Raw genomic sequence first — 132,705 nt, 5'->3', positions numbered from 1 at the left:
CTGGAACTTGCAGTTCCCTAAGTCAATATATTTTAATTTTATTCCCCTGTACATTTTATTCCCTATAAATCTGTTTGAGTGGGGTTTCTCTTGCTTGAGAGGAGGAGCAGGTTTTGTCTTTGTCTCCCAAGCACCTCAAACAATCCCTGGCACACTTGAGAAGAATCTTCCTTGTATGCCAATTTAAAGGGCTTAGACTCTCCTGGGCCGATGAGGAGTAACAGAAGCAGCAGAGATACAAGAGGCATTTTGTGTATCAGAGCTTTAGGGCGGGCAGAGCTTGGTGTTTTTGCTACATTCAAAAGCAAGCAGTAGGGAACTCAATACCATTACCTCATAGCTCCCTAGCTGAACTCACACAGCCTCTGACCACAAGAGGACAGAGCCCTAACAGAGTTATATGCTCCCCCCATAGGCATGTGAGGGTTAGGGCTTCTGTTCGGTAGTTCCCCGCCAAACGCCTCCCCCTCACCGTACCTGGACTGCTCCCAGAAGGAGACTTCTAGGTATCACAAGGCAGGTGGGCACACATTCAGAGCAGGCATAAAGCACACTTCATTCCGCATGGTAGCATCAGGCATTTGTTAAAGGAATACACTAGCTGTGGGTGATTAAAATCTAATTGAAATAGGCATCGTATGAATGGCTTCCGGAACCCAGGCAAAAGAACACTGTTAAATGTCTGCAAATTATTTTATGGTAAAGCGCCCATACTCCCTTCTCTTCCATAAAGTCCTATGGCAGAACTGGTCTTCCTCTACTTCCTGTTCTTCTATGACAGTAGCCTCTCAAGTACCACATGTATTATGGTATGACTGTAAAGTTTTGTTTTGTTAAAGATTTTATTTATTTATTTGACAGAGAGAGACACAGCGAGAGAGGGAACACAAGCAGGGGGAGTGGGAGAGGGAGAAGCGGGCTTCCCGCTGAACAGGGAGCCCGATACGGGGCTCGATCCCCGGACCCTGGGACCATGACCTGAGCCGAAGGCAGACGCTTAACCACCGAGCCACCCAGGTGCCCCATGACTGTAAAGTTTGTATTCCCTTGTAGATGTGAACCTTGAGAGCAGGGACAGTCTTATTAATGTTTATGTTCCCTGCTCTCCCACACCCCTCACAGTGCCCGTTTGGTGAACCGAATTGTTGAAACTCAATCGCTTAATAAGCCTGATGCAAAAAAGTGAATGAAGATACACATACTCTCTGACTAGTTATGTATATTAGGACTCTTCTGAGACCACTGACAAACCCACCTAAGCAAAAAAACAAAACCCAAACCCAAACCCAATCATCCCGGATGCCTGGGTGGCTCAGTTGGTTAAGCGGCTGCCTTCCGCTCAGATCATGATCTCAGGGTCCTGGGATCAAGTCCCCAGCTGGGCTCCTTGCTCAGCGGGGAGCCTGCTTCTCCCTCTGCCTGCCGCTCCCCCTACTTGTGCTCTCTGACAAATAAATAAATGAAATCTTAAAAAAAAACAAAACACCCAATCATCCGTTCACCTTCAGGCACAGCTAGATCCAGAGTTTCAAGCAGTGTCACCCAGACTCTTTCTCTACATCCTTGGGCTCTCTGCTTTTCTTTGCTCTTTGGGCTTCATTCTCAGGTAAGCTCTGCACTTGAGGTGACAAGCATGGTCACCAGCCTCTGGAGGCTAAATTCTGCCAGTTTAGCAAGCCCAGTAGATTAAGAGTTCCTCTTCTCAAAATCTCCACAAAGATCAAGTCTCATTGGCTCAGCTTGGGTCATGTGCCCATTACTGAGTTGTAGCCAGGAGCCTGGGCTCTCCTGATTGGCCAGATCTGGGTCATGTGCTCATTCTTGTAGCCAGTTGTAGCCAGGAGCCTGGGCTCTCCTGATTGGCCAGATCTGGGTCATGTGCTCGTTCTTGGACCCAGGGAGTGAGGCCTGCCGAACCCAAATCGCGTGGATTGAGACTAGGGGAAAAATGATTCCTCAAAGGAGGTTGAGGGTAATATTATTCCAAGAAAGGAGAATAGATTGTGGGCTGAAAGTCACAATGTCCACTCTATACAAGCATTTGACAATTCGTGTGTGTGCGCGCGGGTGTGATTATATGAATTACAACAGTAACAACGCTAGCTACTACCATCAGTTGTTTACTATGTACCAGCCCTGTTCTAGTCACTTTACATCTATTAGCTCATTTAATCCTTACACCAACCCAGTTATTATCTTCAACAGGCAAGAATTCAGGTCTAAAAGAATTAATTACCATGCTACATTGTCTCACATTAAGAAAACATTGGTCAGAAGCATACTGGAGTATTTGGGTTTTTTCCTTCGCCTCCCACCATTCTACCGGTGGGGCCAATTCACTCAGCAGACGCTGAGGGCTGTCATGTCCAAGTCTTCCACCATATACTCAGGAGACAGAGAAAAGTAACAGGAGATCCCTGCCCGGAAGGATCCCAGTCTGGTGGGGGAGACAGACACATAAACACAGGATTACCGTTCAATATGGAAAGTGTTACAGCAACATTCTCTACAAAGAATTCTCCCTTTTGTTTCCTTCCACATAAAGGGGTTTTAAAAATCTTATTATACGTCAGTAGTGTTATGAAGAGAGGATCAAAGACTTTAAATTAAAATAAAAATTATTTCTACCATGGACCTCATTGAGCGTTATTAGATCCAGAAAAGTGTGATCAGATGGGGGTGGCCCTGTTCAAATTACACATTGCAATTATGGAAATGTGCACACTGCTCGCCAGCTAGCAGCTTCCACAGTGCCGGGCCTACCCTTTCACATTTCCCCACCACATCTAGTCTGTGTTCTAGTTAAGTTGTCCTGGGCCCCCTGGACCTAACCCAACAAAAGCATTTAAAATAATTAAAATTAATCCAGTATATTTTAAAGCGTGCGAAAGGCAATTTGGAGTGCTACTTTCGTATGCATGAAATGATGTGAATTACCGTCTGTAAGTTGTTACCATTTTCAGTACTCTTGCAATTCTTTTATTTTAACGAAGTATATAATCTCAGTTTGGTGTTAGCTTGTCTTTAACACCTCCTTAGTATGTGCTGATCCCCTGTTAACCGGGAGAGCGCAAGCGGACCCAGGCCTCAGTGTCAGAACTTTGAATGGGTAACTAACCTATTGGTTAGACCTAGTTGGGATTGAGTGACACTATTTGGCTTTCGTTGTGTTTACTTTTAGAGTTACCTTCTATTTATGTCACAGTGTGACATAAGTAAAGCTTTCCTTCAAAGAAACATTCAACCTTTGAGTTGATCAATTTAAAGTAAAATATTAAGTAAATGCTGGTAGAGGTGGACATAGCTCCATTTGAGAGAGTATACTCAGCTCAACTTCTGGAAACACTGCCCTCACCTATTGGATCCCCTATTTTTGACTTTTCGGATAGCTTTTCACAATTTTTTTTTTTAACCCCCAGGCAGGTTTCCTTTCTCATTCTGTGCCCCTCAGACATATTGTGCAGAAGCTGTCTTATATGGGACGCCTGGGTGGCTCAGTGTTTAAGTGTCTGCCTTCGGCTCAGGTCATGATCCCAGGGTCCTGGGATCGAGCCCCACATCAGGCTCCCTGCTCCGCGGGAAGCCTGCTTCTCCCTCTCCCACTCCCCTTGCTTGTGTTCCCTCTCTCGCTGTCTCTCTCACTCTCTGTCAAATAAATAAATAAATAAATAAACAAACAAACAAACTTAAAAAAAAAAACAAGAAGAAGCTGTCTTATGGTTCTCTCCAGAGTGACCTGCAGTTGTTTATAGGTCAGTCTTTCTGGCTAGACTGTGCTTCTCTTGTTCATTTCTCGGAGCCCAGCTCCCAGCCCCAGATCTGGCTCAGAGAAGGCCCCAGGACTGGGCTGCTTGCTCCGTGCTCTCACTCATGAAGATGGAGCTTTCAGGACTGTCTTGTACAGCATCTAGGCTCAGCTACCTCGTGCCAAGGCATTTCTGCCCCTTAAAGTCTCTCTGTCACGGTTCTGTTAGAGGCAGAGAGGAGGCATGTGAAGGAATTTCAGCAAGGGTCCACCGGATCCCGAACTGATGTGAAGGGCAAGGGAACGACACAACCCAGGGTGTGTTCTTGGCTGATGTTAGTGACCCACTGTTGGAGGCGAGGGGCGGACTCTGATTCTGAAGGGGACACATCACCCCTGTAGGCTGAAAGAAAGCTGTTTGCAAGGGGCTGCTTGCTCTCTCTTCTCCCTGTCGCCAGAGCCACTTGCAGCCTACCCCTGGGCAGCTGTCTTTTCAGGCCACATAGAAGGGACACTTTAGTTGATGTTGGAACATCCAGCTTTCAATGATGAGTGCTAAGCACAGAGGTGGGAGCTCTCATCCTGTTCACTGAGCTTATGTATGTATGTAGGTAGGAAAGGGGTAGGAAAGGACGGGGGGGGGGGGTGGAGGTAGCACCTGAACGTCCAACCCTGGTCTTGTATGAGTCCCTAGTCCTGATTCTGAATATTCAGGAAATCAGGGGTTCCCTTCCCACCCCATCCCCACCCCAAACTTGTACCCCTTAGCTGAAAACTTACCCAGTATTTTCTTAAGGTAGTTAAATACAGGCAGAACTGAGTAGAAGTGCTCTCCACCACATGACCAGAAGAATGAAGACTTTTTTTTTTTTTTTTTTTAAGATTTTATTTATTTGCGAGAGAGACAATGAGAGACAGAGAGCATGAGAGGGAGGAGGGTCAGAGGGAGAAGCAGACTCCCTGCCGAGCAGGGAGCCCGACGCGGGACTCGATCCCGGGACTCCAGGATCATGACCTGAGCCGAAGGCAGTCGCTTAACCAACTGAGCCACCCAGGCGCCCAGAATGAAGACTTTTCAAAAGCAGGAGGTTCTCGGAAGTATTTGCTTTGATAAATAAGCCCTTTCTGCCCACACTCAGAGCACGATCATGGGTGTATTTCTGAGAATCTCTGTGGCTCATCCTCCATGGGGCATCTGGTTTTGATTGATAATGAGCCCAACGAGAAGAGTACACCTGGAAGGAGTCTCCTAATTGGCTTTGCCCTACTTACCAGTGGCAGGAGTGATGAATCACTTGGTTTCTCAAACTTTACTTACTCAAGTTCCCACAAGGCGCCTGGGACCTGGGGCCTGGCCTGAAGCAGCCCACTGAAGCCCATGTTTCTTTGAAGTCTGCAGTTTTATCTTAAAAATGCAGGCAAATTTTATATTCTACTGCATAACATATCCTTGTTTGTTTCAATGTGAAAATGTATAAAATAACTGACCGATTAAAGTGCTTAAATCTTTAATCGCAACTTTTTTCTCCTGTCACCAATTTTTGGGTAAAAATGAAATTCCAGAAGCAACTTCAGGTATATTTGAATACAGTGTTGTGATGTGCTTTTGGGGAGTCAGCCCCAGTTGTGAAAGTACGTCACTGGGTGATCCCAGCCCTTTCCAAATGCCTTCCAGAACACACGCAGAGCTTCTGTACACCTTCCTCCATGCAGAGGGTGCTAATGAGAAGTGGAGAAGCTGGTGGCCAAAAGACTGTCCCACTGGAGAGTGTCCCTAGGGCTTGGCATGGCTAGCGACAAGGTTAGGATTAAGTAGGAAGACATGTTTCCTCACTCAGGTATAAAACTTCTCTATGAGAATGTTTAAATTTTGGATTTTCATTTTGATGATTTTTTTTAAAGGATGGAGAGGCATATTCTGGGATAATCTGAATGTTGGCCTCAACAACTGAGTTCTGTTAGCAAAAAAATTGGGGTTCCAGGCTAGTACTTCCAGTTCCATGGGCTAATGAGAAAAGAACCAAGTTTGACTTAATAGGGGCACCTGGGTGGCTCAGTTGGTTAAGCATCTGCCTTCGGCTCAGGTCGTGATCCCAGGGTCCTGGGATTGAGCCCCACATCAGGCTCCCTGCTCAGTGGGGAGTCTGTTTCTCCCTCTCCCTCTGCCCCTCCCCCTCCATTTGTGCTCTGTCTCTCATTTTCTCTCTCAAATAAATAAATAAAATCTTAAAAAAAAATAGATGAATGGATAAAATGTAGCATATAAATACAATGGAATATTATTCAGCCATAAAAAGAAGGAAATCTTGCCATTTGTGACAGCATAAATGGACCCTGAGGGCATTATGCTAAGTGAGATAAGTCAGACAGGAAGATAAATATCATATGATCTCACTTACATGTGGAATCTAAAAAAACAACAGAACTCATGGATACAGAAAACAGGTAATTGCCAGAGGTAGGGACTAAAGGGTGGGCAAGATGGGAGAAGGGGGTCAAAAGGTACAAAGTTCCAATTACAAAATAAATAGGTCATGGGGATGTAGTATACAGCATGGTGACTATAATTAATAATACCGCATTGTATATTTGAAAGTTGCTAAAGGAGTAGGCCTTTAGATGAGAACATCACAAGTAAAAAAAAATTTTTGTGACTATGTGTGGTAATGGATGTTAAGTAGGTTGTGGTGATCATTTCACAACATAGGAATATTGTGAAATATCAAATATCAAATCATTATGTTAAACACTTGAAACTGTTGTATGTCAATTATATCTCAATTTAAAAAATGTGGTCTGGAAATGAATAAACACAGTGAAGTTGCAGCCACTATGGAAAAGAGTATGTCAGTTCCTTAAAAAATTAAACATAGAATTACATTTGATCCAGCAGTTTCACTTCTTGGGTACATACCCAAAAGGACTGAAAGCAGAGACTTAAACAGATATTTGTACAATCATGTACATGGCAACATTATTCATAATAGCTGAAAGATGGAAGCAATCCAAGTGTCCAGTGATGGATGAGTAAACAAAATGTGGTAGAAACATGTAATGGAGTATTATTCAGCCTTAAAAAGGAGGGAAATTCTGCCATGTGCTGCAATATAGATGAACTTTGAAGACATTATGTTAAGTGAAGTACATCAGCCACAAAAGGATACATACTGATTGATTCCTCTTAGATGAGGTACCTGGAAGAGTCAAACTCAGAGGCAGAAAGTAGAATGGTTGTTAGCAGGGGGTGGGGAGAAGTGGAAATGGGAGTTGTTTAATGAGGACAGAGTTTCAGTTGGGGAAGATAAAAAAGTTCTGGAGATGGATGGTGGTGATGATTGCACAACATAGTGAATGTACTTAATACCACTGAACTGTACACTTAAAATAGCAGAAACAATAAATATTATGTTATGTGTATCTCACCACAATCAAAAGAATACATAGTGACCAGAGTTTAGCAAATCCGTGTTCACAACAGCAAGGACATGGCCTGGTTCTCAGATCTCCTCCAAGAACACACAGTAGCCACTGCATACTTCCTAAGGCAGGTGCTCTTTCAGGCATTTGATCCTTCTAAGAGGGACTTCCTTAAGGTTCTCCAAGTGAACATTGTTGCGGTCCTAAGATAAAACACAGGGAGAAAAATCAACAAAAATATAGTTCTTTCAAACTAAAGTTGGCCTGGTTACTCTGCTGAAGATAGTAACTAACACATACAATCCAAGTCACATTCCTCAGATGTATGCATTATGGAGCACAAATTCAAATTAATGCAGTGAAATTCTGCATAATGATTAAATTCTAGGATCTATAGCAGAATTTTCCAAAGTATGTTCTATGGGATATTCTTAGATGTTACCTGAGAAAGAGAATTCTGTTATCAGGTACATTTTGGAAATTCTGGCTTAAACCAGGGTAAACAGCTTCTTTACTGCAAGATTCTCAAAGGCTTTAACGTGCTAGCGTGTGACACGGATCTCCAGGGAGGGAGGCCTGGAGGATCCTCATAGAAGTGTCTGCCAAATGGGTTTGACCACATGATGCTTTTTCATGATCATATGAGGGACTGATGTTCTATAAACACACTTTGGAAAACTTCCATTTAGAGAGAAGTAATAAAATAGAAGAGGAATATAGACTAGACCACGATCGACAGACTGTAGCCATCGGGGCTAATCCGCCCAGCTGGGTATTTTTTCACAGAGCTAAGAATGGTTTGTACATGTTCAAATGATTACGTTTCAAATAGTTATGTAAGTCCTTGCATAACATTCTAGTTTTGACTCTTGGCTCCCAAAGCCTGAAATATTTACTATCTGACTCTTTAAGAAAAAGTTTGCTAACTCCTTTCCTGGGCAACGAAAATATCTGAAGACTTGTTAATTCTTTTCACTCTTCATAGAAACAACAGCAAGTATGATGTGCTATTGGAAGTGCCTACTACGTGTTAGGCATACATTGTTTCCATTAATCTTCACAACTGCGTGAGAAAGGCATTATTGTCCCCATTTTACAGATGAAGATGCTATGTATCAGAGAGGTCAAGGGTGTATCAGAGCCAGAACTCAAACCCGGATCTGTTTAACCCCAGAGGCCACAACTGTTCCTTCGATGGGGTTTTACAAAGTGGGGTCCACACATCTCAGGAGGTGGTTAAGACAAGTCATTGGAGTGTAGCTGTATTCAGAACTCTTGTTTTCCATCTGTGTCTCCTGTGTCTTTCTTTCACACAGAACACTTCCCTTCTGACATTTCTGGCCACCAAACATATGGGTTTTTTCCCCACACCAAGCAAGTCTCTGCAACACCAGCTGGGTATCCTACAACTTAACTTGGTTTTAACACTATCTACCTGGAGACAGTATCAGATACCGTAGGTTCAGGGTTCAGTCCCACATGACTGCCCCCCACCCCTTCAGATGCTAACTGCAAGTATTAAGTCCCCAGGTTACCTACAGCTTCTGTCTGATTTGGCTACAAATCAGAGGTTTCCATGACCCCCTCCTCAGGTTCAATCAAGTTGCTAGAGAGGCTCACAGAACTCAGGGAAGCACTTACTTACATTTACCAGTTTACTAAAGGGTATGATGAAGTATACAGATGAACAGCAGAAGAAGCGATACAGGTGGAGGGTGGAGTCTGGGAGGGTCCTGAGGGCAGGAGCTCCTGTCCTCGTGGAGTTGGGGTGCATCCTCCTCTGGGTGTGGGTGTGTTCGCCAACTTAGAGGCTCTCTGAACCCCATACTATTGGGATTTTTATGGAGGCTTCCTCACACAGGCACAATTGGTCATTAGCTCCATTTCTAGTCCTTCTCCCTTAAGAGAACGGGGATGGGCTGAAAATGCCCAGCTTCTAATCAGGGCTTGGCCTTTCTGGAGACCAGCCCCCCTCCAGGAGCCACCTGGGAGCCCACCCAGAAGCACCTTATTGGAACAAGAGCTATTCCTGTCACCTAAGAAATTACAAGGGTTTCAGGAGCCTTGTGTCAGGAACTGGGGTCAAAGACCAAATTAGAACAAAATATGCTCCTGGCGCTCTTATCACTCAGGAAATTCTGGACGTGGGTTTCATGAGCTCTGTGCTGGGAATTGGGGGCATAGACTGATATAAATCTCTTATTATCTCACAGTAGCGAAAAATTACCTCTTTTAATTATATATTTTTAGCTTATCCTTCACTTTTAATTATATACATATATTTTATTATTATATAAAAAGTAGTATAATAAATTAGCTAAAATTAGCTTAATCAGCAGCTAATAGGCAGTTTTTAAGGAGCCCGACATATAGTTTGCCTTTCTCCACACCTCAAGTTAGAACTGAGAGAGACAGAAGGACCTGGAAATTGAAAAACACAATGTCAGCTTTCTTCTTCTTTTTTTAAATATTTATTTATTTATTTGACAGAGAGAGACACAGCGAGAGAGGGAACACAAGCAGGTGGAGTGGGAGAGGGAGAAGCAGGCTTCTCGCTGAGCAGGGAGCCCGATGAGGGGCTCGATCCCAGGACCCTGGGATCATGACCTGAGCTGAAGGCAGACGCTTAACGACTGAGCCACCCAGGTGCCCCATGTCAGCTTTCTTCTTGAGAGAGCCATGGGGGAATCTGGCTTAGGTGAGCTGTACAGCAATCATGGGTTTCCTCAGCCTGCATCCCAGAATTAGACCCGCTCCCTGAAAAGCACAGGACTTCTTCTGTGGGGGCTCCTTTTACCACTAAGCCTCCCACTGACTGGAGCCAGGGGGAAGGGGTGCTCCCTGAGGACATCTGACCCCAAACAGGAGAGAAGGAGCTGTGTGCTGTGCTTTATGGGCTCTTGCTCCCCTAGTTATCAATCATTGGGAGAATACCCTCTTCTCACCTAGGGAGAGAGAAGGCTGGAGTGTTATTCTAGTGAGGTTCCCACCAAGCATGGAATGTAAGAATTTACTACCTAAAAATAGAGTACATGAGGGGCGCCTGGGTGGCTCAGATGGTTAAGCATCTGCCTTCGGCTCAGGTCATGATCCCAGGGTCCTGGGATCGAGCCCCGCATCGGGCTCCCTGCTCGGCGGGAAGCCTGCTTCTCCCTTTGCCTCTGCCTCTCTCTCTCTCTCTGACTCTCATGAATAAATAAATAGAACATTAAAAAAAATAGAGTACTTGATATATTCATTTAGTAATACATATACTTATATACCACATATAGGCTAACTTTTTTTATTGATTATACTCAATGAAAACTGTTTGATGATAACTATTGTAAACTATACTGTACGAGTGTGGCCAAGTTCCATGCAGTTGAAAGGAAGCCAGAGAACATAGTTAATTGTAGGATCTGGGCCCCCTGAGTCTAAAGAGGAGGTGAACCTAGGCTTTATTAACTTGCATTGGAATGCTCTGAACACAGCTATTAATTTACCGATCACTAAAGGAGAGCTTGTTCATGAGGTAGAAAACAAATTACATTCTTTCAGGCTATTTTCTGAAGTTTCCTACATGGGGCAATTTCGCTATGTGGAAGCCCATTCAGATTGCTTCAGTAAGACCAATAGCCAGTAGGTACCCTTGACCTTCATGAGCAGCTCCCCATTCAAGGAAGTATTTTGTACTGGCGATGCTGTGAATGTTAGCTTTGGAGACTGGGTTGCAGTGAGGGGCAGGGTCGCGGCTGGAGTCAAGGTGAGGAATCAGCTAAGGTGGTGGCTCAGACAGAATTCAAGGGAGAGTTGAATTGTAGACTTTGACATTTTCCAGAGTTGGTGATGAAACACTGCTCCTGCTAGATGATCTGTGAATGGTTTCACCATCAACTCTGTTTGAGGAACCCACTATAAAAAACCCCCCTCTCAGATGTTCACACTGCATGTTATTATGTGAAGCTTTGAGATGTCCGGTGTGTCCACAGAACACTTATTTCAGAGTATCTATGAACATTTGTTCTGGAAAAGCTGAATGGGGGCGGATTATAAATTTGGAAGCTGTGATCATTTAAGGTCACAGGCTTTGGAGTTAGATATTCAAGTTCATTCTCTTATTAGCTGTGACTAGAGATAAACTTAATCTCTCAGACTATTAATTTCCATCCATAAAACAGGCGTAATAATTCCTACCTAGAAGAACTGTAGTGAAGGTTCAAGGGATAGTATCTACAAGGTTCCCAGTCAACAGGTTGTATTCAATGGAAGTTAGACCTTTTCCCTTAATTATAGAGTTACGTGTTTGGAAGGGGATGAGTTTTTTGAATAAGATTTTGAATCCAGGAACTAATTGGATCAGGATGAGATGTGTACTTTGATTAGCATTTGGCAGGTGACATAGTTCGGGATAAAATGAGTCAGCTTTAAGACCAGACACTATGTGCTTGCTCTGTGACACTTTGGTGTGGTGCTTTCACCCTTCTGAAATGTACGTAGTGCCTTCATATATAAAATGCAGATACCTACCTTATAGATCATTTTGAGGATGAAATAGAAGTGTATATAGCCTGGAATACAGTAAATGCTCAGAAAAATAACGGTGACATTGTTAATAATAGTATATGAAGCGCCATATTAAAAAAAAAAGACTTTATTTATTTGAGAGAGTGAGAGGGATAGAGAGCACAAGCTGGGGGCAGCGGCAGGCAGGGGGAGAAGCAGACTCCCCACTGAGCCGGGAACCCAAAGTGGGGCTCAATCCCATCACTTGGGGACCTAAGCCGAAGGCAGACACTTAACCGACTAAGCCACCCAGGCATCCCATATTAAGTGCCATTTTGAACACTTAGACATGCCAGGCAGTGTGCTGAGTCTGGCCATTTCGCAAAAGTGGAGTATGGAGACCACCTCCTCACAACATAGTTTTAAAGGATGCAGGTTTTTGCCGATTCTGACTTTCAGGGGTTGCAGCCCAGGAGCGTGGACTTCGACAAGCTCCCTGCTAAGTTGTATGGTCACTAAAACTTGAGAACCATTAATTGGGAGGCACAGGTTACAAGACGGTGAGGAACCACAGCTGGACCAGATGGATACTAACTAGCGAAGTGATGGACACTAAACACCCTGGATTTGGAGAAGATTGGCTGCACGACCTGAGTCTTGGACACACAGATTTACCGTGACCCCTTAGAGGGTCATGGTAAGGAGAGTGGGAGGGAACGTGTGTGAAGGTGTGTGGGACAGTTGGATTGCATTTGGCCTGGCATTTCTGAAGCAGTATAAAGGGAATGGCAAATGTGCCAGTTCCAACTGAGACCTGAAGGCAATGGGTAAGCAGCTCCTGAGAGTAAGTCAGGTTTGGTTCCTGACCATGGTCCAGTCCCCATCCCATCCCATCCCATGAGGGGAGGGTCAGGTGCCCCTGCATGCCTGCTCCAGGAATCCCATGCCATTCCCAGTTGTATTCTTATGAATGACCACAGTTAGTTTGGAAAGATCTGGGAGAAAATGCTCCCAAGGGGGGGCGGTGGCTGAAGCACATCATGATTTTTCCTTTTTAGGGGAACAGAGATTAATACAGGAATGACCATTATTCTTAAGCAAGGTCGGTCAGGTGGTCATTGCATTCTTTGAAAGGGAGGATGACTACGGAATGTAAATTTCCCCTTTTGATGTTCTTCTGTCCGGGACTCTGCTGGTTCCATTCTTCTCTCCCTAGGCAGGTGGGCAGTGGTGACATTTTGTTTAATGATTCACCTGAGGCCAAGGAGGCTCCACACTGGGTGTTGGTTTGGCCTCGCCTCTGCCCTTGGGAAGGTAGTAACACATCAGGCAATGCCCTCTACCTCCCAGGAGCGGATGGCGCGAGCAGTCCCTGCGGCCCAAGCGTGGCCGCCGCCCTTGGCCCCCACCACACACTCTTGGCCCAGCAGTAGGCAACACCGGTGAGGGGTTCAAGACACCTTAAATGGGTGAAGCTTTCCATCTTTAGGCACAGAGCTGAGAATATGTGGGAGATACCCAGTGCATACAGGGACGCTTTCCCTTAGTTTCTGGACACCGTCATTCAAAGAATCAAGATGCACTAGGACCCAGACAGAGGAGTCACCCTTACTGTCCAAACAGCTCACCCAGGCTTCTGTTCCTTGAGCCCCAAACTCGAGTCCAAGATGCCAGGGCACAAAGCTATGAGCCTCTTCTTTAGCCAAATGAAATCCATAGACACTGCATCTTCACAATGAAGCTTGAAACCAGTCAAGCATTTTTATTAAAAAAAAAAGAAAGAAGAGAAAGTCGAACGGTATATAGTCTATACATGCTAGAGATAATTGTTCGCCAGCCCACCCCCCTCACATTTATAGCCTCACGTATTTTTGTGTGTTAACAGGAAACAAAAACCACCACCAGCATTTGTCAGTCTGCCAAGAGGGCATGAGGAGGGCCGTGATACTCCGGGATCTCCAGCGTCACTCTATGAGCGGACATGAGGTGGCGGGGCTGTCAGAGCTCCACTGTTCCTTGGAGGGATGCACGAAATGGCCCTAGCGACTTGGTGGTGCTCGGAAGCGGGAAATGTGGGGACAGCTAAGGTGACCATGGTTTATCATCTCCCCTGCACGAGTGAAAGGGGTACTATTAACAGTTACATGGGCACAAAGGCATAGACAGGCACACACGGGGGGGGAGGTATGGACACCTTGGCTATGTCAGAATTGCTTATTGCTGTAACAAGCCTGGTGGGGGGGCACCTCCTTTGGGACGTTTATAGAAGGCCTGAAAGTGACGGCTACTGGGTGTGGCACTGGGTGTGGCCTCTTCAAGGACAACAGAAGTTGAGTCACTTGTCCTGACTGGCGCTGAGAGCCTACTTTGGAGTGGAGGATGGAGACAGGAAGGAAAGAGCGAATGCTGACGCATGACAAGGGTAGCACCAGAAACCAGACATTACCCCACGGAGCTGGATGTTCGAGTCTGTGGGAAGGGTCCCCAGTAGGGGGTCCAGGAGCAGGTGAAGACCGAGGAGCCTCTGGGTTTTAGCTCTGCAACTCCGGGACTGTCACAGGCTGTGGTCTGTCTAAATGTCAGAACCTCAGCCAAGTTAGAAGCAATTCCTTCAGGCTGACGGAGGGCATCCGACACCCTCAGGCCTCAATGTGAGCCAGTTTCCCACTCCTCCAGGCCACAAGGTTTGACATTAGGTAATCTTTGGTCTATCGTATGGTATGGCTGGTTTGCAGCAAAAGCTCTGATGGGCCCGGACAACCAAGGGGGAGGGACAAGACTGCCACGCACGGCTCAGGCTGTTATGTGCCCACCGCCACAGTCCAGAGAGAAGGGCAAGACCTCCCAGGGAGCAGCCTGACCCAACCCTTAGAGACTTGGGCACAACGAAAGGATGGCAGCCAAGCCACAAATGTTCCTGTTCTTGGTGACGTCGAGTTACCAGCTATTGGAGGACAGGTGCAACTTCTTCTTTATCCCACTCAGTGCTTTGTACTTGACGCAGGTTGTGTCAATATAGACTGTCCATGCCTCAGCCTCAGGACCTTCCAAAACGTGGGGAGATTCGGCACCTGTCCTTTCCTGTGGCAAGTTTGTTTTCCTACACTCCACCTGGTAACGAGATCCCCAGTGGACTCAGAAATGTTTTAAGGCCAAGAACTTAGCCGAAGAAATTGGTGACGTGGGGAGGCCGTGTGGTGGAGGCTTAAAGTGACTATTGGAAACCCGCTAAGGGCTCTAGCAATTCCTCAGTGAGGTAGGGCATTAAAAGTGGTTCAAGTTGGAGCCCAGCTCCCCCGCCTCAGCCTGGGACAATGACATAAACCCATCAAATGGCAGAGATTTTGAGTGAAACATTTTGCGAAGGCCTCTTTTGCCAAGTGGTGATCCTAAAACTCAGATTTTCCAAAGATTTAGCCGCAGTATAAGCTATGGTTTTTACATGCCCGCCTTTAGGGCTGGCATTTGGCCTGTGACCTCCTGCCCTGGGTGATCACAGGGTGAAGGGAGTAGAAACTTAAATTATGAGGGAGGGTCCCCTGCTTCCCTGGAAATGCCATGCACATTTTGCTGCCGTTAGCAGAGGAACAGTCACGGGCACCGGGGAGAAGGCACCCCTGGATTCAAGTCTCAGTGTGGTCATGATTTGGATGAAACTGGGCATGTGACTTCACCCTGTGAACCTCAACTTTCTCCCCACAGCTCAGCGCTGATCCTATGCACCTCATAGGGTTGTCGTGAGGGTTAAGTTAGAGGAGGGAGCTGAAGCACCAGGGACCTGCCTGGAGCTTGGCATGGGAGTTGTACCTGTGGTCTGGGCCATTTTCTGTGGGCGTAACTTCAGGGGAGTTTTGCGTAGTCTCCATCGGTTGCTCACCGGATGGCGGCCACAGGGCTAGATGCCGTAAAGCTAAGTCGTCTGGCTAGGACAGCCAGGGAGAGCCACCGGCCACCAGACTCCCCACTTCCGGTTGCCCATGCAAGTGCCCACCACTGTGGCACACGGAGCCCGAGAGACGAGTCCTCAGGCCATGGATGTGTCCTGAGCAAAGAACGGTGAACAGAGAGGAATTGGCTTCAGTACCTTCAGTTCACATCAGAATAACAATAATAATAATAATAAAATAAAAAGGCAAGTTCTTTCATTTGCAGGAACACTTCTGCCCACAGAAAGGTGGAACCAGTCTATTCCCACCCAGCTGACCTTCAGGAGGAGGGAACGAGGCCAAAGATAAACGCTTTGTGTGGAAGCAGCAAACAAAAACCATAGCTCAGAGGCAGGCAGGGAGCCACATGGATCCTGGGCTACCCAGCGCCTAGCACGTGGTAGGCGCTCACAAAATACTTGAAAAGGTCACAGAAAGCAGAGAGTGAATCAGGAAAAAAAAAAAAAAAAGAAAGGCTGAGTTCTGTCTTTTGAAGTGTAGTCAAATCCTGCATAACACAGCTTCATAAAAGCTGTTTAAGCCAAAGTGGGTCAAAAACTCTGGAAAACATGCTATGGGCTTCCTTCCAAGTGAGGGGACCTCTAAGACGTGGGTGGCCCTCTCCCAGCCTCCCTTCTTCCCCTGACTGCCATCCTCCCCCACGGTTCTGGGCACAGGGCCAAGGGGCAAGTGGGTATTGCCAGAAGCACCTCAGGGCCCTGTGCCCAAGATCCTCGGGGATGGGGTTCATAGACCGACTGAAGGGAGGAATAAAGATGCTACTGTGAATCAGAGAACGCTCCTTCTCCTGTAGAAGCATCCAGAGTCCATGTGGCCGTGGGGAGAGAGGAGAGCAGAAGACGGCTGTTTGCACCGAAATCTTTGGCACTGCAGGCGGACAGTGGGCGTCCCCGGGAAAGCTGGCCCTGTGGTCCCCAGAGCATCACAGCAGATGGACACTCAATTGGAGATCTCTGAGCTGGATCCTCTTCTGCAGGGCAAGGTGGGATGAAGAGGGGTTGTGCCCTCTCACCCGCCAGGCAGCCTGGCCCACGGGCAAGAACTCTGGGCTGGGAGCCAGAAATCCTGGGTCCTGATTCTAATTCTGCAATGTCACTGTGCCTCTGTGCGCCTCGGTGAATCGTTGCTGTCCGGATGGAAGTGAGAGGACAGACAAGGAGAGGGCACGCACAAAAAGGAAATAGAGGAAAGTACTCTATGAACGCCAGAGAGGAGCAGAAGCGGCAGCAGTCCGCCTGTGGCCATCCAGCTGCTGGTCCTTGCGCCATCAGGGCCCCTCGAGGCTGGCACGGGAGACCACCTCAGCTCCACAGGCTTTATCCCCCAGAGGGGGCACCTGCACAGCAGCGGGAAACGAGGCCCTGTGGCAACCGCCAGAGCTCTGGGCAAACTGCCCCCCCACCCCCGCGGCCATGGAGGAGGAGCTGTGGAGGGTGCGGGGCACCCCTCAGTGTAGGCTGCAGTGGGTCGGAGGGCTGGTGGCTACGGGAGCAGCCACTAATGCCCCTTCGCCCACACAACAAGCAAGCCACTTGGCCACCTGCTCCTGGAGGTCAGCGTCTTCCTTTCCCTGCCTGGTTAGCCTCCCACTGCGGGGAGGGCACAGGTATGGAAGTCAGGCCAGCTCAAGTCCTCTTTCCCCTTCTTCCTAGCTAGTGTGCCCTTGGGCACAGAGTCCGAGGTTCTCTGTCCATCAAACAGGTGCAATATCCCAAGAGAGGACTGATGTGAGGGTTAAAACAAGAGTGTCAAGTGCCAAGGACAGAGTCTGGCACCTGTTAGCTACTCAGCAAAAGGGTGCTCACAAGGGGCGTGGATTGTGAACGGCTCGTTTCAAACAAACTTGGAGATTCTTGCTCGACAGAGACAAAAGTGAAATGGCCCAAGGTGGGGTGGAGATTCCTATTTAAAAAGCCCTGCGCGGGGAAAGTGAAGCATGCTGGGGCTGGAAGCACCCCTTTAGGATCTGTCAGGGTCCCAAGACAGAAGATGGGAGGCAGAATGGCTCAGTGGACCTTCAGGCCCACTCCTGGGGCAGCTGCATCTGGTTGAACCTGAGAGGCTCATGGGCCCAGAGCCTCGAGGAGGACATCTCTCTGGGACTGGCAATGGAGCCAACTGCCAGGGCATGGAGTTCTTTCTGGTACCAAACATTTTGGAAACGGAGTAAATAAAGTCCCTGGACTTTTGGAAACACGGAGTAGTTGGAGCCAGCCGTCACAGACTGGGTGGGGTACCAGCAACGAGACTGCTTCTGCAGTTTCCAGACAATGGTTCTGGTCTTGGAGGCCTTGGAGAGTCAGGGTCCTGCTGCTAGGTGGCCTACAATGCCACCAGCCGGAAGGCAGGGATGCTGGCGTGGATAGAAAGCAGGGGGTGGGGCCTCTGAGCCTCTAGGGCATGCTGTGGTGGGAGGGACTCCTCTCCACCCAAGGGAGGGAAGAAACCACAGTACTCCAGAGTCTTCCTTCCTTTGAAGCTGCATGAAGGATGATAAATTAAGAGGCATATTAAATATGTGGGTAAAGCCAGCAGGGATGCGCAGGACCGCCAGGCAGGGAAGGAGGCGGCTATGGCTTCTTTTTGAGATAGTTGGAAGGAATCCACCCTTCCCAGGAAGGGGCCCCGCTCAGGACCTGGCAGAACCACCAGCCACTGCTGTTCTTTTCCCGGACCTCAAACACCGTCCCTTCCTGGAAGCTGCTGGTATCTCCGTCTCCTTCAAAGTTGGCCACGGCCACATATAAAGAATCCTTCGGGCCATCAGCGTTGGGAATGGGGCTTGCAGCTACTTTCTCCCTGTTTTCTCCAATCTTGCCCACCATCCGTGGTCCCAGACCACCTTTGCCTCGCATGTCATCTTGGCCGCCTGAGGAGTTGGAAAGAAAAGGTTTGGCTTTAGGAGGGACCAGCAGTGCCCGGCCTGGGGCAGGAGCTGCCTTGCCTTCATTGGCTTCCCGCTGTGGACCTCTGACCTCTGGGAGGGGCCTGGAGGATGAGGAGGTTTTCTTGGGGGGTGGTGGTCTCCGGGGCAGGACCACAGGTCTCTGCGGGGGAGCCTCTTGGAGAGGGGCGGGCACACTCTTAGGCACAGGATCTGTGGTCTTGGCTGGCCTTGGAGGGGCTCTGCAGGACATCTCCTTTGGGCTGAGCCCATCCTGTTTGCCCGTCCTGTCCTGGGTGTGGCCAGGCCCATCACCTAGGAGGAAACTCCGGCTGAAGGCCACATCGTGGCCCCCGGCAGCCTGGTGGCTGCTCTCTCCATCCAGTAAGGGCTTCTCTTGGGACTTGGCAGGCCTCAGCTTGCTCCTGAGGTTGCAGATGTCCACTTGATCTTCACCCTGAGGTGGCTCTGTCCTGGGGGAAGGAGCTGGTTTGGGCCTAACCTGAGGTTTGGACTTCAAGAAGAGATTTTGGGGAATAACTTCTGTCTTCTCCTCTGATGGGTCGGCTTTGGGTTTGGAGATGGGTCGGAGGTTGGGCTTCTTCACCTCCTTGGCCAATACCTTGTGGCCACACTCCAGCCCCATCTCATTTTTCAGCTGGAACAACTTGCTTTTGTCGGGTTTGGGCTCTGGTCTCCTGCTGTCCCGGGCTGGGGGGGTGTGTTTAGCTGGAATCATTGGCAAAATCATGCCTGGAGGTTTGGGTGAGGAGCCCCTGAGCTGTTCCATCCTCTGCCGCTCCCTCTCCTGCAGCTCCCCTTCCGACTTGATGATGGATTCTTTACGGGGAGGGAGGCTGGGCTTCTCCTCCAGGTCGGGGCTTGAGATCTCTTCGTAGCCGGCACATGAGGACATGTCGGAAGAGGCCTTCCTCAGGGCCTCCTTGCCACCCTTCCAGTCTTTGGACCACGGCAACCCGGAGTCCACGGCACCGTGTGGTGCATCGGGCAGGGGCCGGGAGGGGCCGATGGCCTCGCTGCCCGTGTTGTTCTCCACGGCTGCTGCATCCCCTGGATGGAGCTGGGTCACCTCGTTGGGCAACGGAGCCAGAAAGTTGGGTCTTGAGGCATTGCTGGTCTTCTTATACTTGTCAATGAAGGTTGCTGGGGCCCATCCTTCCTTATCTTCAATCTGAATGTACCACCAGCCGCTCAAGTTCTTCTCGATCACCTGGAGGGGGGAGGACAGAGGAGAGCACTTACTAGGTAAAGTCTCAGGGCCAGTTAACCAGAAGACTCTGGGAAAACCCACATGTAACTGGATTCTAGAAACAGGGATTTTTCACTCAGCAGATTCCCAGACAACGGCTGGGATGGACCAGCTATGGAGACTTTACGGTGTATCAGAAACATCTTACACGGGGGTAGGTTCTTGTCTAATTTTGGATATCCCCGAAAGCAGTTCTGGAGACATGGACCTGGGTACAGGTAATTAATTTGAGAGGGGATTTCAAGAAGCGCAAGTAAGGAAATGGGAAAGAGAGAGCCAATTATGAAGTTATTGTTCTGGGCCATTGGGACTTCATCAGCCAGGGACCCTTTGAGACCACGCAGACTCATCCCAACTGGGGGTTGGGCCATTTACCTCCCAATTCCTAGTCCCCAGCCCCCCTGGGGCATTAATCCCCCTGGCCTTTCTGGGCAGGTGCCTTCAGGCAGGTGGAGAAGATGGGAGGCTGTCTGATACAGGGACCCGTGTGCAGCTGCAGGTCAACTCGGGTGGGTCGGGATGCAGGGCAGGCCACCAGCAGGGTCTGCTACGTTTCTAAAGAAGTACAAGGCCAAATCCACACAGCCAAAGCTAGCCTTGATCGTGGCTCTTTCCGTTGAGCACCAGATGATGCAGTTGGCTGGTGTTCAGAGGCCACGCAGTACCAAAAATGCATGCCCTTAAACATGCGGATAACATTCAGCTCGGGTTTAGATAGAGGGAACCCCTGCTGATGAGGGCAAAAGAAACTTTCATCTTATCTCCTTCTCCCTCTGGGATATACACCCACAGAATGGAACAGTGGGTGGAGTCAGCCACGGAATTTAAGGTCTCACGTTTCCCGTCTCCTCTTTGTTCAGTACTGTACAGCTGAGTTGCCCGAAAGGTGTGTCTGTCGCATGTTATGGGCTGAACTGTGTCCCCTTCAAATTCGTATGTTGAAGCCCTAACTCCCGTATCTTAGAATGTGACTGTATGTGGAGAAAGAACCTTTTCAGAGGTAATTAAATCAAAATGAGGTCATCTGGGTGGGCCCCGAGCTAACATGACTGGTGTGCTCCTAAGAAGAGATTAGGACCCAGAGAACATTCAGAATGAGGGACGACCACGTGTGACCACAGCAAGAAGACAGCTGCCTCTAAGCCAAGGCCAGAGGCCTCTGAGAAAACAAACCTGCCGCCACTTTGACCTTGGACTTCCAGCCTCCAAAGCCATGAGGAAATAAATCCGTTGTTTAAACTGGCCAGCCTACGCCATTTCATGACAGCAGCCGGAGCAAATACACCGCAATTCCCTGGCGGGCCCCATGCCTACGAGGTCTGATGAATGCTTGCAACGGCCTTATGAGATGGGGATTATCATCCCATTTTACAGATGCAGAACTGAGCCTCAGGACAACTGAGGAACTGGCAGAGGGTCATGTGGAAGGTTAACGGTGGAGGTGGGGGTCAAAGGCGGGTCGGTGGGTTCCAGAGTCCGAGCCTTTACCACTCCTCGACCATGCCCGGGCAAGGGGACCTGCCGGGGGAGGAGCCGTGCTTGAGGTGGGGAAGTGCAGGGGGCGAAGGGGGCCTCGGGTGAGGTCCTGCCACTGCCTCCCTCCGCCCCGCCCAGCCCAGCCTGAGATGAGTGGCAGCCACAGACCCGGCGCAGGAAGCAGAGGCTGAGCTCTGGGGCCTGCAACCTGGGTTCTAGTCCTGGCTCCACCTTTTGTTGCCTGCATGGCCCTGCGCAAGCTGCGTGCCTGAGATCCCACAGCCCGAGATGGGGGAGGCTGGTGAGAACAGTAACACCCACTTGCAGGATTTTCACGATGACCACATAAGCTAACGCAGACAACAGCCCTCGATACATGCTGAAAGGTAAATGTTCCCCATTCTTTTTTTTTTTTTTTAAAGATTTTATTTATTTATTTGCGAGAGAGAGAATGAGAGACAGAGAGCACGAGAGGGAGGAGGGTCAGAGGGAGAAGCAGACTCCCCGCTGAGCAGGGAGCCCAATGCGGGACTTGATCCTGGGACTCCAGGATCATGACCTGAGCTGAAGGCAGTCGCTTAACCGACTGAGCCACCCAGGCGCCCAAATGTTCCCCATTATTAAACTACAGTGCAGATCACTGACAAGGCAGGATGCATGTGACAGGTGTATACTTAACGTGTCCTGCTGGTTTCCCAGAAAGGGTACTGATAAACGCAAGCCCTTTACGTGATGTCTCACCACACTTGGTAGCTCTGGTAACAAAGTGATTCTGGGCCTATAAGTTACTATCGGCACAGCCACAAGTTCAACTCTGGGTATGTGAGAAAATGAAAATAGGACAATAATCACAGGGAAATATATGAATGGGGATTTGCTAAGCTTACACTCTATGCAAATACTATGGCAGAAGCTCCAAACATTTGTGTTCTTGATCACGATTTATGGGAGTTTTCATTTACTAGAGAGAAGCCAAGAACTATTATGAATAAAAGCAAATGCCAAATCACAAGAATGGAGGGGAAGGAAAAGAGCCTGGGCTTTAAAACCACGGAGACCTGGGTTCAAATTCCAGCTCCACAGCTTACTAGCTATAGAACCCTGGGCAATGGGCTTTGTCTCAGGTACATCTGTAAAATGGGCTAAAGATATCAACCTCTTGGGACTTCTGTGAAGACTAGTTCTCAAGTAGGTACGGCACTTGGCACAGAGGGTATCTATACAAGCCTCGTCATCATTATCATCAACACATGTCTTGACCATACACAGACCAGGTAGGGAACTAAGGTACTCCCAGCAGCTGCACTGTTAGACCACGGTGGCCCCATTAAAGAACTCTGAAGGTTATGATGACATTGAAATGAACCAGGAATCAAAAGTGGAAAAAAGGAAAATATTAGCAAGTACAGAATTGCTCATGAGAAAAGAATACTTGGTAAAGCCAAAATCTTTATTTTTATTTTTTTTAAAGATTTTATTTTTTATTTATCTGACAGAGACAGAGATAGTGTGAGAGAGAGCACAAGCAGGGGGAGAGGCAGGCAAGCAGAGGGAGAGGGAGAGGGAGAAGCAAGCTCTCTGCTGAGCAAGAAAGCCCGATGCGGGGCTCGATCCCAGGACCCTGGGATCATGGCCTGAGCCGAAAGCAGCCACTTAACCAACTGAGCCACCCAGGTGCCCTGGTAAAGCCAAAAACTTTAGTGGCAACTACGTCCCACTTGGGTCCCTCAAGCTACCACTGGCAGAGCTATAGGCTGACATCATGGAACAATCAGCAGAGAAGTTTTCAAGGTTCAGTTAAAAGAATGTTGGCTATGTGAGCTTTTTTATTGGATTAGCTTTAGCAAAGACAGATAAGATAAAGCCAGAAATAAAAAAGGGGATTAATTCTAGTTGAAGTGGGGGTGGGGCTAGGAGGGAGGCTCCCAACACCCCCAGAAAGCCCCAGGGACCCATGAACTGCTGCATGCAGACTCAGCCCTCGGCTTCAGTGCATTGTCGACGACATCCTGAGCTGCCCTTGGCTGATTTCAGAACATTCTGAGCCAGGGAGTGGTGGTGCCTATCGGCAAATGTTCAGATTGCCAGCATGCTTGGAACAACGGTGTGTGTTTGTACAAAATGCTTAAAGGACAAGGTAGTTTTATCGAGTTTTTCACTGCTCTGAGGGAAAAAAAAACAAACCAAACCTTTATACTATCCAAGGTAGACTTCTGGTTTCAACATGAGAGATAGAGTGAATAGCAGCTTCCCCTTTATCTAACAAATCCAGGGAAATAAATGAATACAGAGCCCAGCTCAGAAGGAGGAGGTGGGGTGGGGGAAGTTAGTGGACCAGGACTTGTGAGCACTCACAGATGGACAGAAGCAGCAGAGGGAGGCTGTGTGGCCCAGGACCGCTGCAGGGGTACCTGCTACAGAAGGTGGAGGAGGGCTGAGGCCCCCCCGGACTTCAAGGTGGTGGAACCTGGGTATAGCAAGGTGCAGGAGCAAGTGACAGGGAATGAACTGACAAACCATGGCAGAGGCAGCCAGGCTGGGTGACCTCTCATGCCCCTTATCCCATTCTTATAGGGCAGGCAGAAGAAAGACGGCGATTGCTCACAAGTGCATGCAGTGAATGTGGGAGCTTGGATCAGAGACACCCAACACTGTTCAGTGGCTGGCTCAGGAGCCCCCCACCTGGCGCTGAAACCCCTGGCAGGTGCCCAGCACCTTGTGTACACGCCCCAGCTGGGCTGTTCTGACTGCTGCCTCGTCTTGCGCAGCCCAAGGCCGGTACTAACGCCACGAGAAGAACCTAAATAAACACCCACGCCGCAGCAAAGGATGTACAACTGAGAAAAGAGGTAATGGGCTATAATAATAGGACCTTAAATTCAACATACTTAGTACCCTCAGAGAGGTACGGAGGGGCATCACATTCATAAAAGAACAGGCTATGCTGAAACAAGAGCAAGCGACCTGGAAGAGGAATCGGTAAGAGCTCTCGGACATGGAAATTACAATTGCTGAGGTAAAATCAGTGACGAACCCAACTGTTAAAGAGCCGACGAAGGAGCTAGAAGGTGAAGCAGAATGCTCCAGGAATGCAGCACAAAGGCACGGAGATGGAGAATGTGAAAGAAAAGTTAAGAGACGTGGAGAGTAGGGCCAGAAGTTCGCACAGCTGTGTAATCATAACTGCCCCGGGAGGAAAGAATAAAGAGAGTGAAGGGACGCAATATTTAAAAAAGTAAAAATGGGGAATTCTCTGGGAAGATCTCCTGAGGCCTAGATCAAAAAGGCCCACCACGTGCTGAGCAGGATAAAAAGAGACACACTTTAGTGAAATTCCAGCATGTTAAAGATAATGAGGAACTCCTGAGAAAATCGGAGAAAGGACAGATACCGAACAAGACAAGAAGCATTAGGGAGGTAGTAGCACTAGATGTGAGAAGAGAACAGAGCACTCTGTTCAAAGTGCCAAGGGAAGAGGACTTTCAATTTGAAAGACAAAACCCAAAACATCACTGAAGAAGGAGGGGAAAACCACACTCACTTCTTATGATGTCAAGAAAGCATGTACAGGGGGCGCCTGGGTGGCTCAGTCGGTTAAGTGTCTGCCTTCGGCTCAGGTCATGATCCCGGGGTCCTGGGATTGAGCCCCACATGGGGCTCCTTGCTCCGCGGGGATCCTGCTTCTCTCTCTCCCTCTGCCCTTCCCCTCTATTTGTGCTTTCTTCCTCTCTCTCTCTCAAATAAATAAAATCTTAAAAAGAAAGAAAGAAAGAAAGAAAGAAAGAAAGCAAGCAAGCATGTACAGAAGTGAGGGATTGCCTTCAACTAAAGACTGAGATATATGGCCCCAGAGAAGCCATACGGGGCAGGGCAGGGAAACCAATGTGAATCAGGGGAGGCTTCGCAGAAGAAGCAGAGATTTGAAGAATAAGTTGGATTTTGAGATGCCAAGTTCAATTCAAAAAATGACCTTGAGTGCCTTCTATGAGAAGGCAGGTGGAGTGCTAGGAGCTGGGTTAAAGCAAGGTCATTCCTGGTAGAGAGAGCTGGGGAAGGGCCAGCTTGACCAGCGGGGATCGCAGAAAAGCAACGGGAACAGACTTTGTTTGGAGAAAGGTCTTAGAGGTGAAAAGATATTAGGGAGAAGTCACATGTTTCACGTGAGAATTGGATGTATAAGTTTTACGGCAGCAAAATGGGGGACCTGGGCATAGAATGATCTTGTAGCACAAGCAAGATGCCTTGTGAGTTCTCTCTGTAGATTTGAAGTTGGGAGGGTCAGGATGGAAAAAAGAAAGGGCAGGAGAAACACCCTTTTAGAGCTTTGTGGGTATTTCTGCTTTCCCCTCAGTCTATCTACATAGATTGGGATTTACATTTTATAAAAATTAGTTTGAGAGACTTTAGCTCAAGCTCTTTAAACGTCCCTGGAGACAGCCCTCCTTCAATGGGTTGAAAGACACTTGGCTTGGGGACAAGCTTCTGGAGAGACCTGGGCAGAATCAATGGTGACGAGGCCCAGGATACACCTTTAGGAAGCTACCTTCTGCTGAGCTGACTGGGCAGCTGGCCCAGGGCACGATGGGAAAGAGGGTGCGATGGGCAAGAGAGAAAGGCAGGAGGTGTCAGGGCTGGAGGGAAAACAGTGGGCGCTTTGCAGATCTCTTAGAGAGTGATTAAAGACCCAGGGCATACCACACTTATGCACTGATAACAGTCATCCATTTACTCCTTATTTCCTTCAATCATCCCAACATTCATTCCTACAGCAACGGTTTACTAGGCACCTACTGTGGACCAGCCCCAATGCTAGGGCTATGGGCAAGAACGAAGAAGACACTCGCTGGCCTTCTGAGTGTTAAGCGGGAGGCTAGTGGGCAGACAAATTTTCATCAGTTCAACAATATTTCTTCCAAGCACTGTGCTGGCTGTAAGGATACAGGAGTAGAAAAACAGATACGGTCTCCACCCTCCTGGAGTTCCCAAATGTCCAGCAGATCAATAACAATAGGATGTTAACACTCCTGGTTCAAATCTGGAGACAGACACGGGTTCAAATCCTGGTTCTGCCACGTTTTAGCTGTGTGATTTTGGACAGCACCTTTCTTCCTGAGCCAAAGCTTCCTCATCTGAAAAATGGGGATTGTTAATGGTCCTGCCTCGCAAGAGTAAAAGATTAAGAGAGAGGCTGTATGTGAAGTGCTCAGTTCAGTGCCTGGCACCTAATTGCTCCACCATTACTTACAGGCTCTCCAGGAAACACGGGAAACAGCCTCTAACTCCATGAGGAAAGAAAAGAAATGGAAGGGGAGAAAGGATTTACATTGGCCTTTGGGCAGGAACGGAGCAGACCAGCAAAGGAGTGGGAAGAAAAGGAGAGAGAGAAGCAAGAAGGGAAGTAGGTGGTGATAAAAACAGAATACGAGGCAGTCACAAAAGATCCCACAGTATATGATTCCACTTACATGAAATGTCCACAACAGGCAAAGCTATATAGAGAGAAAGCAGATTAGTGGTTGCCTAGGGCTGGGGGGAAGGGGGCTGGGAGGGACTGAGGGGAAACAGGGAGTGACCGTAAATGTGTACAGGGTTTCTTTTTTAGGTGATGAAAATGTTCTAACACTGAATGTGGTGATGGCTGCACAACTCTAAATATACCAGAAACCACTGGATTGTATAATTTAAATCAGTGAATTGTATGGTGTGAATTACACCTCAGTAAAGCTGTCACAAAGAATGGAAGGAAAGAAGGAAGCAAAGAAGGAAGGAAGGAAAGGAAGGGAGAGGAAGAAGGAAGGAAAGAAAAGAAAGAAAGAAAGGGAAAGAAAGAAAGGAAAGAAAAAAAGGAAGGAAGGAGGAAGGAAGAAGTAGGAGGTGAGAGAAGAGAAATGAGACAAGCAGGAGGTGGTGCCATAGCTCAAGGATCACAAGTAGGCAAAGGGACACCAGGTCCACTCACCTCGACCTTCAGACCTGCCTGGAAGCTGATGCCATCAGGGATGGTTGTCTGGAATTCAGCAATGGTGTAATACTCTTCCTCCACTTGGGGTGGAATGGGAGGCTTGGGCAGGTTGAGACCACGAGGCTGGCACAATTAAACACAGTGCTAAGTCCAGGGTAAATCTGTTACCATTGGCTGAAGGGGGGAGGTGCTAAGGGACTGGGGCACACAATCACCCTTGAGGGGTGCTGCTGGACCCATTTGGATTCTAAGGGACAAAACACAGAGGACCACTCAGATCATCATCTCCTAGATGGGTCACTGGCCCACCACCTTCTGAGTGAGGAGAAACATGGGACATTTACTGACAATCATGAAAATCTGAGGCAGGACAATAGTCTCTGAACTCAAGAGGCAGCAAGGGTTGTGGAAAGAACACAGATTTGCAGGTCAGACCCATCTGGGTTGGAAATACTGCTTATGTGTGCTGTGCGCCTTTGGGCAAAGCACTTCCCTTCTGGAGCCTCCGTTTTATCTCCTGTAGAATGGGGATCTACCTGGTGGGTCACTATAAGCATTCAATAAGTTAATGTCATGAAGCACCCAGTACATTGCATGGCACCCAACTGATGCTTAATAAATGGTAGAAGGCTCATTTTTCAAAGTATTGGTTAGAAAGGTATCTGAAGAATGAAAAATGGAGTATGATAGTAAGTTACCAGAATGGCACCACACACAATGTTTGTGCATCATCCGAGCTTAGGTTTCAAGTTACCTTCTTTGATCCAAGACAAAGCAAAGTGAGCTCAGGAAGCAGAGAGCACGTCTGAGACCTAACTGTCCCAAAGCCATAGGTAACTTGCTTCCCCCCCGGGAACCTAGCCTTTCCCCTGGGGCTGGGACCAGCGCTCGTACAGCTTGCTTCATGAGGCAGCTGTGTGGAGAGGCAAGAGAGCGTCTCTGGAAAGGGCACGGTGGTTGTGAGGGGCCCGTTGCAGGTCAGGGGCTGGCTTCCCGGCAGCAGCGGTCCACTTACTATGGTCATATCCCGGCGAGGAGGTGGTCTCTGCCTCATCTTGGGCGATCCTGTAAAGAGATGAGATCTTATTGCACACAGGTGAAGAATTCTACAGATGCAGTTCCTGAGGGGGACACCAGGAAAGATCCGTTCTGTCCTGCAGAGGATCTGGCAATACGCTCCGGGCTGGTATTAGTGAGCCGCTGAGACCCTTCTCGTGGGAAGGAACAGCCTGACCAGGAAGGGGCTGCTCAGACTTGGCTCAGGACCCTCAGGACTGTCCATGTGCTGGAGCCACATGAAGCCTTCCACGGAGGCCGAAAAGCGTAGGCTTCAGTATTAACACGGGGGCTGGCTTGCCACCAGCCATCTGACTCTGACCCACAGGCCCCATCTGTAGAAGGGGGATAATGCTGGCCTCCCAGGGCCAGCGCGGAGATGAAAGTCAACAGTACGTACCAGGCGCTTGGCACCTGCAGGGCGTGCAATATTAAACAATATATAAGCAGAACCAAACAGACTCAGACTGAGGACATCGGGGCTTTTTGCTCCGGAATCGGGCTGCCCTTGCTCAGGGTCTCAGGGTCAAGAGGATGACTGCAGTGGTCCAGGCTCCTGGCTCAAGGCAGAGCATGTGTCACCCCATGAGCTGGCTCAGCATGAGTCCACACAGATGGCTAGTTTCGCAGCTGGGACGTGGAGAGGACTGCTAATCTCTTAAATACCCATCTCCTCTGTCTTCTGTTAGAATTCAATAGCAGGGCGCCTGGGTGGCTCCGTTGGTTGGGCGACTGCCTTCGGCTCGGGTCATGATCCTGGAGCCCCTGGATCAAGTCCCGCATCGGGCTCCCTGCTCAGCAGGGAGTCTGCTTCTCCCCCTGACCCTCCCCCACCTCATGCTCTCTCTCTATCTCATTCTCTCTCTCAAATAAATAAAATCTTTAAAAAATAAGAAAAAACAGGGCGCCTGGGTGGCTCAGTTGGTTAAGCAACTGCCTTCAGCTCAGGTCATGATCCTGGAGTCCCTGGATCGAGTCCCGCATCGGGCTCCCTGCTCAGCAGGGAGTCTGCTTCTCCCTCTGACCCTCCTCCCTCTCATGCTCTCTGTCTCTCATTCTCTCTCTCTCAAATAAGTAAAATCTTAAAAAAAAAAAAAAAAAATTCAATAGCAACAGAGTTTTAGCCAGACACTTAGCTGCTACATAAAGGCTGCATTTCTCAGACTCCCTTGCAGCTAGGTATTGCCCTGTGACTCAGTTCTGGCCAGTGGGATGTGACAGAGGGCAAAGAGTGTACCTCTACTTCCCCCTGCCTTTTTCATTGGCTGGACGAGGGGGGCGCCATCTTGGACTAGAAAGAGGAGGGCAACACAAGATAGACACCATGTAACAAGACTCTTGATTCATGGAGCTTCCATAGCAGCCCTGGACATGGAGCTGGACCACTTTGTGAGAAAGAAACAAACATCTAAATTATTTGAGCCCCTGTTATTGGGTGTGTGTGTGTGGAAGGGGGAGGGGGAGTATCTTTGCTCGAGCATCTGAACCTATATCCTCACGAAGACGTGGGGTTTCAGATTCTCATTTGCTCTAGTGTTAATGGGAATCCTCCTGGGCTCTTGTCTGTGATAGAACCACAGAAAGCAGGGGCTGGCCAGAACTGCCCCCACCATGGCATGTCAGTGTTTTCTTCTGAGAAACCAGCTGAGCAGAGGATTGAGAAATTCTTGAGTTTCAAGAATTCACTGACTTGTAGCAGTTTTCTGAGCCACTGTAAATAGCTGAAGCCTAGCCGAAGCCTAGCCAGGGGGAAGGCAGGGGACTTTCCCAGCATTCGGCCTTCCCCCCACCGTCCCCCCAAGCGCAACCAACCAGGACAGGGCCACATGCCTGAGGCTGGGGTCCTGTGCAGGTCGCAGACAATAATAAGGAGGCCTACTCTTAGGTGTGTTGGGAACATTAAACAGAAACATATACATGGGAGGCTATGGAAAGGAAGATGGGTAAAGAACTGTGGTTAGAGTAAACTCAACACAAGGTCAACTTCTTCTGGCTCAGAAGTGAGGCCGTGCAGAGGGCACAGGCACTGGAGTCAGGAGGGCCTGGGTTCAAGTCCCAGTCCCACCGTTTACTAGCTGGGTGGCCCTGGACAAACCACCTAATGTCTCTGGGTCCTAATCTGTAAAACAAAAGTAATTTAGTCCCTCAAAAGTCATTACAAGGAGCCAGGGAGACTAATTATAAGATTCCCGACACACCGTAGGGTTTGAGAAACAGTAGCTCTCTCGATCACCATGAGATGGTGGGAAAACCATGGTCTAGATTAAGCTACCTAGGATTTCCTGTCTACAGGATATGAGGAGCTCCGAGTATGGAGCCTGGCACGTAGTAGGCAAGCAGCCCCCCAAGCACGAGCTTGGTGGGGTTGCGGGGGCGGGGGGTGATCACTCACTCTGCTTGATGTCGCCATCGGGCACCGGGCGGCCTTCAAACCGGCCGTCCCTCTGGTTGTTGAGCAGCTCCCTGTCCCGGCCCACTGAGCTCTGCTGCCGGGAAACTCCGTCCAGGTCGAGGACGCCGCTGTGGGCTGAGGAGCCAGGGCCCAGCTTTGGGGGTAAGGGCTCCCCACTGTTCTTCTTCAGGTAGGAGGCTGGGGCCCAGCCCTCTCTGCCCTGGTACCTGGGAGGAGGAAGGATGCTGGACAGGCTGCTCGACCAGGCCCCTGGGAAGAAGCTGTGCTTCATGTCCCAGATGGCAGAAGCGATGGGCCAGAGGCTGGCACACCCCTTGCTGCCCTCAGCTCGGCATTCAAGGCCTTTCCAACCCGGCCTCTGCTGGCCTCCCAGCCTCATCCCTCACAGCAACCTCCATGTCCTTCCCACCCCGTAAGGCTTGTAGTCTCCCAAATGCACCACCATCTTTCACTTCCCCAGCCTCTGCTCTTGGAAACCCTGTGTCAGGAAAGCCCCTTCCCACTCTCCTCCCTGCTCTTCTTTCCCAGCTCTGCTTAATTAATGTCATTTCCTTTCTCAAGCCTTTCCTGAACCTCACGGACAACGAAGCCCTCCCTCCACAGTGCCCCACTGCCTCCCGCGCACACACCACCACCCCAGCACCTATGACACACGGCAACACTGTCTCCCCAGTGAGAACACATAGGCCTGGGGCAGAGATGGCACTTGATCGATCTCTGTGTGGCGACAGCCTCGGGGCCAGTGAACGGAATGAAGAAATAAAAGGACAAGTGGACAATCTGCCCACGGGCCTGGCAAAGGCGAGCAGCCATAAAGCACCTGCTACGCTTGCTGTCCTGTTACCGTCAGTGCAGCAATGACAATGATGACAATGATAACTGGCACTTAGTGGGCACCTCCTGTGTGCCAGTCTGTTCCAACCACTTCATAGCTGGGGACGTATTTCACCCATCCAACCCTGAGAGGCGGCAGAAATGGATTCAGACCTAGTCTCTGCTCCTAACCTCTGCGTGTCGCTGCCTCTTCCCAGCAGCCCCCGCTTCTGGCACAAAGCCTGGCACGGGCAGGGCGGGCTCCGGTCACATGGGTTAACAAGTAGATTAAGCGTGTTCCCTTCAGAGGGGAACGAAGCCAGTCAGGGTCTGGTTGCAGGGCTTGCTAAGAATCAGCTGGCGGTCCCTGAACTGCACAGAGACCGAGACCCTGACAGATAGCTCACTGAATTCCAAAGGAACTCAATGAGTGAGATGATCACTTAAGTCTGCACAACGGAGCTCAGTTTAACAGCATAACCGGAGGGGTCCATCTGGACCAGAGGAGCACCGGAGCCCACTCGCACCAGCTTGTGACAGTCAACTGTGTCCATCTCTTCCAAACCCCACAGTTACTGACATTGCATGGATGGCCCGAAATCACCTGATGGGAGTATTTACATCTATAGAAATTGGCAAACACCACAACTCAAGGGCAGCATTCCCTTGGAGAACTGGATGTTAACTATTTACAAGCATGCCACTGGTCTGACCCACAAAACAGGTGCCCATGCCTTTGGGGACAGTTAAATAGACCTAAATGACTAGAGATGACATATGGCAAGGCCAAATCTCTTGTCAGGAATCACTTTAAGAACTAAATGGCATTGTGTTTCGATGACAAAAAGTTCCTTTATAACTGGAAGCCAATTTCTAGGAGAGAGGAATCTGCAGAATTTGATGTCTTTCAATCTTAAAATACCCTCTGAGAGGGAGTAAATCTTGTCCTCACTGGAAAACGTCATGCTACAACCGATCCAGGCCCTCAGTACGAAACAGTTGACTGTCTGAGGTCACAAAGCCATAAGTACAGCAACACATGCAGAAGTGAGTGGCTCTGGGTGAGAAAGGTACTAGTTTAAATCCGGGCTCTGTCTCTTTCCAGCTTCAGTTGAACCTTCAGATGATGGCACGCCTCACTGACGTCCTACCGCAACCTCATGAGGGACCCAGTGAAACCACTCCTGAATTCTACAGCCATGAAATTTTGGGATAATTGTTATGTAGCTTACACCATCTATACTTATGTTAGGTGTCACTGTCCCCACTCCTGCTTCAAACCTCAGTTCCTCAGCACCCCCTCTCAGGAAGCCTTCCTGACCCCCGGGCTGAGGAGCCCCTTTGGTGCTCCAGATCCCCACACATGACCACCCTGCCCCGTAACTGAGCCTGATTTCTGTGCCTCTGCTGTGAACGACTATGTCTTTCTCATTGTCGACTCCCCAACTCCCAGAATAGGGCTTGGCCCGGAACACATTCTTGGTGTGTGTGTGTTGAGTGAATGAACGAAGTGCCACACGCTTCGCCCCCTATGAGTGGCCCTAATGCCCTGCCTCACATCGCTGCACAGACACCAGGTCCCAGGGACCTCAGGCTTCTTTCCTTGCTCTAATTTCTTGTGGCTACAGCCGCCTACTGGGGTGACCAAGGAGGACTTTCATTACCAAAACTGGGAAAGTGCCAGGCAGGCCAGAATGAGTTGGTCACCCTATATAATCGTGGGGTGCTGATTCATCACGTCGTGAAAGAGCTGTGACAGAGAGCTTGGAAGCCGGTCTCCTGCTTTTACTACTGGATTCTGAGATGAGGACACAGGATCAGCTCGAGGATGAGTTACAGTCCCTGTGGTGTTATGCATCGTACTGGTCTCAGAGCAGGGCTGGGGTGGGAAATCGCCCACACAGGGCAGCACAGCTTCTCCTTACGAGAAACACGTGGAGGTAGAAACCAGTCTTGCTCAATGGGGTTACTGCTATCTGTGTGTTTGGAGGTTTTGCTTATTATGGATTTTTAGAGAAGGATCTGGATAGGGAGGGAGGCCAAAGGGCACCGAGGAGAAGCATCCTTTTATGGCTCAGGTGAAAACCTTATCCCATCCATCTGTAATCACATATAGACCTCTGGGCACCCAGAGACCGTGTGACCTGAAACCCATCCAGCTGCAGCAGGTACCTGATCTTCCACCAGCCTTCCAGGTTTTTCTGGATGACCTCCACCACGGCCCCTCTCTCTAGATTCATTTCATCCTGGTCACGAGCTGTGTATGGGTAGATGACTGTGTACTTCTCCTCTGTGGGAACAAAGGGATGCTGGGTTAAGTCAAGGACTGTGAGAGTCCTGAGATGCTGATGGCCAAGGCTGTGATCCACGAGATGCCTTGCCCATCAGAGGGAAGGATTTCCTCCAGAAATTTCTGGGGACCATCTAGGCCCTCATTTGGGTTTGGATGACCCTGTGCAAGCAGGAACAGGATGCAGGGCAAAGGTCAGGTCCCAATCCTTCTGAAATTCCTCAGTGTCACGCATTCATCCTCACCTTCCTCAAAGCTGTGCTTCAAGATCACCTTCCTGGACCTTGCTTTATGCAGTATTCAGACCCATGGCATCCTCATCCCCCTTATGTAGGTTTATTTTCTCCCCCATACCAGCAATTGCCTTCTAACACAGCATATAATTTACTTATTTATTGCATTTTGTGTCTGTGCTCCTTGCTAGAATATAAACACCATGAAGGTAGGGATTTGTGTCTGTCTCATTCATTCCTCTGTCTCTAGCACTGGGCATGGCACCGGGAACACTGTGTAACTGTTTAATTAGTCAATATTTAGTAAATGAAGGGCCTGGTGAGAGTCACCTTGCTCATGCCAGAGGGGGTTAACTCTTCTGTGGCTCCTCCACAGTTCCTGCTGGTAGAGGGGTCAGGGATGAGCTGGATTTTTGGCAGCAGATAGTTTCAGGCTGAAATCACTATCAAGGAGGTGATAGCAAGTAACTTTCTTTCTTTTTAAAAATTTTTAAAAGATTTTATTTATTTATTTGAGAGAGAGTGAGAAAGAGAGAGAGAGAATGAGCAGGAGGAGGGAGAAGCAGACTCCCCGCGGAGCAGGGAGCCTGACATGGGGCTCCATCCCAGCACTCCAGGATCACGACCTGAGCCAAAGGCAGACACTTAGCTGACTGAGCCACCCAGGCGCCCCATCTTTCTTTTTTTTTTTAATTTTTAAAGCAATTTTTGTTACCTAGCTGGTAACTGATCTTGGTTTTTCATTAATTATTTTCAAGCCCCTGGATCCAACCATGCCTGAAGCTTCAATTTTATTTTGAATGTTTTGGGGTTTTTTTATTGAGATATAACTGACATTTAACACTGTCTCAGTTCTAAGTGTGCCACATCATGATTTTATATATAAACACACACACGTATATACATACACACACATATGGTAAAATCACTGCCTGCTTCAATTTTCATTAATGTAACTGGGTCACTCTCCGTGGTTCCCCACTTTCTCCTCCAAGCCACAGGACCGCTGCTCAGTCTCTGCTGGGAGACTGCTCATTGTCACACTCCAGCAGGGTCCTCGCGAGAACAAGAGAAGAGCTCCCCTGCTCCACCCTGTCAGCAGTGACTGCTGAGACAGAACGGATGCGTGTCCCAGCGGACCCAGGCAAGGAGAGGAAAGGGCTTTCCTGTTTTGGTTACGTTCCAGCCCCCAGGGAGTGACTGAGCCAGCTGTGGGCTGTGGTGTTGACGGCAGGTCTCTCTTTGGGAAAACACCACAGGCTGCCTGTGGCCTGTCCAACTGGTGTCAAGGGAGGCGGCAGACACGCGGGGAATTTATTTATTGATTGATCTAGCCCACTGATCTGCTCTGTGGGGGCTGAGCTGACTCGAGTTACACAGATCCCATGTACAGCAGAGTTAGCTGTTTCCCTCACTCATGGTGGCTGCAGGGTGGGATGTGGGAGCTGTGAGGGCGCAGGGGGGTCATTCAAGCCCACAGATGCATGGCAGTTCTATTTGGTTGGGGGGGAAGGGGTGCTGCCTGGGTCCTAGACTAAATACAGGCAGTCCTGTGGGCCCTGGACTCCCGTGGGGCCCAATCCTTCAGCTGAATTACACAGGGACAGTCTCCCTGGGCTCCATGAAACACTCAGCAATTCCTAACAAAGCTCAAGGTGGGAGACCACGCAGACTGCTGACCCTGCCTGCTTCGCAGCCGTCTGCTCTTCCTCTGCTAGCGCCACCAGCCTCTGTCCACGCAGTCTGAGTAAGGTTGACCTCACCACTGCTCGGGGGATGGGGAGCACGCATGACCCTGCCCTGGCCAAAGTGCTGTATTCCCCTGGCCACTGTGATGGGTTCAGGGACAGCATGTGACCCAGGCAGGTCAGTCAGCCCCAGTCCTAGGCCTTGTGTTGAAGAAGCACTTCCTTGGGTGGGTATCCCTGAATCCCTGAAAGGTACCCGGAATTGCTGTCATGAGAAAACAGTGTCAGCAAGGCCGACAGCAGAGCAGAGGTGGGGAGAGGGAGTCCCAGGTCCCGGCACGTTTTTAAGCCCCCGGATCCAGCCATGCTTGTAGCTAGTCCTTTCCCAGACTTTTCAGGGATGAGCTAGTACACTTTCCTTTTTGCTTAGGACAGTTTGACATGGCTTTCTTTCCCTCATAATGTGTCTGATGACAGAAACAGGTCACTGGCTCAGCATTAGAGAGGCCCCAGGCATTATTTTTTAACCTGGGAAACTTTAGAGCCCCAGGCTGAGAAAGACTGCCCAGACCTACATGCCAACACACACAGGGTACAGACTAGGTCAGTTCCTCACATGCAACAGGCACGGGCAGTCCCCGAGCAGGAAGGCGCATGCAGATGCAGGGACCCAGCTCCAAACACCGACCAGGGAAGAAACCCCCAAGGTAGGCACCTTGACGCCAGCTGATGGCATACAAGTCCCCCAGAGTCCGGCGGCGGCCCACGGGCCGGGGCAAAGACCAGTACCTCCACGAGACTGGACAGGCAGCATGTGGAGGTGAAGGGCAGAAGGCAGAGGTGAGGAGAAGGCACTTCCAGTGTCTGGAGGCAAAGGGGACACCAAGCACGTGTTCCCATTTAGGAGTAATTATTTCTGAGCCTATGCCAAGCCCCAGGTGTCTTAAAAGGACCAAGTTCTTGAGTACTAACCTTGGACTTGGGTGCAGAGGCCACCATGGACATAATTCTATTCCTAGCATGACTTACAAAGAGGCACTAAGGGAAGCCCTGTGTCAGGGCGAAGAAAAATGTACAGACTCAGGAAAATGTGGTATCTCTCCTATCTTCTAGCTGTGTGACCCCAGGCAGGTGTCTCTACCTCTCTGAGCCTGTCTCCTTATCTGTAAAATGGGGTTAATCATCAATCCCATTACAGAGGAATGCCCGTAATGGTCATCATTAACTGTCGAAGGGAGCTACAGTTTCAATGCAGTATATCACAACCCCTGAATCTGAGTTGATTCTTTTAGTTGGCCCAGCCCCTAGTGCCTGGAGGGCCCCACAAAACTGAGCAACCCAACAGACGTTTTACTCTGAGGGGTGCTGGCCCTAATAACGCTAAATGCAAAGCCACATACACATTTGTTTGTTAACTTTTGAGCACAGAAATATCCCCTTTCTTCTCACCCTCTTTCCTGATAAACACAGAAATGGTTTTGTGCTTTCCCCCAAACAGTCAGCTAAAAGCCCCAGATGTTCAACCCGGGATAACGCACAGCTGTATATTAACTGTTCCTGGTTATTTATTGTTTCAGCTTCTTTGGCAAATGCTTTGCATATGGAATCTCATTTAATTAAGAAAAAAAAATCCCATGATATAGACATCATCATTTCCACTGTTAGAGGAGGGGGCTAAGTAGGGAGAGGTTAAGCTGCTGGCCCGACTCAGCCCGTAAGGGTGCAGCTGATTCACATTCAGGTCTGTCTGGCTCTCAAAACCTTCTGTTTATTAGCTAAGATGAACTTGTCCTCTGGTTTCAGGAATGCTCCTAGTGGGGAAATCGGGAGTCAGTTGGGTGGTAGTATTTCTGGCTTTGCAGGAACTACCCTTTGGGACACCTGGCGGGTACGTTCTCCTAGAAACGGAAGTGTGTGTGTGTAAGTGGAGAGGGTCCCCCCGTAATCCTGATGCCCGGGTCACTGAGAAAGCACAGAAAGCTTATAGAAAGCTTCAGCTGTCTTGCAAATGAGCTGGTAGGAGCCCCAGCATCCTGGCCACCAGTATAGTTCAAGGAAAAAATAGTGAGGTGCAGACGGTGATCAGCCTGGGGCCCTCCTCGGGTCCCATGGAGGTGTTAGGGCCCCAGCTCTGGCCAGGCTCACCTGGGTTGGCTTCCAAAAGCCCCTAAGAAAGGGCAGGCTTGTTGTCAGCCCCAACCCCATGGCCTGGCTTCATGTCCTGAGCCAGTGAGCCAATGAGACTTGGGGGCAGAGGCTGAAGAGCAGGGACGGGCTGGGTAAGGAGGTCCCTACATGGGTGATGGGACCAGCACAGGTCTCTCCGGCAAGCGCAAGGCTCCAGCTCCTTCCTACCTTCTTCGGGCTGTAGGGAAAACTCATCCTGCATACCGTCCTGCCCTTCCAGGCAGGTTGCGGGGACCCAGCCTTGCTCTTCGGCAGTGCTGACGAACCACCAACCTGGGAAAATGAGAGTGCAGACTGAGGTTAGTTGGGTTAGGGGTGAAGTCTGGGGGTCGGAATATAGTAACACGTTCAGCCACTACATAAGTCAACGCTCAGGGTAGGGCGAGGAAGTCGCCATTTTATTGTGGAACACAGCTCCCCGTGTTAACTGCTCAGGGCAGCCTAACAAGAAACCCACTCCTGAGTCTGGGACAGGGGACAGAAAGGTCATCCTGAATGACGACAGTAAAGAACGTAGCTATCTGCACTAAGGTATGCAAGGCACTAGCCATTTTACTTGCACTATTTTGTCTGATTTTCACATTATCATCCCCATGGCACAGATGAGGAAACCTAGGCTCTAAGAAGTGAGTAGACTTGTCCAAGTTCACACGGCTTAGGCAAGAGCTGCTAGGTGCAGCCAGGGCTGTCTGATGCTGAAGCCACTGTTCTAATGACTTGGCCGAGACACTGATTGTGCATTTGCTCATGTCAGGGTCAATCCGGCTGCAGTGTAACTGCCTGAGAGGCCTCTCACCCAGACCCACAGGCCCTCCTTCTTTAGAGAAAGAGCTCGTACCCTGTGGTGGACAGAATCATGACTCGCCAAAGATGTCCGTGTCCTAATCCTCGGAACCTGTGAATATGGTAAATTACGTGGCACAGAGGAATTCAGGTTGCAGGCTGGGACTAAGGTCGCAAAGCAGCCAAACTAAAATAGGGGGCAATCTGGGATGATCTGGGTGGGCCCCATGTAATTATAGGGAGGGCAGAATAAGTCGGGGGAGACGCGTCTGCGGAGGAGACAAGAAAGGGGCAGCACAGCTCTGAAGATGGAGGCAGGGACCATGAGCCAAGGAATGGGGTGGCCTCTAGACACTGGAAAAGGCAAAGAAGCGATCCTCTCCAGAAGCTGCAGATGGGAACTCAGCCTTGCCAACTCCTTGATTTTAGCCTAGTGGGCCCCATTTTGGACTTCTGACCTACAGAACTGTAGGATAATTATGTTGTTTGAAGCCACTAAGTTTGTGGTAATTGGGCACAACGGCAATGGTAAATTAACACATGGCCCAACTGGCCCTGCAGAATATAAATGGAAAAACAGGATCTGGGGGCACCTGGGTGGCTCAATTGGTTGAGCATCCGACTCTTGGTTTTGGCTCAGGTTATGATCTCAGGGTCCTGGGATGGAGCCCCACGCTGGGCTCCACACTCAGTGGGGAGTCTGCTTGGGATTCTCTCTCTCTTTCTCCCTCTGCCCCTCCCCCGGCTCACACGCGTGCTCTCTCTCTCTCAAATAAATAAGTAAATCTTAAAAAAAAAAAAAAAAAGGAAAAAAAAAAACAGGATTTGTTCCCCAAGGTCACACAGCTCCAAGCCCTGGACACCCCGAAAAAGAAGAGAAGGAAGGGGCAGACTACTGAGCAGCCTTCCTGGTCTTACAGGGAGGCCTTTGCTTTTGACCTCCCTGAAGTGGAAGTCAGCTGCTTTAATCAACTGGACACTCCTTTTAAAATATAAATTTTGGGAGGGCGCCTGGGTGGCTCAGTGGGTTAAGCATCTGATTCTTGGTTTTGGCTTAGGTCATGATCTCAGGGTGGTGGGATCGAGCCCTGCATTGGGCTCCACGCTTGGCAGGGAGTCTGCTTGGACTTTCTCTCTCCCTCTCCCTCTGCTCCCCCCAACTCTCTCAATAAATCAACAAATCTTAAAAAAAATAAAAAACAAAATACAAGTTTTTGTGGCTGGGAACTGTGTGCATGTGTGTGAGTGAGTGAACGGGGTGGACAAATCCAGAAACTAGAAGGTATGTCATATGTCTTCCTAAGAACTCCTATTTGTAGGCGTTTGTGTGGGGGTTAAGCAAACTGTCACAACAGAACAACAATGACAGCAATGTGCGCCAGACTGGGTCAGCGCTTCACATCTGCTTCTGACAGGCTGGATCCTCACACTAGTCCTGCAGTGGCATGTGACTGCCCCATTCTCCAGATGAGGAAGCCGAGGCTCAGAGGGAGGTCACAAGGAAAGCGCCAGAGCCAGGATTCAAACCTAGGTGGTCCTAGCCTCAAAGTCTCAGCTCTCAACCATCTGCCCTAATCCCTCCTTGTTGCTAGGGGGAGAGTAAATTGTCATGGCCAGTTTGGAGGCAGGTCATTTGGCAGGATCTTTTTTTTTTTTTTTTTTAAAGATTTTATTTATTTATTTGAGAGAGAGAGAATGAGAGACAGAGAGCAGGAGAGGGAGGAGGGTCAGAGGGAGGAGAAGCAGACTCCCCGCCAAGCAGGGATCCCGACGCGGGACTCGATCCCGGGACTCCAGGATCATGACCTGAGCCGAAGGCAGACGCTTAACCATCTGAGCCACCCAGGCGCCCTTGGCAGGATCTTAAAATTCAAAATCTGTGTACGTATGTTTCTGTACTATGTCTCGTATCTAACCTAAAGAAACACTCACCAGTGTGCACGCATACACTGTTCATGCGAGAGAAAAACACGGTTTATTCAGATCAAATAGTATGTAGATATTGAAGGAATAAGAAGAGCTAAATGTTGACTAGAAAGCAGGTTGCAGATCAAAATGATCAAAATGTAACAGAATGATACCACTGGGGTTAAAAAAACTACAAAATTATATCAACACACACAAAATATAGTGTGTGCATATGGTTCTACATCTACACATGGGCACACATGTGCAGACATGTAGACATACAGACCACATACAAACACACATGTGTATACATGCATATGCATGAAGACACACACATACATATATGTGTATGTGTTTATACAATTATCAAGAAGGATTCATAGTAAACTGATAGAAGGTCTATCTGGGGTTTGGAAAGCGGACTAAGGTTGAATGAAGCCAGTGGAAAGGACAGATTTTAACTTTATCATTAATGTTTTAAGAAGAATGTGTCCACGTATTACTTGGGTCAGTAAAATATAATTAAAAATAAATGTTGCCAGTTTGTTGGCCACTGGAAGATGTGACCTTCTGTGGGCCCCATTTCCTCCACTGCCTCTGGACATACCAGGCTTCTCCTCAGCAACCCCATCCTAGCTCCTACTCTTCTCCCAGCAACGTGTTCTTCCCGACTTCAGGCACACAGGCTGCTGGGGGGGGCGGGTAGGGGCTGCCTTCCTTAGTCCCTGCGGGGCATCCTAGCCACATCCATAATCTGCATATACTCATTCCCAATAATTAGATCATCTGTATATACTCATTCCCAGGAATTAGAGAGTCACCTGGCCTCGGAGCCAGCTGGAACTGTTTGGACTTCCAGCTCTGTAACTTGTCAGTGAGATCCTGGGTGAGTAAGCACAGTACTTGGAGTCTTGTTTCTTCAGCTGTGATGCGGGATGGCAGTTGCTGTATTAATTAAAGAATTTGGTTGGCTAATGCTGATCTCATGACTAATGGTAACATGATCCAGATGCTGCTGCAAACATAGTCTTTCCTCTCTATTTGTTGGCCCATAACTAGCTACTGGGGTGTCACAGACATTGGCCTGCTAATGATATTATTAGGCAATGTCACATTTTAGGCACAACGAAGCCAGTGGGTTTATGCCACTTCTTCCTGGAGAGAATCTGCTCATCGCTACTCCTTGCTCTTTGCCTTCAGTGGTGCCAGTGGTTGCTCTGTGGCTAAGGAAGGCAAGAGGAAAGGAAACCCACATTCCTGAGGACCTACTGTGTGCTGGGCCTAGGTGTAGGCACACGCTAGGTAGCATCTCATTTGATCCTTGTAACAGTTCTTTGAAGTAGAAGCTTTCTCTATTTTCTATTTTTTTAAAGATTTTATTTATTTATTTCACAGAGAGAGAGACAGAGAGAACAGGAAAACAAGCAGGGGGAGTGGGTGAGGGAGAAGCAGGCTTCCCGCCGAGCAGGGAGCCCGATGTGGGGCTCGATCCCAGGACTCTGGGATCATGACCTGAGCCGAAGGCAGATGCTTAATGACTGAGCCACCCAGGCGCGCCCTCTATTTTTTTTCTTTTCTTTTATTTATTTATTCCTAAGAGACAGAGAGAGAGAGAGAGAGAGAGGGGCAGAGGGAGAAGCAGGCTCCCCGCTGAGCAGGGAGCCCGATGCGGGACTTGATCCCAGGACTCTGGGATCATGACCTGAGCCAAAGGCAGATGCTTAACCATCTGAGCCACCCAAGTGCCCTATTTTTTTTCTTTTAAAGATTTATTTATTTATTTTTGAGGGAGGGGGGTGGAGGGGTGGAGGTAGAGGGAGAAGCAGACTCTGGGCTGGTCGTGAAGCCTGACACAGGGCTTGATCCTACGACCCCCCGAGATCGTTATCTGAGCCAAAACCAAGAGTCGGACACTCAACCGACTGCGCCACCCAGGTGCCCTGAAGCTTTTTCTATTTTGCATATGAGAGAATGGATGGCCAGAGAGAAGCAGCAAGCTGGACTGCTGTGAAATGCAGAGTTCAGATGGAAACTCAGGCTAAGTGTCTGATCATACCACCTTCTGTCCCAGACCTGGCCAGTGTACATGACCAGGGCTCCTTGTGATGACAGGTGATGTGTCCATCCCATCAGAGCCCACAGCTGATGGAGCCTTCACGAAGACTCCTGTGGTAACCAAAGGCAAATTTCCAGTGGGATGCTGGACTCATGTCTCCAAGTGCTTTGCAACCAGAAGACACATTCATGAAAAGCGACCCTCAGAATAAATCAATAACAACTGATCCAACAGGATGCTGGTGAGTTGTGACCAAGTGGGATATTTGAGCCCTGTGATCAAACAGGGGTAGCTTTCTAAGAGGGTGTCAGCTAGATCTGTGGAAACTGCCCAGCTCAGGTCAGCCACTGCAGTTTCTGTGTTTCCAAATATCTCCTGTCCCAGGGGCTTGGTGACAGTGTAGGGCAGGGAGGGAGGTGGCTTGGTTCCTCTACCTGACTCGTTCTTCTCGATGATGTCCACCACCTGCCCCACGCTGAGGCTGATCTCCGAGCTCTCCTGCTTCTGGTAGTCTGCCACCACCACATACTGCTCCAGGACCATGGGGTCCACTGAGGTCAGGTCACCCCCTGTGGATATAAGACCTTATCAGATGTCACCTCTAGCCACCACCCCATACATGAAGGAGCAGGAGCCCGGGGAGTAGGGTGGGTCAGGAGAACACTTCAAAGACAGAAAGAAGCTATTATAGGATTTATCGCAAAGGTCACCTCATCTATTCATTATTTTCTTAATTTGCTCATGCAACCACCAAAATCTACCAAGTGCCTATTCAATGCAGACACTCTGTGAGCCACTGGGGATTCAGAGTTCGTCAAGATTATGGTACCTGCCCTGAAGAAGCTGACGGCCTAGTGGGAAAGTGCATTCACTCGTATCGATCTTCCCTTCCATCCATTCATCCCTCTGCCGTTACTCATCCACCCATCATCCATCCATCCATCCAAAAATCACTCATCTATGAATTCATGAAGTCACCAGTGATATTCCAGACACTCTATTAGGTGCTGGGGGGGACTAAAGTGAATGAAACAGATATGACTCCCAATCTCAAGTAACTTCATGTAGCTGGGGAGACAGACACATGAACAGATCTATATAATCCTAAGTATACAGGATAATGTAAGTATTGGTTTTTGATAGCTGCACTGCTGGAGACAACCTAGGATGCTGGACCAAGAATGATCGGGAAAGGGGATGTCACATTCAATGGGGTGGTCAGCAAGACCTCCCTAAGAAGGGGACATGAATAGGAGACATGAGAGAATGGGGAAAGAATGATGCAGGCAGACTCTCAGATAGGAAGGGGCCTGGGAGGAGGCCAGGGGGCTGAGCCCAGTGAGCGAGGAGAACAGTCCTTTATGAGGACACACAGCTAAGCATGGGTCAGAACAGGCAGGTAAGAAGTTTGGATTTTTTTTTTTAACCCTCAAGGAGAAAGCCACTAAAGGCCTTTAAGAGAGAATGACAAGTGCAGATTTACATCTTTAGAAAGATAATTCTGGCTGCCACATGGAGCGTGGATTAGAGGCTGGCAAGAAAGAAAGCAGGTGACCAGATGGAAGGTCATGGGTTTGTCAGGCAGGAGACGATGGTGGCTTTGGACCAGGGCAGTGGCAGCGGGAAGAGAAGGGCGTGGACAGGTGCTCCAGGAGAGGCTGTTTCCACAGGATGCAATGTGGACGGTGCCTTCTGGAGTTGTGAGGTCCTGGTTGAGTACTAAGACACACCTGATTAATAAAGGAAGACATCCTACAATATGGGTGATGTAAAGGGACATCTGAGTTCAGAGACTCCGAAGAGAAGGGAACAGCCCTTTGAGAGTAGCAGACTGAATGGGATGGGAGGGCAGCCTGACATTTGTGGCCACAGGGCCCTGGTTTTGTGAAAGTCCTGGTTCACAGTATTCCCTCTTATTGTTTCCATAAGCAACTGAAATATCCAGGAAATCCCACATTTCTGTGTCCAAACACACCCAGTAACGGAGTGGTGTGCAAGGGCCAGCTCACCCTTGGCAATTTTGCGCACCCCTTCCCAGCTCTATCGGGTGACGCCCTGCTGGTAGCTTGAAACTGGCCACAGCGGGAGTATTTACACCATGGATACTGGCAAATGCTACAAAGCAGGGCTCTTGATCAGAAAGCTGGTTGTGAAGTTATTCACCAGCATGCCAGGGCACCCCAGCCTCTGGCATCCAGAAGCAGAACAAAAGCCCTTTGTTAGAACCATGTGCTCTGAATCTCTGATGTGGAAAACCAGAATAGGCCATTGTAGCAGGATGAAGTGTCACCGAGTCTTGGCTCTTCCCAGCTGAGGATAACGGAGGGAAACAGGAGCCAGCGAGGGGCCCAGGGCCACCCTGGGCGCAGAAAGCATGGGAACAGAGAAAGAGAGCAGAGAAGAGAGACGGAGATGTAGACCGAAGGTTCGGGAGCAGGTCAGGAGGGAAGGAGCCTCGCATGAACGCCCATCACAGGCTACACATCATACATAAACTATGTCAACGCAACCACCCTGGAAGGCGGGTACAGCCACCCCCCTTTAATAGACAAGAAAAGAGAGGCTCCAAGACATCAAGTGACCTGCCTCGGGTCCCACAGCTGGATGGTGACAAAGCGGGACTTGAACCAGGTCCACCTGGCTCAGAGGCTCTCCGGTGTGGTGGGGGCACGGTGCGGGTAGGTGAGGAAAGAAAAGATGCTAGGGGAGGAAGGGTGGTCTGAGGCCCGTTTGCTTTCCTTCCCCATGGGTCCCCACGAGCACCCCCCGGGGCCAGTCAGGCTGGGTCTGATTTCCTTGCGTCTCTCTGGGCTATCTTCTCTCCTTTTCCAGCACCTCCCCCAAGGTCAGGCTGCAGGGCTAACTTCCTCCTGGCCTCCAGCACGACAGTGCACCCCAGCCAGCCCAGCCACTCGAGCCGTTCGGGAGTAGCCTTTGAGCAGGCTGGTTACTGCCCCCCTGCTGCCCCCATGAGATCAGAAGCTCCTGACAGCATAAGTGTCGACGGTGTCCTGAACCGCCAGGCACTGTGCCCACAGAGGTCCCATCACGTGAGGGAGCGGAGGCAGATGCTGGCTTGCTGGAGGCTCCTGGCCCCTGCGAGCTGGGGACAATGTCCCCAGGGGATGCAATAGGTAGAGACCAGCGTCTATAGCTTTCATCCCAGGATACAGCCTGCCTTAGGGATCCCAACGCCAGGAATGCAGCTACCCGTCTAATCTGGCACTCAGGTGGGCTGTCTCCAGGCAACTGTGCTTCCCTGTCTCTCAACCCGACAGAAAGAACTGGAGAGACAGGAGAAAAGCAGCCACTACACAGTCAGGTGAATTCGCAGAGATGTGCCCAGGTCTTCCCCGCACGAGGTCAGGGGGCTGGGTCAGCTGCGCTCCTGCCTGGGGGGGGTTCTCTGCTGCCACCTGGAGGCAGGTCTGGATTCTTGCTCACCCAGCCACAGGTCTGATGCGAGTGGACCTTCTTTATAGCATCCCGTCACCTGACTCCTCTCCCCTCCTCACGGAGCCGCATGCTCTGCACCAGGGTCTGAGTGAGGATTCTTTGGGATGGTGGTGGTGGGGGAACGGCATGTGTAACTGGTCTCCATCCTGCCCCTCTGGGGTGTCCTCCATACTGCAGAGTGCTCGCTCCAAAAATGCTACTCTGACCACGCTGCTCACTGCTCAGCACCTGGTATGGCTCCCCACTGCCCTCAGGTTCTCTACAACCTGGGCTCTGCTGGCCTTTACGGTCTTGTCTTTTGGCCACCTTACCCCTGGCGTACCTATAAAACTGGAAAGCGTGAAGGTGCCTTTGCATATAGGCTGTTCACTCTGCTCGGGATGCCTTCTCCTCTCCCCTGCATTCACGTGGGGACCACCTAATCTTAGCCTCCTAACTGGTCTCCTGCCCCAGCCCTGACTGCCACAATCTGGTCTTGACACAGCAGCTACAGTGATCCTTTCCAAAGCTGTGTAAGATCGTGCTCCTCAAAGGTCACGACCCTGCAATGGCTCCACCTCACTCAGGAAAAGCCCAGTGGCCTACGGGGCCCCGCCCAAGCCCTCTGGTCATTTCTTCTGCACACTCCCCAAGGTGGCACGGTTCAGGTTTCCGCTCCCGCGGCATCTCACCAACGAGATCTTCTCTGACCACCTTGCTCTGCCTCACCTAGCTTTTTTTTTTTAAGATTCACATACGTTTAATGTATATAAAGGCAAGAAAAGGAGAGTCCCGAATTCAAGAGCAATATTCTGTATAATTTATATGGTGGGGTTGAGTGCCTCACCTAGTTTTATTTCACCACAGTGTTTAAAAAAATCACAGATTCTGTGTATTTACTTGTTTCCTTGCTGTCTTTCCACTCTAGAACATAAGCCCCATGAGTGCAGGGACCCAGTCTCCTGTTTACTGTTGGATTCCCTATCCAAAGGCTCACGGGCCCATGGTCTGTTTTGGTGCAAGGGGAATTAGGAAAGATTTTTTTTTTTTAAAGTAGGCTCCACGCCCAGTGTGGAGCCCAATGTGGGGCTTGAACTCAGGACCCTGAAATTAAGAGTTGGATGCCTAACTGACTGAGCCACCCAGGCACTCCAGGAAAGCTTTTGTATTTTTAAAGGGTTGTAAAGGAGAATGAGAGGAAGAGGAAAAATTATTATTATTATTATTATTACTGACAGGGACTGTATGTGGCCTGCAAACACTGAAATATTTACTATCCGGCCCACTAGAGAAAAAGTTTGCCAACCCCTGGCCTAGAATGTGGATGGCACCTACTAGGCTCAATAAATATCTGAAGGAAAAAAAATGAATATTCTAAAACTCACCTTTAAAGGACTTCTTGCCCCAGAAATAAATTTAAATGCCTTCCTTTAGAGCACTTATAATATTTTATTTTGTTTACCATCTATTTTTTCTACCAGACTGTAAGAATACTTCTCACATCTTGTTTACCTTTGCATTCCCTAGAGGCTTAGAGCACTGTCAGGCATACAGTAGGTACTTAATAAACATTTAATCAATAACTGTGTCTGTCTTGTCCTCCCAGCACTTAGCACAGACACTCAATGGATATTTGTGGAGTGAATCGACAAAGGGAAAATTCTAGAAACTCTTCTGCTTTGCATGGCTCCAGGCCTCCTCCTAAGAGCACACAATGCTGACAGTTAAAGCAGGCACCTGTCCATCTCAGGGGCAACCAAGACGACTCCCTCTTGCCTCTAAGCAGGGACAGAGCTTTGATGGAGTCAGGGTCAAGTCTGGTTACTTGGTCCAGAAAGCTCATTGTTGCCACTCAGTCTGAACAACTGATGGTGGTACATTTGTACCACATCCAGTTTTCAGGATTCTGATCAATGGACTGATCTACTCATTTCTGCACCAACTCTCCCAACCAGGCTGCCAAGGGGGTTTGGGAGAATGAAGGGCAGTGACAGAATCAGAAAATCACGGGACTCACTGCAAACGAGACACCAATGCAGGCAATGCGGAGGTCAGGGAGCAAGGTTTAGGACTCTGGGCTGGTGCGAGCAGATCTGCTATTGAGCCCAGGGCTCGGGGCCGCACTTCCTCCAAGACTCGCTAGGGGCCACGTCTGTGTCCGACCTCTCCTTGTTCTTCTAGGACAGCAGCTTTTTACACGGAAGTTCCTGCCGTTAAGTGGTTTGGAAGAGAGTGCTTGGGGCTGCTTTCCCAGCACCAGTTCTTCTGCCTTCATTTTACCCAGAGCACTCAGTTCATGAAAACGTCATTCGTTTGACCAGGATTCTCAAACTAGGCTTCAGGCCAGTTGGGCGCTAGGTGGAGACACCTACTGGTGGACAGTGATATTGCGCCCAAGCTCTATAATGCGTAGTAATAGCAATACCTGGAAGTTGACGCAGGTAGCCAAGTACTAGGAGCTGCAAGCTTGACATCTAAGTATTCCTATGTAAGGAACGTCATTCTTGTGGTCCAGCAGGAATAAGAGAACAAACAGGTCAGCAGAGAAATCTGACAGTGGAAGGGTGATTTTAATACTGAGGAAGTGCTATAAAATATTCTCAAGAGGTACAGTGCCCAAGGTACCACAGAATTTTCTAACGGGCATGTTTTTATTCATGATGACATGTCTTGAATTTTAAAGATAACTGCATGGACTGCATTTTGTCCCTCCAAAATTCATATGCTGAAGCCTTAACGCTCATAGGATGGCATTTGGAGGTGGGCCTCTGGGAGGTAATTAGGTTCAGATGAGGTCATGAGGGTGGGGCCCCCACGATGGGGACAGTGCCCTTACTAGAAGAGACACCAGAGAGCTTGTTCTTGCTCTTTCTCTGCCATAGGAGGACACCGTGAGAAGGCAGCAGTCTAGAAGCCAGGAAGAGGGCTCTTGGCAGAACCTGATGGTGTTGGCACCTTGATCTCAGACTTCCAGGCTCCGTACTTGTGAGGAAATAAGTTTCTGTTGTTTAAGCCACTCATTCAACAGTATCTTCGTTATGGCAGCCCAAGCCAGACTAATACAGTGAGTAATGATAAAGTAGGATTTTCTTTCCAGAAATTCACTATACTGCCAGTCTTGCTGAAAGAGCCAGTAAATTAGAGGATACTGAAATAAGTAAAGGGTAGAAAAATCAAGAAGAAAGATGCTCTTTAAATAATCAGATGACCTCTTAAATTTGGCGGGAGGACTTTTTCCTGCTGGATGAGCAAAAGTTGAGCCCATATTAGCCCAAGTCTGCAGGAGCCAGCCAGCTGGCAAATTTTGGAGACAAATGAACTTTCTCCAATTCAGAGTTCTGGCACAGAAATCTCAGGGTTTGGGCTGTCAACCTTAAATCCCTTTCACAGTCAATCAAGAAGGCCAGTTCTAACACAAAGGAAGTGTTCAAAGGTCAGATAAGAAAATAAGGCTAATTCCAGCATGGGTCTTTAGCCTGAATGAAGAAAGATGCTATTTTCCATCCAGCTGAACTATAAATAAATCCATCCCCCATCACTGCAGGTGAATGATGTAACAGTCGTCACCACAAATTAGAACCTCTTCACTTCTCTAGACCAGTCCCCTCATCAAGCCTGTTCTGACCGGACACTTTGGTTTTTGCAAACCAGAGCTGTCTCTTTCCTCTTCTCCTTTAGCTGTTCCCTCCAGGAATGTCTCTGCACACTCAAAGCCAGAAACTCTGTGACCTGCCCAAGAGTGGCTATGCCTCTTCTCCTCTCTGTTCTTTTCTAAGAAACATATCATTATGCTCAGAGCTCAAGGACCATTTGCAGCTTTAACAGGATGCCATAGCCCCGGCCAGTACCTATTAAACCCGAAAGTGGAGCTGTAAACAGACTGGTTGGGAAAAGGAGGGCGTTCGTTCCAGACGCCAGACCTTGAGGGAAAGAGACCCAGCTCCTCCCCACTCTTCCTTGCTAGAATGGCCGGGGCCCTATAAAGCTGACCATAGGCCTTGTACCCAGGGAGCCGTAAAGGGACCAGAGCCATTGAATTTGGACAGGGACGCCCATGTGCTTTGAATTAATGGTAGCAGTATAAAGACAGCAGTAAACATGCAGCACTTAAAATATGCCAGGCATTGTTCTAAGTGCTTTGTACATATTACTATAAATCCTATAATAATCCGCCAAGATAGATTACTATTATTATCCCCATTTTACAGATGAGAGAACTGAGGGCCATGAGAGGAGGCATCCTTTTTCACATCCAGGATCTCTGCTTGGCCCCTCTTTCCCTACATCATTATCAATGCTCTCAATCCTCCCGGAGTCCTAGATGCATACAAGAACTTAGACTTCTGGAAGCTCTGAAGACCATGCTGGCTGTAGGTGTGGGGGTTGTGGGCAGGGGACTTTGCAGATATGGGGTGGGGGCGGATAATCCTGGGTTGCTGGAAGGAAAGGTCAGACTGTTGTGAATCTAAAGTTGTCAACCCCAGGCCTGCAAAGACTGAGTCATTCCTTTGTGCATACCCGAATCCCCACCTTCTCTTTCTCCATCATTGCTCTAGAGAGAAGAGCTGTGCCTTCCAGGGTGGAGAAGGGAGGCTGGGAAGGGAGGGCACTGATGCTCGGGAGAAGGGAGTGAGCGCCAGAGGTGCTGGAAAGGGTGGCCATTACTGCCCAGAACAGTGGCCGACTAAGGGAAGCATGGAGGCTGGGCCCCCACCTGTGCACCTCTCCTCAACCCCAGCCGCCCTTCGCTCTGTGGAAAGCTCCCGCTCACTCTTCAAGACCCAGTGTCTCTTCTTTTTTGACCCCTTCCAACACCTGGGAAGAATGCTCTCAGCTGTGAGGCACCACATTCCTCTGTCTACAGCAGAGAAGAGGTACCTAACCCCCTACATCTGGTCAGGGGGTGTCGGGCTCCCCTACTCCTCTGAGGCATTCTCAGGGAAAGATAGCAGGTCTTATCCAGTCTGTACCTTTTTGGTATAGGATGCAACAACCTCTAATTCTTTTTCTGGGAAACAGGCTGGAATATCAACCAATCAACCAAGCATCCATCCATCCATCCATCCATCCATCCATCCACCCAGTCACATGCTGTATTCCTCAGGCAGTGCCCAGGGCCTGGTGATCAGAGGTGCTCAGCAGGGGTATGTTGAACATTGAAAGAATGAAAATGCAAAATATTCTTACCAGATTTCTTTTTCCCAACATGCTCCCTGCACAGGAAAGAAGGGGGTGGGAGAGAGTAACGAGTCAGTAGGGTTACACGGTGACATGAGTTATTCCATTAGGAAACTGAGATTCTCCATCCCACAACATCTCCAGTGAATGAACACAATCAGAGGCAGCCCCGGGGACCCAGATTCTTTCAAAAAGAAAGAATTCCTCTTATTCTTCTCCCTTTGCCCTGTAAGTGCTCTAGCATCCCGGGGACCAGCATGTCTACTCTATTTGCAGAGCAGGGGGCCCTAGGGAGGGGTTGATGTGGGGGCATGCAGTATGAAAACAACCTTAGGCCCCCATGTTGCACAGGGCCTGATGCCCACCTCGGCAGGCACAGCAGAGGCCCTGCCCCACTTCTTAGGGCTGCCCTGAGCTGTACTCATGGAGCAGAAAGCTCTCGGCGGTAAGTGTAAGTGGAACGCACGAAAACGGGGTAGAAGTCTAGATATCAGTAAATAAAACACGTCTCTCTCGCTGTGACATAGAGAACACTACTGTGGGCTAGGATTCATACAGAATAAAGAGTACCGACTCCCTTGTATTTGTCAGCCACATCGGAATTTATACACACAACTGCATTACCAATACAATATTACAAATCAGGGATTACAAAATACTTATAAATAAAGCATCCCATTAGTAAAAAGGTTTCCTATATTATAAAGGGAAAAGGGAGGTGACCGGATGGTTGGGTTGAGACAGATGGTGTGGCAGTAGTAACATCAGCTAATAATTACTAAGTGTTATTACCCTGTGCCAGTACCCTGGCTGGGTACTTTTAGTTCACTCATTTAATACTTATAATAACCCTTGGAAAGAAGTACTCTTTTAATGCCCATTTTCTAGATGAGGAAAATGAGGCCCAGAGAGGCTAGGTAACTTGCCTAAGGCCACACAGCTAGCAAGGTGCAAGCTGAACCCAGATCTACCTGATTTTTAAAAATTGAGCTATAATTCATGCACTATAAAATTCATTCTTCTCAAGTGCAGCGTTCACTGGTTTTTAGCATATTCACAAGGTTGTGTAATTATCACCACTGTCTAATTCCAGAAAATATTCATCATTCCAAAGAGAAACCCTGTACCTAGAAACAGTCACTTGCTGTTCGCACTCCCCCCAACTGCTGGCAAATACTAATTTGCTATTGATGCTAACGATTTGTCTATTCTGGACGTTTTAATATGAATGGGATCATACAGTACGAGGCTCTTTGTGACTGGCTTCTTTCGGGTGGCATGTTTTCAAGGGCCAAGAACCTTGTACCATGGATGAGTATTTTATTCCTTTTTATGGCTGAATAAAACCCCGCTGTGTGGGTAAACCACACTTGGCTGATGTGTTCATCAGCTGAAGGCACTGGGTTGTTTCCACATTTTTGGCTCTTACGAATCCTGCTTCTGTGAATGTGGACACGGGTTTTTGTGTGGACGTATATTTTTATTTCTCTTGGTTCTATGCTGGAACGGAATGCCAGGTCACATGGTAACTCTCGGTTTCACTTTTTGAGGAACTGCCAGGCTGTCTTCCATAGCAGCTGCACCATCTTATGAGCCCGCCTGCAGCGCACACCAATGCAGTTTCCTCACATCTTCGACAACACTCACTGCTCTCTGCTTTTTGGTTCTAGCCATTCCAGCGGTTGTGGTTTGGATTCGCATTTCCTGATGGCTAACGATGCTGAGCAGCTTCTTCTCTTCTCTGCTTATTGGCCACTTGTGTATCTTCTTCGGAGAAATGTCAAGTTCAGCCTGATTGTCAAGGCCGGCTTTTTCACCAGCATGTAATGACCCTGTCCCTGTCATCGCGGGCATCATGGGAGAGGGAGAGGGGGCTAAGCCAATCCCCTGAGCCTGGGGCTGCACTGCTGTGCACCTGGGAGGAGCAGCAGAGCCTGGCCCCAGTGCTGGGCTGCGCTGGTTGGTTGTGCTGTCCCCTGGCCACGCATTACCTCAGTGGGGCTAAACTTCATTGCCCCTGTGCGGGGGACGGTGAGAGCAACAGCCGAATAATCTAGCTCACGTTTACCGGCACTTACTGGGTACAGGGTGCTGGTCAGAGTGCTGTATCTGGACCCACCTGATGAACGTTCATAATAATCCTCGAGGGTTACTCCATTTCACAGGTGGAGACACGGAGGCCCAGAGAGATGAAGAATGGGAAGAATGCCAACCTCACCCAACATCAGAACCCAGGGAGCCCGGCTGGGGCCCACTCTCCTGACCAAACCCTGGCCTGGCCTGTAGGTGAAGTCTCCTTAGCGGCCAGCTCCAAGACACACCCACAGAGGTCCCTCAAGGCTGCCTCTGTGTAAAGCACCATCTGCCTGAGTTGCCATCAAGGCCTGTGACCTGAGCCACGGTCTGGGCTCCTTGAAGTCCTGGGCTCCTGCCTGCCATATATTCCTGCTGGTTGTCTTGCTGTCCTGGCCAGAGCCGGCAGTTAGGGGCAGCGGGGGGCTCTTGGGATCAAGCAGCAGCATGTGTGGGCTCACCAGGCACATCATCTTCTCTGTGTGACATGCTTGGGACGGTCCCAAGTTTTCCTATGCATGGCAGCAAAAAAACCTTCCTTTAACAGCACCATTTGGAATCCATCTTCTGTCTCCCTAACGACTGCTGGGAACGACCCCCCAGTTTCCATCTTTAGCCCTAACTCAGGTATGAGCTTCAGGATCCTGATCAAGGGACCAGCTGTTTCATTGCTATTTCATTACTCCCTGAACCAACAACCAAGGCCCACCTGAGACTGACTGCCTGCTGTGGCCCCAGAGCCATCCCCTGGGCCTTCAGCAACCTCCCCACCTTCCTTGCACGTCAAAGCCTGGCTTAAAGACAGGAAGGCCTCACCAGGTAGGTACCTGCCATGCACCAGGCTCTCCTTTGCAGGCAGGATGGTGTTTAATCCTCACAACCAAGATGGGATCGAGGTTAGCCAAGACCACTTTACTGATGAGGAAACAGAAGCTCAGAGAAGTCAAGACACTTGTTCAAAGTCATATAGCAGGGAAGGGACACAGAGATTGGAACCTTTTCCTTCTTTACAGGAAGTCTCTTGGAACTAGATACATATACTCCAGCAGGATGCTGTTGGCTTATCACAGCTGGTACTTTGTACTTTCTTTGGTATAGTCTAGGCTACGTTTTGTATTTTTAGCGGCTGTTCTACTTGTGTGTACGTGTGCGTGCGTGCGCCTGCACCTGTTCTGTCTCTCTGGCCCAAGAGCCTGGCTGGCACTTCTCAGCCCTTCCCGACAGGTGCTGGCTCTGGCCCCTCTGACCCCAGACCGCCCCGCACCTGTGGGCTGGTCCCCACCCCACCCCCAGCCCTGCGACTGCTCCATTACAGAGAACTCTTCTCTCCGCAGACACGCATGGTGGTTTCCCCCACAATTAAACTTTTTTAATAAGCGCTATGTGTAGGTCAGTGTTTCGGGCGGGCAGGGCCATCGGTGCCATCAACTCCTGATGTGTAAAGCCAGCAGGCTGGGGGGAGAGTCTCTCCAGCGCGCCTGGGCTGCCGGGACCACTGGCTACGCAGAGACAGGCACCTGGCAGTGTTTTCTGTCTGCTGCAGGGGCTGGGGTGAACATTTTGGGACAGTGTTAGACCCTGGATGACCAGGATCAAATTCTGGCCCCGGCCCTGTCACTCACGAGCGCTGAGACCTCGAGCAGGTCTTGTCATTCATTCATCCATATCCCTCACGGTCACGAGCACTTTCACCCTTGTGGGCAAGGCCCCACCCCAAGGGCATCTAGGCTCCCGCTTCCACCACTCTCCACGCGTGCCTCGTACGTGCAGGCGTGTAGGAGATTCCAGGAGCGACCCTAGGCCAGCTTCCTTCCCCTGTGCGGGCCACATGGAGCAAGGCCCCATAAGGGCTCAATCACGGTGGTCAAGCTGAATTATTTACTTTGCTCTACTCCAATTCCTCTTGGGCCCGGCCTGGGAGCAGGGCTGGCCGTGAGGGCACACTCTAGGGAAGTCCACACACCAACTTACTCTTTGGGGGGATTCAGGTCCTCGGGTCTTGTCTCAAAGAACTGCAGCACCTCATCACACTGAGAGATATAGGGGGGCAGCTGGATCAGGGCCTGGAGAAGAGACACAAATGAGTCCAAAGGAAGGAGAGGGGTGTCAGGAACGCCATGAGTCAGGGCTTCTCAAACTTGGGTATGATAAGAATCACCTGGGGGGCTTGTGAAATCAGACGGCTGGGTCCCAGATTTTCTGATTCAGTAGGTCTGGGGTGGGGCCTGAGAATGTGCATATCTGACAAGTTCCCTGGTGTTGCTGCTGGTTTGGGGACCACACACACACACACACAGGCGTGCACATACATGTTATGGGCATATCTGAGCAAAGAATATGTATACATTTATCTAAAACACTAAACTGGGGACTTCATGCCATGTCATTATTCTTCTATGGCTTCATGTCTACTGGATCTTGAGGGTGTCTATTGCACAAATGTATCGTACTTTATTGACCCAGCTGCCTACTGGTGAACGCTAAGCTGGTTTCCAACATGCCTGCATGCGTGTCTTAACTCACAGAGCTGCAGTGTTACAGTGAGGGCACTGCTTTATGATCTGGGTAGAGGTCAGAAGTGCCCAGGTTACTGAGGGCTAGAAACATCTGGCATCTGTCACTGCCCCAGTCCATATTAATGTGCCATCCTAGCTCATCAGTTAAAGGAGCCTCAGGTGTCTGCCAGCAGGTTGGATAAGGAGTGGGTGGAGGGCACTACGGGGACTAGGCATTCGTTATGCCCGTTCATCTCCCAACAGGTACCCATTCAATGATGCAACAGACATGATTTCTGGGCCCAGCACTGCACTGGTGTCTGTGTCCAATATGAGAGAAGGATGGGTACATCCCGATCCTGAAAGAATATGAAACTAAGACGAAGCTCCATCATGAATAAACAGCTTAGTTCAACAGATCTTTATTTAAGCCCCTTCTGGCCCGGGGCCTGAGGATGCAGATCTCAGTGCAGGAGAGCTGCGTCATGCACACATTCTCGTACAAACTTCTGTGCAGGGAGCGCACCTGCGCACATGCCCAGACGTCAAGAGCATGGGCAATTCTGCCCGACATTTCAGCCCACCAGTTCCTGCTCTGGAGGGAGGCAAGACTCTGCTCCTCTCCACAGAAGGCCTCAGTTCCGGCGTGCCTCTCATGAGCCTCCTGCAAGTGTTGAGTGAGTTGGGAGTGGAAAAAAACATGTCCTATATTTGCTAGATAACAAACGTCTATAAGCTCACCTCCCATTCATCCCCTGCAAAGTGGTGCTCCAACGCTGCTCCTGGCATACGATGGAGTAATGGAGAGACGGATGGGGGTCTCCAGTGGTCCCTTCCTCAAGGTTTCAGGGGTATTTTGACTTATTTTTCTGATTTTTAAGAAGTTTTAGGGGCGCCTGGGTGGCTCAGTTGGTTAAGTGTCTGCCTTTGGCTCAGGTCGTGATCCAGGTTCCTGGGATCGAGCCCTGCGTGGGTCTCCCTGCTCTGCTGGGAGCCTCTTCTCCCCCTCCCTCTGCCCCTCCCCCCTGCTCATGCTCTCTCTGTCAAAATAAATAAAATCTAATAAATAAATAAATAAATAAATAAATAAATAAATAAATAAATAAATAAAAAGTTTTAATTGTGGTAAAATAACACAAAAAATTTGCCATCTTAATCATTTTTTTAAGTAGGCTCCATGCCCCATGTGGGGCTCGAACTCATGACCACGAGACCAAGAGTCACCTGCTCTACAGACTGAGCCATCCAGGCACCCTATCATCTTTAGCATTTTTAAGCATACAGTTCAGTGGCATTAAGTACATTCGCCTTGTTAGGGAACCATCCCCAGAATGCTTTCTATTTTGCAAAACTGAAGCCCTGTACCTATTAAATAATTCCTCCTTCCCTCAGCTCCTGGCAACTGTTCTACCTTCTGTCTGTATGAATTTGATTACTCCAAGTACCTCATATAAGTGGAATCATACAGTATTTGTCCTTTTATGCCAGGCTGCTTGTATTTAGCTAACGGCCTCAAGGTTCATCTATGCTGTAGCAGGTGCTGGAATTTCTTTCCTTTTCAAGGCTGAATAATATTCCACCCTATGGCTATGCCACATTCTTTTTTTTTTAAAGATTTTTATTTATTTGTCAGAGAGAGAGAGAGCACAAGCAGGGGGAGCAGCAGAGGAGGGAGAGGGAGAAGCAGGCTCCTCACTGAGCAAGGAGCCTGATGTGGGACTCGATCCCAGGACTCTGGGATCACACCTGAGCCGAAGGCAGACGCTTAACGACTGAGCCACCCAGGCGTCCCTGGCTATGCCACATCCTGTTTATTCATTCACCCACTGATGGTCACCTGGGTAGCTGACCCTATACGGCCTTTGAGTCCGGCTCTGACTTTAAGCCAGAGCCCCAGGTTCGAGCTGTCTCATACCTAAAGCTGAAGAAGACGTGAGGTCGGTGGACTTGTTTTAGCAGGGTGATTTCCCTAGTCACTGTCCAAGCTCTTCACCCCAGAAGGGCCTGCTATTTGTGGCTCATTGATTTTACTGAAGTAGCTCCTGCTCTGCAGCAAATCCCCAGGGACTGATCTTTTCCAGGCCAGAGGCAGAGAGGCCAAGAGGGAGAGAGCAGGCGCTTCCCTCCCCTGCCTCTAGCTTCTGACCTTCTTCTCTTTCTGGTTTGGAGGATTCATTCTGCTTGGGACGAGCTGCCGTCTTGGGGGCCCCTGCTGGTCTCTCTTTCCTCTGAAATCCTGCAGTTCGTACAGTTAGAACCACATAATGAAGGAGCTGATTATATGCTGGACCGTGGTGTGTCCTGGCTGCTTTGTGTGCAGAAATCTTGCGGTTGCCCCCAGACTGCAAGAACACCATTCCCTTATGTTGGCTCAGCACTCGACGGCTCCCAGAAGGCGTTCGTCTGTGTCATTCCATGCAATCCTGGGAGGGCTGGTCCATTTCGGAGATGGGGAAATGGAAGATCTGGTGAAGTAGGTAGGACCGGAGAGCCCAGGGCTGGCCGACTCCAGCTCCTCCACCCCGAACCCACAGAAGGCAGGGGTATGCGGCTGTTCCTCCTGCACCTTCCCAGAGGTCTAGATAGTGTTGGGGAGCCCCTGATGCCTGGTTGAAAGTATTCCCTGGACCAATGCCATGAGGGAGAGCAGGGTGGGCCCTGAGGTGGCCATGGCTCCACCTACGGGGGGCCTCCCGGGGTGCTCCCTGCTGAAATGATCAGAGGCTCCAAAAGGACCAGTGAGGGAAGGGACAACGAGGCCCACGGAAACCTCCTGACAATGCCAAGTTCCCTTTTGGTTTTGAGCAATTCCTAGGAAGTAAAAGCCAAATCCCTAAACCATAAAATACAGCCAAGTTACTAATAAAAGGCGGCACTGAATGCTTTGATGTTTACCCCTTTCATTTTGGAAGGACAGGCTAACATAAAAACATGACCTGGGGCAGAGAAATAATTCTGCTTCTGAAATACTCCAGAATTGTCTTGTGTTCGGTCAGTAAAAACAAAGAACCACAGTTCCAGGAAAACCCAGTTCTGTCCCGGAGAGAATCCTGGCCCTTTGGATAGATGTGGCTGGTCGATGCAGGGATGAGAGGAGACGTGAGCAGAACGAGTCCTGTTTGCTGAGAGTCATGATAAAAGGTCAGATAGCCCCAGCTCCTGATTCTCGCTCTGGCCATGTCCCAGCACCTCTCTGAGCTTCAGTTTGCTCATCTGTAAAATGGAAATCACAAACACCCACCTTGGAAGGTTGTGCTACAGAATAAGTGAGGAAGTGGCTTTAAGATTTCCATCATACACTAGCTGCTTGACAACATTAACCCTTTGTCTCTCGGTACTGTATTAATCAAGTACAGTAGTGTAGTGGTTCCGGGAGGTGATTCTAGAGCCAGCAAGATGGCTCTGCTAAATAACAATGCCTCGCCTAGTGAGGGAGTTGGGTTTTCTCAGTTCTTTCAACCCTCTTGAACTTTAAAATGAATGCCCCAGCGAATTACCACTTTTCTCTCATTATATTTTTAAAATTTTATTTCAGTGTGATAAGAACACTCACCACGAGATCTATCCTCGTGACAAATTTTAAGTGCACAATACAGTATTATTGGGTGTTGTACCGTGGATCTCTAGAGCTTACTCTTCTTGCTTGGCCGCAACTTTATACCCGTTGGTTAGTAACGCCCCGTTTTTCTGTCCCTCCAGCCCCCAGCAACTACCATTTTGCTCTGTGATTCTGAGTTTGAGTATTTCAGATCACGTAAGTGGAATCATGTGGGATTTTATCTTTCTGCGACCGGCTTATTTCACTTCGTAAAGCGTCCTTAAGGTTCATCCACATTGTGACATATTGTCGAATATCCTTTCGAAAGGCGGAATAGTATTCTGTTGTAGGTATATACCACGTTCAGGTTGTTTCCACATCTTGGCTATCAGGAATAGTGCTAGCATGGGAGTGCTAATCTCTCTTCCAGATCCTGACTTCAATTTCTTTGGATGTATACCCAGAAGTGGGATTGCTGGATCATATGGTAGCACTATTTTTAATTTTTTGAGGAACCTCCATACTGTTTTTCATAGGGGCTGCATTTCGCATTCCCACCAACAGCATGCAAGTGTTCCAGTTTCTCCATATCCTTACCAACACTTGTTTTTTGTTTTTGTTCTTTTATAATAGCCATCCTGACAAATGTGAGGTGATATCACATTGTGGTTTTGATTTGCTCCCTGATGATGAGTGACATTAAGCAGTTTTTCATATACCAGTTGGTTATTTGTGTATCTTCTTTGGAGAACTGTCTATTCAAGGCCTTAGCCCATTTTTAAATCAGGTTATTAGCTTTTTTACTATTGAGATATATGGGTTCTTTATATATTTGAGATTGACCCTTTGACAGATATATGATTTGCAAATATTTTCTTCCGTTTTGTATGTTGCTTTTTTACTCTGTTGATTATTTCCTTTATCGTGCAGCTTTTTAGTTTGATGTAGTCCCACTAGTTTGTTTTTATTTTGGTTGCCTCTGCTTTTGGTATCATATCCATGAAATCACTGCCGAGAGCCCTCAAATAAATCCACACATATAGGCAACTGGTCTTTGACAAAGGCACCGAGAACATATAACAGGAAAGGGACAGTCTCTTCAACAAATGGTGCTGGGAGAACAACATCCACATGCAAAGGAATGACACTGGGCCCTTATCTGACACCACACGCAAAAATCCCCTCCAAATGGATTAAAGACTTAAACATAAGACCTAAAACTGGGAAACTCCTGGAAGAAAAAGCTTTTCTAACTTGTCTCTTTAAGAGCAGGACCAGGTTGGGGCACCTGGGTGGCTCAGTCAGTTGAGCATCCAACTCTTGGTTTTGGCTCAGGTCATGACCTTATGGGTCATGGGATTGAGCCCCGCGTGGGGCTCGGTGCTCAGCGGGGGATCAGCTTGAAGATTCTCTCCCTCTGCCCCTCCCCCAGTCCTCACTGGCACACGCTCTAAAATAAATAAATAAACCTTAAAAAAGAAAAAAGAAAAAGAGCAGGACCAGGTAGTTCCGGGCTTTGGGTAGGCAGGCAGCTGCTGGCTTGACTTAAAGACATATCCTTTGTTGCTATTGTTTCATTGCTGTTTTATTTTTGGCAAGTTTTAGCAGTTTTATATTATGATGTATTATAAAATTTCCTCTAAAATGTATTATTTTTAAGAAGTTAAAAAAGTGAGTTAATTTTAATAATAATAATACAGGTGGTAGTATACAGTAAACATCTTGACAGGAGGTCTCAAATGGCTGGAGTCTGGTAAACACTGTATTAGACTGCCTATCATTTAGTTCAAAATACCACAGTATGGGCAAACACACTCATGTGTGTGTCTGTCTGTGTGTGTATGTGTATGTGTGTGTTAGATTTAAGCTACACCCCAATGATGGTTAGTAAAAATTTCAATCTTCATCAGAAATGAACACTTCGGCAGGTAAAGAACTCTGATCACAAGTCCTCACTCTAGAAAAGGCTATTTCATGGCTTCAGTTATCTTGACCTCTGACCAACACTGTAGCCTTTATCCACCAGCACAACAGCTGTTAGAAATGATATTCTTTACTGGTGAAATGAGGGATATTCTAGAAATATTCTCAGATACTCTGGCCCTTGCATGAAAAGAACGTGTCAAGTCCATCCTCCAAAATGGTGCCCAGGGTCTAGGATTCTGAATCCTCTGTGTTCTGTTTCTTCTAGGGGATTTAAATGTCAGACCAGGGTGGGATTAGCCGATCCTGGCACTGGGATATCATTCCATTTGTCTCGAGGAAATGTCCATGCAAAGTGGTGTCAGACTGACAGCTGGTGTTTCAATAAGCTTACAGAACAACTTGAGAGGCTGTTTAGGGAGCTGCTTGATAATGCTTGTATATGTGGCAGTATTTGGCCAAGTTTTGTTTTCACTGTGTTCTTCAATGAACAGAGGTTCTTAAATTTAATGTAGTCAAATAAATCAATCTTTTAATGGCTGGTACTTTGTGTCTTTAAAAATCCTTCTATACCTAGAGATTATAAAGTTTTTGCCCCCTATTTTTATCTTTTAAAACTTTTTACACTATTGCCTCTTACATTTAGGTCTTTAATTTCCTTGGAAATGATTACACGTATGGTGTGAGGCAGGGGTTAGTTGCCATTCTTTTTTCCCCCCCCCATAAAGATCCCCACTTACTGAGGAAGCCAACCTTTCCTCAATGATCGGCAACGCTGCCTTTGTCAGTATTTAAGTGTTCAAATACACACAGGTCTGTTTCTGGCTTCTCTATTTAGTTCCAATGGTCTGCCTATTCTTGTGCCCACGCCACACTATGTTAATTACTGTAACTTTATAATAGGTCTAGTAGAGCAGAAAGTTTCTTCCTAGTTGGAATTAGGTTTGGGATACCTACAGCCTTTCTCTATCTTTATCTATTGGAGACTACCAATTTCTACTAAAATAAAGCTAATAGTTATAGATTAAATTGGCTTAAGTCAGCTCACAACAATGCCAACAACAGATATTCAAATGTTAAGTCAAAGTCTGTGTAGTCTGTAAAAGATTTTGCAAACCTTGGAATAGATAGTTTCATCTCCTTCCAGGAGGGCAGTTCCCTTGAAGCCAAGCCGGGGAATTTGGCCAACCCAAACCCCAAAATATCTGCTCTGTTCTGCTTCTTATGATGCATTAATTGCACGGAGTGGTAACTTTCATGTGGCTCATCTGACATAAGCCACTTCTTCCCTACGGTGAAACCAGGTGAATTCATGATCTCTATACCATTCCAAGCATCAGCCAGATGCAGGCAGCTGCTGCTATCTCTTTTTATTTCAGGATTTTTAAAAAAGATCTATTTATTTATTTGGGGGGTAGATGGGCAGAGGGAGAGGGAGAGAGAGAGAACCTCAAGCACACTCCCCGCCGAGCACGGAGTCTCGGGGCTCGATCCCACGACCCCCAAGATCACAACCTGAGCCAAAATCAAGAGTTGGATGCCCAACTGAGCCACACAGGTGCCCCTCATTTCATGATTTTAAATCTCCTTTTCCAAATCAAGTATCTGGAGGTTCGTGAAGCCCTGGGTATGAGGAAAGTGTCACTCTGGGGAGAAGCTGGGTGGGCTGGGGTAAGAAGCAGGATAGCACACTTTGGGCTGAGAGACAATAGTTGCTAGGGAAGGTACCAGGTGGAAATTCCCAGCTGGCCAAGATAACCCCAGAGGTCTGAAGTTCTTGCCAGCAAGGCCTGGACAAAGGACTTTTAGGCTCTAGAGGTTTGAAAAGACACAAAGAGGAGAAGATCTGAACTTTCCTCTGAGAGCTGGGAGGCAGTAGTAGTACCTTTGTGCCTGGGTGACCTTCCCTGCCCTTCACTCCCCAATCCCTTTTTAAGGATATCCTTAGGAGAGAGAGAGAGAGGCCGTAAGTGGTATGTGAGGGCCAAGTCCTAAAAGGCCAGCATTCAACCATCAAATCCTCCAATACTATTGTTGTAAGTAACTTTCTTGGGTCTCTGTTTCTTCGCCTACACAATGGGAATAATAAAACCTATTTCTTAAGGTTGTTGGAGGGATGAAAGGAGGTCATCTTTGGCAAAGAGAAGACAGGAGTGATCAGGAGTGATCCTCTGCCCTTCCATGAGGTCTCTTGCCAAGACAAGGGTCATATATCCCCACACTGCCCCCCTTTACATTTTTTTAAAGATGTATTGAAGTATAATTTATGTATTATAAAATCCACCCATTGTAAGTACACAATTCAATGATATTTAGTAAATTATAGAGTTGTGCAACCAACACCACAATCTAGTTTTAGAACTTTTCCATCACCTCAAAAATTTCCCCCACCTAACGTGTGGTCCATCTCTGCCTGCACTGTCCTCAGGCCTTGGAAACCACTGATCTGCTCTCTGTCTCTATAAAGTTGCCTTTTCTGCACATTTCATGGAGATGGAATCATGCAACACATAGCCTTTTGCATCTGGCTTCTTTTAGCATCATGTGTTTGAGAGTCATCCAAGTTGCAATATTTATCAGGATTTCACTGCATTTTATTGTCGAAAATATTCTATTGTATGGGTAATTCCACATTTTCTTTATCTATGCACCTGATGTTGGACATCTGGATTGCTTCCAGTTTTTGGCTATTATGAATTAGTACTGCTACAAACGTACATTCAAGTCTTTGTGTGGATGTAAGTTTTCAATTCTCTGGAGTAGATACCTAAGAGTGGTCATATTTCACTTGTGGAAGAAAGTGCCAAACTATTTTCCAGAGTGGCTTCTCATCCTGTGTCCCCACCAGAGCGAGGGCTCCAGTTTCTCCATATCCTCACCAGCTCTTGGTTTTGTCTATCTTGTGGATTATAGCCATTCCAGTGGCTGTGCAGGTTTCTCATTACCTAATGATTGCCTAATGATTAATGAAGCTGAACACCTTTTCATGTGCTTATTAACCATCATGCATCTTCTTGGGTGAAATTTCTATTCACATCTTTTGTCTATTTTTAACCTGGAACATCTTTATGGTTAAGTTTTAAGAGTTCTTTGTATAGATTCAATACAAGTCCCTTGTCAGAGATGATTTACAAATATTTTCTCCTAATCTGTGACATGTCTTTTTATTTTCTTCACTGGATTTTTTTGAAGTACAGAGTCTGGAAGTTTAATGAAGTCCAACTTATCAATTTTTCTCTTTTGGTGTCATATCTAGGAACTCTCTGCCTAAATCATGGTCATAAAGATTTTCTCCTGTTTTCTTCTAGAAGTTTTATAATTTTAGCTCTTATGTTTAGGTCTGTGATCATTTTGAGTTGATTTTTGTGCATGGTGTGAAGTAGGGATCCAACTTAATTTTTTCCCCTTTTTATGGTGTATGGATATCCTATTATCCCACACTGTTAAAAAGATTATCCTGTCCCTATTGAATTTCTTGGCACCATTGCTGAAAATCAATTGACCATAAATTTCACAAAAGTTTATTTCTAGGCCCTCACTTCTGTTCCACTGGTCTACGTGCCTATCCTTATGCCAGTCTTGATTACTGTAGCTTTTGTAGGAAGTTTTGAAATGGGTACTATAAGCCTCTAATTTTGTTCTTTTTTTTCATAATTGTTTTGGCTATTTTGGGTTCCTTGCATTTCTCCATACAATTTAGGATCAGCTTGTTAATTTCTACAAAAAAGCTTACTAGGAGTTTGACAGAGATTATACTGAATGTATAGATCAATTGGGGAAGAACTGCCACTTTATTTATTTATTATTTTTTGTTATTATTTGTTTGTCATTGGGATTTGTCTTTTTTTTTTGTATTTCCAATCCTGTCCTTTGCCCATTTTCCCTGTATGGTTGTTTGTCTTTTTCACATCAATTTCTACAAATTCCACATATAACACATACACACACACACACACGTTGTTCTCATTAAGAAATTCATCCTGACCCCCAAATTCTAATTTATTCTCCTAGATTTTCTTAAGTTTTTATTTAAATTCCAGTTAGTATTCAGTGTAATACTAGTTTTAGTGCACAATACAGTGATTTGGCACTTCCATACTTCACCTGGTGCTCATCACAGCAAGTGCACTCCTCAACCCCCCCCCCCCCCCGCTTTCGCCTCTGGAAACCATCAGTTTATTCTCTATAGTTAAGAGTCTGTTTCTTGGTTTGCCTCTCTTTTTTTCCCCCTTTGCTCGTTTGTTTTGCTTCTTAAATTCCACATATGAATGAAATCATAGAGCATTTGTCTTTCTTTGACTTGTTTCACCTAGCATAATACTCTCTAGTTCTATCCATGTCATTGCAAATGGCAAGGTATCATTCTTTTTTATGCCTGAGTAGTAAGAAGTGCCATTTTAACACTACTGAGTCTTCTAATCCATGAGTATGTAATGTCTCTCCATTAATTTAGAGCTGGTTTAGTTTTTCTCAACAGTGTTTTGTAGTTTCAATGTATAAACCTTGTACTTCTTTTATTCAATTTATTCCTAAGTGTTTTATTCTTTTTTTTTTTTAAGATTTTATTTATTAATTTGAGACACAGATACAGAGAGAGAGAGAGAGCATGAGCAGGGGCAGAGGCAAAGGCAGAGGGAGAGGGAGAAGCAGGCTCCCCACTGAGCCAGGAGCCCGATGAAGGGCTCGATCGCAGAACTCTGGGATCATGACCTGAGCCAAAGGCAGATGCTTAACCATCTGAGCCACCCAGGTGCCCCTAAGTATTTTATTCTTTTTGATGTTATTGTGAGTGGAATTATTTTCTTAATTTCATTTTTGGATTGTTCATGCTTAGTATTTAGAGGTACAACTGATTTTTTTTTTTTAATAAAGAAAGATTTTTATTTTTTATTTTTTTATTTTATTTTTTTTTTCAATGAGGCTCCATGCCCAATGTCAGGCTTGAACTTACAACCCTGAGATCAAGAGTCTCACATTCCACCGACTGAGCCAGCCAGATGCCTCTACAGTTGATTTTTTTTTTTTTAATATTTTATTTATTCATTTGAGACACAGAGAGAGAGAGAGAGCATGAGCAGGGGGAGAGGCAGAGGGAGAAGCAGGCTCCCCGCTGAGCCAGGAGCCCAATGCGGGGCTTGATCCCAGGACCCTGGGATCATGACCTGAGCTGAAGGCAGACGCCTAACCATCTGAGCCACCCAGGCGCCCCAACAGTTGATTTTTTATATCGATCTTGTATCCTGTGATCTTACTAAACTTATTAGTTCTAGTATTTTTTTTTCTCTTGTGGCTCCCTTACGATTTTCTCCAACAGAATCATGTCATCTGTGAATCAAGGCAGTTTTATTTCTTCCTTTCCGAACTGAATGCCTTTTATTTTCTTTTTTCCCTGTGTACACTGGCTAGAACCTCCAGGAAAATGTAGGACAGATGTGAGAGAACAAATACATTTGCTTTGTTTCCGATCTTTGCTGCTCCATTGTTAAGGCATTTCTTGTTATTCCCACCCTTCTCCAATCAGAGCTGCTAGTGATTTTAAGTTAGAGAAATAATACTAAAGGTAAGGGAACCTAGACAAAGGAAAAGCATGCTTCTTTCCCAACCACAGCCGCAAATCAAAGGAGATGTAGCCAAAAGGCAGGCCCCTTGTGATTTAGAACATTCAAGGGATTGGAAGCCAGCTGCACTGTCCAAGGACAGGGACTGCATAACTTCTGGAACATTCACACTCAGTGGAATACTATGCATCCATTTAAAGTAGGCTCAAGAAGATGTTTTTATACCATGGGGAAATTCTTATATCACAATATTAGAGAAAAAAGAAAGAGCAACAAAAATAACACATATGGGATGGTGTCAACACCATAAAGAAATGCATATAGAGAGAAAAACTAGAAAGGAAACATGTAGAAACCTTAATAATTGTTGCCTCTGAGGACTCGTGGGTGGTTGATTTTCTGGTTTTTACATTTCTTTCAATTGCGGATTGCTCGCAATGACTATTTTGTAGCCAGAAAGGGAAAAGAAGAAAAGAAACAACCTAAAGGGAAGACATGAGACACAGGGAAGTGTTAGCATTTCTTAGACTTACCTTACAGTACTCATCAATCGGTATGAGGCGTTTGACGGCCACGTCCCGGATGTGGCTCCGTCGGAAGAGAATTTTGCCTGCAGGAGTGGAGAGCACACATGGCATTGTAAGGGGGCAATGACAAGTTCTCAGCAAACCTGGAGGGTGTGGATGTGGCTGCCTCTGGTAGGTCTGAGTGGTACCCAAATTCTGGCTTCCATTATCATCCCCTGCTGGATGTCCACAGGGCCTGAATGACCCCATGCATTGTCCTCCAAAGCCCTGTTCACAGCTCAAATGCAAGGGCTTGAGGGAGTGGGGCCCAGGAGGCAAGTTTTGGTGAGATAAGGGAGGCTGGATCAATCCTGAGAAGGAAGAGGCTCCTACCAGATGAAGAAGAAAGGCCAGATCTGATAATCGAACTCTGCGGTTCTCAGGGGGTGAGCAGTAGAGTGGACAACCTAACAGCTCAGCCTCCTTTCCTCTTGTGTCCTCCTATGCCTAGTCTAGTCTTCCATTCTGCAAATACTCCACACTCTTTCATTATTCTGTGCCTTTCCCTCTGTCTGGAATACTTTTCTCATCCAACCTCACCCACCATCCCAGTTGAGAAACTTTTATCTACTTCAAATGGATTAAGAGTTCCTGTCTCTTTCTGATTGCACACACTATCAATTTATATCTTCTTCTTTCCTCATGGGGAAAGTCATGGGGCTCAGAATATATAGGATTTGACTGGACCTTAATCAATTTTGTACCCTCACCACACGGCACTCATACTTGATGAATGCATAAAGGTGGATTTCACTTGCCAAGATGACAAATCCTTCCAATTGCTTCCCCAATCAGCTGTGTGTAACAGAAGGGTTCCAAGCCTTCCTGCCTCACCGAAAACTAGCTGAGAATCAATCTACTACTTGTTTGGTGATATCCTGAGCACTGGTTGTGGTACCAGATCTTCCAGTGTGATGTGTGGGCAGGTAACAGGCAAAGACAAGTATAGAGATGATGAGAGTGTCTGGAAACATCCAAGATGCTAAAATGCTATCGGTGAGGTTTGTTTAAAGCAAACTGGTGAGTTTCTGTGAGTCTAAAGGGGAGTGGGGAGATGGTGGCCAAGTGCATGCACTGACCATTAAGACGGCTTGGCCTCACCATTCTGGACCTGTCACACAGGCAAGGGGCAGGAAAATCAGAAATAAGACACCAAGGGGGGAGCCCAGCTTATGCAGAGTGCCAGGAGTCTCCAGGGGAAGGTCAAAGAGGAGGGCATAGGGAGACCACAGCTTTTCCAACAGCAAAGTATGGAGAGCTTCTGGTCAGAGGAGGCAGGTCAAGGAGAGCAATTTGGGTCACAAGGCGGCAGGGCAAGGAGAGATCAACCAGTGCTCCAACATGGCTCTGGTGAGGCCGCCATCTCCAAAGATCAAGCTTGAGTGAGCAGGAACAGGATGGTAGGAAAGGCCCAAAGGAGGGGCCCCTGAGTGGCTCAGTCATTAACCATCTGCCTTCGGCTCAGGTCACGGTCCCAGAGTCCTGGGATGGAGCCCTCCATTGGGCTCCCTGCTCAGCAGGAAGCCTGCTTCTCCCTCTCCCACTCCCCCTGCTTGTGTTTTCTCGCTGTCTCTCTGTCAAATAAATTTTAAAAATTAAAAAAAAAAAGGTCCAAAGGAGTTTTCATAAGATAGAATTGAAAGGGATGATGGGAAACAGCCTATTGACTCCAAGATCTGCAATGCAAGCTGGTTAGGGAGATTTGCACCCAAAAGCCAATGTGGTTAATCTAACACTTAACATAATCTGACCACTGGCTCTTGGGCAAAAGGGCACAATTAGGAAATTAGGTAGATATGGTCAACCTAATGGTGAAGGTTTTTTTTTTTTTCTGCTTAATTTCTACCACTTAAAAAGAAAACAATAACCCACAGTGAGATAAAATACATATTCCTCATATTCTTTAATAGCATGGAGTCTCCTTTGTTTATTATGGTGATCGTTTTAATTCTGCTTATGAGTCAGTCAAACTTCTGACATACCATGTTTATTAGAAAGGAAAAATCTAAATAAAACACATCACAGGATTCAAAGTGCTTGTCTCCAAGGGGTGGAAGACAGAGCCTTTTTGTTTTCTTCTTTGACTTTCCCCAAATTTCCTACCATAAACATGTATTGCTTCTGAAATCAGAAAGTTTTCATGCCGTTTACCATAAAAAAGCAAATTACGCAGCCAAGTGGGGAGGGTTTACAACCTGTTGTACCTGGTTTTATTCAGTCAATAGGTACTGTGAGCCCTCGATGGGCCAGCACAGGGGGCTGGACCTCTTGACACTGTCAGTGTTTCCCAACAGGGAGGGACCCTGTTGACATTCCGGGTGGGGCAGTCCTTCCCACTGTGGGAGTCCCCCACCCTGCAGGATGTTTGGGATCCCTGGACCATCCCCATTCCACCCCCAGTCATTGTGATAATCAAATTACCACCCTCGTGGGTGGGACTGTTCGAAGTTTAGAACCTCTAGGAGAATCCCGAGCCTTTAGGAAAAACAAGGAATGCCTGCCTGAAGAGGAATCTCCCACAGTAAATGCTTCCTGCCTCTAATCTGTTTCTCAGAATTGGAGAGGAGTCCCTACCAAAAACATTTTGGTCCCATTTTGATATAATGTCCCCTTCTATAAATCAGAGGAAGGGTGGGGAGTGGGGTGTTCAGGCCTCTTACCGGGGAGGCTGTGACCCAACTCAAACAATTCACAATAGGCAGAGTGCATGCACCGGCCCATGGGAACAGCATAGGCTGGTCCTGGAGTCACCACCGACAAAGAGAATTCACTCAAGGCCCAGCCTGCAGGGGCTGAGAGAGAAGGATGGAGAACTCCGGCACCTTCAAGGTCTCCTGGGGGTGTGACATGACAACAAAAGCACCATTCCTCTCCCCGAATGGCCTAGGAGTCTCCGGGCATATGGCAGATGCCCTGCCAACGAGGGGGACAGGAAGCCCTGTGGTGGCACCTGCCGGGGAGGCCAGAGGCACAGTAGTCAGCCAATCCAGGGTGACTGTGCTGCCTTGGGAAATGCATTTACCTCCCAGAGCCTCAGTCTCCTCATCTGTAAAATGGGAGAGCAGCCCTTATTTCTTAGTAGTAACCTCCAGGACTCACCCAGCACAGGGCTTCGCCCTTCCTAGGTGCTCATAAAAGAGTAATCACTTTTTGTTTTGTTTTGTTTAAATGGGTTATATGATACTGACTCATACTCTGCAATTAAGAGCACACGTTCTTTCCTCAACCTGTGGCTTGGTCTCTTAAGACCTGCCTCTGATAGGCTAATTCATCATCCGTCTGCAGCAGACCTGGAGCCCGGCTCAGGCCCTGGGCTGTGGGGCAGAACCATGTGGCCAGTACCTCCTTGGCCGGGGGCTCTGAGTGAAATGCCAACGGGGGCAATGGCCCTTTATCTGTGCCTCATGGGTTTCTGTGTGAGTTGTGGGGAAGGAGGGTGAGCCTTCCCTGGCAGGCCAGCCCTCCTGGAGTGGAAAGGGTGCTAGGCGGAGAGCACAGCCTTTGGTGGGAACGGGCAGGCTTTTGTTTTCCAGTGGTGGAAGGCCAAACTGTAAGTCTTATTTTTCAAGCCGCATTCTCTGCCAAGTTGGCTTCCCCAGCTCTTGCTCGGATGGAAAATTGTACAGGGCTGCTTCACCCTCCCCCTGCCTTTGTGCTAACAAGAGACTTGCTTTTGTTCTGCTGACGCGGCAGTCTTGGCAGAAAACGGACCCCTAGGAGAGGGGATGTGCCTTCCTGTGTTCAGCTTTTTCCCTGCGCTTGGCCTTGGCCTCAAGGAAGAGCTAAGAGGTGGGCCATGAAGGGATGCTCTAGGGGTCCTGGGGCCCAACCACACCTCTCTGAGCAGCAAGTGGGTGCCCCAAGCAGGGAAAATGGGGCTGAGTCTCTGAGAAGAGCATTTTCATAAATTCGTGGGTGGAAAAGGATTCCGTAACCATGAAAGTTTTCAGGGGCTTGGGAGAGGGTCAGCTCAAGTTCTTCCCTGTGCTGGGAAGTTTTTTCACAGCTGGCTTTTGTCTTTCATCCAGTAAAGAGTTATAACTCACTGCTTTCCTTTCCTTCCTTGAAGAAAAAAACCTACGTTTGGGGTCCAGTTCAACTTGAATATTCAGATTGATCATTTAAGTATGACCCTAAAATATGAATACCAAGAAACTCCCAAGGAATGTCCCAGGATCCCGTTTCTGACTTTTGCAGAGAACCCACTATGTGCCAGGGAGAGAAGCTTTGTAAAGCGGGAGTCATTGTCCCATTTTACAGATGGAGAAATTAAGGCTTGGGGGCAGGGGGTTGTCATCTGTGTGAAGTCACAGAACTGGGTCTGTTCGACTCCAAAGCATAAGCTCTGGAGCCCTGCTAGTTGGCTGTTGCGTTGGTACACTGGGTTTTCTCCAATAGGAAACAAAAATTCTAGTATGACTGCACACTTTCTCCGTGGAAGAACTAAAAATATTAGTTTTTTTAGGCAAATGGTTCTCCCAGTACATGGGGCCTGGCAAATACATCTACCCTGTCTTCTAAATCCACTCAGTGATGCCAATATCTGGAAGAACCACTCGACGTGCTGATGGCAGAACCCTGGAGTAGGGAGGAGAGAGTGGGCTCCTGTGGGACTCAGGGAGTCCCCCTCCTCTCAGGGCCTGCTCCCTTGTCTGCAAAATGGAAAAGATCTAAAGGGCACTTCCAGCTCTAAATATTTGTGATTTAGGGCGACTATCAATTTGCTGATTATCTGTACATAAAAATAATAGTAAGTGCTTGACTGCTGCTAGTTATGTGCCACTTAGCACCTAGCTAATCCTCACAACAACTCTATTATTTAAGTATCACTATTATCTATAATTTGCAAATGAAGAATGAAACTCTGTGTGCTTAAATAATTTACCGAAGTAACAGTGGATGAGTGGGGGGCACTGGGATTTGAACCTGGGCTGTTTGACTTCAGGCATCAATTCTGGAGCCAGCCAAAGCTGTGTTTGAAGCACAGCTCTGCTATTTGTGCAAATGATTATAATTTCTCTGAGCCTCAATTTCCTCATCTGTAAAATGGGCACAGGGTTGTTCTGAAGACTAAACAAGGTAATGAATGTAAAGCACTTAGCCCCATGACTGGCCTACAGTAGACATCCAATATTATTACTTGAGGTAATAACTCTGGTTTGGGTAGCCCGTTTTTTGGAGCTGAAGCCTTAATACTATTCCTTTGTTAAGGAATTTTTTGGGGGGGAAAGAAACACTTAATGTCTGAAGGGCAGGGATCAGCCATGAGGGTATTAGTAACTCCTCCATAGTGCCTGGAGGAGTGCCTGGCACTCAGAAGGTGCTTGGGAGCTGTGGCAGATAGGCAGGCAGATTTCTAAAATGGACCCCCAAAGATGTCCCATTGTCACCCCCAGAGCCCAGAGCCTCTACATATGATGAGATCTCACTCCTGGGATCATGTTATGACATATGCCACAGTTCTATTTAAGAGAGGGAAATTATCCTGGATTAGCTAGGTAGGTATAACGTAATCACATGAGCCCTTAAAAGCAAACAGCTTTCTCCAACAGGTGGCAGAAGGGGAAGTCAGAGAGATTCAAAGCATGGGAAAGATTCAATGCCCCACCGCCAGCTTGAAGATGGATAAGGAACGCAGTCAGCCTCTGGAAGCTGAGGGGTCCCTGGCTGAGAGCCAGCAAGGAAACATGTATTCTACTTCCATAGCTGCAAGGAATTGAATTCTGCCAACAACCTGAATGAGGCTGGAAGTGGATTCTTCCCTAATCCTCCAGATAAGAGCCCAGCCTGGCCAAGGTGATGACTTGGGAGACTCTGACCAAAGAACCCAGCAGCATCTGCCTGGACTTCCTACCAACTGAACTTGAGGTAATAAATGAGGGTGGTTTTAAGCTGCTAAATTGGTGTGAATTCATGACACGGCAATGGCAAAGTAATACTGCAGCCATAACAAAGATGCCACTCACTACAAAAGCTTTATGAGCTCTAATTATTCCCACTATAGAGACAGAAAAAACTGAGGATCCTGGAGGTGAAGTATCTTGCCTAAGAAGATGGTGTAGCATCTAACCCCAAAGCCCATATTCTTAGGCACTAATTTCTACAAACGGCTGGGACTCTGGTCATTAGGACAATGCCCCAGGAAGCTGAGCTGAGAGATGTGGGGGCTATCCTGGATCCCCCAGAGCCCCTTCTAATAGCATGTGTCTCACCCACCTGGCAGAAAGGGAATGATCCGCTGTTTGGGATCCTTCTGTCCTCCTTCCATGGGAAATTTGTCCAACATCTGCATCTAAACAGGGGGAGAATAGCAAAAACGGAAGCCTTTAATATGATAAATGCATTTCTGACATTTTAAGGGAATTATGTGAAATATGTGATTTGATATATAAAGGCTCACTGTGTTCAGCTTTTCAGAAACCCAGACTAATGGGAAGGCAATGTCAACTGGACCTAGGATCTCCATGAAAACAATTCTCTCTGTTCACAGCCGCCATATCAGTGAAGGCTCAGAGCTGGGAGAGACCACTGTCAGTTTTCCTGGGGGTCTCCAGCCACAGGACCTGAAATGTGAACAAAACCCCCAGAGCCACCAGAATTCCACTGACAGCAGGTCAATCTGTTTCCCAAGAATTGCAGGTTTCGTCAGGTAACAAACCACTGGGACTCAATTAATCTGGTTAGGTCTATGCCTGTGAGATCATTACACTCCCCTGCCACACTAAGGTTCCCCAGGCTGGCCCAACAGCCCCACTCTGTGCTGGGTACATGGGGTTCGGAGACGAAAAGACTCGAAGTCTAGAGAGACGGAAGAGGAAATAAATCCTTCCAGGGTGGTGTAGGAAGCACCTTCAGAGGTAGGTGTAGGCTGCTGTAGGGGGGAGAAAGAACAGGGGCTGAGTCCCCAAACTGGAAACCTTTATTAGGGTGATAAACGCCTCTCCGATTTGATATACAAAATCCCAAGGACCTGTTGCTTGTGGTCTTGGGGAAGTGACAGACCCCGGGTCTCATCTTTAAGTTGGCCATAATGATACCAACATGCAGTGTTACTTTATGGATTAAAGTGGGGCCGTGGTAGTGACCGAGGCTGTCATCAGATTTCTGGTTCTTCTCCTGAGCACACGGTAGATTTGTACACCCCCAACCCCTTGCAGTGGGATGTGGCCAGTTAAATGTGAGCAGAAGAGACATGTGTCACTTTGGGGTGGGAGAGTTATGAGTGGTGCGTGATTCACCACCCCCACTTCTTTCTGCCATGTGACCGGCCACACTGCAGACAGTAGCTTCTCTGCCCCGGAGGGTCCGGGGTCCCCAACAACCGCCGGGGGAGATGGACCCTTGCTGTACAGAGAGGCTCATCATAGCAGCACAGCCACCCTACTGGTACCTGGGCCCGGCATCCAAACAGGAAGGGAGTCTTGAGCCTCCCACGTGACGGCTGGAATGGGAAAAGCCTGCTCATCGCTTCTCCTCCAGCAGAGAGTCACCCTGGCATTCAAGATGCCCCTCTGCAGAAGGAAAGAAGCCCCGAATAGCCCTGGAGAAATAAGCACGGCTAGTGCGTAGGGGGAGGGAGGAGAGGTCTCAAGAGAAACAGGTTATCCGTGCCAGGCACGGACTAGATTCTTTAGACACATGCTCTCACTAAATCTTCTGAACACTCCTTCAAGGTGGACATGATCAGCCAGGAAACTGGAGCCCAAAGAGGGAAGAAATCGGCTATGGGCCTGCAGCCAGCAAGCGGCGCGGCCAGAGACGGAAGCCTGTGGCTTCTCTGCCGTCACACCAGCCACCTCGACGAAAACGGATTGCTCTGTGGGCCTGGGAGACAGGCGGGGGGCTCCCTGCCCCGTTGGTGCTGTCTCCTGTGATGCCCCTGGGGAGGCGGGTCCGCCTCGGCTTGGCGGGCGCGCTGATGGGCTGCCCAGAGGTCACGGTCTGATTTGTGGTTTCCCGTTGGCCCTACTCTGTGCTGCGTGGCAATGGGACATGCTTGGTCCACCGTCATTCAGCAACTGGAGAGCCCACAGCAGGCCTGCTGCAAAGGCGGGCTGCTTCCTTTGAATCCAGGAGCTTTCCGACTCTGGGACAAAGCAGGTACTCAATACCAACCGACCAAAGCAATGAAGGCAACTGAGTGGAACACTCTGGGAGACAGCTTCACGTGTCCGCTAAGTGCCCTGGTTAATACTATTCATGTCACTAATATTAAATAAGAATTAGTCACCACTCTAACAGTTGTTTGGCAGTTTACGGTTAGCAAGCCTTCGCATGCATGATTTGATCTGACCTTCACAGTAACTCTGTGATATAAATGTACACTCCCCATGTCCCAGATAGGAGAAACTGGGGAGCAGAGAGGGACAGCTGCTTGAGGTCACCCAGCTGAGTGGTGGTCCAGCCAGTTAAAGGACCTTAGTCGAAATCCCACCCTCTTTCCTTAAGGTCACTCTCAAAGGTGGCTTTGGAGGGTCATGCAAGCGTGAAAAATCAGCCTGAGATGAAGTAAGTTTAATATTCTGTGCACATGTGAACAGCATGCTTTCTTTTGAAAAGCGGGTGATCGATCAGTCTCAGCCACAGAGTCTTTTAGAGATGATAGGTTTTGCCTAATGCCATCTTTTTTGGTCCTTCTCAATTTTGTTAGGACAATGCTGGAACACCAATAACGGGAACTCAGGAGGAAAAAAAAAAGTATGCACCAGTAATCCATCCACCTGACCATGCCCGTTCTCCCTTCTCCTGGCCTCCTTCTGAGCCTCTGTCTGAAGGAGGCCAGAGGAACAGGCCTCCCCCAGTGCTGCCTGTGGTCTCTGACAGTGTGTCTTAGGAAGTTACTCTCTCGTCCCTTGTCCTGACTTGCTTTTACCCAGACAAGCATGGCCCAAAGAGCTGAAGTGTCCTCTCAAGTGTTACTGATTGAGGCAGCAGACCCGGGTTTCATGCTGCCAAGTCTAACCACAGATGGTACCCCTGGGGACCAGACAGTCCTGGGGTTACATCCTGATGCTTCCTCAGGCCAGCTGTGTGTCAGGGGTCAGCCTCCTTGCCCAGGGAGCCCGAGTCACCATCTGGGGAACAAGGACCACAGTCTGCTTGGCAGAGTCGCTATGTCCGTGAACGCTGAACGTGAGCCCTTTGGGGACATCCAGGTGCTCAACAACAGATCCCCTCTCTCCTGGCACTCTGCCCATAAAGAAGACATTATTCTAAAAGTTATTTGGGAATGATCCTTAGTAGTTTGTGAGGCTGTGTGTTTTAGAAATTGTGTTAAATATACTTAACATAAACTTTACCATTTTGAACATACAAGGAGTGGCATTAAGCACATTCACAGTGCTGTGCAACCATCACCACCATCCATCTCCAGAACCTCTTCATCATCCTAAACTGAAACTCTGTCCCCATTAAACACTAACTCCCTATTCTCTTCCCCCAGCCCCTGGCAACCTGGCAACTAGGTGCTACATGTCACGGAATCGTGCAGTATGTGTCCAGTGTCTGGCTTATTTCGCTCAGCCTCACGTCTTCGAGGTTCATCCATGTTGTAGCAGGTGTCAGAATGTCCTTTCTTTTTAAGGCTGAATAACATTCCAGCACGAGGCTGTGTTTTAAGGTTAGCAAAACTCCTCAGACTATCCAAGTGCCCTCAGGAGCCAGAGCTTGGTTGTCCAACAGAACCTTCTGCTATAATGGCAATGTTCTATATCTGCACCGTCCCTTACTGTAGCCACTAGCCCTAGATGGAGCTCCAAGGCTGAGCACTTGAAACGTGGCTCCGGAGACGGAAGAATCGAACTTTTAATTTTATTTAACTCTTATTAATTTAAATAGCCTCACATGACTAGTGCCGTGATCATAGACAGTGCAGGGCTGAACTATAACACCCATCCTCCTCATTTAGCTTTATCCAGTTTTATTTCACTTTCTTTATCACTCTGTCAATGGTAACGACAATCTAAGAGGACTATTTGCAAGGACAGGAGATCAGAGGCCTGTGAGCTATTTTGCTTTTGGTCTTAGTGTGTCCAGATTCATAGGCCACAAGCTGCTTCTATCCAGAGGGCTGTCATACTTGGCACCCACAGGCTACATTCCAGACACTCTGTGGGGACCCCCGGACCCAGGCTGTCTGCAGCAGCAGGACCAGAGGCATGCCGGGCTAAGGCCAACTGTAGACTGCTCTCCTTGGAAACTAGAAAATCCATCCCTTCCCCCCAGATAATAAAAGGAAGTGGTGCTCGGGGTGAGGAGGACTGGAAACCGAGGAGGAAAGTGAGTCAGTCTGGGGGACGGCAAGGGAGAGGGAGCCACGTCAAGTGGCCACATTGCAGGCCTCCAAGGGGGATGAGGGAACACTCCATCAGCAGTTTTCAAGATCAGCTTGTGGGAGAGAGAAAGGAGACATGCTGTCCAAGGAAAACAGTGTGGCAGCTGGCGTGGAGGGCCACATGTGGTTTGTGTTAGTGGCAGACTGGACTTAGAGGGGTTTACTGCCTCAGTATCACAAAGCCTCCCGTCCCAGAAGAGCCAGAGAAGGCTGTGGAGACTGTGGAGACTGTCATGCACAGCTGCCGACAGGGTCGCTGGGAAGCCACGTGGTCCTTGGAGCAGGACACGACATACCCAGGGCCGCGTGACATGGCTCGCTGTCTTTGGAGATTCTGTCCCCTTGAGGAGCTGGTCCGGGGACATGTTAACATGCTCAGGTGTCCTGGTGGACATGCCACGTGGGGCCTGCCTCCCCTCCCGTCTCTCCACCTCGCTCTTCTCCCTGCGGCCCTTCGGTCCAAGTCAGCAGGTCCTCAGTCTGACTTTCTTACTGGTCTGCCTGCCCTCGGGCCTGCCCCAGCACCTGGTATGTGCTGGGTACCTGGCATACAACTGTGCAAAGAATGAATGAGTAAAAAAAAAAAAAAGGTGGTTATCTGGTTTGGTCAGCCATGGAAAGCCCTCCCCTATTCTGCTGTCTAGGACAGGAGAAATCAGGTTCCAGGGGGCAGCAACAGGACCTGGACTGGGATTCAGAGGCAGCTGACCAACACAATCTCGCTCCCTTCTCTTTCAGAAAACAAGAACTGCTGACTGTGTGGGAAAGGGCAGCTACGGTACTGTCTCAGCTACCCACCACCGAGATGGCCACAGCTTTTCAGATGGGAGGGAGGAAAGACTCCATCAGGCGTATACATGTGGGAGGCACTGCGATTTCAGAAGACAGTGCCTGTGTGCGAGGACCCAGCCCGCACAGTACTCGGATAAATATGGCTGGCGGACTCCGAGGCCAGCTGCTGGCTAGGATCTTGCCGGGCAGCCTTCCCGGCTGGGCCAGGCCCGCCTGGGGAGTGGGAACCCTTCGGCTCTGCCACCCCACTACCTGCCCCCAGAAAAGATGAGAAGACACTCCCTTCCCTTTGGCCTCTGGGGTGGAGCACAGGGGCTTCCGGGCAGACACGCTCCAAAGCTCAGAAGTGCACTTGGGGCCGTCAAAGTCCCAGAGAGGGGACAGGCCAGTCCTGTCTCAAGTCCCACTTGGAAACAGTGACTTCTGCTGTGTGCACTGGGACAGCCGCTCCCATCTCTGGATCTCGGTTCCCTTCTCTGGGGAGAAACGAAGGTGCAGATCCACATGCTGCCCCCGCTTTCCTTCAGCTCGGGGATGGGCTGCATCTAGAAACAGTGCCCTTTGAAAGCCCCCGTCCCTAGGAACAGCCCTTTCTGGGTCCCCACAGATGGAGTGTCCCTGTGTACAGGACACGTGTGATGGCACTTCTCCCCCGAGCTCCCTGCTGGGCAGAGTGACCCAGCTGGCCGTGTCCCCTGCCACCGGAATTCTGCCAGATGCCCAGCTAGAAATCCTGCCTCTACACCTTTGCACATGTGGTTTCCTCTTCATGAAAAGCCCTCCGTGCCAGCAGGTCAGCTCCTTACTTCGGGTCAAGGCCCTGCTCAGATATCAGCTCCTCCAGAAGCACGCTCTGCCTGAGGCTCCCTGGCTGGGACAGAGGTCCCTCTCTGCACACCTGGGGTCTGGCTCAGCACATATTTAACTGTGCCTTCCGCCAGAGAAGCCCTGGTTCCACTGAAGACCATGATGCTGGCCTGGGGGGACACAGTGAGCCAGTGGGAAACTCAGAGGGCAAAGGTCGTGTGGCACAGTGTAGAGTGGACCCCTCCCACATCTGAGGTCTGTTTGTGAAGGGCCTGTGTTGTGCTCGGAGCAGCCCTCTGCAGGACAGGCTCTGCCCACGTCTTAGTGGGAGTGCCCAACGGGCCTCTGAAGGCCAGCTCTAGGCAGAACTCTGAGGCAAATCTATCTTTGAACAGACAGATGTAACACCAGTGCTGGGCCTCAAGGAGGCTGGGGGGCTGAGTGGTTAGGAGCACGGGTTTCAGACTCAGCCATACCTGGGCCTGAATCCCAGCCATGCTGCTTCTGGGCACATGACTCTGCGTCTCCGAGCTTCTGCTTCCCTGTCTGTGACTTCGGGCTTGTAAGTGAGGACTGAATGAGACGGCACAGAAAGTGGGCACCTGGCGCATTTCAGTAAATGCTCGCTGACCCCGTCACTGCATCACTCAACCAAACCCCATTTCCTCTAGGCACTGCCCTCAACGCTCTGCGTGTTCTAGCTGTCCCCACGCCCTGCTCGGATGCCAACTCCCTCTGGCACACTGGGATGGACTCTCCAGCGTGGGCCCCGGCTAGGGCAGAAAGGGAGGTTCAGAGAGGCCTGCCCAAGGCCACATAGCTGGTAACACAGAGCTGGGACCTGACACCAGGTCTTCCCATTCCAAGCCCAGGGCTCTATCATCTGCACCCTCATGTGAATGAGACACAAGGTCAGATGACCACTAGAAAGTGGCAGGCATGACGACCAGGGTCTGGCTGTTCTAAGCGTAAGAGGGTTAGGAAATCATACCGGAAGGTGAACTGTCATAAAGGGGACCTTCTCGCTGGTGACCGTGAGTCTCTTTTCCCACAAAGGAGCCTGAGGCATGCTCCTCCTTTCTACCCCAGGCAGCCTCTCTGTAGACTATTTCCTCTGCCTGAATGTCCTGCCCCTACCGGGAGGAGCATTTACTGTTTTCTGTCATCTACAGGCTATTTCTCCCTATCTGGCGGTAGCTGTCTGATTCCTTCTGGGGAATCTTCTACTCCTCGTTGGTCTACACACATTCTGCTCCAGTCCCCAGGCTGGCCCTGACTGGCCCAGCCATTGACCCAAGATGAACCAATGAGACTTTTGCTTAAATTGTTGGGGGTGTTCTTCTTTTTCCTGAAGCCACTGAGCTGACCTGTTGGATACAGCTTGGAGCTGTGGCCACCACTACCACACACCACCCTGCGTGGGCACGGAGAACGCTAAGAAGTGGAGAAAGGCAGGTCCTCATTGACATTTTTGCCCCTGGATCCAGCCATACCTGAAGCCAAGGATGCTTAGACATCTCAGTTACATTTAGCTAATCAATGTTCTTTTTGAGTAATCCATTTTGACTGGGTTTCTGTCATCTGCAACTAAAACAGTTCTGACTAAAACAAGATCTCACAGCCAGTAAGTGGCAGCATTTGGATCAAAGCCCAGGATCTTAACCACTCTATTAAACTGGCATCATCTCTTCCTCTAATCTTTATGCCAGTTCCTAGCAACAACCCACGCCTATCAATAATCCCAACAGCTGACATTTGCTCAGGGCTTGACAGCCCAGAAACTGCTCACACATACCACTTTTTAAAAAAAGCAATTGAGATATACTTCATATACCATAAAATTCACCTTTTTAAAGTGTACAATTCAGTGGTTTTTAGTATATTCACAAGGCTGTGCAACCATGACCATCACCAAATTCCAGAACATTTTCATCACCCCCAAAAGATACCCAGTACCCACAAACAGCCTCTTCCCCTTTCCCCCTCCCCCCAGCTCCTGGCAACCACGAATCTGCTGGATCTACCTCTTCTGGACACACATCACCACTTTTTTTTTTTTTAAAGATTTTATTTATTTATTTGAGAGAGAGAATGAGAGAGAGAAAGCATGAGAGGGGGGAGGGAGAAGCAGACTCCCTGCCGAGCAGGGAGCCCGATGTGGGACTTGATCCCGGGACTCCAGGATCATGACCTGAGCCGAAGGCAGTCGCCCAACCAACTGAGCCACCCAGGCGCCCCCCCCTTTTTTTTTTAAAGACACATCACCCCTTTTAAGTCCATATAAACCTTGTGAAGTAGCCACTAGAGAGAGGGACACTAGAAGCAAAGTGGCTAAGAGTGCGGCTTCTGGTGTCACCCGCCCAGTTTCAAATCCAAGTTCTGATGTTCACTAGCTGTGTGACCTTGTGCAAATGACTTAACCTCTCTGAGCCCAAGATTCTCCATCTGTATAATTGAATAAGCTTAACACGAGGATTCCATGAGTATCATCTAGATGCTTAGCAGTCAGTGCTCCAGAAATACCAGCTCGTTCTGCTGTCATTACCACACGTTACCGATGAGGACAGAGAGGCAACACAGGGGTTAAGGGGCGTGCCGAAGGCCACACAGAACAGGCTGCTGGGCCCCAAGTCTCCTGACTGAGTTCTCTGCATTTTCCATTACACCACGCTGGTCTAGCTGTTCCTCCACGAATGCCTGGCCCTCCCCATACTCTCTTGTGCCAAGTTACTTTTGGAAAAAGCCAAGGTTACTCGGCAGACAAGAGGAAGGGGAGGGTGGGATCACGAAATCATCTTACTTCAGGGGGTCACAGCCCCATGCGGGCTGGCCTCCTTGCCTGGTCCTTGAGAACAGCTGACTTTGGCTGGTGGGATCCTGCCCTCCTCTCTTCCAGTTCCCCGCTCTGGGGTGTGGGGGTTGGGGAGCAGGCCACTTGTAGGACAGCGGGACCCTCTGGAATTCCGTGATGTTCCCACTCCAGCCACCCATCTGGGACTCTTTAAAGCTGGCTGAAGCACTGCCTTTAGACTATCAGGGAGGGGCGTCTGAAGCAGCTGTTTATGTTATAGCAAACCCCCAATTATTGCCAATTATGCCGAGTGGGGGAGAAAACCTCATTTTTAAGTTCTGGAAGAAATAAGAAAGTTGAGTCAGAACAGGAGAGTCAGGGAGGACAGGCTTTGGGCCAGGGAGACTCGTGATCATACTCTGGCTCAAGCATTCCCAAATGATGTCACCTCGGGCAAGTCTCATCTGAACAGAGGGACAGCTAATGACAGTTAATGTGCTTACTGAGCAAGACACATCTTGAGTAACGGTCACAATGAATGCACGAGGAAAGTGTTTTCACTCTTAACATGCAGATGGGGAGACTGAGTCTCAGAAACACACAGAGGTGACACCAAGCTGAGATGTGAAAGGCAGAGCTGAGATTGGAAACATCTGTCTAATCCCAAAAGTCCAGGTCTAAAGCCCTGGGTATGCTGCCTCATTGGCTGCAGAACAACAGCTATTAACATTTCCAGAGTTTCTCTCCACCCCATCCTCATCCAACCTCTCCTCCTCCAGATGATGCTGTACCAAACACCAGACCCCTCTGGCCACAGCCGACAGTCTCGGAGGTGGATCCGGCACCCCTGGGACCATCAGATTCTTTCTCTCCTGGAGACTGGACCCAGCACCTAGAAACGCCAGAGTGTGGGCAACACGGAAGGACATTTCAACTGGGGGACTGCAGTGCTATCTGGGGATGTGGGCCAATGGTCCGGGGAGGAAGCTGGTCCGAAGAGGCCATCAGGAAAAGAGAGTAGGCTCGATGGGAGACCCTGTGGCCACAGCGAGAGATGGCTGGGGAGCTGCTAGGCCTCCGAGGGCCGTTCAGTTGCTGGCTCTGGGGCCCTGTGAGGCCAGCTGCATTTCCTGCTCTGGGGTCCGTGGGGCACACCTGCCTCTTCCCGTAAATCGACCCTACTCCTTCCTCTCTTCCTGCCTAAGCTGCTCCGGGGGTGTTGGCTCTGTGGATGTCCATAATCCCCAGGATAGCAATCCTGATTGTAGCAGTTCTATTGTTTCATTGTTCTCTGTCCTCTGTTATCCTTTTGGAGGTACCAGGCAGGCAAGAGGCTTCTGGAAGCAAAATACAGGTAGTCCTCCCTACACAGACCCGCTGTGCGTGAAAAGTCCGTTGAGCAACTTGCAAAAGTGTTTACCCAACATTCAATGTCTGAACTGAAGACCTGCTGTAATAGATCCGCATAGATCACCCCTGCATCTGGGTAAGAGGGTATGGATCTCGGTCATTCTCAGACAGGACTATTCCTCCTGCTCATGGCGTTCAAAGGTGTTGGGCATCATCTTCCTTGCCTTTCCCCCAGGGTTCAGCCCCTTCCTGGCCCCCATGCTGCTTCTGCCAAGTCTGTTTTAGATAGTACCTTAGCATCTTTAACATATAGTCTCTTTGTGTATTTACATGTTTCCTGTAGACCAGAAGGAAATATACATATGGTACTGTTTGATTTAGTTGCATTTTATGAACACAAAATGCCACTAACGAGTTCAGTGCATTTTAATAATTAGGTAACTGGTGTCTCAGTTGGTTTACATTACGCAATGACTCTTGGCAGCTTGTTATGTAGGCGTTTGAGATTGTTTTAGTGATATTGGGGAAACTGGTTAGGAGCACATTATTATCTCGCCTCCCCCTTTAAAATAATGAAATACAGATTCTGAAAACTCTTTATTTAACATTTTTAGGAATGGATTAGGTCCATACGACCAAGGCTGCCTGTGGTTAATATCACCCAAGCTTCCGAGAGAACATGTGAGGTCAAGACATGGGATGGTATGCAGAGGACACTGTGTTCACTGGGACTTCTGGGAAATGACCTTTCACTCTTTCCTGCTGAGTATGAGCCCAGAGCATTTTGTAACCCTGTGGGATCTGAGGATAAAGCCAACACCATGAAAGCAGGAATGCAGGATGAGAGGAAGGATCTGGGTGAGGTGGTACTGTGAAAACCCTGGATCAAGCTGTGCCTGAAGCCGAGAAGGTTTTTTTCCTCCTGGGATAGTCAAACGTGTGCTCCACAGATTTGTGTGTCATTCTTGCACAGGGACCGTCTTAATTTCTGTATCATTCTGATTTCAGTACCTGTGCTGCTAAACTAAGCACATGGACATCATTTTTAAATCTACGAAATAAAAAAGAACACTATGTGTCCGCCATGGGTGAGGGTCTAGGCTCTGACATCAACATGGAAAGTTAGTCCGATTAAACTTCTTCCTACACTGCAGCTCACTGGACACTCCAAATCCTTACCTGGAGGTCAAAGAACTTGCTGTAGCGCCGGTAAATGGCCTCCGTGGAGCCGCTGGACCATGTAACCCGGATGATATAGACCTACAAGAGGGACAGAGGAGATGGGCATTAACACCAAGGGAGCCCTGCCTTCTCCAGGACTCTGGAGCAAAGCACAGGGTTGAGTCAGAAAGACCTGGGTTTGAATCTCAGCTCTGCCGCCGACCAGCAGTATGGCTTTGGACAAGTCACCTGCTCTCTCTGGGCCTCAGCTTCCTCCACAATAATATGGGTATAACCCCCACCTCTGAGAGCTATACAAAGGATTAAATGAAATCAAGAACGAGAAAGCATCAGCACCCAGCTCATCTCAGGAGATGGTGTTCTTTTCAGCACTGTAGGGACTTCTTGCTTTCCACTCAATCCACAGAGCCCCGGGGCTGGCTATTTTTCCAGTCATTCTTAAAAAGAATCAGCTCTGAGGCTTTTGCTCCAACCTTTGAGAAAGTCAAGCTCTGTTTTCTTTGAAGTTGGTTGGCTATTAGTATGGGGACCTGGAGCTGCTGGGGGCCATCTCCTCACCGCTTGGAAGGAGCCTGCCTGAGTATGAAGCCAGCATCAGTAGATTCCTATACCACAGTCTGACCCTGAGATCCAGCTCTGCTTGAAGCTCAATCTACTCCTGTTCTGTCAAGTTTTCTGAGCCAATACATCTTGGGCCAAACCTGCCTTCTCAAGTTATTCTTGAAGCCAGTTTAAGTTGGGTTTCTGACACATGTAATCTAGTCCTGACTAATGCAGGATGGGAGGCAGGAGAGAGCTCTCTGAAGCCTGGAGACATCATGGTGTACTTTGAAGGACTTGGAAATGTTACTAGGAAACTTTCATTCAAAATGCGACAAGTTGGAGCAACTATGTGGGGGCTGGGGCCAGAGACCAGTGTGAACGCCAGGGACTTGCAGAAGAAGGGTCTCCAGGTGAGAAGAGATGAATAATGGAAAGATAAATCAGGACAAGATGGGAAGTGCCCTTGAGTGCCAAGCTAAGTCCACCAGGCATGACCTCTCCAAATCCAACACGCATTTTATTTCAAAGAAGCATGACAGAGAGGAAGAAACATGAGCTCTAGAGTCAAGAAGCTCTAGACTCACACAATTTCCTAACCCTCAGAGCCACAGCTTCCGTAACTGTAAAGTGGGGTCAGCAAGTCCATCTCACACAGAGCTGTGATGATTATTAGAGGCCAAGCTCCGAGCTCTTTGCCTGGCAGCAAGGAAAAGGTCAAGAACTTTTAGTACCCTGCACTCTGATTCTCCAATGCCTGCCCCATCCCTGCTCATAAAAAAGAGATTAATTCAATGTCAGGGATTTGGGCATCCCAGCCCTCCCTTGTTTGTGCTCCCCGGTCCTGGGGCCTTCACGGAGCCAAAGAACAGGTCAAGGCATCCTTTAGAAATCCCCTTGGAAAGGCGATTTTCTGACAAAAAAGAACTCTGTCTCTAAAGCCACCTGAGTAGTTGTCAGTTTTATTTAAAAGAACTTCAATTCTGCCTCATCAAGACTCCAGCACAGAGATTTTGAATGGCTCCCATTTGTCATTCATTCATTCACTGTACAACATTTAGTAAGTACCTCTTGAGTGCCAGGCACTCTGCTGGGTGCTGCGACACAATGAGGAACAAGAGACACCTAGACCTTGCCCTTGGAGAGTGGGAAGATGGACAACAGACCAGCAGACGAGCAAGTAGGTACGTCATTTTAAGTTGCATTCAATGCTTAGGAAGGCCCCCGGAGCCTGCTGTGAGTGCACGAGGCAGGGAGGTGGGGCAGCTGGGTGTCCTTGGAAGGGAAGGCCTATCTGAGGAAGCAAGCACTGAACGGAGACCTGAAGGACGAGGAGCTGGCCAGGAGAAGAGCTGAGAACAGAGTATTCCGGGCAGAGAGAAGACGAGTAAGGATACGGAGGCCAGGAAAGGCTGGACATGTCTGAGGTACAGGAAGACTGTCATGGCAAGCAGAGCCCGGGGAGGAGGGAGGCAGGGGCGGGGAGGCAGGCAGCGGTGGCATCATGAGGGGCTTGCAGGCCACAGGGAGGAGATGGGATTTTGTTTTATTAAAGAGTTTCAAGGGGTGGGGTTGTGTGACACGATTTAATGTATGTGTTTAAATATGTTTCCTATATATCCTTCTGGCCACTGCGAAAAATGGTGTGACGAGGAGCAGGGACACCACTAAGGAGGCCTTTCCATCACTGAAAGGGACTCAGCCAATCCAATGGCCCCAACTTCCAGATGGGTAAATTGAGGCCCAGAGAAGACCATACCAACAGTCCTGTCACCGCGGCATGCTTAAGCGAAGTTTGGATGACTCTTTGTCAAGAACAATGCTAATGTGGATTAAAAAACAAAGAAAAAAAAAAAAAGACTGATCATCAAAGTCATTGTTTTCCTAAAAGCAACCAAAAAAAGCATTCCCATAAATGGAAAAAAAAAATTCTGCTTACACAATTCATTCTCGATCTCTTGTTTATAGTTTTTAAAGCTCTGTACATATGGTACAAGTACTCTGCAGCAGTCCTAATTGGTTTATTGGAATCAACCTCTGAACACAATTTGATGCCTGCATTTTTAGGCACAGATCTAACTTTTTAATGAGAATTGTCCCAATGCAGGGCTTTGGCCTTGCCCAGGGTTTAGGGGTGGGTGAAAGGGCACACCCACTGGGTTCTGACGCCAGCCCTGCTACTGGGGGAGACTCACAGGCACCAATCTCTCTGGCCGTGGTGTCCTTCTCTCTTAAAACAGGGTGAGTAATTTCCCTTGAGGATTCACAGCAATCACTAATGCATGTGGGGCCTTGCCCAATGCCTGACACACAGGAGGCGGGCAAAGCTATTTTTTCCCGCATAGCAGTTGATCAATATGCCTGCTTATCTGGTATTCCCTTTCTTGTCTTGGTAACAGCAACTAATTTCCTTTGGAACGTCACCCCTCTCCCTTCCCTAGTCTTTGTGATGGGGAGGGGGCGTGCGTCCCGGGCCTGGCCAACCAGACTGTTGCCTGTCCCTGGCCACAACAATGGTTCAGGGACAGGCACGTGACCCAAGCCAGGCCAACGAGACTCAATTCTGGGACTTCTGATGGCATGGTCAGGGAAGAGTCCCCTCTCCCCACCGAGATGGCTAACTGGGAGGAGAACTATGTGGAAAGCATCTGTCACACAGAAGCAAGCAGCCAAGAGGGAGAGAAAGGGCCTGAGTCCTGTGATACCATTTGAACCCTCAGATCCAGCATCCTGGACATTTCACGGCCACAAGCCAAAACCTTCCCTTTCTTGTTTAAGCCAGTTTTAGTGTCTGTTACTTGCCATCAAAGCAGTCTGCTTGACTTTTTTTTTAATTTTTAAAGAGATTTTATTTATTTATTTATTTATTTATTTATTTATTTATTTACTTGCCAGAGAGAGAGAGAGGGAGAGAAAGAAAGAGAGAGCACACAAGCAGGGTGAGCAACAGGCAGAGGGAGAAGCAGATTCCCCACTGAACAGGGAGCCCAATGCGGGGCTCGATCCCAGGACCCCAGGATCATGACCTGAGCCGAAGGTAGATGCTTAACCGACTGAGCCACCCAGGTGTCCCCTGACCTTGGCTTTTAGATTCTATCCCAAATCCAGTTAACACTCAGTGTCCTGCTGTTAAGGAATTAAAAGCAGATTTTTTCATGGCAGCATTCTTCACAACAGCCAAATGATGAACAAAATGTGTTGTATACATACAATATTACATACATATTACTCAGCCTTAAAAAGGAAGGGCATTCTGACTCATGCTATAATGTGGATGAATCCTGAGGATATGATGCTCAGTGAAATAAGCCAGTCACAAAGAACAAATACTGCATGATTCCACTTATATGAGGTACCTAAAATAGTCAAACTCATAGAAACAGAAAGTTGAGTGGTGGTTACCAGGGGATGGTGAGGGGGATGGGGAGTTAGTGTTTAATGGCCATGGAGTTTCAGTTTGAAAAGATAATGAAAGTTCTGGAGATGGATGGTGGTGACTGCACAAAAGTGTGAATGTACTGTTTTTTTTTTCTTTAAAGATTATATTTATTTATTTGTCAGAGAGAGAGAGTGAGAGAGAGAGAGAGCGCACACGAGCAGGGGGAGCAGCAGGCAGAGGGAGAAGCAGGCTCCTTGCTGAGCAAGGAGCCCGATGCGGGACCTAATCCCAGGACCCTGAGATCATGACCTGAGCTGAAGGCAGATGCTTAACCAACTGAGCCACCCAGGCACCCCAGTGTGAATGTACTTAATGCCACTGAGCTGTACACTTAAAAATGGTTGCAATGGTGACATTTATGTTATATATATTTTTATAACACTTAAAGAAAATAACTTTTAACAAAAGTAGATTTCCTGCAGGGTTTATGTAGTCCATGTCATGTTCCCCTGGAAATGACACTGAAACCTTTTCCACAGAATAGCCCTCAAACCATGTGCTGCACATCTGAGAAAAGTTTGTGTCCAGAATGTATTTTTTTAAAAAAACCTCTCAAGGGGCGCCTGGGTGGCTCAGTTGGTTAAGCGACTGCCTTCGGCTCAGGTCATGATCCTGGAGTCCCGGGATCGAGTCCCGCATCGGGCTCCCTGCTCGGCAGGGAGTCTGCTTCTCCCTCTGACCCTCCTCCCTCTCATGCTCTCTGTCTCTCATTCTCTCTCTCTCAAAATAAATAAATAAAATCTTTAAAAAAAAAAAAAAAAAAAAACCCTCTCAAAACTCAACAGTAAGGAAACATGATCACAAGATGGACAAGAGATCTGAACAGATCCTTCATCAAAGAGGATATACAGATGGCAAATAAGTACACAAGAAGATGTTTGACATCATTAGCCATTAGGGAAAGACAAACTGAAACCATGAGATTATCACTACATATCTATTAGAATGGTTAGAAGAAAAATTACTGACAAACCAACAAAAACAAATGCTGACAAAAATGAGGGGTCACTGGAACTCTCATCCATTGGTGGGAAAGCAAGATGGCACCACCAGTCTGATGGATGTGGAACTACCGGGTGAAAGGTCGTCGATAAGGATAGTCACACGATGTGAGAGTACCACCCCACAGATTACTTTCCCAGCAAAGGGGAAAATGCACCTTTTCAATGCAGATCTGGTGGTTAGACTATGACGAGGCAATAAAACCTAGCATCACCAACAGAGAGACAAGCAGACACCCCGAGGTGATGCAATATGAAATATACAAAATCTTCTGTCCAGTATTGTTGCCAAAACATGTAACCTGAATCTCAAGCCTCTTGACCTAAGTTCCAATTTATAGAAAGTAAAGGAGAAAGAGGAACAAGCTAAGTGACACGGTAAGGAAACAATCAGACGAATTCAGAATGTGGGATATTCTAGAAGACTACCAACAGGGCATAGTTCGAATGCTGCTTCTTCCAGAAAGTCCTCTCTGACTGCTCCCTTCCTACCAATATTAGGTTGGTCTCCTGCTGCAGATCTCCTTGGCACCCACTTCCTCATCACCAAGTCAATTATACTTGACTGCAATTGCTAGCTGTCTGCTTTCCCACTAGGTTCTAAGTTTTGTGAGAGGAGGGACAGTGCCCATCCTGTTCACGGAGAGCTGTATATCCAGTGCAGAGCACGATGGAAAGTCTATGCTTCGTGAAAACACTAGAAAGAAACTGAGATGCTAGGAGGTCAAGCTCTCACAGATGGCAATGCCTATCCGAGGCAGGCCTGAGGTCTGTGGGAAGGGTGCCTAGCTCAGCCGTGTCTCTTGGAGGGTCCCACAGGCTTGCCTCTCCACTCTGCTCTGCGCCCTGCTTGGCAACCCCTCCCACTGGCACGTCTGCTGAGAGTCTCAGGGAGCAGCTGGGACTCCTTGCCTCTGGGAATGAAGAAATAGGGACCCCACTGGTCTCTGAAGGCCCCGGAGGGTTTCCTCCTGCTCCCTCACAGGAGGCCTTGAATCGGAATTAGCCACCATAGAAATCCCTTCTTGCTCAACCTCAGCAGCCAGACCTGCGTGATTTACAAGACCCAGACTCCCCAGGCCTGGATTCCCCTCAGGCTGTGTCATCAGGGCCAGGAGTACTGGGTTTCCTCACTTCCTCTAAGTCAGTACAGAGAGGAACGGGTGGACGGAAGAGCTGTGGGGTGGGGTCTACTGCGACCAGGGTGCTTGGGGCAGAGGTGGGCAGATGGCTGGGCTGTGGTGTCTCCTAAATTTCCAGGAGCCTGCAGGCTAGGCTAACACATCTGACATTCTCCTAGCCAGGAATGTTGGCGCAGAAGTGCAGTGACCCACCTGAGGTCACGAGTTTTGACATTCAGAGTGAGGACTGATGCAGGCTCCCTCTAACCCTGACAGCCTTGCTGAGGCAGGAATCATGCCTCCACCCCAGCAGCTACACTACAGCTGGGCTGTGGGTCTGCAGGCACATGCAAGCCCGTTCTTCCATTTTTGAGAGCCCACCAGGAAGCTGTGGAGTTTGGGGTTAAGATGGCCTAGATTCACCTCTGCTTTCATCTTGACTAGTTGCGTGGTCTTGGGAAAGTGGTTTAAACTCTCTGTGACTCAGCTTCCTTCCTGTGAAAAACAGGGATCATAACAGTATCAACCTCAGAGTTGGGGTGATGATTATGTGAGGATGTGCATGCAGAGTGCCTCACACAGGGCCTGCATGGGGTAAAAGCGATCATGATCATCATCACTATGAGCCAAACACAGGGGCATAAAGCTGAGGGAGACCTGGTCTCTGCTCACTGCTTCTATACCCGCTCCTCCCACAGCCCACCCACCTGCGCCTAGTCCCCCATCCCCAGGGCCCTGCCTCTTTCCTGGTCTTCTCTAGGCCCCGAGGGGGTCAGAGGCCTAGAACACAGGCCCAGTTCACCTGAGCCTGTCAGGAGTCAGGGCCCTGTCCCCTCCACATGAGTGTCTGCGGGGAAGGCCCTGCCACCTCCCACCCCCATCCCCAGGCCTCAGCCTCAGCGGAGGGGAACTGCGTCCGGCCCAAAGGCAGCGTCCCCACGTAGCCATGAGCTTGCTTGGTGCCAGGGCTTCACCTACCCTGGCCTTTCCTCCTCTACCTAGGGTTGATGACTGTTCGAGTCCTAGGTCAGTGTGACCTTGCCAGGAAGTGCCCCACAAAGGACAAAGAACCAATCTACTCATGGATGTTGTGAGGGGTGGCCTGGGCCACAGTGACCCACCTTCCGATGACTACCCTGTCCTGAGGCCTCCAGAAGCTACTTTTCCTTGACTTACACTGCTTTCAGAAGACAGAAAAGAAAAAAGAAAAAAGAAAAAAAGCCCTCTGGCAGATGCTGAGAGTCCTTTTTGGACCCCCCACTTGAGAAGTGCCACCTGTCCTGCCCATCTCACGGCCCCAGCTGACTGTGCAGGGCGGGCCAATCAGCTTCTCTCAGGAATCTGGAATCAGACCAGATGTCAGCACCAGCCAGAGCCACCTCCACACTTGGTGACAGACATCTGGTATGCAGAAAGGGACAAATGAAGGGGAGGCACAGGAGAGAATCGGCAAGAGCCTGGCCTGGCTCCTGCCCATGCTCCGGTTCCTGCTTCTGCGACACACAACAGGGACCTGGGCCTTCGATTTAACTCCCCTTTTGGCATGAAGAGGGTTTTTATGCAACTAAAAGAATTTTATGACATAGAGAAGAAAGTTCGGGCACTATATTAAGTAAAAAGAATAGGCTAAAAGAAAAATGAATCTCAATCTCAAAAAAGTTACATATACTGTATGTAAGTGTATGCGTGTGCATGTACATACATCATTTCTGGTAGTGATGCTCTATAAAGTCTTTGTGAACACAGATTTAGCAAATACCGAACCACTGCTCCTGGGGGAAATATAAGGTTAGGGTCCTGCAAGCCTCTGGTCACAACATTTTCATGAACGGACCCATATATAGCTTGGCTGTTTCTGTTTAAAGACACCTTATTCAATGTGTACTGTAAATGCATTAACATTGAACTCCAGGCCAGCGACATTGTACCTCACGCCTAAACGAAGCTTATCTAACATACGTGTTTTCCCCGTGAAGACACATCACAGCCTTCCCGAGCTTAGGAATGCCAGACAGCACTTCAGCACAATGTGTGGGGTCATTTCAAACAGTGAAATAACCAACAGGAAGTACAAAAATGTAACAGAAAAAGAAAAAGAGAACAGTGGCACTGAAGGGATCATGAAAAAGACACTTGTTTCGAGGATCAGAGCTGAAAGCAGAAGGCAGAGTGTCACCTTGCCCAGCCTCAGCTGGGCACGCGCACAGCGGGTGACACACACGTTTTGCTGCTCTGCACACGCCCGTGTCCACGAGGGACCACGGAGGTGCTACGAGCATTGAAGTTGGATCACAAATAAATTTTAGCAAGCAGGCGAGTCCCCGAATACGGAATTTACAAATGTGGCAGATTCACTGCACAGTATATAAATGTGTGTGTGTGCTGCGTATATAAACCAGTGAGATACACAGATTATATATCATATATAGGGTGTGCTTTGGGTTGGCAGGAAAAGTAGGATTTTTTCAATTCTGTTTTTTTTTTTTTTTAAAGATTTTTATTTATTTGACAGAGAGAGACACAGCGAGAGAGGGAACACAAGCAGGGGGAGTGGGAGACGGAGAAGCAGGCTCCCTGCGCGGGGAACCCGATGCGGGGCTCGATCCCAGGACCCTGGGATCGTGACCTGAGCCGAAGGCAGACGCTTAACGACTGAGCCACCCAGGTGCCCCTCAATTCTGTTTTTGAAGCTTTGTCTTTTTCAGATTTTCTTTTATAATCAGAAAAAAAGATGCCACTATCCCAGGAGGACAAAAGGAAAGGGTCTGTGGCCCACTTTCTTGTCTTGCGCCCCAGGACAGCATCTTCTCTGGGTCTAGGTACAGCGGATAGCCCAGGGTGGGGGTGTGGGGTGGGAGGAAGCTGGGAGTTGGCAGATGGGGCCTTAGCTCTGTGAGTTAGGGTAAGTCCTCTCCCTCTTTGAGCCTTTGTTCTCTGAAAAATGGGGATAAAAATGCTTGTCTTTTCAACCTTATGGGCACTGTAAAATCGAATGAGATTTTTTTTCCCCAAAAGCTCCAGAAATGGAATCTATGTTGACTAGAATCTTAGCTGCGGCTGGCGCTTGAGGGAGGGTGTTTGATGTGTGCTTCCTAAGCCCTCCGTCCTCACCTCCCTTGGCATCTGCGGCCCATGAGGGTGGAGGCTCCCAGTGCCTGGAGGGCCCCCATTAAGGACGCAGAAATTTAGGTCTCATTTCCAAGTGACAACAGCCAACGGGTCAGTTTGTCCATGAATAAAGATTTAAATCAGAACAAAGCTTAGAGGCCCTCGAGACAGGCCAGGGGCTGGGTCTGGGCAAAACTAAGTGGTGGGCCTGAAACAGGCCAAGCGCCTCCGTAGGCCCCAGCAGCCCCAGTAAATTGACATCCCTATCCCTGCAGACCTACTGGCCAGATCTCTGCCCAGGCTGCCGCTCCTGGAAGGGCCCCAGCGCTCCTTCCGTAAGCCCTCTGCCGTCCCCACGCAGCAGGACATGAGGACATGAGACAGCTGCCTCCCTGCCTCACGAGTGCTGTGATCTCATACGTTCTCATCATAAGAACTCGAAAACATGAGAAGGCGTTTCTGCCCTGTGAATAAAATCTCTGAGGCACAGGGGAACGTCCTCCAGTATCACTTTGCTTTGCAAATCTATTTAGTGGGGTTTTCGAGGGTTGGCAAAGAACCCAGCTGACAGTTCCAGCTGAGACTATTTAGAAGGGGTGGGGCCGCTGCACTCGTCAAGACAAAGTGATTACGTTTTGGTCTGGGTTGCAATGGCCAGAGCTTTTAATTTTGGGGGAACGATTGTGGGTGTAGGTGGGGAAGGATCCGGTCCAAGGGCTTTTCAAAGGGACAGTCTTTCCTAAGATCACTGTGTCTCAAGGTATGCAGGAACTTGGGGTACACGAGCTGGTGTGAGCTGACACACGATCTCAGCACTAAACTGCAGGGAATCCCAGAGAGACAAAGTTAGTCTCTGCCATTCCCTTCCCTTTGGAAGTTTGGCAATAATGGTTTTTGAACACTCTCTCCAACACTTGCTGGTCTCTTTTCTTAAAGAGGAGACAGAAGACCTCAGGGCAGGCAACACTAGCCAGGAAGAACTTGAACACATTGATTTTCCTTTTCCTTTCTATTTAGTTTCCTTCTGTTTCTAGAAAGTACTACGGGTTTTCCATTTATGGGAGACGGCGAAAGCAGTACCTTTAAAAATAATTTAAGTTAAAAAATGGAGTCAAGCTGAAGAAGAACACTGAATTAAGCATATGGAGCACAGGGGTTTGTGGACATGTTGGACACTGAGACGGTGCCCGGAGGAGGATGGAGAATGAGGACAGTACTGTTGCAGGGACTCCCTTGCCATTCTCACTCTATCTGGACTTCTGTTGTTTGCCGGCCAATGAGCCTACAACACTTCTCAAGTGGGAAGCCCTCTCCTGGCTCCACAATGCTGGTGGGCTGTCTGGAATGACGGGGGAGATGGAAGAAAATATCTAAAGAGAGGGCACCAGTGGGGTAGAGGGGGCTGAGACTGTTTTCCTGCAGAGGCTGTGAGAAATTGCATTAGCAAGACAGAGATCTGTGATCCATTAGCAATCTCTGCCATAGGCACGGGGATTGTAGGATGTGTGCTGCATACTCAGCATCCCTTATCTGGATCAACCCCTCCATTTACAAATGGGGATATGGATGGGCCAAGAGGTGCAGCAACCTGCCAAGGGTTACACTCTCAGCCATGGACTCTTTCCACTTCCACGGCAGTGTCCAAATTTCTACGCAAGATCCTCTGGCCTCCTGCACAATGACTTGTCCAGAGAACTTAAGAACTGATGAAGCCAGTGGTTAGATTGGCCCGTAAGAAGTCCCTGATCCTGGTGAGGTGGCTGGGTCTCTGCGCTCTCCACCCTGGTTTCCATTAGGCAGCACCACTTTAGGCTCTTCTATATATGGAGGAGGGTGTAACCCAGCAGCCAGCTGGCCCAGCTGCCAGACCCTAGGGGTCCATGCTGCCACCAGGCAACCATCGGTGCAGGTTCCAACAGGGCCTGGGCTCTTCCGCTCTCCACAGCCCTCCTTTGCCTGCTTCAGGCTGACAGCAGGGGACTCTTAAGACTTGCAAATATTTGCAAACCCTGCTCCAGACCATCCCTTATTTTATAGTTGGAGTTATGAGGTCAGAGAGGGGAAGGGACTTGCCCAGGCCATGCAAAGAGCGGACTGGAAGGTGGGAACCAGACCCAGGGGTCCTCCTGGGAGGTGCTGAGGATGCAGGAGCTCTGTTCCAAAATGCTATTTCTCAGATCTGAGGAGCAGCAGAGCCCCTTTTAGACGGAAGGAGGAAAACCCGTCTCTTATGCAGCACACTGAGGGGCTCGGGCTTCTGCTCACAGGCCACATAATTTCTGCAGCGAGGCCTTAGCCCGGGATAACGGAAGCGGTCCTGTGCCGCAACTTAAATACAAAAGCACGTGCTGCCCTGAAATCAGGCAGCGGTGTTAAGTTTCAAGAGCCAGAGGAACCCACTTCCTGTAGAGAAGGCTCCCGGGAATACGTCTAAGGGCACCCAGGAGACAGCAGACCCTGGTTTAAGAAACCGACTTTAAAAGATGGGCGCAACCCCCTCCCCCCTTAAGCTCCCTCACTAACTGGGTTTTCTGGGTTGGCGGATCCCGGGACAGCCTGGTAAATGACTGGCTGGGCTCCAGATCCACCTCTCCGGCAATATGCTGTCCTGGCCTGAGGTGGAGGAGCCCAGTGTGAGGGGGTGGGAGGCAGGGAGGGAGAGAAAGAGAGAAGGGTGGAGGAGAGAGGGAGGGAGCAGAGGCAGTTGGATGCGTTCTGAGGGCTTAACTAATGGGAAACATGATTCTGCTGCTCCCCGTGGAGACCACAAGTTCCTCTGGTTCCGATCTGTCAGCTCTCCCCAGCTGTCTACCCAACATCTGGCCTATGTAGGTCAGCACTCCCAACCTCCTTTTGCAATTGCAACACCCTGCAGTTTGTCTGATTGCCCAACACCCCCAGAGCAGCATCACTGCCGGAAGGGCTGAGGATCGTGTATTTATCTTTTCAGAGAAAGTACATTAAGTTTATTCCTGGAGAAATGCTGCCAAGTGTCACGATGCCCCGGAGACCCAGGAGGTGATGGCAGGGTGTCCCGGTGGGGCGAGACCAGGGTGAGTGGGGGCCCAAGACAAGACCAGTGACCATGTTGGGGACGGTGCTGCTGTGCTCTGGCCCTGTGCTGAGCGCTTTACGAACACAGTGTGCAATCCTCAGCGGCTGTCCGCCAGGAGGGTGGGGCTGCCCTCAGGGCAGAGGCGGAAACCCAGGCCCGGAATGGAGTGGAGTGGTGACCTGGCCTGCCTGAGGTCACACAGTTGGGAAGAACAAGCAACATCAGGGATTGAATCCCAGCCCTTTCAGCCTCTGAGGTCCCCTGTCCTCCTGGCTTCCCAAGGCCAGGCCTCAGGTGTCCTGGCCCCAGGCCAGAACTTTCCCGTCCTCACATCAGCGTCAGGAAGCACCATGCTCAGGCTTCACAGCTAAGTGACACACTGGGGGTGGCCGGCTGCCAATTTTCCTTTTTTTCCCCTCAATCTTTTCAATTAAGTGAATGCTTGGAAAGGGGCCCAAATACAAGTGCTGGAAGCGCAGGCTGCAGGTAAGATGCTCTGGTTTAGGACTGTGTTCCCACCGCTCCTTGTCCATAGCGTACGCGGTGACTGCGCAGGCGGGGCCTAGGGTCTCTGACTCCCCGTGGGCAGAGGGGTGCCAGGCTGGGATGAAAATCTAATTGTCTCCTCTGCTTCAAACACTTCAGTTCATTCACCCACTCACGCATTCAGCAAATAAGACAGAGTGCCTACTGTGTACGAAGCTCCCTTCCAAGGGCTGGGGCTCTGGCCATGAAGGAGACAGAAGCCCCTGCCCTTCTGGAGCTTTCCGCCTTGTCAAGGAAGGCAACAACAGCATGCTGTGGGGCTTAGGGGGCCTCCTCCCGCTCTGACCCAGCCTGACTCTCCCTGGCCTCCTGGCCTTGCACGTGCCATGGCCTCCGGCAGGAATATCTCTCCCTTTGCTTGGCTAGCACCTCTTTATTTCTCAGATGTCAACTTAGGGAGCCTCTGGAGACCTCGGATCTGGCTCTGTTCCCATTCTCTGGGTTCCCACAACGACGGGGGCTGCCCTCTCTCAGTACACATGCCTCTGAGTGTGCTGTTTTGTCCCCCCCTCTCCCACGTCTGTCTGGGGCACCATGCTTTTGCCAGTGCCTGGTGACATTAGGCTCTTGGGAAATGTCTGGTGAAAGACAAAAAGGCAGATGGACAGAGAGACAGGCAGGCAAAGAGACAAAAAGCCAAGACAGGGCCACACAGTCATAAATCAAGGTGACCTCACTCAAGGCTCTCTTGTGTCTGGAGAGTAACAATGCTCTTGAAATGGCTGAATGGACAGCTTAACTGCCAAGGGTACTAGAAACAGAACCAGCTTTGTGACAGAGGAGAATGCAGGCATGGGGCCCGGCCCTGGAAGAGAAGTCCACATCTCACCCCCAGGCTTCTCACAACAGGCCACAGAGAGAAAGAGAACATCACAGGCGCAAGTTCAACTACAAGTGCAGGCATCATCCCACTGCATTCAAGAGTTAGGCCAGCCTGAGGGAATTCTCTGGAGGGGGAGGGGAGGATGAGGAAACTGTTCTGTAACCTGTCTGTGGTGGTGGTCACAAGAACCCACACATGCATAAAAACTCAGAATGCTATATCAAAAAGGAATTTTACTGCACACAACTAAAATTTAAAAATAATAAATATACACACACCAATCACTCCTTAATGTTATTAAAAAACAGACGGGCACTGGCTTTAGAGTACCCGGGTATGAATCTTGGCCCTATAGCTTGAAGCTGCTGTGTGACTTTGTGAGTCAATGCATGGCTCCGAGCCTCCACTTTCTCATCTGTAAAATGGAGAGAACAGTATCTACTTTTTAAGGTTGGCTAAGGATTACAGGAACTAATGCATGACAGGTGCTTGGCACACTGCCTGACTACAGGCAGCTTCCAGCACTATCACTGATAACCCCATTACAGAGATGAGGCACTGGAGGCTCAGACAGTCTGTCTCTCCTGGGCCAACTCAAATCTTTCGAGGTAAGCTATGTTGAAAGGAAAAGTCAGGAATGTCGTGCTGTGAAACCCAATCAACTGTCCCCTCCTCGTGTGCCCACACACAGAGCTGCCCACCCTTGGAGCCTGTCTTTCCGTCACTGCCGGAGTCTCATCCAGATGGTGGGCAGCAGGAACCACTTCCAAGCTGGCCAGGCTACCTCAATTCTTCTAGACTGAGACACAGAATTGGTGGAAACACTTGCTGGTCCGGGTGCGCAGCTCCAGCTTGGGCCTCAGCTGCCAACACACGTCCTCGCACACATCTGGCCTGAAGCAGGATGGGGAACTTTCCAATGGCAAGCAGAGGTGCTGGCAGCTGGAGTCCCGGCTTGCTGAAACCAACCTGAAGGCTGGCTTTCTAGGAAAGCCTCCAGCGCAGGCACTTAGGGCTTGTGGGATCTCCACGGCTGCCAGGCCTCAGAGGAGCCCCAGGCCATGCAGGAAACAGCTGAGAGATTTCACGTTGGGGCCTCTCCTGTGTGAACAGGGCTGCCTAGAGAGAAGTGGGCAGCCAACATGAGCACCCACTATGTGCGAGGCATACAGACAGTAGGGATAAAGCTGCCCAGGTAATGAAAAACAATCAAAATGGGCCACACTTATTGGGCTGATCAGGGACTATGCCAAGTACTTCATTTACGTTATGTCGTGAGATCTGGAGACTCAGAAAAGGTAACTGGCTTACCCAAGGTCACAGAGCCACGGTGTGACAGAGCCAAGATCTAAACCCCAGCTGTGTGACATGGTGGGGAAAAGCTCAGTTATGTGTGGTCGGAGGGGTCTCAGCTCTTACCTAAAGGGTCCAGCACAGTGCCTGGCACATAGGGGGTCTCAATAGAGAAGACATTAGTTGAATCCTCTCAGGGCCACAGACCCCCTAAGAAGCACTCTCTAGCCACTGTGGGGGCACAGAGGGGATGAGGGTTCATTCTGCAGGGGGCGCTTAGAGAGACTCTCCAGATGAAAAAAAAACAACTGCTCTGCATCTTGAGGGATGAGTAGGAGTTTTCTGAATGAGGACCAACACCTAATGACCACTTACTAAATCCCCAGCACTCTGCTCTCAGGAAACCCTACAGAGTGAACCCTACTATCCACCCCATTTCATAGCGGAGAAAACCGACATTCAGACAGTTTAGGTCACTGGCCCAAAGCCATGCAGCTGGTTAAGGAGGATGCCAGAATTTGAACCCAGATTTGTTTTAGTTCAGAATGCCCAATCCTAACCAAGAAGACCAGGTGAAAAGTGAGTCATGTGGATCATAAGCAACTGTATTTACTTCCCCTGTTCCCAAGAACAGCAGAGCTGAGAATCCTGCCTCTACCACTTACCAGCCAGGTGACTTGGGGCAACAACTCTCTGTTTTGAAAAGTAAATGAGGCCACACATGGGAAGCCGAGGACAGCGCTGCGAGCAGTAGGTGCTCTCTAATGTGTAGATGAAATGGGCTCATAAACCAGTGTTCAGCACCAACCACACTTACTATCCCTGACAGGTTCTCAAACCTGGTTGCACAGTACATTTGGGGTACTTGTTAAAACTTCAGAGTTTGACCCTAGCGAGCCCCTCCCACTGCGGGGGTTCAAACCTTGGCCCTGTTACTTCCTAGCTGCATGGGCCTGGGCAAGTCCTTTCTCAGCCCAAGTCCTATCTCAGCCTACTTCTCCATCTATAAAATGGGGGTAATAGTGGTGCCTACATCATGGGGTGATGGTAAGGATCAGGTGATTCAATGCATGCAAAGCTCTAAGCACAGCACCAGGTACACAGTAGCTACTCAATAAAGAATGGTTGTTGTTACTTCTCCCCCAACCTAGAGTCAGTGGGTGCAAAGATAATGAAATGTTATGTAGAAGCCTGACTATTCTTTTTTTTTTAAGATTTTATTTATTTATTTGACACAGAGAGCGAGCGAGCACAAGTAGGCAGAGCGGCAGGCAGAGGGAGAGGGAGAAGCAGGCTCTCTGCTGAGCAGGCAGCCCGATGTGGGGCTCGATCCCAGGACCCTGGGATCATGACCCGAGCTGAAGGCAGTCGCTTAACTGACTGAGCCACCCAGGAGACCCTAGCCTGGCTATTTTTGATCCTACCAGGCAGAGATCAGAAGACTCCAAAAGTCTGGGACCTTCTAAAACAAGGTCAAATGGACTTGGGACCTCCAAGATGGGAGGGAGCTCAGTGGAGAAGGAGGTGGGAGCCAAGGGGGTTGGAAAGGTTTAGGAGAGAGGCCAGAGCAAGGGGCCCAGCAGCCAGCTCTCGTCCTGGGTCCTCCCTTCCCCGCTGGTCATGTTGCCTCCTTACTGGCTATCTCCTCCACCACACAGCCTCAGCTGAGGCCTGGGCCATCTCATTTTGGATGCCAGCAGCTGTTCCCACAAGGTCCTCCTGCCCCTCTGCTCACCTAATAGGAGTATTTCTAGAACACAGCATCTGACCGGATTCCCTTCCTCCTTAGTCTCTCTAGTGGTTCCCTCTTAATGAAAAACAGCAAAAACAACAATACCGATTCACATTTAATGAGCACTTCCTTACTCCTGGCCATGCTACTGGTCCTTATTCCCTTATGGGGCAGGACTTATTGTTGCCCCCATTTTACGGATGGGGTAACTGAGTCTGGAGAAGCTGACGGCCTTATTTAGTTCAGGCCAACACAGTCACCAGCCTGGGTTTCTGCAACGGCTCCCTGTCTGGCCTCCTGCCTCTACAGGCCATTTTGGCTCTGCCTCGGTGGGGCTGTGGACAAGGGCTGGACCAGGAGACGCTGGGCCTGGATCAAGAGTCTAGATGCCAGGACCTGGATTCAACAACTGAACAGGAGGGCTCAGGAAGAACACTCCAAAGTTTGTAAAGATAACTGACACAAATCCTTCCTGTCACCCTCCAGGCCCCCAACCAAAGCCAAAGACACTATAGCAGAAAACTGTAGAAGCTGAGACTATCTAAACAAGGGTCAGAAATGTGGCATTCCAAAGAGGCTCTCAGGGAGTCTCAGTCTACAGCTGCCATTTGCTGGGCCAGGGGGCCCCAGGGAATGCTGGGAGCTCTCCCAGCCACGAGGCGAGGCCACGCTACACAGAACAGGCAGCCCAGCCTCAAGACAGCAACAATGCCAATCGCACATACTCTGAGTTTGACAGACGTGGGTTCCAATCCTGGCCATACCATGTCCTTGAGCAAGCTATCTGGGAGCCTCAGTTTCCCCATCTGTAAAACAGAGATGCTATTTCCTGTCTCTCAGGGCTGTTGTAATGTATAAATGGGATAATGTCTGTAAGATGCCTGGTCTAGTGGTGGACATTAACCTCCTTCCATGTAGGCAGACTGGGTTCCTTAGGCCAAAATCAAATCCAGATCATTAGGGTGAACCAGGTGAAACTGTTATTTGTATGGGTTAAAAACTGACAATTTCATATGGTTCAACCTAATAGCATCCCAGAGGGCTGGAGGATTCCTTCTGCTTCCATTGGACGAGACTAAGAATTACAGTTACTTTTCTCGTGAGTGTTTACTACATGTCATGTACTGGGATGAGTCCTCCATTTATAGATGAAGAAGATACGGAGGTTCTGAGAGGTTAAGTAACCCACCCAAAACTGCATAACTAGAAAGTGACACATCTAGGATTCGCATCCAGGTCTGGCTGCCTCCAAAGCGTATGCCTTAACAGCTATGACACAATGCTCGGTCTGGTGCCAAAAGGAGGTCATCACAAGGAATCTGTCTCAGCTGAACGATGTCAGTGTCCATCACCTTGGAATTGAGGGGGCCTAGGCAGTCATGGCTTCATTCAAGGAACATACTTGGCACCTGTTCTGAGTCAGGCCCTGGACTATGAGGGGTTCAGGCCTGGTGGGAGAAAAGAAGACAAGTCAACAGATGACTAGCCCCAATGTATGGGCACCACAATGCGTTGCCCCTGGGAGGCTCCGCATCAAAGCTGGGTGCCCTGGTTGGGTGACAGGCAGAAAGAGGTGAACTAACCTAGAATACTCCCCAAACAACTACCCCCTACCCCAAAGTCCAGCCTCATCTCATCCTACTGGGCTTGGGGACATGGAGGAGAAAAGAACTTGATGAGAGTCTGGAAGGACTGAGTTCTCAGACCCTGGGGATGGCCACCTATGAGAGGTGTCATTCAAGGAGCATACTTGGCACCTGTCCCTCTTCCTGCAAAAACTGTATGTGATTCCTAATGGCCAGGTTCTGAGAGTATGCTTGTCCAGCCCTGTGCCCACGCCCTGCTGGGCTCCTCATCTGGCAGAGACTATTCTGCCCAGCCTCAATTTGAGCTCCATTGTGGACTTTTCTGCCGGCTTCTCGTGCTTCGCATACAAGTCCATGAGACAGGGAAAAAGAGAGCAAGGCAAGCAGGTTCCCCTCCTTCTCCCTCCCTCCTGGAAGCTTTCCTGCCTCTATCATACTACACTGTCCTTTCCCCTCTAGAGAAACTCGGGGTAATACACAAAAATGTAATGCAATATAAAACAGAATATGATTCCTCACAGCACCCAACAGTCTTGATGTACTTCCTACGAGGCCGCACCGCATCACTGTTTCCATTCTGCAGCGGGGCAAGGAAGGCCGAGGGAGGTCAATGGGCTAGTTCAGTCCAGCCGGCACTAAGCCATCCGGCAGCAAAGTCCGAGCTCTTAAAACTGCCCACATTTCCACCACCAGGAACGATGTTTCGGGCTCTTCCCTAGACCCTTTTTTTTCCCCTAGACCCTTTTCTATACATTGAAGTACTCTCCAAAATCAAGATCACACCGTATACATAATTTGTATTTTTCACTTGCATTATACGGTAAGCATTTCCTATTCATTAAAAATTCTTTGAAAAAACTATTTTTAGAGGACCCTTAATAGTCCACTGAAGGCCAAGTATCATCTAATCATACCTCCAGTGAGAAACATCAAGGTTACTTTCAATGTTCTTTTAATTACTGCACTGCTAAATATCCAAATATATAAATCTTCTGGGAAAAGTGCTTTAAATCACGGGGGGTGCATCCTAGGCTTGTCCATTTAGAGGATGTTTCTCGATGTGCGGTCATGCCAGACCACCTGAGTTGCTTATCCTGGCAAGTAATGGTGATAGGGATGATGGTGAAGATAATACTAATGGGTAACTATCCAGCATTTTCACATGCTAGGCTCTGCTCTAAACCCTTTATGTGAAACAACCCACCATAGGTACTATGCTTACTCTCATTTTTATAGATGAAGAAACTGAGGCACAGAGAAGTTAAGATGCTTACTCCAGGTCACACAGCTGGTAACCAGCAGAGCCGGTCAAACCCATGCCACCTGCCTTCCAAGCCCAAAGTTGGAAACTTCTACCCACAAGTCTTTGTCTCTCTCTCTTTTTTGGTGCCACAGACCCCTTTGACAATCTCACGAAACCTATGGGCCACTTCTCAGAATGATTTAAAATAAAGTAAGACACACAGGATTCCAAATGAAACATTATACTGATTACAATAAAAATGTTTCAAAAGACAAAATGGTGAATATATTAATGCAATAATGAAATCTAGCGGCAGGTTGAGTAACACCACAATTCTGAACTAGTAAATCATCTACTTATTACTAGCAGACGATAAATGATCTTTGGGATCCATGCAACAGCTGTAAGGTGATATGAAAATAGAGGGGAATTTCTTTTTTAAAAAATTTTTTATTTAAATTCAATTTAGGTAACATATAGTGTATTATTAGTTTCAGGGATAGAATTTAGTGATTCATCAGTTGCATACAACACCCAGTGCTCATTCCATCAAGTGCCTTCTTTAATGCCCATCACCCACCCTCCTCCCCTCCAGCAACAGAGGGGAATTTCTACTGGTGAGAGAGTCCCAGGTATTACTAACATCACTGAGCGTTGTTGCCTTCATTCACAATGGAAGGCATTGCTAACTTAGGGTCGGAGGTTGAGGAAAATGAAGATGATTTTTTCCCCTTCGAAGTTCGGGACGCTCTGAATTCTACCAGCGTTGAGAACTCCTCTGCTAGTCGGCCTTCCCCGTCCAGAGCACACTTCTCTGTGCCAGTGAGGAAGGCGCCACCCAGGCCTCAGACCCCCTCCTGACCCCACGCCAGGCCCCATCACGGCCCGAAGGCTGTGATGATGTGTTCCAAACAGATGGTGACCTCCACAGGGACAAAGGCTGCCTGGCTATCTTAGCCTCTCTCCGGCTCGGGGCTAGGCTTGGCCCAGGGCAGACAATAAACCCACATCTGTCCAACGGACTGCCAGCCAAGGGTGGCCTGAAGCCAAAGGCTGCTGATTCACACCTTGGCTGGGTAGGAGGAAATGGTGACGGCACTGCGTGGGTTTCCAGCTTTCTCTGCCAGTGCAGTGGGCAGGGGGTCCATGCAATTCTGCTTAATTAAGCAGATGAGAAAATATTATCTTTATGTGCTTTAAGGCAAGGTTTCCCTTCATCTCTGGGGAGAGAACTGACTGTACCTTATAGTCAATAATAGGCACAGAGCTGAGGGCGATCCTGGGCAAATTATTCCACCTTCCCAAGCCTCAGTTTCCACACTTGTGAAATGGGCTAATAATAGTACCCACGGAGCAGACATCAATTGTTTCCACCTGCCCCTTCTTCCAGCAACAGTACCCTGAATCTTCAATGACTCTCTCTTCTGCTACTTGCAATTCAGGGGGACTATCTCTCCCAATATCCGGCCCTTGCCTGGCCAAAGGATGGTCAAGTGATCCGGCTGGGCCACTTGGACTCTCTCTTCCTGGAACTGGATTCTTGAGTGGCCCAAGGCCTGAGGGATGGCGCAGCTGCCTGCCTCTGGTGATGTTCTGATTCCCCCCAGCAGCTCCTCCTCCAGGGTGGCTCCAGCTGGCCGGGTCCCTTCCCCACCCCTATTCTGCCAGAGCCATCTTTCCACACATTCCCTACAGCCTAAGTGAGCCAGGTTCATTTCTGTCACTTACATCTCATGGGGTGCTGACTGGATTCAGTGATATAAAGCATGAAAAGGCTTGAGCACTTAAGAAGCACTCAGATAAACGATACCCATTCTATAATAAGAATAAAAAATTGTTATTAAGGCTTGAGAACAAAACAAGTCTGGAGTTACTTAATCCTTCCCAAACTTCAGAATTCCTACTGGATCTCACAGCCCCCTCTAATATTTCCCTCCCAGCCCTCCCGCCCGACTTCATCTTCACGGTCTGCACACAGCCCTCCTGTGGACAGGTGCTCTCTCCCTGCAGCCTCCCACGTTTCGTCTGTGCTCTGCCCCCTCCATTCTCCTGTGGAAGGCCTTTCTACCCACCCAGCCAGCGGGAGGGCCCCTGAGTACCAGCCCCCCCAGCTACTCCAGTGACTTCCTCTTGGACACCACTGGGCCCAAGCCCTGGCCCCCGGCCCGTGTGTACTGGGGCTGTGCCCTTCTTGAGGGTGGGGCTCCTGCCTTCTATTCTTCTGTGGTTGTTGGCCCACTCAGGAGCCCCTGGGTCCTGCTGGCCCCCACCTGTCAGGCTTCATCTCCATCACTCAAATCTCTCCTGCTTCTTTCAAACGCACCACATACCGGGGTTTCCACTTTTTTGCCTTCTTGTTCTCTGCCCGAAATCCCCTCCCCTTCCTCCACTTGCAGCAAGCCTCCCCGGCTTTGTGATCGGCCTTGGGTCACCTCCGCCATGCTACCTTGTCCAAGTCTTCCCCAGAACCCAAGTGCACAGGCCTCTGCTTATTCCCCAAGTTCCAGACTAGCTCTGAAACACCCTGTCTGCCTGTCTCTCTCAGGACACTGACCTCCTTCAGGTCCGAATTCCTGGTTGTGTATCTGTAGATTATCCCTGCACTTCAAAGTGCCTGGCCCCTGGAGTGATTTATATTTCTTCAGTGAATTCTCAAGAAACATTGTCACTATTACAAAGTCCAAAGGTTTCTTAGTTGTTTTTGTTTTTTTTTTGAAAGTGGTGGTTTTTTAGAATTGTCAAAGTCCAGGATGCCTGGTAAAATCTAAATTTCAAATAAACAATGAATAATTTCGTAGTCTAAGTATGTCCCAAATAGCACATGTGTATCTGAAATTCAAATTTAACTGGGCATCCTGTTAAATTTGGTAGATCTGGCAACCCTAAGCCCTGGGACGGCCTGAAATAGGCCTGCAGAAGCAGGCGGTGGGGCTCTGCCCACCTGCACACAATAGATGCACCACTGGTCCCTTTTCCCTTCACCTCCTGAAGAAGGCCCTGGGCTTGGGCTCAAGGCCCACCTGCAGGTTTGCATCTAAGCCAGCAAGTATGGGAGGAAAACACGCCACAGTTTGGAGAAGGGGGCAGAGGAACATGGACATGTGACAAAGGCTGGACCTGTGGGCTCCCGGGAGAGTCCCAGAGGAGTGAGGTACACTAGCCCTTGCCTACCGGCCCACTGTGAGACACTGAGCTTCCGGAGTCTATTAGAGCAGCCAGTCCCCATGTCATGGCAGGGGGCAGCGAGGCCGGCTCCATCCAGCGTCGGGCTAACCCTGCTGACAAGGGCTCTGGGGAAGGGACCACAGGGCCCCAGTTTCTGGGCATTACCCCAGCCCAGGAAGCTCCAAGGACAACTGTCCCAGGAGCACTGTCCTCAGGCATTCTGCACAAAAGCCCATTTAATTTCCAAAGCCACCCACTTCCCAGAGGAGAAGGCTCAGGGCCAACAGTGAGTGAATGACAGAATCAGACCAGAACCCGGTCTCTGAGTGCAGAAGCCACACTCACAACCCTCTAGCCGCATGGCCTTCTTAATAAGCCTCATCTTCTCTCCTTCAGCCAGGGATGGGTGCCCATGACTCACTGCTTGCACCCACCAGGCTGACAGGATACTCGGCCAGTGGCTCTCCTTCTCGCAGCTGCAGTGACCCACAGCTGGCCTTCATCTCCAAGGGGAAGGAAAAAACTGAGTCACGCAAAGCAAGATCGTTCCCCCTACCACAGCCCTTTCTCCCAGGGAGAAAGCACGCACCGTTTGCAATCAGGATAGGAGCGTCCTAGATATTCAAAAGTACCATGAATGGTGCAGTCCCCCAGTACTTTTCTGGCAGTGTGTTAGCCAACTGGACTTCATGCTGACCCCCGTGCACCTCCAGGTGGGCTAATGGTGAATGCATGAAAACCCAGGGAGCGGGCTGCGGGGCATCCCTCTCATCTGGATGACGCTTCTTATGCCCTGTGACCTCAGCGCAGACCACAGAACCCTGGCCTGCAATTCTTTCCAACCCTCCTCAGCTGCAGGCGTTAGGGCAGGAGGACCTGGACCCACTGAGCAAGCAGCATTTTAACTCGAAAAGCATCTGCTCAGGCCTTCCCTCGACATATTTTAAACTCATTTCTTTCCACTTCTTGGGCTCTTGCACTGGAAAGCCACATTCAGAGACCTCCCTCTGCAGTGGGAGTGGGGGAAGAGTCTTGGAGGCCAACGCCTACCTCGGGAGGACAGGCTCTCTGAGGAGCTGGAGAATCCCACTGCTTTGGGACAGGACGGGGCAGCAGGATGTGGGAACCTGGCTGGAGCCACCCACAGCTTGGCATGGCTTCTTTTTGAAAATGAGCATTTGCTGTGTTTTTTTTTTTTTTTTTCACTAAAAACAGGAATATGTGTTCACTGCAGAACATTTGGAAAACAGGAAAGCACAGACGAGCTAAAAAAAAAAAAGTGACATACTTTATCGGCTATATTTCTGTGCTTATACAGACACATATTTTCATCCTTTATTTGTAATCAGGTGGGAATCAGCCCGAGCATGTTGTTTTGCAACCAGCTTTTCCTATTTAATATTCCCATGACAGAAGACAGAATACATTTTTACCATCTTGATGGTATCCTTGCATGTGGATAGAGTACATTTTATTTATCTTGTTCTCCACTCATGGGCGTTTAAGTGTAAGTAAGTAAATGTTTTTACTATCATAAACCATACTATGTTTGTATGTTCCTAATATAGCTCGTAAGGATGGAGCCCTGACTATACGCTGGGCCCATTTAATCCTCCCATCATTCCTATGAAATTGGAACTGTTACTATTCCCATTTTACGGAGATGCAGAGAGGGTAAGTCATTATTCTGAAGTCACACTGCTGGTAGGTGGCAGGGCAGGAATTTGAACCCAGACTGGCTGGTGTCCTTTCTCTGCTCAACAGAAGCATGGAACGACACAGATTCAAAGTCTGAACCAAAGTGACACGTAAGTAATCTGAAGATATGATCGCTCCATCCACCTTGATCTTGAGCCAGCTGCAGGAGCCCAGAGTGTAAGGAGCAGGCTGGGATCTCCTTGCATCTAAGGGCCAGAGGGATCAGGATGGTGCAATGCAACTGATAAGGTTCACTCTTTTTCAATCAGAAGAAAACAACAGCCATTAAAAAAAACCCAGCCTGCTTGGGGGCCTTAATGCCTACCTACTGCACTACTTCTCTGTGACACAGACAGGGCGCGTGACAAGAACCCCCCTGCAGAGCAGATAGGCAGGCTCAGTCTTGCTCCAGGGCCTACGCCCGCGGCTGCACGGTGTCCAGCCTGGGGCCGGCACCCCATACATGCCTCTTGAATGAAAGAGCATGGAGAACACTGTAGCGTGGCCTCACAGCAGCAGGTAGGAAAGAGGCACAGATTTGGATCGTGGCTGTTATTATTGTCCATATTATTTTTCACGACTACTGCCATTGATTAAGTGCCTTTTATACATCATGCATCAGGCTGAATATCGTGTGACACGAGTTAATCTTCACAATCGCCCCCTGCTTGTAGATAAGTACTATTACACCCTCCTGCCCCCATTTTATAGACCCTCGGGTAGCTCGTCTACAAGGTCACCAGCTCAGAAGTGCTTGAGGAGGACTCAAAGCCAGGTCTTCTCATCATGAAAGAACTGTGCTAGTAGCTGGCATTTATCCCTCCGGCAGAAGGCACTGAGTGTATATATATCCATAAAGCACACAACAACTTCCTCTCAGGAGGAAGACGCTGTACTCATTCTACAGATGCAGAAACTAAGGCTGGTGGTTGCGTCAGCCAAGGCCATGTTTATCTCCGACACCCAAGTGTGCTGCCCTGCCCTGCGTGTTTCTGCAAAAGAAGGGGTGCCAGGTAATCAACCGGTGGCTGGACACAGAATGCAGCTAATTTGGGCAGCAGGTGCACACTTTGTTCCAGACCACTGAGCTCGCCAGCCAGAGGTCTATAGACTGAGACGAGAATGCTGGCGATACCTAATAAGGGTGTGATCTACCCTGCAAAACCCAACAGCTCAGAACAGCGACCCCTGGGCTCCTAGAGCCTGGCAAATGGAGAAGAGAGGTTTCAAGGCTGGTGGCACGGGATCTGCCACCCCATCACTCCAGGGGCGCAATCAACTCAGAGCTTCCTGGGGGGAGAATGATGAGGGCTGGCAGCTGCCTGTGCTGCGCTCATCCAGGCTAAGGGAGCAGTAAGACGAGGGAAGGGCCAGGAGGGAGAAACCGGGGTCTAGAAGGTAGGTGACACACCCGAGGCCGCCTGGCACAGGGGTGGGATCACGGGGCTGCCACCTGTCCCATACCACATATGCATCTGGCTCAGTCCCCATGCCTCCACTCCTTGCTGTGTGACCTCAGGTACGAGCCTTCCCCTCTCTGAGCCTCCAGTCGCAAGGGGAGAGTGGGAACGCTAAGGTAACTACCTGAAGGATTAGGATCTTGCCTGTATAAAACCATACCAATTTCTAGAAGACAAATAACTCAATACACTGAGAAAGGGGCAAAAGCTAAAACAGGCAATTCACACAGGAGGAAATGTAAATGGCCGATGGAGGTAGGAAAAGCCGCTTAACCTGCCAGCGAGCTGGGAGATGCGAACGCCGCCGTGAGATCCTATTCTGAGCCCAGCGGACTGGCTAAAACTAAAAAGTCCAACCATTCGGGGTGGTAGCAAGGACACACAGCAAAGGCTCTGGGGGATATAAATGTCCCAGCAACCCCACCTTGGGGACACGTGCACATAGCAGCCGTGTGGACCTGGACTACTAGGACACCCCAGAGGTCCCCACCATGAGCTAGAAGAAACTGGTCTATTCAACCGAATATTAAATAGCAGTTAAAATGAACTGGGGCCACATGTATCAGCATAGATCTCAAAAGGGCAATGTTTTTATATAGTTTTAAAACACTCAATACAAGATTTGGGGCAGTGTTAAGAAGGTAAAAACATTAAAAGGTGCACAGGGCTGGGGAAGGAAGGGGATTGACTGCAGACAAGTCCCAGGAATCTTCTTGGGGGTGATGCAAATGTTATAAAACTGGATTGCAGTGGTGGTTGCACAGCTCTATAAATTCACTAAAATAATCAGCAATCCATACACTTAAAACGAGTGAATTTTATGGCTTGCAAATTATACCTCAATAAAGCTGTGAGAGGAAAAAAATCCTATCTAATAGATCTAATAGTCTATTTTTTTTTTAAAGATTTTATTTATTTGAGAGAGAGAGAATGAGCAGGGGGACGAGCAGAGGGAGAGGGAGAAGCAGACTCCCTGAAGAACAGGGAGCCCAATGCAGGACTTGATCCCAGAACCCTGGGATCATAACCTGAGCTGAAGGCAGACACTTAACTGACTGAGCCACCCACGTGCCCCTCTAATAGTCTATTTTTAAAGAGTGCATGGGAATGATGAACACCAAATGCAGGGCACCGGTTCATTTGGGGGAGGGGAAGAGTTAGGGAGGGTACATAGGGGTTTTGCATCTGCTATGCTTTATTTCTTAAAAACCAAAAATAATGATCTGAAACATACCCAAATATGAAGATCTGACAGAGCTGCATGGTAGAGAGTTAATTCATTTCATGTATTTGTATGTTTGAAATAGTGTATTAAAAAGTACCTATTTTAAAGGACTGTTGCGATTTTCTAATTATGCAGAGAAGTTCATCCAGTGCCTGGCCCACAACTGATGAAATTTCAGCTATTATGATGACTGCTGCTATAACTACTACTACCATCTTGCTCCTCTTAACATCTAAAGATCTCAAGACAGAGCAAGCCAGCATCTCTTGGCTCCTGCAGACAGGGACTCTCTTCTGAAGCCAAGGCTTCTGTATATCCCACTCCAGTGCAGGAAATGGGGTGATCCTGCAAAGCCTCCAGGGAGCACTTCCTCCTCAAGCCAGATAACCCAGCCAGGGAGGGTCTCCCCAGGGCATCACCCTTGAAAGCCCCCTTTCCATGCATTCCGAAAGCCCTGAGCTCTGGGGAAGGAATGTGCTAGCACAGAAGGGGAGCAGTTCCCTAAGCCTTCACTCTCCCTGCCTCTGACAGAGGGAGGCCGCTCCAGGGGAGCCTTTCCAAATCATAGTTTCGTTGATATTATCATCCACAACAATCCCTACCCAACTGTTGGGATCTCAGAGGTCCTGGGAGTTTCTGCCTCTGCATTCTCCAGACCTGGCCTGTGGCTCTGCCCCTGGGCCCACTGATGATCGTCCGTGCCCAGAAGCGAAGGCGGGTGGGGCTGGGCATGGAGAGGGTGCAGCCCTGATAACAGAGAAGATGTCATTTCAGGTGGAACAGGTGACCCAGCCCTGAGCTCAGGTGCAGTTCTCCACGACATCTATAGTACCTGTGACCTGTTCTTTCCAAGGCAACTGAGTGATGAACAGGTGGTGGCCAAGGTAGCTGCAAATGGGGAGAGGGGTGGTGGAAAATTACGGCGTGTGCCTAACAGAATTCTCCGTAACTGATCTGTATATTCTAACACAGTTGTTGGGGCTGGGGGGGGGGGGGGGTGGCGGTCAGCAGGGTGTGATTTTAAACTCCTGGGGGCCATGTCTGGAGATATTTTTGGTTGTCATAATTCGGGAGGGGGACGCTACTGGCACCTAGTGGATAGAAGCCAGAGATGTTGCTAAACACCCTACAATGCTCAGGACAGCCCCCCCCCCACAACAAAGAAGGATATGGCTCAAAATGTCAACAGTGTTGATGTTGAGAAATTCTGCCCCAGAGGGAAGGAACAGTATTCACAACTTGCAGATTATAGAAGATGTTCAGAGAGAGAAATCGGCCAGCCTAAGGACACACAGCGGGAAATGGCAGGGCTCAGGACTGTCCAACTCCCCTTGCCATGCTTTCTCTCCAGGGTGGCTGGGTCAGGTTCAAAGAGGAGGATACCAAATGGGATGAAAGTCTAGGCCCACACCGACAGCGGCCTCCGGGCCCATTTCTTCCAGAGCGGTGGGGTGGACATGTCTTGAGAACAGGAGGGGGAGGCACCAGCAGTTTCTGGTGGGTTCAGGTCCCTGCCATCACGATACTACATCTGCCCTGTTCCTGTGGATGCCTCGGGCTTCAGTTCAACCCATCGCCCCTCTTCATCTGATTATGATGAACCCAAAAGCCTGGATACCAGGGAGGGGGCCCCCTTGAGTCACAAGAGTGACTAAACCCACATGCAGAAAAACAAGTTTTTGGTGAAATCCCTGCACACATGACTTTGGCACCTTCCCATTCAGAGTGACATGGACACCATGGAGCAGGGAGGCAGGCCCTCACAGCTATGGCACACCAGTCTGGGTGTCATGTGGTCCCTCCCCCTAGGAAGTGGGCACCATCACCCCCGAGGTACAGATGAGAAAACTGAGTCTCAGAGAGGCTACATGGCTACCAAATGGAGGCCAAGATTTGAACCCAAATCCGTATTTTAACTTGTTTCAAGGGGCCCCTAAAAAGTGATGGAAAGCTAAGCAAGATTCCCCTTAAAGCCTCAGAACCTTCAAAAAGCTGGCAGGGATGGATCTGATTAAGCAAAGGATGAAAAGCCACAGGGCAATCACAAATGATGGCAGACTTCCTAGTTCTTAAGGGGACTCTGCTTAAGGAAACTATGAAGGTATGGGATCTAGGAAGTGGTGGGCTCTGGTGGAATGCCACTTTTTTGGGGTCCAACAGACTTGGACTGACATCCTTGCTCTGCCTGTGACTGTGATCTCAGGCATAGGACCTCACTTTTCTGAGCCTTAGTCTCATCTGTCAAATGGGCTCAAGAATCTCTGCCTCATATGCATGTGCTGGGAGCAGACAGGAGAGTGTGACTGGATGATGATGCCCAGTTTGTGGTGGCTGTATCTATTCTGGTTCTGCCAGCTCACAGACTGGGTGGGAGGCAGCATGAAGAATTTTAGACTTCCTCTTGTTGCCATGTTGGTGAAAACTGTCTTCCTACCAAAAAGGCAACTCAGTTACACACTCAACAAGCTCAAACAAGAAACCAAGATTTGGCAGCATTGGAAACGTTAACAAAAAAAAAAGGAAGAAAAAAAGACAATTCAGCTCCACTCTGGAATCAAGGGAAACTTCACTCTATTTAAAGATGCCACAGGTCCAGGAAATAGCTTCCCACCGCCTGGCTAAGGGCTGAATAACTGGCTTCCCAGCCAATAACAATACGGACTCACACAGCACACCCTTTCTCGTGGAGAGTGCTGAGTGGATTCCGGCTATCTCCTTTCAGGATTTTATAGACTATTCACGGAGGGCACACAGATCTGCTTTATAAGAACGAGCCTCTTAAGAAAATAGACCCAGAGAAGACTTGCAGGGAGGCCAAGGAGCTGAATTTAGCCAGCCAACGCCCTTTGCTATTCATTGTTCTACACTTCTTTGTTAGGATTTTTTCCCTCCCTCTTGCTCTTTTTTCCTTCCTGGTTAACTTCTCTGCAGCTAGGCGCTGCCACTGCCCCTTCTCACCACCTGAGACACCACAGCCCCCTTCCCTCCAGTAAGAAGGCCTCCCCAGGACCTCACCTGGGCCCAACATCCCACAGACCCATTACCCCTCCTCCCAAAACCTCTGAGGTGATCCCAGGGCCCCTTGAGCCCAGATTCCGGTCCTAGACTGCTGCGGAATCCATTTCCCATCTGGGGGTCATCGCCTGCCCCGGCACACCTTCCGGAGGAAGGGAAGGCCTGAATGCAGCTCCATGTTCTAGAACCTGCAGCTTCTTTGAGCCTCAGCCTTCCCATCTGCAAAATGAGCCTACTGGCCCATTTTCTCAAGTCCTTACCAGCTCTAAACAAGACTCTCATTTTACAGAGGGAGGTACCAGGAGAAAACTTTCCTACATTTTTAAACAGAAGTTGTTGGAGAAAGAGGGCAGGGACTTTTTTTTTTTTTTTAAACCTTTTCACGGTGCAGGCACTCAAAGGATCCATTCTCAGAGATGGCTCGGGCTGGATCCTCCAAAAGGACGGAGCCAAACTTGGCGATCCCTAGAGGAGCTACCTGTGGCTAGGCACTGCGGGTCTGGGTGCCTCTGGACAAGGAGGAACAGGGCGGACAGGAGCTTCTCTCTCTATCTCTTTTCCCCCCTCCCCCTCTTTCTGTCTCTCTGTCCCCTACACTGGCTGGGGCCAGACTTTTCCACAGATAGGCAGGGGGAGTTGGGGGGGGGGATAAGAGGGAGACGGAAAGGAGGAGAGGAGCTGCAGAGGGGCGAGCAGGGGGCGAGGCGGGAGGACGGGAAGAAGGGGAGGAGAACCGGGCAAAAGAGAGGAGGGGGACCGGGGCGCGCAGGGGCAGGGCCGGGAGGGGAGAGAAGGGGAGGGTGGGGGGAGAGAAGGGGAGGGTGGGGAGAGAGCAGACGGTTCCGAAGTTTTCAGAACCCGGGGGCTGTCGGTCGCCCCCGGCGGGGCACGGACTCGAGGGGGCGTGGGGGCCGCGCGGCACTCACATAATGCTTGTTGGGCACCCGCCGCTTCTGCACGTCCAGCACCTTCACCTCCACGATGCTGCGCCGCGGCGGCATGGCCGTCCTCTGCGGGGCCGAGCGCGGGTGCGGGGAGCGCGGGTGCGGGGGGCGCACTGCCGCGGGCGGAAAGCGGGGGGCCGAGCGCTATCCGGAGCCCCGGCAGATCACGGGCCGAGCTCGAAACGCCGCCACCGCCACCGCCGCCGCCGCCCTTCGCTCCGCGCGCCCTCGGGCCCGGCCCGCCGCGGTCGACCGCCCCCGGCCCGCCCCCGGCCCGCCCCCCGCGCCCCCGCCCCGCCCCCGTAAAGGGCCCCTCCCCCCCCAAGGGGCCCGGCCCCGGCTGGCTCACGTCCGGCCTCCGCCTCGCCTTTGTCCCGGCGCCCTCCCCCGGCCTCCGGGGGAGGGGACGGGCGCGCATCCGCAGGCCAGTCACTGACTGACCGGTCGATTCATTCCCGCACTCGCTCAGCTCAGGAGCCACGGTCCAGCGCCAGATCTGAGGGCCGGGCTCCCGGGTTCAAATTCGGACTCTGCCGCTATCTATTCCATGGCCTTGGGCCAGTTGCTTAACCTCTCCGGGCTCAGTTCCTTCATCTGTAAAATAGGCCTAGTACGACTGCCTGCCAACCAGGGCTGTCCTCCCCATGTGAAGATGCATGTGAAGCCGTTGGCAATGTCTGGCCACGGTATAAGATGTTGGCAGTTTTAAACCCAGACCCAAGCCTTGGGAATTCAGGGAGTAGCGAGAGGCCAGCAGCTTCTTTTCCTAAGTGTACACTCTGAGAGATGGGGAGAGAGGGAGATAAAAATCGCAACAAATGCAAGTACAATATAATTGCAATAATAGTAGCGTAATAAGGTGGTGGATAGAAGCTTGGGGCAGATGCGAGCTTGGAAGAGAGGCCATTGATTCCCAAATGTGGAGCACTTCCTCCATGCCAGGGGCCGTGCCTTCTGCTTTTCTGAAATGTTCCTTTTGAATGCTCAAGACAACTCTGGGAGGAAAAGGTGTTTGGCCTATACTACAGAGGGGGTGACTGAGAGCAGCATCCAGACTCACGGAATTGGTGGAAAGAACCCATCACTCTCTGGCTCTAGGCATATTTCACAAACTAAGGTGGGTCGGGCTGTTTCACATTTCTTCATCCAGTGCCTCCTAGCCCTGGCTTGGCTCAGTCATTTTCAGGTGGTCGATGAACAAATGTCTGAGTGAGTGTACGCATCAATGCAGGGATAGGAGACTGGCCAGTGCTGTCACACTAGGAAGCAGGGGCTCTTTCCAACAAACTGCATCACTCCCCTCTAGGCCTGAAAGAACCCAGGGCTCCTTCCCACCCTGGATCCAAGGTCAGCCTTTGAAAGACAGTATGGGTCATCCAGGGGAGGATGCTTCTCAGCAGCCCTGGCCAGGTTCCTGGATAGTTGGGTGCTGATTCTCTTTGGGTCCACCCCCCACTTGCCCCTCCAACTGCCTTGCCAGGTTTTACCACCCTGCTCTGGCCCCAGAGAATGGCCTGTATGGATTTCATGGATGGGCTCCCTGTACTCAGCTTCCTGTTAGGCTTGGCCAATGGGAGGCCCTGGCAGGAGACTGAGGGCAGAAGAAGAGAGAGGTCTAGGTATAATTTTCCTGAGTTTTCTTCCTGCAGGGTTGTGCTTACCAAAGGTGGCCTTCCACATACCTTCTCCCTCGGGGTTCCTGGAACCACTTTTTTCCACTAAGGGTGTTAAGAGTCCTGCTGTTGCAAGCCCTGGATACTGCACCATCCCCTCTGGGTTCCCCAAGCCCTGCTCACACCTCTGTGAGTGGACTCCTCAGTAAACTTCCCTGTGACCCTGCTTGAGGGAGGCATCTGTTTCATGCCGGGACCCTCACTGATAGCATTTCTGTAAGGCACATTCTTCTGAAGCACAACTGCAAGTCAAGTTACTTGGAAATGCCCAGTATGTGGAAGGCCTGGCTTTTCTGTTCCTTTTACCTCATCCTCTGAATGAGCCAAGCCTTCCTAATAAGGCAGAACCACAGAAGGCAGACGCTAGAGGAAATCTGTGAATCAGCCAGCTTCCTCGGTTTTCCCAGAAAGGCGATGCGACCTGGCCGAGTTGCACACGGAGAGGCCAAGTTGGGTCTTCAGCCGTCCTGGGCTCCCCTGCTCTGCTGTGGCCTGCCTGGCCTGGGAAGACAGACTTTCCTCTCACCTGCCCGTAGCAGAAGATGCAATAACTTGCATCTTTCTATGCCCTTCCTTTTTACTGTAGTAAAACATACATGACATAAAATTTACCATTTTAACCATTTTAAGTATATAGTTCTGTGGCATTAAGTACTTCACCTTGTTGTGCAGTCATCACCAACATCCGTCTCTAGAACTTTTTTTTGTCTTCCCAAATTGAAACTCTGTACCCTTTAAGCAATAACTCCCATTCTTCTTTCCCCAGCGGCTGGCAACCACCATTTACTAAGTTTGACCTTGGGCAAGTCACTTGACATCTCTGTACTCTATCTCCAGATGTGTAAGATGGGAAAGGAATAGCCACTGACCTCATTGGCTTGTTCGGGAGTCTAAATGAGATAATACACATAAAGTACATGTATTTTTGTTATTTTGCTATTAGCTGATCAGAGACAGCTAAACATCTCCTTTTAAGTGCATCCAAATCTCAAACAATTTTAATACTAACTCTGCCATGAACTACCTCTACTCTTTCCCAGTCCTGATCCTCTTTTTAGCCCCTGATTTTGTGTCCAGTCTCAGCTCCCACCAGTTGCCTCTGTTCTCCCCACATCCCCCAAATAGAAATGACTTGTGATCTCCAGAAGGAAATATATTCTGTTTTTTCCTATCCGTATATCTTAGGGTAAGCGATTCATTTCCCCACCCTGTCTGCCAGTAACCTCTTATTCAGCCTTCAAAGCCCAGCTTGGATGTCACTTCCTCCAGGAAGCCCTCCATCCCAGATATATAATTGCTTTCCCACCCCTCCTCCAGCTATCACTGTGCCTTGTCATAGCTATTATTACCTTTTTATAGATCTGATTCTTTTGCCAGACTCTGAGCCCCCAAGGAGCTGGAATGTGTCTAATTTGTCTCAAGTCCCCCAGCATCTGGCACAGACTAGCATTGAGAGTCCTCGAGAAAATGCCTGTGGGATGAATGAATCCATCTCCATCTCCTTAACTCTAACCTAAGTTCTCTCCAGGGCTGGGCTTGCTTTTGTCCCTACCCATTCCCCAAAGACCTCTTCACACCAAGCTTCACTGTGTCCACACTCCTGGGAACCCTGGCATTTTCCCTGATCGGGGTGTGAAGAGAACAGGGCAGAGAAAAAGGTAAATTTGCTGCCTTAGCTGATTTTATTCTTTTAAATTTCTGTTCTAGAAGTGCATTTTGCAAGCTTGAGAGCTGCAGACCATAGAAAATCAATGCTGAAGCTGACAGACTGCAGAATTCCATATGGCAGGTTTATTTGGGAGGAGGGCTACACATCCGAGGGGCATCGAGTCCATCAGCCTGAATTAGGCTCTGGTCTTTTTGTGATTTTTGATGTCTGCCTGACTGTCAGGCTGTACTTCTCCCAAATCCCAAGTCCCCAGGATGGACAGCCAGGCCCAGGGAGCTGAGGCCCTACTCCTTTTCTTCCTCTCTTCATCAACTGTCTGAGATGGAATCAGGCGTCTTTCCAGAACAAAGGCAGGGGACTTTGAAAAGAGATTCGTCCCTCTGAGACTGTTGTCTGATTGACTGGCACAGCAAGATGCTCACAATGAACACAGCCGAACCTACAAATGCTCAGCGGCCAGGCACATGTGGTCCTGTGAAATAGATCATGGGCTGGAAGGAGGTGGGCCTTAGAGCAAAGTTCCAGGTGCCCAGGCTGCAGGGCAGAGCTTTGGGGGTGGGGAGGAGCTTAAGTGAAGTTACATTTCAGAGGCTGGAAGAAGGAAAGCACAGCTTCCTTCCATCTTCCCCCTTTTCCTGGCTGCCATAATTATCTTCCTCCTAAAAGGACGCTCTGTCCATAACCCTCCCCTGCTCAGAAGCCCTCATTGGCTCCCACTGCTCATCGAAGTTCATGTGCTAGAGATTGGATTCAAGGCCTCCACGACCTGGATCCTTTAGTGCTGCTTTCAGCCCTACCTACTTTGTGTTTATAAACTGTGCCTATATCTGTCTTTCCCCACTTTGTAAAGGGATGTGTGGGTAAAGGGGTGTGTGTGTGTCTGATCACCTCCCAGGTGTTATGTATAGCACCAGACATTCCACATCCATTTCTCTATCTAATTATCCAAGAAACCCACAGTGTGCGTTATTTTTCCCATTTTCAAGTGAGAAAAACAAAGCTCAAAGAAGTTGCCTGGCGTCATAGCACAGAAAAGTGAAGAAGCTGGGATCTGAACTCAGACCTATTGGGTGCCTGACCCCATGTTCTTTCCAGAAGCAAGACCCCACTTGAGGACCGGACTGATGTTTTCTTAATGTTTGTATCCACTTCTCTTCATTAAGTAGATGTCTTTCTGCTACAGATGGAATGTTTGTGTCCCCAAATCCGTGTTGAAATCTAATTCCCAATTTGAGGTTAGTTAGAGGTGCGAATCTCTAGAACATGATTAGGTCATAAGGGTGGAGTTTCATGAATGAGATGAGTGCCCTTATCAAAGAGATTCCAGAGAGCTCCCTCTCCCCTTCTACCATGTGGGGACATAGTGAGAAGGCAGTTGTCTGGGAACTAGGATGTGGGCTCTTACCAGATTCCAAATCGGCACCTTGGTCTTGGAATTCCTAGCTCCCCGAACTGTGAGAAATAATGTTTCTGTTGTTTTTAAGCCAGCCAGTCTATAATATTGTTATTGTAGCCCAAATGGACTGACAGCTCTAAAGCCATTCTCTGTCTCCAGCTGGATGGGTTTTTAGAAAAGGCAAGTTAGATAACACCTATAAAGGCCAAGGCCTCACGATAGTCAAGCCCCGCAGGGTCTGGCTTCTGCTGTCCTCTGGGCCTCATTTCATCCCCTCCCCCTGGCACACTCCCCTCCAGCCACTCTGACCCTCTCTCCATTCCTAGAATACCCACCTTTTTGCACACGCTGTTCCCTCCTACTGCAAGGCTTTCCCCTCAACTGACCCATTCCTGTCTTTTAGGCCTTCCTTTAAATGTCATCTCTTCTGAGACCTTCCCTAAAGTAGCCCCCCTCATCTCTCTCCCATGTGCATTTCCTTCACAGCACTCATGACTGTTGCATGCTTTTATTGATCTGTCAATAGCGCATCAGCTCCATGAGGTCAGTTCAGTCTGTCTCATTAATTCTCTGCAACACCAGCACAGGGCTTGTGGGCTCGTAGTAAGTAAGTAGCTGTTGAATAAATGGATGGCCTTCCTCTCCATGAGAAAGGTAGGGCCTCTTCTTCCCCACAGTGTCTGGACCCCTGGCAACTGCTCAGCAGATGCTTGTCGAAGGAATGAATGGATGAACAAACGGATGTGTGAGTGTGTGAAAGATCAGGTCGATCGCAAAAAGGGTTTGGGCTGCATTTCAGGTTAATGGGCACATATGCCAGAGACCTCTGAGGGGACCAAGCCTGGTGACTCTCATCTTGTTCACAGAGCCTAGTGAAACTTGCAGAAAGATATTAAAACATAGAGGTCACCTGTCCTTGAACAGCTTCCCCCAATCAGACTGGGTGCATTTCCTCATTCAGCCACAGTGGCAGCTAGCTTGTCACTGCTGCCAGGGCACGCCCACACTCCTGCCCCAGGGGCAAAAATTACTGTTTGATCATCCCCAGTGCTTCCCACACCCCACGCTGCCAGCTGAGTCTAACTGCTTGGTTACCCTATAAGTTTGTTGCATTGAATATGAAGGTTATGGTTCAACCTTGCCTATTCAGACAAAGTGTGTCAGAGCATGATCCCAAAGTGCAGGTAGCCCAGGGAGCCTAGTTATGTATTCACTAGTATTTATTGATTGCTCGTATACAAGTATTTATCACTTGCATACACAGTACTTATTGGGCTCTTAATATGTGCCAGGCATTGCCTGAGGTGCTTGGGATACATCATCGAACTAAACAGGTAAAGATCCTTTTTCTTGTGACACTCATATTCTAGCAATAAACATAAGAAATAGGGAAATTGTACAGCACATTAGAAAGTAAAAAGTGTTAGGAGCAAAACAGAAATAGTGCAGGCTAATGGGGACTAGGAGGCTGGGGTTCAGGAGAGCAGGAAGCAATTTTCAATAGGGTGGAATAGGTAGGCTCATTGAGGAGCTGACTTTGAGTACAGACTTGAAGGTAACGAGTGAGCCATGACTGTGCCTGGGGGAAGAACCTTCCAGAAGGAGGAGACAGCCAGTGCAAAGGAGGGAGAATGGCTGGCATGTCTAAGAACAGAATGGAAGCCAGTGTGGTTGGAGGGGAGCAGGGAAAGGGAAGAGAAGCAGGACACATGGGGTCAGAGAGGTAATGGGGTACTGACTTCCAGAGGGCCTTATAGGGACCATGGAGAGCTGGCTTTCACCCTGAGGGGCAGTGTGATCTGATGTATGTATCTGATCGCTCTGTCTGCTAGCATGAGAGTAGATCCTAGCTCTCCTGGACACATGCTTGGATTGCGGTCTTCCACCCCCTTCCATTCAGAGTGGGTTATGTGACTTGTTTGGCCATTGAAATGTGAACAGAAGCAAAGCGTATCACTTCCAGGCAGGAGGGCCAATAGGCAAGTTCACCCCTACTCTGTGCCTGGCAATGCTCCAGATGATGGCTGCTCTGCCAGCTTGGAACCTGGAGAGACGATGATGGCGCTATGGTCTGATGTGACCCCCACCGCCCACAAGGTGATGATATTAGGAAGGGGGGCCTTTGAGAGGCAGAGCTTTCATGAATGGGATTAGTGCCCTTGTAAAAAAAAGGCCTGAGAGAGCTTCCCTGTCCCTTCCACCATGTGAAGACAAAACGAGAAGACTCCAACCATGCTGGCAAGCTGATCTCAGACTTCTCAGCCTCCAGAACTGTGAGAAATAAATTTCTGTTGTTTATAAGCCACCCTATCTATTGTATTTTGTTATAGTAGCCCATATGGGCCAAGACAGATGAGCAGAGACCTTCTCCAGATCTGGGCTGAATGTGAGTGTGGAGCAAAACCATTGCTGGTTAAGTGGCTGGGCTTTTTGGTGTTATTTGTTACTGCAGCATAACCTGGTCTATCCTGACTGCTGCTAGAAGCCAGGGGTGATGAGGAAGACCTGCTAGGAGGTTACTGTAATCATTCAGATGAGAGATGATGGCGGCCCAGACCAGAGAATTGGCAGTGGAGATGCTGAGGATGGTGGGTTCTGGATATGGTAAATTTTATCCTGTCAGGTGATGGATATTTTTATATTCATATAAACATTGTTGAGCTTTGTTCTGGGATGCAGTTAAGTTATTTGGAAATAATTTGACCCTTTCAGATCTTTATGAGGAAATAGCAGAGCTGCATTTAATCTAGGGTTAACTTTTCCCCACTACTGAGGCAAGATCCTTCTTAGATACCTAAATGATGCCTCGAGGTCATTTAGAAATGGGTGGGAACCTCACTGTGAGGTTTTCTGCTTTTGCTGTTGCAGAAAGGCACTATTCCTGCCCCTGTGTGAGCTCTGTGCACCTTTCCCTCTAATCTTTGAAGGTAGTGCTTTGCCCTGGCCTTGGGTAGTTTCCTCTCATGCATGTGCTGATAAACTATCAACTGAATACTCAAAGGGGACCCTCTAGATCTCTGGAGTTCTCTCTGAGAATCTTTCTTCTCTCCAATACTTTGCGGGGCAAACTCCAGCTGCCCTGGCTTCCCTACACTCCCAGCTTCTCTGCAACTCAGGGAGGCTGCCAAGGTTTCTCTTCCCTGAGCTGTGGTTGGGGCATCATAGGGCTCCCCTCAATTGTTTCTTTCCTCCCTGGAGTCACTGTCCTTTGTTGTTGATGTCCAATATCTCGACTGCCATTGTTTCATACATCTTATCCCACTTTTTAGTTATTGCAGATAACTAAAGGTTAAATCTGGTAAATCTGGGAGGGTAAATCTGGTCTCTGTTAGTTCATCTTGACAAGAAGCCCTGTATTGCCTTTTGATACTGAAGCCATGCAAAAGATTGCCCATCATTCATGAAACAATGCTATTGAAGGCAGGAGAAATTGCTTGATCTCTTCACATGGTTGAAATCAATTTCAAAGCAATGAGAGGCTCATGTGATCTATTGGCAGCCTAATTTTCTTCTTTTGGTAGGACATCAAATAATGCTGTCTATAGTAATTAATGGCATTTTGGAGTTGATAAAACATAACATTTCATGGTCTGTGTCTGAGGATTCCAATACCTGGAATCCTATGGGTCTATTTCTGTGGTCTGTTGTTTCTAGTTTACTTTTGTCTTGTCTCCTCATATCTTCAAATTTTTTGCCTAGACATTTTATTTGAGAAAGTATTTGTAGAAATAGTTTGAGACCTAACATATTAGCTTCCTTCATAAAGGATTTTGGGGTTCCAGGCTTAGTCCTGCCAAGTCAGGCTGCAGTCTATTCCATGGCTGGCTTCCTTCTGATCATGCTTATTCCTAGAAGGGAGCCCACAGAGTCCCAGCCCAAAGGTGCTTTACAAAGATCCCTACCTTTGGTCGGGATTCTAAGTTGTGCCTACCTAGCACCTTGAACCTGACAAAAGGGCAATTTAACCTCTCGATTGGTCACATTGGCAAATACCTCCAGAATAAAACTGGCCCTGAGTTCTTTGGCCACCAATTTGGATTCCTGGCCTACGACACATATACTATTACATCTTTGATGATTTGGGGGAGATTTAAAAATATTTCCAGTTTAAAAAAAACTTCTATTACTATTAACCTACCATTAATATCACACTTGTATTTTGTTAATTTGCTTATTTTTACAAACATTATATTGCATTTATCTTGGGCCAGGCACTTCTAAGCAGTCTCTATATAACAAGTCAATCCTCACAGCAGGACTATGGGGTAGATACTATTTTTGTTCCCATTTTGCAGACAAAGAAATTAAAGTACAAAGAGATTCAATGACTTGTTCAAGGTCTCACAGCTGATGAGTGGCAGACCCAGAATTGGAACTGAACCGTCTGTCTGCAGAGTTCATGTGATTATGTCCATGGCTGCATGCGAATTTGTGGCCACAACAGTGACTAGTGTATGAAGGGACCAGTTGTCTGCTGGCTGCCCTGAGAAGGTCATGTTTAAGTGGAGAACTGATGGGTAAGTAGGACTCACCTAATCACAGGATTGGGTGGCAGACCACAGGTCCAGAGATGGAACATTCAGGGAATGGTGGGAAGGCATTTGAGATGCTTTCCCTTCCTTCTCCCAGAAGGACGACTCCTTGGCTGGGCCTGTGGGATCAAGCAACCCATCACCGGAAGCTCTGGCCACTTGGTGACGCATCTTTGAATGGCTCCCCTCCTGCCCGTCCCTCCTGCTCCCTGACTTCCAGTCTCCAGCAAAGTGCCCCCTTTGGCCTCAAGCTCTGCTTTCCCGGGACCCTAGGCTGGCCAAAGGGGTCCATTTGGGAGCTGTGAGGTGGCATCTCCTTCTGGAGCACTGAATGGCAGATCACATGAAATGGCAGAAATGGATCAGACAGACCTGCGGAAAGAAGCAGGGATGGGAGGTGAACACAGAGTCCTGGCTTCCTTTCAGGCCTGGGTTCAGAGTCTTCTGGAGGCCTGACTTATCTCTGCATTGTAGTTAATCAAGACACCCTGTGTTCCTTTAGTCCCCCTTTGTACTTAATCAGTGTAGTAGGTATGAAACTCAGGCCACAGATGGAGGCCAAGAGACACCTAATTTCTTAATTTTCTTAAATCAACTAATTGTTGATGGTCTCTAACCTGGTGGGTTGTTGGGTAAATTAATCTCAGCCACTCTCGAGGCAACCCCTCCCCTAGGCTCTAACAGGGCAGCTTCTTTCCGGCTGTCTTATCCAGCCATTTTTGTGAAGCTGCCCATGGCTCTAGCCCACATGGTCGTCTCATGTCCCCTGCTCAGTACATCCACACTCTGCTAGGGGTGCAGGATCTCTGGTAATCCCCAGGGTCTCTGCAGAACACCCATCCCTCCTCAAGGTGCAGCTTGAGAGGGGACACAGATCACCTCCACAGACCCTCTCCCTCCCCCCCAAGCCTGGAGGGGAGGGCTCTTTTTGTCCTGGGGGAAATCCCTTGGTGATGCCCACCAGCCAGAGAGCCCAGGCACATACCAGTGTGCAAACGGAGTTGGGTGTATCACCTGCCGGATCGAGCGGGACACACGCATTGGGGAGCTGTGGCATCTGGGTAAGAGAGGTTAGGGAGCTTATTAGAGAGTTGGGGTCTGTGTTAGGGGACGTGGGGATTTGTTTTGGATTGAGTGCTGTCAGAAAGTGGGGTAATTAGGTGATTGGGTAGTACTTTGTGCCTAGGAGGTGATAGTCACTCAGGTGAGGTGGGAGGGGATGTTTGCTCATTTAAGGGATTGCGTGAGAGTCTCTGTTTTTATCTCTGCTTGGGTGTGACTAAGAAGTGGCCTTTTTGGTTCTGTTCCATCACCACCACAGAACATCCTCATCTGACATTGGTGTTCTAGGACGCTGTGTATGTTCAGGATGGACCAGCACAGCCTGGCTGGGAGCAAGGTACCATCCAAACTGTTTCTTTCTTTTTCATGCTCTTCTTCAAGCCTGTTCTCATTAGGTGAACTCTGTTCTTCCTTGGGTTTGGGAAGGAAAAAAGCCTTGCTTCAAATCTCCTAAGAGGCAAGTAAGCCTGGAGCCTACTACCTGCTTGAACTGGAGAGAGGAAGCATGTCTATAGAGAGGAAGTAGGAATTCATTTGTAGAGACGTGTTTCTGGCCTCGTGGGCTTAAGGTTTCTGCTGAGTCTAAACTCAGGGACCTAATGGCAGGAAGGGGGCTTGTGCTTTATAGAACCAAAGTTCAGAGAAGGAAAATGTGGGGTCTAAGGTATATAGCTAGCAAGGGTTAGTAAGCCTGGATTCTAAAAAGTAGTTATTTAGTTGTGGACAGTCATTTTATGTTGAGAAAGAAGTACAATTTGCATTGATGATATGAGTCCTAGGCCTTGATGTGCTGGAAAACATTGCAGCAAAATAGATATAGCAGAAAAGAAAGAAATAGAAAGAAACCCAGGACAGAGGGGTATGTTACAACACCCCTCTCCATCTTTGATAGATCAAATAGACAATACACACCAATACAGAACAGTGATTCTAGACCTTTTTTGGAGAATCTAGTGAGCTCAAAGAACCCTTGCTTCCGAAAAATGCACTTCTGCAGGTACGCTGGTATTTTTCACATAACTGGAGGGCTCTTTACGTCCCCCAGGAGCTCCATGAGTCCCTGATAGGGAAGACTTCAATCATAAACTAGCCTGAGTTTAACAATCAGACTTAAATTTTAATCTCAGCTCCACGCCTCTTATTGTGTGACCTGAACACCTCTGAGCCCTAGTTTTCCCATCAGTACATGAGGATCACAATAGACATTTCTCGCAGGGGGCGGTTACATGAGCAAACTGGTGGAAAGGGCATGGCACAGAGCCTGGCGCATGGCAAGCCCTCCATGGAGGGTGGCTCTTACTACTGGTATCATGGACATACATAGAACTTTCTACTTTGCAAGTAAAGAATATACCTTCTTTATGTGCCCATGCACCAACTACAAAAATAGATCCTATCTGAAGCCACTAAGAACAGTTAAACACAAAAGGCGGAAAGCATATTGTCCATATCATTTGCCTACAAGGCAATAAAACAAAGACATAAAGAACACTAATTTAAACTAAAAGAAAAAAACCCCTCAAACTACTTAGAAATAGGAAAAACAATAACAAAAGCCATTCTCCTGAATAGAACTTGGACCCAGGAGAACATGAACAAAATGTGCCCTTATTGTGATTGAGAAGCTGTCAGCATTTCTGCCGGGAGTACCTCGGTTTCCTGGTGTCTGGCGGCCCCCAGGGCCATGTTCTTTTCTCAGCAGAGCTAGGGACAGGCAGTGGAGGTTTCTGTAGGCACTGAGCAGTGTGGGAGGAACTGGGGACCAAGGCCAGGGTAGATGAGCCGCCTGGGAGTGGAGCCAGGAGCCACGATGACTTTGACTGTGGCAATGGCCCTGGGTGTGAAGTTAATCACAAGGGAAATGGATTCAGGAAGATAGAAGCTTTACAAATGGAGGCATTAAATGGCACTGGGGACAATTGGGAAGTACCGCACGGAATGGAGATCAATATTTGTTGCTTTGAACTAAACAGGCAAGGAAGCTAGAGTGTAGAATATCAAGATTCTAAATGGAAAGCAAGTAAAATATAGAAATATATTTTATATATTTCTATAGAAATAAAATATAGAAAATAAAATATATAGAAATAAAATATAGAAAATGGAAGAAAAAGAATTCATGTGTTATGGAGTAAGAAAGGAAAAAGGAACAGTTCAATGAGAGAAAGATTAATAACTGGGCTGTATTTAAGAGCCAACTAGCACAGGGAGGGGCTGGAATGAATGGAAGGAAGAGCTCCAAGATGGATGGCTCTAGGCTGGAAGATTTTAAGTCAGGAGGGATGTGGATCTGCCTGGCACTCCTGAGGTTTCTGCTCTGACAGAAGACAGACAACAGAAGACCTTTTTTTGTAAATATCCCTCATGAATTAGTAGCCTGAATGTGAGAAGGAAACGAGGTAATGAAGGCAATGGTGACAGGTGATTGAGGTGCATTTGTTACTGGTCCAGGGAGGGGTCCTGAGCCTTGGAGAGTGTGCTGGGGAAAAAGGTAATGAGTGATCACGGACAAAGATGAATGGAGTTTTGCAAGAAGGCAGAATGGTCTGAGTGAGGAACTTTTCATCCTTAATGGAAGAACTGTGAGATTAGGGGTGCCTGGGTGGTTCAGTGGGTCAACCGGCTGCCTTCAGCTCAGGTCATGATCCTGAGGTCCTGGGATGGAGTCCCTGCTGTGGGGAGCCTGCTTCCCCCTCTCCCTCTGCCCCCCACCCCCCAGTGCTCTCTCGTGTTCTCTGTCTCTCAAATAAATAAATAAAATCTTAAACAAACAAACAAACAAACTATGAGATTACATTTAAAACAAATCATTGCAGGGCAAAGAGCACCACCAAGCCTATTACATATTCCAGATGATTATGGAAAAATCCTGCTTGATATGAAGATGGTGAAAGGTGTCGAATTAAATGTCAAGCATGCAGTGATTTTTGTAGTATTCATTTAATAGCCAACATTAACTGCGTGCTCCCCACGTCCCAGGCACTATGGTCATAAGGACAGCTAATACCTTACACCTTCTGAGCTCTGGTCTAATCCCTGTACATATATTAGTTTATTTAATCCTTGCAGCAACACTGCGAGGGAGGTGCTATTGTTCTTCCCATTTTAGAGAAATGTTTCAGTTTTCAGAGAAAACTGGGGCACGAAGGAATGAAATAATTTCACAGGGCAAGGCCAGGACTATGGTGAGCTGAGTGAAGCACTCACCTCAGACACAAAATTGAAAGGGGGGTGCCCTGAACCTTCAGTAATAAAAGTAAATAATTTGTTCATGAACTATTTATTAAAAAATAAAATTAATGCAGGGGCGCCTGGGTGGCTCAGTTGGTTGGGCGACTGCCTTCAGCTCAGGTCATGATCCTGGAGTTCCGGGATTGAGTCCCGCATCGGGCTCCCTGCTCAGCAGGGAGTCTGCTTCTCCCTCTGACCCTCCTCCCTCTCATGCTCTCTGTCTCTCATTCTCTCTCTCTCAAATAAATAAAAAAAATAAAATCTTTAAAAAAAAAATAAAAAAATAAAAAAATAAAAAAAATAAAATTAATGCAGAAAATATGATGAGGGAAGTCCCAGAATCTTAAATAAAGGCAGGATCTGCAAGGTTACACGGCTCCTGAGAAGCAGAGCCAGGATCTGAACCCAGACAGCTGGCTGCCACATTCACGCTATTGACTACCCCCCACTGCATTCACAATTGACCAGCGGGCCCCATCTGCCTTTTCCTCCACTCTCTGCTCAGTGTCTCGCCCAAGGCTGGCATAGGAGGTCCGTAGTAGGTCTGCAGTTAACGTTTGTTGGAAGAATGTGAAATGAAGGCATGGGCCCTGTTCTTAGAAGCACCCATACTCACCCAGCATGTGCCTGTCTAGGCAGCGGGAGTGCAGGATTGGGAAGGATGACTTCAGTCCTGTAATGCCCGTGGCAGGCTTGAAGAGGGGGTGACATTTGAGCTGGGCCTTCAGGAGGTGAAGGATTTCTTCAGATAGGGAAGGGGGGATGCTACCTGGAGACATGGCTGAATACTCATGCATTGTTCAGTCAAAAAAGCTGGTCGGCAGAGTCATGTTTATAATGTGATACCATCAATGTAGAGAAATGTTTCCCCAGTGTGTGTATGCTGCATGCATGCATGGGGAAGGGTCTGGGGAGGATGAACAGCAAACTCTGGGCATGGCTGCATGAGGATGTGAGAGACTGGGGAAATGTCGAGCGAGTCTTCAGCCTTACAGGCTCTGCTTTTTACTTTTTAAGATTTCATTTATTTATTTGAGAGAGAGAGAAAGAGAGAGAGCATGAGTGGGGGGTGGGGTGGGGTGGGGGGAGAAGAAGAGGGAGAAGCAGGCTCCCCGCTGAGCAGGGAGCCCGACGCGGGACTCAATCCCACGACCCTGGGATCATGACCTGAGCTGAAGGCAGACGCTTTAACCAACGAAGCCACCCAGGCGCCCCCGGGCTTTGCTTTTAAAGAACACGAAGAGAGCTATTATTGCTTGTGTAATTAAAAATTAATTTTTCAAATAGATTGAGGAGGCTCTCTAGGAACTCATATGGAATAGTTTCTAAGATGTATTTTTAAGTGAATAAAAAAACAAAGTGCAGAAAAGTACTTACAGTATGTGATCTTTTTGTAAGAAAGAGATATAAGAACGTGCATACATATCTATATGTACTTGTCCTTATTCGTTTTGTAAAAATGGAACATGGGAAGAGTAAGGCAGAAATAAAGAAAATGAAAAAAAAAAAAGAAAAAAAACCCCCCAAATAACGAAAATGATCACCTATGGGAGTAAGTGTGAATAGGGCAGGAAAGATAGGGATGGAAGAGTCATTATTTTTTTTAGCTTTTTACTTTTCAGCCATGTAAGTAGTTTACCTGATTCCCACCCCCCCCCCGCCAAAAAAAAGAAGAAAAAAAAGAAAATTAAATAACAATGGTGGGGAAAGCAAACTTAAAACTGAATGCAGAGAGAAGCAAATGAACCTGTCTGTCAAACTGGTCATAACCGGACAGACAATGAAAGCAATTCCAGGGATGTGGCTCCATATTCTTAGTGGATACAGTGAAAGGTTGACAAGAACCTGAAATAGATCAGGAACTTTACTCAGTAGGGTTTCTGTGGTTGGTGTTGCGTGTGCCGCTGGAGTGGTAATTTGTGTGTACTGTGGAATGGAGTTAATATACCGATGTTACTGCGAGCCAGCGTTCTCCCTTTGGAAGAAGGACGATGCAGATATGGTATGGGGGTGGGGGAAGTGCAGAGGAAAGCTACAGTGTTGAACTTGAATCAGAGCAATCATAAACTAGTAACTAATACTAAACTAAAGCAGCAGTGAACACCATGATCCCCCAGACCTTGGTTTCTAAAAACACCACAAGAAGCTCCTGGATGGAATGGCTGATGCCAGGGTTGGGGCAGGGAGAGTACGAGGCAAGTTTGGGGCACAGGGGAGTGCTCAAGGACTGATGGGGACAAGAATAAAGGACAAGGCGGGCCTGTGAGTCTGCTCAAAGGTGCTCCCACTGGCCCAATTTGGGGATGGTTTAGACATCAAAAGAAGAGCAATGGGAATGGATTATAATATATTGAATTTTTAAAATTCATGAGTTTATAATGATACTGAAGAAGAAGAAAGAGAGTTCTCTTTTACAATAGAGTGTCTCATAATAAATTCAGAAGGGATGAAAGAAGTAGAAAACCACCATTTGTAACTGATAATTGATTCAGGCAAAGATCATGAGTGAATACTAAAACCGATAGGTCGTTCAGCAGAATATTCACATGGTCTTGAAGGACTGCTCCACATGTTACTTACCAATTACAGGAATGGGGTACAATGGAGCAATCTGGTGGACATCCTCTTCACTGAGTATGACAGCCATTGAGTTTGCCCTGTTCAGACCTCCCTTCAAGAGGACCCCCTGTGGGGAACATATCTGGCTGACAGCCTCAGATGCCACACCTTTGGACCCACCACTGGTCCACTCAGGCCACACTTGCCCTGGACTGCTGCCTGCCAGGACAGAACACAGTGGGGGTCTGAGAACCAGACCTTTCTTGCCTTCTGCGGGATGCCCCCCCCCCCGGGCGACTTTGGTTTGGGGACTCTCCTCAGGTCTAGCCAAGAATTTTTATTTAAAGAAACAGTAAAAACAATCCCCAAATTTATGCAGAACCACAAAAGACCCCAAATAGCCAAAGCAATCTTTAAAGGAAAAAAAAAAAAGATTTTATTTATTTATTTGACACAGAGAGAGAGAGACAGCGAGAGCAGGAACAAAGCAGGGGAAGTGGGAGAGGGAGAAGCAGGCTTCCCGCTGATCAGGGAGCCCGATGCGGGGCTTGATCCCAGGACCCTGGGGTCATGACCTGAGCTCGACACTTAACGACTGAGCCACCTAGGCGCCCCAGGCAAAGCAATCTTGAGAAAGAAGAACAAACCTGGAGGCAGCACACTCCCTGATCTCAAACTATATGACAAAGCTGCAGTAATCAAAACAGTATGGTACTGGCATAAAAACAGACACATAGACCAATGGGACAGAATTGAGAGCTTAGAAATAAATCCATGCATATATGGTCAGCTAATGTTTGACAAGGGAGCCAAGAATACTCAATGGAGAAAAGATAGTCTCTTCAGTAAATGGTGTTGGGAAAACTGGATATTCACATGCAAAAGAATGAAACTGGATGCCTGTCTTATCACTCACCAAAATTAACTACTCAACATGAATAAAAAACTTACATGT

At 48.8% G+C, this 132,705-nt stretch overlaps 1 protein-coding gene across 2 annotated transcripts; it reads right to left on the bottom strand.

Annotated features, from left to right (window-relative positions):
- Positions 1–13,401: 13,401 nt before the first annotated feature.
- SH3PXD2B (SH3 and PX domains 2B) lies at positions 13,402–115,685 on the bottom strand. Of its 2 annotated transcripts, XR_002480954.2 has the most exons (14): positions 115,611–115,685; positions 84,632–84,712; positions 73,596–73,671; positions 67,347–67,423; positions 55,271–55,362; positions 51,236–51,261; positions 43,048–43,182; positions 38,035–38,139; positions 33,641–33,758; positions 30,635–30,861; positions 28,202–28,251; positions 27,184–27,309; positions 16,284–19,709; positions 15,656–15,689 (listed from the first exon to the last, which is right to left on the bottom strand). XR_002480954.2 is itself a non-coding variant. In XM_021701250.2 (13 exons), exons 1-13 carry the CDS (start codon positions 115,683–115,685, stop codon positions 18,165–18,167), a joined length of 2,733 nt encoding a protein of 910 aa, XP_021556925.1. In that variant the 3' UTR covers positions 13,402–18,164. The 2 variants fall into 2 exon arrangements, 1 of the variants encoding a protein (XP_021556925.1); XM_021701250.2 differs by having other exon boundaries at positions 13,402–19,709.
- Between the last annotated feature and the right edge of the window lie 17,020 nt (positions 115,686–132,705).

The sequence above is a fragment of the Neomonachus schauinslandi genome, chromosome 7 (genome assembly GCF_002201575.2).
Source record: "Neomonachus schauinslandi chromosome 7, ASM220157v2, whole genome shotgun sequence".
In the NCBI taxonomy this organism is placed as follows: domain Eukaryota; kingdom Metazoa; phylum Chordata; class Mammalia; order Carnivora; family Phocidae; genus Neomonachus; species Neomonachus schauinslandi.
This window is presented reverse-complemented; position numbering and strand designations above follow the sequence as displayed.

What these genes read in the sequence shown, in the direction of transcription:
- SH3PXD2B (XM_021701250.2), bottom strand. Translation starts at nt 115,685, where the DNA reads ATGCCGCCGCGGCGCAGCATCGTGGAGGTGAAGGTGCTGGACGTGCAG. An exon ending in CGATGGCGACATCAAGCAGA is followed by an intron (nt 28,252 to 30,634) that starts GTGAGTGATCAC and finishes ATCTCTTTACAG; the next exon opens with GATCGCCCAAGATGAGGCAG. An exon ending in AGGCAGGTCTGAAGGTCGAG is followed by an intron (nt 19,710 to 27,183) that starts GTGAGTGGACCT and finishes TCCCCCCTCCAG; the next exon opens with GTGATCGAGAAGAACTTGAG.